This window comes from Cryptomeria japonica, chromosome 10, assembly GCF_030272615.1.
Source record: "Cryptomeria japonica chromosome 10, Sugi_1.0, whole genome shotgun sequence".
NCBI lineage: Eukaryota > Viridiplantae > Streptophyta > Pinopsida > Cupressales > Cupressaceae > Cryptomeria > Cryptomeria japonica.
The window spans coordinates 766,246,685-766,390,863 of record NC_081414.1 but is presented as its reverse complement, the minus strand read 5'-3'; the positions used below and the strand labels follow the sequence as shown (position 1 = coordinate 766,390,863).

At 35.4% G+C, this 144,179-nt stretch overlaps 1 protein-coding gene across 1 annotated transcript; it reads left to right on the top strand.

Annotated features, from left to right (window-relative positions):
- The first annotated feature begins 25,834 nt into the window (after positions 1-25,834).
- Positions 25,835-120,379, top strand: LOC131026983 (serine/threonine-protein kinase VIK). Its single transcript, XM_057956982.2, has 11 exons — positions 25,835-26,395; positions 31,705-31,779; positions 35,668-35,784; positions 76,818-76,912; positions 94,074-94,194; positions 94,389-94,468; positions 118,698-118,757; positions 119,002-119,117; positions 119,295-119,380; positions 119,503-119,618; positions 119,833-120,379. Exons 1-11 carry the CDS (start codon positions 26,105-26,107, stop codon positions 119,960-119,962), a joined length of 1,287 nt encoding a protein of 428 aa, XP_057812965.2. The 5' UTR covers positions 25,835-26,104; the 3' UTR covers positions 119,963-120,379.
- Positions 120,380-144,179: the final 23,800 nt, after the last annotated feature.

Sequence of the window (144,179 nt, the reverse complement as noted above, 5' to 3'; positions counted from 1 at the left end):
CTCAGTCAAACCTCGGTTGAGGAATCAACCTAGAAAGGAAGTAATTGCAAATGCTTGAATGTAAACAATGGAGATGTATACCTTGTAGATATCCAACTTGTTGATGATGATTGCTTTACTTCTTGAATGTAATGACAAATGTTGTGTAGAATGGGATGTAACATGACAAAACCCTAACACACACACATGCTTTCAAATGAATGTTGTAATGTTGCTCTCATGGATGAATGAAGAAGACTTGAATGCTTGAATACTTGATAATGACTTTGAAATCTTGTATCTTCTCCTTATGCACACTATCTATCCTTTCACTTTTCATCTGTTCTTGAATGAGGTTTTTGAATTCCCTTTTATACATGCCTCAAGGATTAATTTTCAATCACTAAAGGCTGACGAAGAGGAGTTGCAAACCCCAAAGACAAATTTTGCATAAGAGATCAGGCAACTCGCACATAAGACCACCCCAAGAGGTGGGGAAAGGGGAGCCACGCCCCTTTCCTAGGGGTACAGGGGCGTCACGCCACTGTCGTGCCCTATTTTGGGGCCCAGACAGGGTCTAAAGTAGACACAAGACATGACGAGAGAGAGAAGGGTTGGAAATGCAGAAATAGGTCATGGTTAGGAAGGAGATGATGTCACCAAGGTGAGGACCCCAAATGTGATTAAAATTGTCGGGGTCGCAATTTTATGACACTACAACCAGAGGTTTTTTTGTTGGCTCTTTCCTACCGGTATGCTTATCGAACCAGATTTTGTATCTTACTACTATATTAATATATATGTGGCTTGCCACCTTGCTTAAAATAAATTAAAAAATAGGATTGTCCTTGTATGATTTTATTGAGTGTAAAGTTACAAACTAACTAGAAAATATTTGCTTCAATTATAAGGTCCTCATGTTAGTAATGAAGGATGTCATGACATAGTAATAATCATGATTGTTATGTATTAGAGCATAGAGTAGTACCTCATTTTCTTATTGACTGATATAAAACCAACCTATTGCATATTACAAGAATGGATGGAAGTTGGAATGTTATCAAATATCAAAGTACTATTATGGATACTTCTATCTTTTTTACGTAAATTTCTCATATCACATAGTATCATTGAAATCTTTGATGAAATCATTATAAAGTTTGTAGGCTTATTGTTAGAGTTATCATGTTGTGGCTAATAATTATTTATTTAATTATTAGTCTATTATACTCTATGCTTAAGCTAAACTTAGGCATCTTATAATTCTTTAAGGTTTCTAGTATCCTTTTATAAGGATTCTCACTTTGTAATTTGTAATAGTATTGCATTATTCTTGCACAATTAATATGACTCCTCTTTTCTGGATCATTGAATTCTAGCCTCCATAGCTTTGTTTTTGCTTCTCTTCTTTTGTGACAGGTTTGCATGCAGGTGATCCTTGGGAGTTGTAGTGTTGATTTTTCCTCAACACCTATATGGTATCAAAGCCTAGATTTGTTGCTACTTGTTCTTGTTTTTTGAAGAATTTTTTGGGGAGCTTTGAGGGTTTCATATTTAAGAGGTTTTTTATTGGATATGGGGGTAGTTTTTGTTTCTAGGAATTTAAGGCACAAATAAACCACACGGTTGTGCTCATAACACCCAAAAACCCCTATTAGAATATATAATTTGTCCAATTTGGAAAAAGTTGACTTTTGGGGCAAATTATTTTTGCTCACAGTCATACAACCCCCTTCTGCATACGGATCGAGGCAAAAAATTAAAAAAATTGTTTTAGGCAGTTTAACGGTGTGCCTAGGCTGACACGGTTCCCTAATGTGGTGACCATAGCCACAGCAGTGCCTATTGTTGTCGTCGATTTTCTAGTCGTCGCGGGTAGCCTCCGACAATTTACTCCCCAATGTCGACAGTGATAACCGTCAATGGTTTCTTCACTGCCACCGCCACTGGCTGACCCACCACTACTGCCTGACCAACACTGCTACCTGGTCCACCTATCACCTCCACCCAGTCACCACTCCTAGCTCCTCTTGTAAGCCTTTTTTTTATAGGGGGATCATTTTTTTGCCATAACTTGGGCAAACGGAGTCAGATTTTTGGAAACAAATAGGCATCGAAAATCTCTTTCCAATCTCTCTTCAAATCTGGAGGTTTGATCTTCTATTTTTGTTGTTTTGATGTTTTTTTACGTCAAAGCCAAAAGTTCTTTTTTTTCACTCCGGGAGGCATATCTTGAGCATCTAAACTCCTTTTTTGGCACACAAGATATCGTTGGAAAGTTGGTCTTGTGCACTTTCCATTAGTATGGATCTTCTTTCCAGATTCTGCTCCAGGTACATTTTATTCAGTGTTTTGAATTTATGCACTGTTGAATATCTTGGATGTTCAACTCCTGGGATCTTTTTCTTTGTGTGGGATGACTCATCTTTGGCTATTATTTTTATTTCCAGCCTTTTGTATTCTTTGAGCATTGTATGCATCTTTTTGTAAGCTTTTTCCTTTTTGCAAACGCACTGAGATAAAGTGCCACTATGCCTTGCATGCTTGGCATCTTGCACATCTTGTGTCTTATTGTACTTGCACTCCATTATAAAGTGCCATGGGGGGTTTGACATTTGCCTTTGTTTACCATCTATCCTTGTCAAGTGAGTGTTCCTTCCACGACACTAGCCTTTATACGTGTTTGTACTTTTTGCTAAACTTTCGATGTTCCTGGTTCTTCATCATGTTGTTTTTATTGGCATTCAGTTTCAGTGTACCCATCACCTCTCCCTTGTCAGCATTATGGGGGGGTTTCTCCTATTGGTTGTTGGTTCTAATGCTTCCTTGGTTCGTTGGAGTGAGCTATGTATTCAGTATTTATTTGTATGTACTAGGTGGATGCAATGGCTGGTTACCTATACATTTTGGTGAGATGGATAATTTACCATATGGACACTTTTTCATTCCTATTTTTGGAGGCAACCTTCCATCTTCGATTGATCAACTCTTCAAACTTTGGTGTTTTTGCCATCTGTATCTTTGATTTCAGTTGTTTTCCTTTGTTTGTCATCTGATTTGAGTAGTGTTATTTAAGGGAACTCGTGCAGATTACAATCTTCTCTACCTGATCATCTTCTATTTCAATGGAGGTTCTTCATATCGACAGTATTTGCAACTTCATGCTTCAATGGTGTTCTTCATGTTCATCCTTTGTTCCTTTTTCCTGGGACATTCTCTTGTTTGGAGGCTTCTTCACTCCTTCAGTTGTATTTATCTCTTTAAGAGAGGAGTTTTTCCCATGAGGTTTTCTCCTTTTTCTCCAGTTGTGAGAGATCTTTTGTACTTGGGTACCTCATCAGGCCTAGTTGTCATGACCCATTGTTACTTTCATGCATTTTGTTTACATGCATTTTTTAGTTCTTAGTTGTTTTTAGATACTCCCTAAGTTCATGTCAAGGGGGGGTGTTAGAGTTATCATATTGTGGCTAATAATTATTTATTTAATTATTAGTCTATTATACTCTACGCTTAAGCTAAACTTAGGCATCTTATAATTGTTTAGGGTTTTCTCCTTTAGGGTTTCTAGTATCCTTTTATAAGGACTCTTTCTTTGTAATTTGTAATAATATTGCATTATTCTTGCACAATCAATATGAATCCTCTTTTCTGGGTCAATGAATTCTAGCCTCCATAGCTTTGTTTTGGCTTCTCTTCTTCTGTGACAAGTTTGCATGCAAGTGATCTTTGGGAGTTGTAGTGTTGATTTTTCCTCAACACCTATACTTCTAAATGACAAAAATCACATTAATGATGAAAATCATGGTACTAGAAACTATTAAGGGTCTTTATTCAAAATATTTCAATGCTTCAGCCTTATGTAAACTACACTATATATTATCACAAGGCATCACTCATATGGTCATTCCAGGATTTCATGATTTTACTTAATCTTAGAAACATTATTATTATATGTGGTGTTATATGGGTCTTCTCAAGTCAAAAGCATCATGGTAACCAACTGATGCAAGGAAAAAGGGGCACAAGGCACAAAACACAAGTTCAAACGTTAGTAGATTAGTTACAACCAAAACTAAATAAAAATGAACTTAAAAACCTTAAGATACATATCAAGAGAGATATAAAGCACACGATAAAGAACATACATTAACGAAAAAGGGAAAGAAAACCCCCCAAGATGCTCCTAAGGATGCTCATAGATGTTTCTCCCTTGTTCCTCTCCTCTCCAAGTCCCACATGAGTGTATCTCTAAGCTTTTAGCACTATCCATGGATGTCATATGAAGATTCAAGATGGTTATAAAAATGAGAACAAATGCTTATGCAAGTGTAAATGATTTAATATGAGAAAGCTCCTAAGTCATCTATGTGAATCTTAGTATAATTACAGTGCAAAATGCTTTCTAATACTCTCTCTTAAATGACTATAAGTTGTTGGAAACCAATAACACTAAGAGGGTGGGGGGAGGGTGTGAATCAATGTTATATCAGAATAGTAGATTTTAGCCTTAACAAAACATTCATACACCAACTGGTATACTGGTATAAACAAAATTGAAAGAAGTAATGCAACTAATAACCCAAACACATAAATGAGAATCGTAACACACAGATTTATACGTGCAAAACCTCAATGAGGAAAAACCACGGTGGGATTTGTGACCCACAATATCAATTCACTGGCCATATGAAGATATATTACAATATATGATGGGCCTACACTTCGGGAAGGCTTACAACCTAGAGCACACTGCTCAATCACAATAGGAGCCTCACTGACTACATAACATTCCAGACAACAAACCAGAGAATAGTGAACTGCTAGGATAGCATCTTTTATGCCAGAATATAGTTTCGGTTTAAGCTCTGTTTGTTTCGATTAAAACCCTAAACCTCTATACCGGAATAACCCTTACAATGAATTCCTCACATACATAGTCTCTCAGAATGATTTCACATCATATTACATTTATATGTCCATTACATTATATTCCTTATCATCATCCTACTACATCAAAATGATCTAACCAATCTGCCCTATATACCCTATACAAATTTATGACTTATGTCGGCTTACAAGGATATATACAATATTAGATTACATGTCGGCCATATAACATAAATGTATAAACATAAAAATAAGTTGTTGATGCCGGATCCAAAATGTGTCGGCCTCCAATACCGATGACCTTTACTATACCATGTCGACCTGCATTGCTGGCGACCAAAGAAATCTTCTATCCTGCCGGTGTCAATGCCGGTGCCGGTGTAGAGTTTGTGAAGTGCCTGTCGGTACACCATATGAAGTTGGAACCCAAAATCATGTTGCCATCAATGAAAACATAGTGAAACCAACCAATAGAGTGTCAATTGCCAACATAAGTTTGATGCATAAAAGACTTGATGATCAAAATAAAGAATGGGAGCTCTATTTATAGGGAAAATAGGGCAATGGATGGTCAAGATTGAATAATATTAACAAGGGCCAAGATTGAAAGTTAATCAATCCATGTGATGACTTTCAACCCAATCCCATGATGACAATTGTCAACATGAGATGGCTCTATAGGAGAAGGAAGAAGCATTAAATGCTTGAGATGACATGAAGGTAACCCTAGGAGGGTTTGGTTAGGCTTGAGTTAGTAGATAAAGCTTTTATCCAAGGGTAATTGCTTTTATCCAATGGATAAACTCTTGTGCAAGAGTTAAAGGTATAACCGTGGTCAAAGCAATGAATGCTTGAAGAGACTCATGAGTTAAAGGAGGGTTGAGTTAGAGGGAAAGCATCTAACCATGTGGGCAAGTTGAGTTAATCATTAATGGTTATGTAAGAGCCATAAATGGTTTGGAAGACTTTGGGGGTTAACTTGTTGAAAAATAAAAGCCTTTAATGCATTTGAAAGACTTTGAAGCATTTTTTATAAGTGACCTTTGTTGGGGAATGTGCAAATGATTAGTGAGTGGGATTAGGCAAATTAGAAGAGGTTAGAAAAGTCTAGAAGGGGGTTAAAAGAGTCTAGAAGGGGGTTAGTGAGCAAGTGGGTGGTGATAAAGGAGAATTTTAATTAAAATAAAATTCATTTATTTCAACTAAAATTGTGCAACTTGCATTTGTAGGAGAATGCAATTGGGAGAGTTTTTAAAATAAATTTTGATTTGTTTAAAAGAGGAATTTGATTTGTGTTTTTAAAAATAAATGTTGATTTATTTATGTAGACGTATAAAAATGATCACTTTCATAAACAAATATTTAATGTTCATGTTATTCTCATTCCTCTATTTAATTAAATTCGGTTTAATTAAATTATCCACATTCATCTATTTGATTAAATAGGCTATTCAATTTATTTAATTAAATTCACCTAGGCCCTTCATATCATTTAATTGAATAAACCACTTTAGTTAATTAAATCCCCCTCCTACTCTTTTTAATTAAATTTACATTTAATTAAATTGTTCACTTCACATAAATAAATCTAATTTATTTAAATCCTCCACTTGCATCTATTTTGTTGAAATAAAGCAATTTATTTTAATTAAAATTACCCTCTATCCACTTGCATTCTCCTACATCTCCCACTTGCCTCTCTAAACCCTTTCTAAAATCTACTAATCCCTTCTAAATTAGCCTAACCCATCTACTAAATATTGTCACATCCCTAAACAAAGGGAAGTCACTTCTCAAACCCTTAAAGTATTCAATAACCATTAAAGGCTTTATATCCTCAACAACTTAACCATTTAAGTCTCTTACATAACCATTAATGGTTAACTCAACCTTCTTACGTGGTTGGAAACTTTTTGCCTAGCTCAACCCTCATCTAACCCAAGTGTCTCATCAAGCATTCATTGCTTTGACCACGGTTATCCCTTTAACCCTTGCACAAGAGTTTATCCTTTGGGTAAAAGCTTTATCCAATGGATAACCTTAATCGAACCTCTACCTTTACCTTCTAAGGTAACCATGAGGTCTTCTCAAACATTTAATGCTTCTTGCATCTCCTCTCAAGCAGTCTCTTGTTGACAATCGTCACCATTTCATTGGTGAGAATTGAGTGCATGGATTGATAACTTTCAATCCTATCCCTTGATAAGATCATCCAATCTTGACCATCCATTGCCCTATTTATCCTATAAATAAATCCCTCATTCTCTCATTCTCATATCCAAGTCTTTAGCATCAAACTTATAGACATTTTACGAAACATTTAAATAATCTTTATCTAGCATTTAGCCTCTCTTTGATAGAAATAATCATAACATCTTTATTTATAATCATTGTAGACTAGTGTGATATGCTAAGATAGTCTTGTTACTAATCCTTTCATCTTATCATCACATGCATGTTAGTTTAGTTCATCTTTTTATTAATATCATACACATTAAGATTGCATTCATGTTAGATTGATCAAAACATCCCTCATTCTCATGATTGTCATCCCTAAGTCACTTTGCTCAATGATCTGAGAGCAAAGGCATTGGCTTAAGGGGTCTTGTGAGATAGAGAACAATGGAACATCCCTTGGGAAGTTGAGCTATTCCATATAGCTCCATAACTTGCACCAATAGTCCCATTTGCTTGTGCATTTTTTTGTTGATTGACATATTTGTTTTACAAATTCTCTAACTAGGGCATGATTTACCCTATCTAAAGAAATTTTATTCCTATGAACTATCTTTTTTGAGTTTCGTTAAATGTTGTTTCCTTCTAGGATTATTATTATTATTTATTTAGCATGAATATTAGCATATTTTCATAATATTTCTAAAGTGGGGGGGAAATGTTGTTAGGATTATAGTGTCATCTACCTTGTAAATCCTATGCCATGGTTTCAAAATCCTTGGAAAGTGTTCTAAGGCACTCAGGGTATTGGTAAAATGTGACATGTGGCAAAGTAACCTGAAGCTTGTTGCTCCCTTGTTGTTATAAAAGAGAATTCAAGGTTATTTTGCAGGAGTTTTGATCTTACTTTTGTATGGGACGGGTAGAATAACTAGTTTTGTAAGAAATTTTTGTGTAGATAATATAATTACAGAGTCTTATACCATGTGAATTGTATTGGAAACTTTAGTGTAGATTAATGATAATATCATCCCAAATTGTCTTCTATTTAGTGTTCTTTCAGTTGTACAAGTTTATTTGTTCAAGATGGATAATCTTGTCTTTGTGAAAATATTACAAACGTGTAGTGTGTTTATTGGTTTTCTTAAAGGAAGAAATTAAATCCTCTAAGTGAATTACAACAACTAAGGAACATGAGGGATGTCCCCGTAGCACAAAAATTATTGTGATGCCTTATTGATAGGGCAATATCGATTTGAATCTTTGCAGGATGAAGGTGTTTCGATGACCCACACACCAGAGACAAGTACTTGGTAGGCATGACAACAGGTGCATATGAACAGTGAGGAGGGAGGTAGCGGGGGTATTATCCTCGAGAGAAGCAACCAGAAATGTCAAGGTGTTAATGCCCCCACCTGTGGGTCGACAACAATAGGTGGGGTGTGTCAATGACTGGAGGTAGGTGATGCAGAAGGCCTAGGTGATGTGGACAATATGATAGGAAGAGGAGGAACAAATGGAGAAAGGAGATAAGAAAATCAAGGAGAGAAGAGGTGGAAGGAAAGGACAGGTGTGGCACAGGGTGCAGGAATATGGAAGGACTGTGGAATGATAAGGAGGTTAGGGAATGAATGGAGAGATAAGGGTAGCGAAGGGATAAGCAGGAGGTGTAGGTGAGAAGTTGACAGAGGAGGGAGGATGGAGGAGGTTGAGGGAGAACAAGAAAACAAAGTGGAGATCGAAGGCATGCTACAAATGTTTGACTAGTCCCTTCCCAGCACAATGGAGTGACAAGGTGGTGATTTGGCTTGGAGAGATAAGGAGATCAAGACGAGATGAGGTGGATGCTTCGCCTAGTCAATCTTTGGAGTGGGAGAAATAGATAGGATGACACAAGGAGTTATAAGGGTGTTAATGCTGAACAAAAAACTAAGAATTAGGCCCCTTAAAAAAGTGGTTTCACTAATTCAAATCTCTAGGCAAAAGCGATAAATGGGTGTTGGCCCTTCCAACAGTTTAACTATCTTAAAAAAACAACTAAGGAACACAATAGAGATTTCATAAGTATGATTTGGAGTGATGAATTAGAATGCTTATGTTTGTAAGAATCTGTTGAAAATAGCTAAGATCAAGAGCACATTGAATAGCATAAAAGAGAGAGAAATAGATTTGATAAGAATAAATTGTATTCTAATCAATAGCAAAATATCAATCAACTGGATCATCTAAAAATTACATACCACGTAGATGAGCCTACTTATAAAGGCAAGGCCATATGTATATGTGAGCACATGATCATGACATGTGGCTAAATGAGAAACAAGGGTAGGTAGGAGAAATAATAAAATATTCCACAAGAGGTGGATCACCCATTGAAAGTGGAATGTAACAACAAGACAAGACCACAAAAGGTGGAATTTCTCCTACATACATCATCCCTATGTGCACACTTCCCTAAGTGCCTCATATCCAAACTACTATGAAATGCATTACTCTAAGTCAACTTAAGTAAAGTGTAAAATTATGAGACATAATTTACACCAACAGTGTTAAGCATAGGTTTTTTAGATTTACAAGTGCATTTCATGAAATTAATTTGATGTATGACTCTATCCTAATGGATTTAAGCATTGGTCCCATTTGTATTAATATTTAGCAACCAATTCAGTATTAAATATAGTTTCATTTTATTTATGTTAGTAGGAGTAGAATTAGAGTAGATTTTCATTCTCAGATGCATAGCAAAGATGAGTAACTGGAATTGAACCATTTTTGAGTGAAATCTTTCATATTATAGTCAAAAGTCTAAGAATATTTAATTTGAGTAATACTTATGATTAATTTGTTATATCTTTAAGTATTATTAGGTGTGCATGCCTTGGTTTTGTAGAGCCAAAAGAGAAGGAGAATTCTCTCAAATTTTGAAGAATTATCAAGCATTGGCCAATGATTATAATATCCAATGATGGGAGAGGGAAAATCCTGAAGAGTGTTAGAGAAATCAACTGGAAGAGCCAAGAGAATGGTTGTTCTAGTTTATTCACTTAAGTTTACAGCTTGATCCTCTTGAATATAATAATTTTATTGGTCCCTAGATTTTTCTTATCAGTAACTGCCTATGCTTATTTTATTCGATATATTTCTTTTGTCATTGCCACATTATAACTTTAAGCACTTGGTGTCTCATGTGTAAGTTTCCCATTATATCATAAGCATCCTTCACATTAAGATGTTGAATAATGTCTTTATGTCAAACTGGTGATAGCATGCCATGTTTCCTCAAGTTTAGAGTCATACTTGCTAATTCATGCATTGTTTTGATATTCTTAAGCTAAGTTGATGGGCTATTATTGGTTCATTAATGCTTATCTATATCCTTTGTAGACAAAATAAAAAGTATTGTCAACATGTGGTGGTTGGGGATATTCCATTACATTGTGTAGTTCATTCACATAAGAATTGTGAAGGTGAAACCTACTTTCACTCCTATGATAGGTAATGCATCTATCTCGCTCATGGTAAAGCTAATGTGGTTTGCAACTACCAACATGCTATTGCATTACACAACTCCTTCACATCATGGTTATGAAGGTGGACTACACTTTCACTCTCACAACATGTGATGGGATTTCTCTCTTCTAAAGGAATTGTTGATTTGGTTTGTAGATTGGAAATATTATGTATGGTGGTAGACAATTAGAAAATTATCATTGTATTGAAAAATCTCTTTACATCACAATTTTAAATGTGATTCCCACTTGCATATGTGTTATGCACAATGGGAATACAAGGGGAAATATAACTATGTATTGTGGTTTAGTTGTTAATGCATGCAATAAAATGCTATGATATCATGGGAATAAAAGGTTAAATATAACTATGTATTGTGGTTTAGTTGTTAACACATGTAGTAAAATGTTATGATATTATTAGACCACATGCTAGTAGCCCTAGAAAATAGAATGATTTTATAATTCAAGGTTATTTTTCCCACCCAAAAGTAATATTAGATGTCTAGGGTTTGATTAAAAGAGCATTTTTTATGGATACCAATTTTATTTGTTATATAAAACAACAAAACAAGGTCGTTGATTCTATATACAATTAGCTTGTAGGCAACATTAACCCACCATTAATAACACATTAACATCACTAAATAATTCAAGCTTATAATATAAAAAACACTTATAAACCTTATAAATATAAAAGTCTATATTAATATCAAAATTTAAAATACTTAAATGCTAAACACCAAAAAAGACAACCACATGGTGGATATGCAAACAAACTGCTCTAATCCTCAATGAATAATTTAAACAGATTGTTTTAATTACCCTCATCTTCAACATCCTTTCGAAGAACCTTCTTTTATGTGGTGGTCAAGTTGTGCATCATCTTTGAACTGAACTGGGACACATACACTATCTTTTCTCCAGATCAATCACCGTCACTTTTAGGGTAGCCAAGTACACAATGGTAGCATCACATTTAGCACAAGAGTCTCCTTAGCCTAATAGGTCATACCAAATGAATGTTCATCCTAGGACAAGTGGGTAGATTCAATTAGGTCTAACAGATCCATAATAGTGCTCTTCGAGTGGGCACTTGTAGTCTTTCAAAAATACGTCTCATCCTCAAAGTCCTTGATCTCCTCCACTTCCTTAGGATCATCACCAGTATCATCAATTTCTATGGTCTCTTTACCTTTATCTAGAGACCTTTCTGCCAACCTATTGGACCTACGAGGGTTGGTGTTAACCACCCCTTTGTCCTCCCCGTCACTTTTAGATTCCTCAATACGAGGTTGGTTCTAATTTTTCTTAGCTTTTTTGGCTGAGGGAGTCGCTTTCACTTTTTTTTCCAAGCTCTAAGGATTGGCAAAATGTTTTAGGTTGCAAAGACCAACACCAACAATCTTATGGCCAAAGAAGGGACTGTTGGGAGTAGATTTAGTCCCATCATGGATGTTTGGGCTACAATTAGTCATAGTAAATAACGTTTTATGAGAGGCTTTGTTGGAATCCAAGATCCTAATATGCTTCTTCTTGCTTTTGTGGCTAGTGGGAGAGTCTGGAATAGTATTCACGAGTAGGGAGTTAGAATAATGATTTCCATTCATGACAACTATGGGCTTGAGAGGGCACATGGCTAAAAGAAACTGGCAAAGCCTAAAAATTAGCCCTTGGTGAAGTAGAATAGGCTTTTTATGCAAATTCTTGGGAGCTTCAAGGGCATCGTTAATAGAATTAGCAAGGGAGTTAAGTAAAAAAAATGGAAAGCATACTAAAGAACAATGACAAAAATGATTGAGCAACGAGAGGTGATACTAGTAAAAAACTTTGAATCTTCCCTCAAGATTGAAGAATTTCATTATCATAAGGCATACCCGACCCCATAGTGAAAAAAACACCTCATGATAAAACCCTCCATAAGGCTTCACAAGATTTTCTCCTTCTTTAAAGAAGAGGACCAAGTTGTTGTTATTTGTGATCTGCTTTATTTCTTTAATTTCCTTCCTTTGGTGGGTAAACCATTCACCTTAGCAATCACATCTTTGTTAACTTCAAACAAAATCCCACCCAACTTAACCCTATGGCTCTCCCAAAAGGTAAAAAATTGGATGGAGATATTTTTATCAAACCCATTCATGCTTTCAATGAATTGGGTCACCTCACCCTCCGAGCAAATATGCCAAATGGTCTTGTTGTCTTTGAATTTATAGTTGGTGCTTAGCTCAATTCTCACCCTATGACCTCTCATATTCATATAAATTTTGTAACTAACTTAGCCAGACTACTCTATCATAGAAGCCAACCAATAGTTAACCAAAAAGGAAAATTCTAGATAGATATGAAGTAGATGGGATGTGTGTCATAGTAATAAAAATTATTACTAGGCACCATCCATCTAAGATGCCAAATGTACCATCCCCCGCCCATGGTACAAAAAAAGAGCTTAAAAAACATACAATGTTTTTCATAGTTGCCAAATAATCGTTGGGATGAAGAATTGCAATATGGATATGATCAAGAATCAACTTTTAGATATCAATTATTGAACCCTCACAGAATATACCATTAATGTGGTAAGTTAATTCAAAATGATAGTTTTGATGCAAATGTATGTGATTGTTTAAGGGTACAATTCACAACTACTGTAAGTGCAAGTTCTCTCCTCTTTTCATGGGTTGGTCATTATTGTTCCCAACTAATTTATAAGTGCCAAGTAGATTTTGAGGTTTTAATTATTGAATGTCTAGTTTTAGGAGGTTGATGGTTTCTTAGAGATTTTAAAGATTAAAATACTATCACGGATGTCAGATATTGAATTTCCTCAATATTATCAATGTAATTAGAGAAATTTATAATATTTTATTAAGGTTTCCTCTTAATACATTGATATGAATGCAATATAGATTTGATAATTGTAACAACATTTAGAAAACAAATATAGGTCTTGTAATGATCATTTCTCCCTTACATGTGGGTTTATGCAGTATAATGTTGTATAATTAAGTATTTTTCATATTTGATACCTATTCTTAATGCATTATATTCTTAGATTGATTCAATTACCCAATAGATACACATCAATCCTAGAAACTAATTATTCAATCATATTCTTAAAATAATTAAATATCTAACTAGTAGATTAGGAAGCAATGAGTAGCTTTCTATACACCTCATGATTTGATGCATAAACAAGGAAATATCTAAATTAATCATTCAAAGAAGTTATTCTAATTGAATGATGATTTGCATTTTTCTATTGGCTATATAAGAGATTATCTATGTAGTTGGTTTATTTTTAACTTAGAAGTGATAGTCTTTGGGGTTAAGATTACTTCAGATGTGACTACAAAATTTCCGCATTGAAAAATCTTTCAATACCTTCAATCCTATTCAAGATACATTTAGAAGCACCCTCCTAAGTCTAAGATAATCTCAAAGCATAGGAAAGTTTATCCACTCTCATTAATTGGCCTCCAACCCTCAATTTTTTGATGAACTTTTATTTTGCCTTTATATATGATAACCCCTAGCCTTTAGGTAATATTATATTCAAAAGTTGTGGAGCAACAATTTTAGGACCCCAAATTATGTTTAGTTTTAGGTTTCTTATTTCTCACTCTTCATGTTTTTGGACTTATTTTGTCAATGTTGTAATTTATATTTGATTAAATTACCTTCATTTCTAGCTTATGTTAATGTGAAATTTAAATTTAACGTAGAATAAATTATACCTTTTATAACAATAACTTAAAAAAAAGCATTAATGATGTCAATATTTTTCAAGATTTCTTGTTCTTAAAAAAGTGAGGTAGCTAGGTATAAATGGACCCCCTTACTTTATAGCTACACATCAAATTACAAAATGTATCACATTTTCTTTATCAAAACTTCTTATTTCTATTGAAAAATTTAAGTTTTGTCACAACTAATTTTGTTTCAACTCACCACATATCTCTAGAATTAGTATATAGAAACATTTTATTTCATGTGACTTTAAACTTCATAAATTCTTTATTTGGTCAAGCAATCATTAATTAGAAGAGTGTATTGTCCCTAGGGAAGCATGTTGATCAGATTGACGCACTTGATAAATGCTTTGATTCAAGTTTTGAGCACACAAGCAAGGCTCATTGTGATCTTGGGCCTACTCAAATGGTAAACTAGTGGTTTCTCTCTAGCAACTTTATATTTCCATTTTTATCCAATGACCTTTAATTTTATAGGATCTTTACTTTTCTATCCAACAACTTGTGATTTCTAGCTCAATCTCTGGTTCTAAATTTGTCATTAACAATATTGTTTAGCTTTACCTAAAGATGATAGCTTTATTAACTAAATTAAAAAAATATATCTTGCATTTGACACCTTCTTGCATGCTAAAGTCCTCTATTGCAATAATATTGTCCATGCAAGAAGGCGATCCACTTTCTTTTCTTTCATGTTTGTACCTTGCATTATCTTTTGGGTCTCACACACCACACATTATCAAGTTCTCAATGTTCATTCCTTCTTTATATTTGCAATGAGTAGAACTCAAGTAACTTGAACAATGAACTTAGTTGTGTACTACACTATTCACACCTTAATTAGGTGTGCCACATGTCATCATATCACATTGTCTACATGTTGCAATCAACATTGCTATATTATAACTTTCTTATTTGTAATGTGTTATTGCGTCCATATTCCTATTGGAATTCATTTAAAAAAAATAAATGTGTGGATGTAATAAGCCTAAATTATATAGTGAACCATGGTAGAAATCAAACCATCATGAGATACCATAGCAAAACATGGTAAAAACCTCCTCAACAATTTAAATTAAATTAACTAAGCCTTGAAAAAAAATTGCATCTATTACACGTCTTGTTTTCATACATTACCATTATATAACATGTTATTGTGAAAATTTAAACCTTATGACGACCCTTCATTAGAATCAATACCTTATGATAAACTATGATTAGCATTCAGGTCAAGATAAATAATAAATGCAAGGCTAACATTGAATTAAAAATCTAAATGTGAAAAAACATTACAATCAAATTAAATAATTGAGGGACCTTCATTAAATTGTTATTAGTTCATGGGATCCAATAGGTTGAAATTGAACGCAATAGATCAAATTAACTTCTTTTAAAATATTTTTTGCATCTTTAAATAACAAGTTTAAAAATAATAATTTTGTCATGTTTAATAGAGTGAGATAATTCCTCACGATAACCATGCTTAAAACTCTAAGGTTAGGATAAATGAACATTCTTAAGCACTTAAGATATGTAAGACTTGTGAATAGATTAGAACAAGTTTAAGACTTTATTTGTGTCCACCAAACTTTTGTAGTTGAAAGGATTAAATATTTTGGATGATAGATCAAAAAACATATATTACATGATAAATTGTGTTTAAAATCCCTTAAAATATTTTTCCTAAACGTAAACATTGTGATGGCAAAATATTTTACTCGAAACATGTTTAATATCAAAATCAAACAAATTAAAAAGTTAACTTTCATCTATAAGCTTGTTGATTCACATATGTCAAATTTATAATTAGATAGTACTAGAATTTAACCACCAACTTAGGTTGACATAAAATCCAGGAAGACAAACCTTGCTTAGAACAAGGTTAAAATATTTTAAAATAAAGTAGTGGAAACAAGACAATGACAATTCATAGGAAAAAACCCACAAAAATGAATTAGAGAAAGGTTGAAAATGAATTAGAGAAAGGTCAAAAGAATTAAGAATCAAAAAATTATACCAAAGAATTAAGAATCAAGAATCAAAAAATGCTATAGCTATATATTTATAATATATTATACCATTTTTTTTTTGTTGAGATTATCTTTTCTATTAAAGTTGATAGGGATATTTGCATTTAACAACATTTGATTCTTAACGAATCAAATTATTCAACTTTACCAATAGACTAAAAACCACTTGAGATTATATCAAAACTTTTAAATATAATTTTTATTATTAAAAAATAACAATTAATATATTTTTATAGAAACCAAAAAAAACAAAAAACAAACCTTGTAGTCATTAAATTTCCATAAATTGCCAATTTAATTTTATATAATTTTCCTAAAATAGAGGAATATTTAAAGTTGATATATTCGGACGGATACGCACCGATACGCATTACTCTGTAAGGTAGCTTATAAAATGAAAACTAAAGTCATACTTTTTTTTGGTCTATATCCTAAGGGAATTTTATTTGTCTGTCTTTCACGCATCCTCTATGATTAAAGTGACTTTAACAAGTATAAATACTGGGCGACTCTTCGAAAATAAGAATCCTATGGCGTTCAAAATTATGCGTTGACCTAAATAAAAACCAAAATATCTATAAAATACGCCAGCGCAAAGCACCTTAGATTCTTATTATGGGATAATGAGTTGTAAGCGACCGGTCTCGAGTGGCTAGTAGACTTTTCTAGATGTAAGCAAAGTATGTTTTGGCCATTGCCCCGCAAGGAGAGAGACCAATGTTTTGGCCATTGCCCCACAAGGAGAGAGATCAATTCTAGGCACTGCCACTTCCATAAACTATATCATCTTGCCTCTCCCTACCACCTCTCGGTGCCCCTCTCTATAGACATGAGAGCTCTTAACATCTTCAATATTTGATAATGCTTCTCAGACCAACTTCTTCAATTTCTAGTGAGGAGTGTCTTTCTGATGGATGACATTAAACATTATTCTGAATCACCTTCTAAGTGTATTCTATTAAATTTGAATTTCTTATATTATTGTGCACACACTTGTCTGCTAGCTTGAAAATTTGCTTCATTATTCATGCAATCATCCAACTTCTTATCTTCCACTCTCATAGTCTTCCCCTCATGGTCATAAATGATACATCCTGCACCCAATGGATCGGGGTTGTCATAGAAGGCACCATCAAAATTGACCTTAGCTCAACCAAAGTTCGGTGGAACCTACCATGTATCCACCCTAAGAACAACCTAACCAACCCCGTGAACATGGGTTCAACCATGCATTTTAATATGTAAGACACTTATTCACTTTTTAAATATTTAAAAAATATTTCACTCATTTTATTAAAACTTTGTGGTGATGAATTCCTAGTTTTGTAATCCTTATTTTTCAAATTATAAACGTATGCTATTAGGAAAAGAAAGAAAAAGTTTTTAAAATTGCATACCCATGCCCTATTCCCCTATTTTTTTGGGCCCATTTTAGTTGGATTGTCTTTTGTGCAATAATAAATTTACAAGTGGCACATTCTTACATTTATTTTGATTCAAAACATTTTCTTAGCATGCCCCCATCATTCATAAAAAATAGTTTTAATCTATAGATCTCTCGTTTTCAACTCTAGTTTATATTCAAATGTGTGAAATTATCCAATTTCCATGCTCATGGATTTTAAAATTAAACTTTTAAAATTTAAAATTCAAAATGAATCTTGCCACCCTTTTCTTGCTAGTGATTTTGAGTCAACCTAGAGCATGCTTGTGTAAAGTTTTGTGATATGTTGTCTTTGTAGATAGGAATTTGGAAACCATCAAAGCAATAGAAACATTAGCCTAGCTCAATCACGAAAACTCAATTGCAATGATAAGAAAACCTACAAACATTCAATAGAGATATGAAAATAAAACATTCAATTCAAACGCAAACCATCACAAATGCGAATGTCTCCTCCATGATTCTCCGTTGTCCTTCTTTCTCCTTCAAATTGCTTTTGTTTTGTGGATCTCACCTTCAAGTGCATAAGCATAATATGAAAGCAAGATTGACAAGACGAGATGACAGCATAAGGGTACTAGAAGCGTGATTGATTCGGCCCTTTGATTGAAGAAATTCATCCAATTTATAGACAAATTGGAGAAAAGACCAGATTAGCATGAAAGTGATTCGAATGGAAATTCAAATCAAGAATAGCAAAATTATGACAAGTGTATGACAAATTGCTATGCAAGGATTTATGACAATTTATGACAAATTGCTATGCAAGGATTATGACAAGAATTTGAAATAGAAATAGACATTTAGGAATTTAAGAGAAATTAGAAAATTAAGTTAGAAATAATGACTTGGAAATTAGGAAATTGATGCAAATTAGGTAAATTAATTAATAATTTTTCATTCATTAATTAATTTACAAAAAGAGGAGGAATTAATTAGCCAATTAAATAAACATTTAATTATGACAAGAAGACTTAGGATAGATAAATCATTTAACCTAGAGGGAGAAATGACAAACAAGGTTAAATGAATAAATCATGAAACCCTAGAAGATGAATTAGAAATGCAAGAACGACAATTAGGTCTTGATGTAGGATCGACTTGATCATGATTCTGACTTGATAAAAGACCAATGTTGATAAGTGATTTGATTGATAAATGCACCAATTGACGAGGAACAATGACAAATTGATCCAAATTGACATGATTGAAAAAGACGATGATCGATGACAAATCGATCACAAAATGACAAGATTGACAAGAAGACAAGGATCAATGTTGAATCGATCGCAAGATGACAAGATTGACAAGAGGACAAAACCCTAATTCTATCATCGATTAGGATGTCTAGAATGATGACAAATAAACACGCACATTGATATGACAGGATAAGATTGACCAAAATCATGATTGAAGATTGTTATCGACAAAACCAAATTCGAAAGTGAGACAAATGAAGAATGCAGAAGAAGGACTCAATGCTCGCAAATGATAAAGACCAAGTGCGCAACATAGGAGAAATGTTAATGTGACACAAAAACCCTAAAATAAGGCAATGCGCAAATGTTAAATTATGACTCCGCAAGCGTTGACCATTTTTAGACGTCTACAGTCTTATTTAAGAACTGGCTTCCATTTGTTTGAATAATCTAGAACTAGGAAAATTCATGATAGATCCATAAATAACATAACTATAGAATCGGTATTACATCATATATTTACTTCATCTTAGACATATTACATGCTTGCTTATTGTCATTGATTCTTGCTCATTGTTATTAAATCGGTTCACCCAAGGGCTTGATTAAAAGATAACAAATCATTATCTAATATGTTCCTAAATAGTGTCTCTTGACACCACCCTACTTTAGACATGTGTATAACAAGACATGTGGTGAATTTGCAGTAGTTCCTTTAATTACCTTCTAATTTACTTTTGCAAGTCAAGTTTAATTCCATGTGTCATATTCATTTTTACATGAATAAACATGAACAAAAGTATATTCCGGTCAAATTTTTAAGATATAATGAGCTCATCTAACAAAGCTTAATTTTTTTTGGCAACAGAGAAAATTGATTTCTAAATAATGCAAAACAGATTATATAATGCACAAGAATTTACATGCAAAAAAAAGATTACTAGTTAAAAAACCTACAAAATTAAATTTTAATAATATGAGAACTCTTACCAAAAAGGGCTATGAAAACCATAGATTGAACTTGGGGAACACTTCTATAGACTTCCACTACCTTATCTTCATAGTATAGATTTCTAAATTAACACTTCTATAGACTTCCACTACCTTATCTTCATAGTATAAATTTCTAAATTCTTTTTTAATACTTTTCTACTCAAATAATTTTAAAAAGAATCCTCCTTTAAACATGGAGAGAAGGGATGGTAAAATACCCAAAAGGGTATCCACCATACCACTTTTAAAAAACTACCATTGTAATAATTAATAAATTATAGACTATTAAGTGTTATAAAGAGTAAATACTTTGCTAAAGCATAAACTAAGAACATTTATAAATAGTATAAGAGTTTGACCCTTTTTAAGTATTTTGTTTTAACATATCACCACCATTTTTCCATTAGATCTAAAATAATACATTTACTTTTATTCATTCACTATTACATATATTTTACATATATTTTAGGAAGGTGTTGATGAATATGATTTGAAGGACATAAGAGGATGGTTTTCTAGTGTGATGAGGGACATTTCTAAAATAAAAACTTTCTAAAAGTAAAATATTTATTGCAAAGGTAGAGGACATAATTGATTGGAGCTATGCTAAATCAAGGAATTACTTTGTGTAACTAGATTACATTGTTAGGGATGTTATGACACTTAAGGTTGATTAGCTTGTTCATCTTTGTTGGAATAAAATATGTTAAGCCTAATACAAAGCCATTTTCTTGTAACAACCAATAAATTCAGAAATTTTGGCTATCAATTTGGCCTTGAAGATGTGCGATGTGCAATAGGTAAGAGGAATAAATACACTATCTCCTGATTGATTATTCGTTGGCTACCAGATTCTTGCAACAATTTTGTGTAAGGATAGTTTGGTGAGGAGTACTCCCCAATAATTTCTTTCTCCATTTCAAACATGGCTCTGCATTCAAAAATCTTGATCGCTCTTCTATTTATGGACTGGTTCAAGCCCCTCACTATTAATATAAGAAATATAGAAAGAAAGAAACATGAAAACCTTGTAAGAAAAAGCAATGTCACATTAAGTTTTTCCAATAAATCTTGAAGTAGCCATTGAAGAAGTAGTGAATTATAGAGTTCTACATTAACTATTAAGAAATTAACGTTTTAGCTTATGTGCTAATGACTTAGATTAGAGTCAAAAAGTTCTCAAATTTCCCCTCATTCATGGGGTGTTCAAATATGATTTGACTCCATTTATCACTTGGAGATAAGTTGGACCGCATAATAGGATGGATGAAAATGAACTTTGATGGGGCATTTAGAGGGAAATGACCAAATCATGTGTAATTTACAATCTTTAGGATGAACGTAAGAAACTCATTTGCACATCTTCTAAGAAACTAAATGATGAGATCAACAATGAAGCTAAAGCACATACTTTTCTTTTAGGCCTTCAAATATGCAAAATATTTGAGTTTTGTCTTGTACAAATATAAGGTGACCCAATGACCTACTAATCAATTCATTCCACAAGAAGGCTCATTGAATTTGAAGATGAATAAAATTATGTAAAAGGCTTGGTCTATATTCTAGACTTTGTGGCAATCTTCATAATTTAACTCATTTAAAGAGAGTCTGATATAGAATAAGATTTTCTAGAATTTTTATTCCATTGACAAGGATGACATACTCTAATTAATAAGATTGTAATGCCTCTCTCTTTGGAACAATGTTTAACCCCATAGCCACTCACAATAATCATTTGAGTGGGATATCTATCCTCTCCAAATTTAAAACTTATCATGCATCCCATGCAAAAAACTCATAAGTAGTGTTCATTAGATGTTAAATTTAGATGATTGTTGGTCTAGGTATCTAAATCATATATGCCATTGATTGTTTTGTGATTTTGAGTACCTTGATAAATATAGTAATAATTTTGGGTAATCAAATGTGCTATTAATTACCTTAATATTATCCATTGAAGTCATTCACTTTCTTCTACACCAAAGTCTTATTGATAAGATCTCCTACTTATGCAAAGGGCATTAATATTAGGTTGATGTCGTGAATGCGAGATGTTGCATTCTTGGGATGCATTTGTGATCTCTATCTAAAGATAAATTTTAAAAATGGCAATAATTGTTGAACCCAAGGCAAGATTGAGGGGGGGGGGGTGAATTAGTCCAAAACAAAAAATAAATGCAACACATAAACAATTAATCAACAACATCATCCAACACATGAACACCAATATTTATATGCGGAAAACCTAAACATGAAAAAACCACAGTGAGCACCTCCCCACAAAATATATCCATTATGTACATATCAGATTACAAAGAAAAGAGCTAAATGCTCCAGACTTGTACACCAAGGCTAATTGCTCATGGGACAAGATATAGAGAGGACTTGCAAAACTTGAAGCTAATTGCACTCAAAACGAGATACAAAAATGATAAGAAAATAAGGATATCCTGATCATGAAGTTGTCCTTGAACTCTACATCAAGCGATCAACATCAACACACACAACTCTGATGTCAACCACCAACACTTTGTCTCAAATCTCTGTCACAGTCTCAACACAACTTGCATATCATTCGAACACAACTTTTCTTCCGCTCTTTACCAAACCTCACTCATTATCCTTGCATCTATATTGATCACACTTTCCTTCCTCGCCTCTCTACACAACTCAACCATACACATCCTTATATACAAGATAGATAATCAAAGCTTAAACCAAGTCGACCCGAATCAAAATACACTTTCCAAACCAAAAATACACACACTGATCCATTCTAGGAGAAAGAGGGGACCAAAACACAACTTCCAAAGATCAATTCATCGACCCGCAATCACCAGAACATAACCAACAACATATCCATATGCTACACATCCACATAAGCAATTAACTGTTAACAACATACTCTCTAATGCAAATAACTCAAATCTGGATCTCCGTACGCTATGGTGAGACCCACAACATATCAAACACGATTTCACAAATCATATCTAGACCTAAGGATAGGTCTAACAACCAACAAAGATCAATGCCACAACACCCGAAGAACACAAAGATGTTTCTAGACCACAAAACCATCATATCCATAATACCAAAACTATATCCAATGAAGATATCAACAACACTCGACACTAACAATAGATTCTAGACCCAAGCACTTCCGAAACAACCACTCGAACAACTGCAACATCAACAACACAACAAGATAATTCCGCACCACAAACATTCCAGACCAATCCAGAATAACAAGTTTGACATCAATGACAACCACAACAACACATCAATGCATGCTTCCAACAATAATAATGATCCATATGCTAAATCGAACATTGGATGAGGAGTTAGTATTCATTGATCATAGATATCAAATTAATATAGGTATGACTTCTATGTTGCTCAATGTGCTAGACACAACAAAATCAAAGGATATTGCTTTGATAATTATCATTCATTTGATCTCTAGCTAGTGGTGCTTACAACTAGAGCTAATCTCGAATGATGCAATTCTTGGTTTGGGTTTTCCATCGAATGTTGTGGTCATGCAAGTTAGCAATGGAGTAATCATGGGTATGCATGGATTCCATTTATTATCCTATTATTATAAAATAGACTATACAATTAGGGCAAGCCTTGACATCAACTTCCTAAAATGTGCTATGAGTTTTTTTTCCTACAACAATGATTAATGTTATTCAATTTTTTGTTAAAGGAAGATGAGGTTGGAGCTAAGCACACAAGAAATGATGAATTTTTAAGGTGCTTTGCACACGTCGAACTTTTTTGTCTCTGTCGTCTAGGTTATGATTTAGTGATAATTTTGTAAAATTGATCTAATATATAACAATAAGTATTAAACATAGCCAATACAAGACCTGGAATTTATCTTTTTATCATCCTGTTTAACACATGTTTTTTTAACAATCACACCCTCCTAATCTAAAATAACATGCATGTAACTTTTTAAATATATTTTAACACTAAAAATAATTTGTTAGATTTTATTTCATTAAATTTAAATTAAATTATTATTTTAAATATTTTTATAATATCAACTATTAATATTAATAATTAAATTTACATCATTATTATTTTGAGATTTTCATAATTTAGAAACGATCATATTATTGATTTTAGTTTTTCTAGACCTACATGTTCTAAAATTTCAATCATTAATCTACAAGAAATTAAGATGGTTATCATATGTTGATGGAAAAACTATTATATCGAAATCCATTTTTAAAGGAGAAAAGTACAAAATATATCACCATTTTAAGAAATGGTTTGGAAGTTGCTCATATCGTCTTGTCTTATTATAGAATGATTGTCATCTTATCCTTTACATCACTAAATTCAATTATAAAATAATAAAAAAGTCTTAAATTAAAATAAAAATATCCTAAGCTACTTATTTATATTTGACAAGTTATTTTAAATGTGCGTAGATTGGTCAAATTTCTATTATTAACAATTGAGTTAATTAATTGAAAAAAAGTAAAATTCGTACTCAATTGAAAAAAATAAAATTCGTTTGTTACAAAAGCTTTAGTTAATTTACTTTTTATTAAATGTAATTTATTTTTAAAAATAGTTGTGGCTAGAAGGAATTATTTTATTTTAATTTGATATTTGTTTCATTGGTAATTCTACTAATTTAGTTTAAAATGAATTCACTTTGTATAGTATTATTAAAATTAAATTTGATTTTAGGTATTTTATGTAAAATGATTAATTTTTTTAATCAAAATTTAAATTAGTATTTAAGAAATTTTAAGAAAATAAATTGTCAAGTATAAACTTATTTGATGAATTAGATTTTTCAAATGATAACTATAAAATCGAATCTCTTAACAATTCTTTTTGGTAAAATTTTATGTACTCATCTCATAAATATAAGAGCATAAAAGTGAAAAAGTCACATTTTGTTATTTTTTCCTTTTACCTTATACTTATTTTAACATCTTTAATACATCATTATAACGTTTAATTTGTTTAGTTTTACATGTAAGTTGACCTTGAACCTACACTCACCTCTTTATTCCACTATCTTTAATGATTGATAGAGAATGTTTAAAAACACTATTGAGGAGTTTGTCACACACTATTGAGGAGTTTGTCACGTAAGAGGATTCTCCTCTGATCAAACTCCTAGGTGAGTTGATTCAATGGTAATGAACAAAAATCAAAGATAAGAAGTAGACATGAATTATGCCTAGAATGATGATACAATTATGATGTTCAATGAATCTCTTATTTTAACATCTTTAATACATCATTATAACGTTTAATTTGTTTAGTTTTACATGTAAGCTGATCTTGAACCTACACTCACCTCTTTATTCCACTATCTTAATGATTGATAGAGAATGTTTAAAAACAGTATTGAGGAGTTTGTTAGGTAAGAGGATTCCCCTGTGATCACACTCTTAGGTGAGTTGATTCAATGGTAATGAACAAAAATCAAAGATAAGAAGTAGACATGTATTATGCCTAGAATGATGATACAATTATGATGTTCAATGAATCTCTTGTGAATGCCTTTGAATCTAGATCTTCCATAAAAATAATAAATTAGAAAGGTAAATATAATCTCAATTGAAAATTTTAAATTTAAAAGTTTAAGATTCTATATGCATAAAAATGACCTATATCTATTCTATATCCACAACATAGGTTGGTATGATAAACAATAAAAATTATAAAACAGATCTAAACTTTTAAAATATATATTAATAAAATAAATCAAAATCATATCATTTACAAACTCTTTCATAAAATTTTGCCTAACTTACATATTAAGCAACAGAGAGAAAATCTTATAAAAAACATCCTCATCAAAATGGCCTGAAAAGGCTGCGTATATGCCATGTGCCATAAAATAAGTGATGAGGATCTATACGCGTACCAGGCACGCACTTCATGGAAAATGATGAGTACATTGTTGTCTTCTCATTTGTTTACACTGAAATAATATTGGCACAAATATCACGTCACAACTTTACGCACCCATAAAAAAGCTGCTCAGATATCGGGAAAACATAACGCAAACCAATTTGTTTCGAGGTAATAAAAAACAAGAACAGATAATTTTTTTGTAAATATCAAAGCAGAAAATAAGCCGTTGTGTGTAGAGAAGAGATCAATGGGCAGCAAGGTAGAGAAATGCAGCGATAGCAGCGGTTCAAACAGCTCGGAGAGAGAGGAGGAGCGCACACGCGTGACGCAGACGTCGCTGGTGCTTTGGCACGCGCGCCACAATGATGTAATTTCTCTGAAGAAGCTGCTTGATCAGAACCCTGGCCTTGTTAGCGCTCAGGATTATGATGGCAGGTCTCCTCTGCATGTGGCCGCCCTCTATGGCTGCCGTGACGCTGTTCAATGTCTCCTCGCCCATGGCGCCAATGTTAATGCCCTCGATCGCTGGGAGAATTCCGTAATTTCTTTCTCCTTTTCATAAGTCATGACTCTTAATTAGGTATCTAGAAACAATTTTCTTGATTACAACAATCTTTAATTGTTCTGTAACGCGAGTCTTTGATGATAAGGTTGTTTAATTGGGCATGTTATATAAAGAAATATACCGGTATTGTGTGTTAAATTATGATTTCCACAAACAAATTCACTCTGTAAGCCAACTCTGAGTCAAATATATTTTAGGAAATATTTTTGCTCTGGGAGAATTTGGTATTATGCCTTTAGTCCGTTGGCAACTTATGATGTTTGCTTTATTTCTTTAATTGGGTCTGTAACATGAATCTTTGATGATAATGCCATTTAGATAGGCATATGACACGGGTAAAATAGATCAGCCTTGTGTGTTAGATTATGATTTTAAAGGAATTTACTCTGTGAGCCAATTCTGGATCCAATGTATTTTGGAAATGTTGTTGCCCTGGGAGAATTTGGTATGCCATTCGTTCATTGACAACTTAGGATGTTTAATTAGGTTCTTAACACCAATGTCTTTTATTATAACAGCCTGCAATTGGGTCAATAACATGAATCTTTGATGATAATGTCGTTTAATTGGGTATGTGATATAGAGAAATAGAACGGTTTTGTGTATTAGATTATGATTTCACGAAATTCACTCTGTAAGCCAGTTCTGGACCTAACGTGTTTTCGGAATTTTTGTTACCCTGGGAGAATCTGGTATGCTCTTCAGCCACTGTTTACTTATGATTAATTAGCTATATGACACCGACATTCCTAATTGTGTCTGTAAAATGAATCTTTGATGGCAATGTTGTTTGGTTAGGTGTGATTATAAAGAAATAATCAGTTTTATGTGTTAGGTCATGATTTCCAGAAATTCATTCTGTAACAACTGTGAGTCGAATCTATTTTTGAGAATGTTATTGCCCTGGGAGAATTTGGTGTGCATTTCGTCCATTGATTATGTTTAATTAGGCACATATTGTTGATCTTGAATATAACAATGTTCATTTGGGTATAAAATATTGAGAAATTTAATGATTGTGTCTGTTAGATTATGTTTTTGATGAAATTCACTTTACCAGAAAGTTCTGGATCCAATATCTTTTGGCAGTCCTAGTGCTGAAGAATTCCTGCTATCCTTCATATCTACAAAAACCTTGAATAGTAATGATGTTTTATTAGGTATATAATATAGATGAATAGATCAACATCATGTAAGATTGTGCACTTGATAACATGAAGCTAGTGGCTCATCTACTAGCTGTGTCAAGCACTCATATCCACTGCATGGTATTTTCTATGGTAATAATTTGGTTGCATGTAATGGATGCGGTTTATATTTGGACGACATTCCTAAGATTTGTAAACAAATTTCATGTTTAAATGTACCCATAAACATAAAGTGTACCTTATGCAGCTTGTGATGTACACAAAGGTTATGGGCCGCCTTATTGTTGCTGGGGTTTAACTCTGAGTAATTCACATGTCAAAGAAACCATCAGGTATTGACTTATGAATATAATGCATATGTTTTACTTTTGAAATAGAAAATTCACCAATCATTTCAGACTCGAGAAAAAATTCTACTACAATCTGCTGCTAAATTGAAGTCAATAAGCTTGGATTTCAACTCAATGCTATTACACACCTTTTACGACCTGAAGTTTAGGCAACCTAGTTCTCCTATCATCCATTGTAACTGATTTCCTGAAAGCTTTTATGTCATCACATGGTCCTGTCTTCCAGGTTTCAACACAAGGAGATTCACGCAGACCAATTGACAAATAAGTAATGACTCATTTAGAATTTTGGTGTACAATCTGTCAAATCTTAATTCTCAGTTTCTGCTTTTTGATTTTGTAATAACAATAATCAATCTAATTTATCAAATCGTCCCAAATAATAATTTCTACCCAATCACATATAGATCTTCTCTCATGAAACAATAGATTCACCAATCAATTCAGACTTATAAAAAAGTTTCTAGTCTGATCTGCTGCCAAATTGAAGTCAATTGGCTTGGTTTCAACTCAATGTTATTAGCCACTTTGTACTACCAGAAGTTTAGGTCACCTAAGTGATCATATCTTCCATTGTAACTGATTCCCTAAAAGGTTTTATGTCTGTTTGTGTATGCTTCTGGATTTGATTGTGTGAGTTTTTTTCATCAATGTTTTGGATCACACTCTGTAGTCCATCTGAGGTTTTATGTCATCACATGGTCCTGCCCTCTAGGTTTCAGACACGAGGAGGTTCATAGGCTGATTGAGAAATTACTCATTTGGAATTTTTTGTACAATCTGTGAATCTTAATTCTCAGTCTCTTTTTTTTTTGATTTTTGTTATAACAATAATCAATCTAAAGCCTTAAATTATTCCAAATAATAGCCTTTACCTTATCACTTACATAGATATTCTCTCATGAAACAATAAATTTTAATTCCAGATAAAAGTTAAAATGACTAATACTTCTTTGTCCATGTTACCACCACAATTCTTGGCAACAATAGATTAAGTGGATACCATTGCTTTGAGCAAGAATTGTAATAGCTTACCAATGGTATATCTTAAGCCCATTTTTAGGGAGAGATTCCTTGCGAATCCAGCAAGACAATATTTACCTCGAAGTCTACATCTTCCTGAAAAACATCGGGTAAAAAATAAATTAGTAAAAGAAACAGAAGTATGGAATGCCAAATATGCCATCAGAAACTAAATTTAGAGACCTTTCTAGCCATAGCAATATCTTTGTAATTGATTGAACTAGGGCATGATAAAGATGACCAGAAAGGTTATCCAAAAACAGATTATCCTGCCAAAAGTGAAGAAGTCAGATGAATTTGGTGGTATCCATGAAATTCATATATATTTAAATCAAACTCATCTATTTACCATGCATTCAGTTTGTGATATTCTCTGTTCTCTAGGGTGACTTCTGACGGCTGCATGACATCTTTAAATTTTCTGATGCATGTGAAAGTTCTAGTTTTGTGGAGAGCAATACGGCAAACTAATTATGGTTACACAATATCCACAATTTAGCTGTATTTATGTATGCCAGATTACTCCCAAGTGCAACCAAAGCTAAACATTTGTCTAAATATTTGCAAAATCTACTTCCACGGTAGTGAATCTCCTTCCTGAGTTATGTTCTTAGATTAGCACTGATTAAATGTACATCTCAGCTGTATAACTGTTAAAAAATTGCAATTTGTCGCTGCCATGATTGCGGAATAAGATTGTTTATAAATCTATAGATAGAGATAAATAAGATGGTGTGTAGGTTGAAACTTGTAACTTTAGATTTTTGAATGTATTTTTTTATTTTTGTACTTATAGTGTATAAAATTTAAGATTTTGTAAATGTTATCACACAAGAGTTCTAGAAGTTGTTTGGTGTCTACTGGAGATTCATTCTATTCCTATCTTTCTTGGTCTTTTGAGAATCGAGAGTATGTGATGGATCGAGACTGACCATAAAATATTTTACCTTCCTATTCTGTGGAAATGGAGACCGAAAAATACTTTATTTTGAGGTGTCCTACTACTTTTTAACTTTTATTGGGATTCAAGAGGATTACCTGGTATGTTTTTAGGCTTTCCTGACCAAAGACGCTTGCCTCTTTACCTCTGGGAGGAACTCACTTTCAGATGCCAAGATTTATAGGGGACCCTGAGAATTAACAGATTAATTACCTCTTTTTAACCAATTGTAGTAGGCGGAGATATTAAATGTCCTTCCAATGTTACAATTCTAGGAGCAGGAGGTTGTACAATGCCAACTTCATATGTGAATTCATGGTAAGTCTACCTAAGACTGTATCCAACAGGTTGCATATGACATCACAATATTTTCTACTTGGCTATCAGCATGCAAGGGAAATATGTGAGAGAACTCAACTGCAATAGTACATGCATAAGAGGAAGATTACTCTGATTCCTTGATTCTAAATCCAAACAAGAGCCACGAGTTAGCTCAACTGATCTCCAGCTTATCCAACAGGCCATGTGTTACCTGAACTAACTTTTAATCCATCCAGCAGTCCATGAGTTAAGTCAAGTGAGATTTCTAGTTCTTTTCTCCATGAGTCATCTCAACTAAGGATCTTAAAGTACAATTATGATCGTCAAATTCATTAGAATCATTTAGCTACAGCTATCGTTACTCATCATTAAGTACATTTCAATACATAGAGCAGGTCAACTGTTAAACTAGTCAAGATTGTCAACTGACCTGTTCAGCAACAGAATTTCATTCAGTGCAGCAGTATTTGGTCAATACAACAGTTTTCTTTAGTGAATACTGTTATTCTGGTTAGTGCAGTTATAAATGAGGGCAGATAGAGGTCAATTGTTTAGGTAAAGGTCAACTGTGTTAAGTTCAAGGATATAGTCGACCCTAGAAATCCATTCCGTCCTTGGAGGTTTTAGTGGTCAAAAGAGATAGAAATTGTCTTAATTAATTCTATTAGTTAGGGTTTGTGCTTTTATTGATTTGAATTTAATGAAAATTAAGAGGTTTCATGTGGCATCAGTTTGCAATCAATGCTAGTATTGAAATCAAATTGTGTGTTTGAGGTCATTAGCCTCCCCTATGTTTCTTTTGTAATCTTGGTGTCTCTTATATCAGGCGTTTCGTACATTTTGATTTAATGGGCAATTACTTGTCACTTTCTGAAGTAGAAGGTTACTTTGAGCTGTGAAAGCTTATTAAATCTTTCAAATGTTTTGTATGAAAGTAAATAGGTTTTTTTCTTTAAGCATATTGGACTTGGACTTCATACATTCTTATTAAAGTATTACTCAGTTACATATACTAACACAAGGAGCTTCTAACTTATGAAATTCTTATTCCTATTTTTATTTCTTTCGAATTTCTAACATGTTACCTGTTATAAAATGTAGTTCAAAACCTACAATAAACTACTTTCAAATTTATTCTAAAGAAACTCATGAAAGTATTTATTAGAAATTCAGAACTCTGAGCTTAACAGTACCTTTTATGATTTATGATTTTATCAAATTTCGATACAGAAAAACAAAGCACTAACTCAAAAACAAATTGACAGACATAATCACAAGAAAGGGCAAGTTGAGTCATAAATATTTGAAAGTAATTCTTTGCTGTGTAACCTTGGAGAAGCAACTTGTGACTACCTTTAAACTAAATTTATGCTTTATGTGTTTGCATTTGATATTTCACTTGAGATTTTTGGTTATCGAGCTGATCTGTCTTTGAACTTATTAGTTGGTAATTTACTAATTTTTAATCATTTGAACTGAATGTTCTTGTTATTTGAACAGCCACTTGCAGATGCCGAGGGCAATAATCATACTGATACGGTTGAACTTTTGAAATTGCATGGAGGCAAGTCATTGGTAAGCTTCCAGTCTAATTTGAAGTCTGTTAGAATGCGACCAAAGTTTATATCCTTATTTGTTGTATCCAATTCCCACCGTGTGCTTGTTTATAAAAAAATATTTTTTAAAATCTGTAGATGACTAGATTTCATCAATTCTTGCATTAGAAGATGCAACTGCTTAGGTGTAAAGCCTAACAAACTAAATAAAGTTGTTTAGACAAGCCAGTAAATGTTGCTGCAAATTGGAGTATAGCATTGGACATGGTGTAATGGACTTTAAATAACGTACTGCATCACACGTTTTGTGCAAATCAGAATCTACTTGCATCATTGTAATGTTCCACCCCTGATTTTTTCTGAAAAGAATATGTTTGCAATGTTTGTGCAATGAGAAGATTTTGCTGTTGTACTTTCAGGTTTGCTGTTTGTTACTGCCAGATTTGCACTCATGATAAGATCATTCATATAGCATTAAACATTTGCAACATGATATAGAAACAATGAACTGGTTAAAACAAGTCTTCATACAATCATCATAAACTCATTCAGAATTTTAGAGCAATACAATCTGATTTTTAAACAATAATGCAGACCTGATGATGTCTTCAACTTAAGGGAAATGCTCAGAAATGTTTTTCTGCAAGCAATGGATGGTCAAGGGAGATTTCTTGGAATGATAATATTTAAAGTCATGTAATTTCCATGGTCCATAATATTTCTTTTTTTCTTTTTTCCTTTTCTGGTTTGCACATCTCATCATCAACGTTTCGGATCATACTACATGATCCATCATCAGGATGAAAGAAACAGTTAGAGAGCAGAAATGTGAGGACTGCTTCCAAATGCGACTGAAATACTGCCTTTTTCTGCTGCAAGGGGCTGGAAGTTGTGTTGATCAGCAAAAATATACCAAAATCTACCATACGTGGCTCTTTCTTACCCATCCATGCCATTAAAATATGTTGGTGGAACTCTCTAGTGACCTAGCCACTTGAATGTGTGCCACCTTTTTACTTAAATTCCATCTTTTTGTGCCTTGGCAGGGATGACTTAGACATCTGCCACTTCTTAGTCTTTGGGTGGAATTTGTTAATACCTTTGCCACATAAAATGTGCCATTTCATCTTATTTCCTTTTATATTGCATGCCAGGCATAGTTTTATCAGTCATTTGCCATTTCAATCGATATTGGGTGGAGTTTATTATGACAATTGCCAACTAAAAATGTGCCTATTTTGGACTCAAACCATTTCACAAGCGGCTGGTGCATTTTCCTTGTGGCATTGCCACCTTGAAAATCTGAAATGGCACCACTTTACACTCAAAAGTCCCTTTATTCAATGAGTGCTGATGACATGCCACAATTTTGCAGAAATTTGGACTGGCGCTGCCACCTGATTTTAGCACCAATCTTGGATGTTTTTTGCATCTTTATAATAGGGTGAACCACTTAGAGGTTTGTCATGTTTGCTGCATTATTCTCCACTTATTTCCACTTCTTGAGCAGGGTTTTAGGATGTGTTTGCCAGCATGAAATGACTTAGGGGGAGATTTAAGGTGCATTTGCCACTACATAAGAGATTCGCATGTTTTTGTAATGGTACAAATGTCTCCTCCCTTCATTGACTTGCTATCTTCATAATTTTGGGGCACACTTTCATGACTGATTTGCCTCTCTGTAAGCATCCTTTTCTACTATTAATGCCCATGCAAATGTGAATCACAGTTGATTATTCAAACGCTTGTTGCCTCTCTTTTCTCTTTCCTTGCAGCCAATTGGATCTCTTAAATCATTCTCTGCTTCTTCTTTCAAGTTCTGGAGCCACCGTCAGTTAGAAACCTTTATGTCTTCCACCAGAATCATTTAACCTGGGGCGATCTCAATGTATGGTTTAACCATGACCAGAAGAGTTTGCAACTTGATGGAGGGAGAAACTCAACAAAGATGATCTGATTAAAGACAAGTCACAAGAACTTGATCAAAAGCAATGCAAAAGGTAGGTTTTGTATGGGTATCAAATCTACATTATTTAATGTCACAAGAAACCCTTGGTCGGATGTACAGCATAAAATCAGACCTAGGGTTTCTGCCCCTATTTTATGCTGTACATCCGACCTAGGGTTTCTGCCCCTATTTTTTTTTTTTTCAAAAAAAAAAATCGTCTATATTTTTCTGTTTTTTTTACAAAAAAAATTAGAGGTATTTTTTTTTTATTTTCTGCAAATTATTATTTTTTTCTGATTTTTTTCAGGAAAAATTTCAGGTTTTAAGTTTGCAGAAAATTTTAATTTCTGGGTTTCTTCCAAACCTCGAAATTTGCATCTTGGAATTCGTGCCAGAATTCTCCTCCAGGGTTTCAGATATTTTTGTGCAGTTGCTTCTATTCTGATTTTTGAATCAGATTCTTCTGTCTCATGTTTTCACTAGGTTGACCTCGTTCAACCTCCATTTTTGTGATGGCATCTTTGACCAACATCATGTTGGAACACAGTCAAAAGTTCAACAACTGCCACAACACTTGGAAACAGTGCATGTTCACAATATCTGAATATCGTTACCTTTATCAGATTGATTTAGGCCAGACCTCGTCTTACAGGTCCCAGGGTTTTCACGATTTTTCTTGAAAAATTGTCTCGGTTTTTTGATTTTTTCCACAAAAATCATGGGAGGGTTTTCATGATTTTTTCCTCAAAAATTGTTTGCAAGGTTTATAATTTTCCCTTAAAAATTATCCCATCTGTAATCCACGGTATTCGCGTAAGATTTTAGTTATCTGGGTTTTACCGTTCTTTTCCAGAAAAACGATGATTTGTAACCTCAGATTTCTTGGTTTTTCGATTTTCTCCTCAAAATTGTAAATTCTCTTTTCGAGGGTTCCTGTTTCAAGGTTTGACGGTTTTTTCCTCAAAATCATGCTTTGTTGCAGTTAGTTTGGGTCGCACCTGCCAGGGTGAACATCTGCAATCGTGATATCTTGCAGTCAGTTTTGGAGTTGATACTCTTTTGCAAAAGGGTTTGCTGATTTTTTCATGGTTTCAGGTTTTAGTTTGGTTACCCAACGTCAGGTTGGATGGATTTTGGTATCCTTGGTCATTAACACTTTTCAGATCCAGGGAGGTTCTCCATTGCAGCAGAGTGTTCTTTTCATTTGTGATCAAAAGATCTGCAGTGTCTTCTGTAGGGTAGTTAGTAGATAGAATGACCACTAAGGGAGGGTATTAGAATATTTAATTATATTTTAGTCACCGATATTTAGTTCCTTGTTTAATGGTCATTTAGCTTTTTAGTTAATTAGCTTTTAAGCTTTATTTAGCATTTGTTTTTAGTTAATTAGCTTTTAAGCTTTATTTAGCGTTTAGCTTTTTAGTAGTGCACTTGAAACGACTTGTTCTCAATTTAGAATGTCGTCTTGTAATCTCTATATATACGCTTGTATATTGTTGAATACATTATCGGATTATTGAATCATTCATTCAATTTATTTTTCATCTACCACATGGGACTTGAAGTTGTTGATTTTATAATGCAATCACATCTATGTTTCTGTATTGAAAGGGAGGTCTAAGAGTATTGTATGATAATATTGTTAGTACATAAATTTAGTGATTCTGTAACAAACAGATTATGGAAGGTTTCTTTTAAAATAAGTATACCAAAGGCACACGGATTTGAAATGTGTAATGCAAGTATTGACTCATTTAATAATGCATGTATCATGTTCTATGTTTCTTTGTATGAATGTTGATTTGTATTGTATTTCCTGAGAATCAGGCTTCTTATCCTCAATGAAATCGGTATCCATCATTTTCTCTTAATCATGAAACATTAGACGTTATCCATTATGTAAAGTTTAAGTCTTCCATGTTCTTTCTTTTGACTTTATTTGGTAATGTGATGCTGAAGGGAAACCATGGTAGCCGATTTGAGGCCAAAACAGTTGCCCCTCCTCGTCCGCACAGCTGTGACTGGGAAATTGATCCTTCTGAGCTGGACTTCTCAAAGAGTGTTATCATTGGAAAGGTTTGATTCACTTTGCCCATTGTTTGCTTCAACTTTTTATGTTGTGTGCATGGCCCACATTAAGTTTGAGGTGTGATTACATAAGTGCTTTTTCTTACTATTGGTCTTCTGTGGTTGTCCAAATTTCCTTCCTTTATTATCTATAAACAAATGTAATTGCTTTCTTAAATGATGTTAACTTTGTCATTTTGTATCTTTTCGGAAAAGTTATTGATAAAGTTCCCTGGATAATGGTACACCGAGTTTATGATTATAAAATATTTAATTGTACTTAGGATTGATGTATTTTTATTTACATTTGAAGATGAGGTGATAATTACTATTATAGTCAGAAATCTTCTTTAAAAAAATTATGTTTATTGGAAAATTTTTATATGCAAATTCTTAATAATTAGCATTATAGTTAGAAATGTTCTTCAGAATGTCATGTTTATAGGGAAAGCCTTTATGCGAATTCATAGTTGAAGTAATACATTCTATATTTGGTTCTCATTTGTTCCTCATTTATTCAAAACCACTAAAAATAAAAAAAGTTCCAAATTGTGATTGAACTGTACTATCAAAAGTGACAATTACAATGCTTAAAAGAAAGGTAACATTTTCATGGCATTTTTATATTTTGTATGGATTTTTAATTTTTTTTCTGTATAAAAATATCTAAAATAATAATACATAATTAATTATTTTTTTACTAAGTATATTTAGACCTAGGTGCTTTATTGCATCTTTTCCTATCATGTTCTTGTGTTTCTCACTATAGATAATGGCATGAAGGGGCTGACCTTTGATCTGGCACTTCATATAGAAGAGTCATAGCTTAGACAACCAGCATCTGGATCAATGTAATTTTTATGCATTTTTTTACATTAAAGAAATCTGCAATAATAATATACAGTGTACATATTTTTAAAAATTTACTGAGTTTTTTGAGACCTAGGTGTTTGATTACATCTTTCCAAATAATGTTCTTTTGGCCCTCGCTATAGATAATGGCTTGAAGGGGCTGACCTTCAATCCAACAGTTGGTATGGAAGAGGTGCTTTTGTTCTTCAGAGATGTCGGTGGCAGAGTTGTTGGAGTTTAGACAAGTAGTGTCTGGATTAGATTCTTTGGGTTGCACTAGACATGAGGTGGATTATGATCAACGAGAGCTGCACATAGCATTCAAAATTCTTGTGGGCACTGTTTTGGTGGTGTTGGCATCACTTGTCCCCATGCTTCTACTTGCCTTTGTCTGGAGCTGATGGCACTAGGGGCTTTGGTTGTGTTGGAGGCTACTTTAGCCATTCGCCTTGAAATGAAGGCATTTGCGTCAAACTTGGAGTATTTGGCTTTTTGGGCACTGAGTTCTCTTGAAGTAGCACCCAAAGAGAAGCTGCTCTTGTAGTTTTAACTCTTATGAGAAATGCCATCTTGGTGCAGATATAAGGGTAAAATATATTGATTCTCTTTAGCACTTTATTTGTGGTTTGTGTCCATGATGAGTATGAATGCAAAGTAATGTAACTTGTCATTCTTGTACGGATTGATTCTTCCATTGGAGCAGCTGTTGGAATTTCATAGTACTTTAGAGGATAGTTCTCTTTGCAAACAACATTGGCAAATTTCTTCCAAATATCATAATATTCAAAGTAATTCCTGTGTTGGGTGCTGTAAGCTTTTCACCAACGGGAAACCTAATTGCATTGTGAACTCGTGGAAATAAACAAAAAGAAAACATTCACTATTCCTCTAGAGCATCCTTGTTGAGTTGTTGAAAATATGTAATCTTGATCAGGGGAGAGCCAATTGGAGCAGTGCTGACTAGGGGAGAGGCTATTGGAGTGGCATGTGTGATGCTGATTTGGTGAGAGCCAATCAGGATGTTGCTGACTTGAGGAGTGTTAATTATACTGGCATTGACCTAGGGATGGTCAATGCCAGTATAATGTACAAGTGTCTTGGTCTGTACTTCGATTACCAAGAATATTATGTTGTTGGTGCCTTATGGTTGATTGATGTGAAAATTTGGTGTTCTTGCTTTGGATAGATATCATTAATTTGTTGCATGGCTTTTTCCTCTTGAGCGCTTATCTCATCATCCAAACATTATCATTGAATATGACTTTTTACTGCCTAAGCTTTAGTGATTAAATTCTCTGAGAGTAAAGACCTAGAAAATTTCATATGCCTGATGAGTTTTCTTTTAAAATTTCAAATACCCGATGAGTTTTCTTTTTTTTTTTGATATATTTTAGGTCATTTGCAAGAATGAACATTCTTGATTCTTTCAGGGTTTCTACTTGTTCTCACTATTCGTAAACTCCATATATCTAGCCACAAATTCTCATATCTGAATGGACAATTCTTTGGCAGGACATTTTCTTATATCAAATACCATTGGCCAATGATTGGATCTTACATCTTTCAAATTTCAGAATAGAATTTTGATTGACCCACCCTATCTTTACCAAGAAATGATCCAGTCACCTTTCTATGTACTTTTACCCTTTTGTCTACTATTCTAGGTATGAAAGCCATATGGAAGTTTATATTCCATTGTTCTGATTGAAATTCTTTCTTGCCTTTTAGAGTCATCCAATAATGATTTGAATCCCTCATATAATTCCACTATTAGTTGTCTTGATTTGATTTTATGTTAGAAAATACTGAAAATGCTATCTTTGGAGGCTTATAGAGTGTGGGCCATAAATATTTGTCGGTTGATAACTTGGAGCCATTAATTTGGAGTTGAAAAGTTATATATCTCTTTTATAAGGGCATGAATTTAAACAACACCACTTTTGGATCCTGCAAAAGTAGCTTTTCTTTAAATTAATTATGTATTTTTGTAACAGATCTTTCAATTGTATGTAGAGGAAGGAGGCCTTGTTGCAAAGGGAGGCAAAATAATCTTCTCCATTTGAGCTTCTCCTTGTTAACTATGCTTTCGTCATAGACGTTGATTGGGAAAATTGCACACATCAACCTTATAAGTTAGGAACTAACTCCTCTCTTGAAAGGAGACTAAGCCACCCCAAGGTCTCAGGGTCATTAGGTCCCACTATTTACAAAAAAGCTCAGTAACGTGTTTTGTTTTTAAATTTTTAATCAAGTGGCCTGCGTAGAATTCTGGTTAAATGGTTAAGTGGTCAAGTACAAACTGAAACTAATGGTGTCAAGTCTTCAGATAAACAAGGAGAAAGTCATATTAACTAGATTAAACCTTTCTGACATGTTTCTCTAAAGACAAACAAAACCACCAAACTTATTAGTAATTATTTTCTCATGTATTCACAAGAAAGTAATAAACTGAATTTAAGGAGCTGAAGGTATAGTATTTACAAGATTTAATTTATTTAGAATGCCCTCATGAAAACAAGCCAGGAATTCATGTTCGTTAGATTTAAGTTTATTGTTCTATAAAGACAGAATAATACAAATAAACTTGCCAACATAGATTTTCTTCACATTTTAAAGAAACACATTATATTTTAAAGAACTGTAAGTAAACAACAATATATATTTAGAGTATATTCTTCTGGATTTTCTTTAAAAAAAAGAACAAAAGAGTAAAGGATTAGAGAAAGAAATCTGTGTTATCTCAGCAACTCAGCTTGTGAAATAGGATGGAACAAAATTAGTTGTAAATCAATATCTATTTGATCTGCAGGTGCATAACCGGATCACAAGGTGGTGCTGTCTGCAAAGTATTGATCAATCACAGGGATCTCGGGCAAGCAACCACTGTATTCACATGCAGAATGAAGTTTTCATCACCAGCAATTGACAATAAAATTGATGAAGTTAAGCTTTATATTCAATAAAATCAGTTTATAACATCCCACAGCTTACAAGAAAAGCTTATAAGAATGTGGGCTAACAGAAAATTCAAGTTTCAAACACACTCAAAATATTACAAAGCTGCTACTGCAGGAAGAAAAGAGGAAAAAGATCTATATGTTCTCATGCCTTCTTTATCGTAATCTTCACATATTTTATTTTATCTACATCTATGATAATCCTTATGTATATGCCTATCCACATGAGTGTCTATCTATCTATATCTCTATCTCTATCTACGTGTCTGTATCTTTGTTTCCTTATATAAATCTATTTAATCAAGTTAATACCAAATAATATATCTTCCTACCCCTATGCCTCTATCTCTACATATAAATATATCTATTTATTTTTCTATGTTTATTCTATCATCAAAGCACCTCTATCCATACACCTATCTACACCATGTGGCCTATATCTTCATTACATAAAATTGTCTCCCATTATGCTGTACGTTACCTTCTTTGAGAAAGGGGCACACATCTTTTTAGATGAGTAGGTAAAAAGAAAATTGAATATAAAGGATCCACTTTGGGTAAAATCTGAACATTAAAAATTGCCTATTAATTTGAGAGGCAAATTAATACATGGATCCATGTTTTGGAGCCCAATGCCAAAGATGTTGAAGGTCAAATTTTGTCCAATTTGTCAAAATATTTCCTGAATTAATGCAATTTTATCCTTGACTTTTGGTGTAGAGCTGCTCACGAATTAATATCACATTCGTTGGAGATAATTGGCCATGCCTTAATTTATTTGCTTAGCTACCCAAGCATGGAGTGTATGCATCTACCCATGAGTCTAGCATGATTCGCGTGATCACTTGGAAAGCCTTGCACAATTGAAAAATCAAACATTATAACTGAAGATTTTTTTTTAAAATTTTTTTTTTAGGTACACAACATATATCTAGATTTAAAATGGATATGTGTTCTTGATTTACTTTATAGTCCTCTGAATTTTGCATAATTGGATTTTGAGTGTAGGGGATTGTTATATGATATGTTCTTTGTGTTATGAGGCATTTAGGGAAAGGCTACGTGGTGGTGGGATAAACAAGGTGATATTAGACATATGCATGTGTAATAATTGGATGCAAAGAAAGATTAGACACAAGTTCACTCACTTAATTAGGTCTAGATTTAATTGTGGAGACGATATAAAACTTACTAGGCATGCAACCAAAATAATTGAAGATGTGACCTTGGAGGAAGAGATAAAAATGTGGAAAATAAAACAACTAAATGGGATAATGTATGGGAAATTTGAGAGTAAAATTGAATATCTGTGATCCATAGTTACTAGATTAGGACTCACCTCGGACTTGCCTCAAACTTGACAAGCTGTTGCTTGACTTAGGCTCGAACTTGGTGCCCAAACCCAGCGAATTGAAAAAACCATGAAATATAGATATTTTTAAGGATTTAAATCTTGTTTCATGCACCTCTTGTTTCATGGACAACTTGCTTGTAAACTTTTAAGACATAATAAACTAATCAAATAAAAGTTACTTTGACCATATACACAAGTATACATCGAACACGAGTATAAAAATGAATTTTAGTTTTTAGTTGAAGGAAACAAAATTGTTAGATATTTTAAAATTAAAAATCATAAATATTGTCAAATGTATACAAATTTCATTGATTGTAAAATCCATGGCATCAAAACAAATATCAAACTAAAAATTTAAGTTTGTGGCCTAGAAGAGCTTGTATCACTCGTCCCAACATCAAGGCAAGTCATGTGTTGGCATCTAAGATAGGTCTTGGATGATGATGATGCAACCATGATATCTACCATGATTGATACATTTTTGCATAATGAAAATGGCATTTCTTGCAACTATGACTTAACTTGTATTCAATAGTATAATGATTGTAGCATGCCTATGGCAATCCTTGTATACTAATAAGTTGTCAAATGTATGAAACAAGACAATCATTGAATGTGGCTTTGACCATGAGATGCTGAGATTTGCAACTTGGGATATGTATTTTGTATATTTCAAGATTATGATTCATCATTGGTCGATTACTTGGTTACACTTATAGTTTGATGGGGGTTTGGGGGAAATACCCCCAATGGGCTCCAGGGGCATGTCATAAACCAAATGAATCCACATAGGCCTTCATGGCACACATCATTGTCATATTTTTTTGTAAATCCTATAAGGGCGTGTCAGACCAAACAAGCATTGAAAGGTGTAAGTTTTTTTTTTTTGAAGTAATTAATATGTCGGAGTAACACTTAATGTTTTTTCATATTATAATAACTTTTTACTTCCTCAATTGTGGCCAAGTCTAGCTTGTGGGACTCACTAGGCCTGGTGAGTTTGGCAGATTTGACAAGTATCCCAAACTGGTCGGGTATCCAAGTCTCGAGTCCTTAGGACTCAATCAAATTCACTCACTTTGGGACTCGTTGGGTACCCAAGTCTTGAGTCTGTAGGATTTGCTTGGGGTCACTTGCCTCGAGACTCCCCGGGTCTTGACAAGTCTAGGGAGTCTTCTAACACTATTGTGATTGTTTATTACTCCAACTCACTAACTGAAACCAAAATAAACAAAGGGACATGTGTGGGGTCCAAATAGAATGCTGCTGGCATGGAAGCTAAAAGGAGGTCTCATTGAGTGCATTGTGCAAGCAACAACAATAGTTTTCTTATTACTCTTTTGGATTTGACTGTGTAGATTTTGTTGTTGCCAATGTTTCACATCAAACACCATGATCCATCATCAGGGCAAGAGAGCAAAGGAGAGAGCACGAGGACAAAATTTCTGTTCTCTTGCTTATTACTCTTTTCGATTTGACCATGTAGATTTTTGTCTTGCCCTGTTGATGGTTCATGGTGTTTGATCCGAAATGTTGGCAACAACAAAATCTACACGATCATCCAGAAGTGTTAATAAGCAAATCATTATGGTCTGTGGAAACTTCATGAATTTAACAACAATAGTGTTAGATGCTGATGTTTATTGTTGCTGATCTTTTTTATCTGACTTTTTATTGTTGTAGCCATTTTGGTTTTAGATGTCGGTCTTGGATTTTCTGACTCTGAGAGACTATCTATTGATTGGCTGTATGAAAAGTGAATAAGGTAAGATAAAAGCTGTTAGACTGTAAACATATTCAAGTGTAAACATGGGTGCACAAGAAAAATGCTGGCTATGATCAAATTTTTTATCTAAAATTTTCATTAATGAATTTTGGAATGCTTAGACACTATAATAAGTAGGGTTGTGTAAAAATGGGTTTGGGGAATTCATGTTAGGACTAGGTGTGTTTTATACCTGCAACTCCTAGGATTAATATGTGAAATTTTATTGCTGGGATGCTAGCTGGACATAGTATCATTCTCTAGGAATGTGGCATCCACATAGGGAGAGTTTACAAAGGTCGTAACTCATCTTTGCACACTTGCAAGAAGTTGTAAGAGCATCTATGGCATATTATAAGAGTGTTAAAATGGTTGATTAGTCTCCTTGAAAATGAACCTCCACTTTGGGGAGGTCAAGAGTCATAAAATTTCATAAGGAATCTTTGAATGCATGATGATCTTGGAGAGGTGGGTTGTAATGTCGCCTTCTCAGTGATGTGCATTCAGTGGTCCATTGGCCTATTCCGGAGACCCGTAGGCTATTTGGAAAGGAGAATTAGGGTTTCCAACTTATGTGGAGTTCTGCATGAGCTTTTTAGGGTTTGTCAAGAGGGAATTCTTCAGTTCTGCTCATGGTTTCCTTCTGGGTTTTCCATGAACTCCAGGGTGGCATAACATGCATGTGATTCTTTGATGAAGTGAGAACTTACTATTTTTAGTAAGTTAGGGGTTTGGCTGTTTGGATGATGCAGTTCTACTGAGCTTTCCAAGATCTTTCTTTGGGTGTGAAGATCATGTTTTTTGGAGCAGTATTCCATGACTTACTATTTTTAGTAAGTGACTGTGTTGAGCATTTCTATTTTTAGCAGTCTCGGTCAAGGTCCTGTTTCAGCGCAGTTCAGTGGTCTTCATCGCACAGCTTCATCCTTGATTTTGGTGTTGATCAGTATTGGAGTTATAAGTTATTTAATTAAATATTATTTCCTTATCCTAAGGTTTAATATTTAATTATTTTTTATTATTGATTATTTGTATTGTGGGCGACTTAAGGGAAAATATTTATTTGTCATCTATATTGTTATTTTTCCTAAGTCAGTGGCGTCAAAAAGGAAGCATATTTCATGTGCTAACTTCATTTTTTATGTTGCAAGTCTTCACCAAGGAAAAATATCGAATTACTTGCCTAAGAAGGGGACGCCAAACACGAGGCGAGATGGAGTGAAATGTAATTTGATTTTTGGGGGAATTTCAGTGAAGTTGAATTTGAATTTGGAGAGGGAAGTGTTATAAATAAGAGCCTTGGGCTCTGTTGATGTGTTTTTTATGCACATGCGAACACAAAATAAAATACCAAGGTATCTTATCCTCTCTTGAACAAAGTTTCCTCGATTGTTGAAGATTTCGCCTAAGGATCATTCGAGAAGATTCCAAGGTTCTTATATGTAGGGTCTCTATGTGTGGATAAGCTCAATTTGGTCTGATGTGATTATGCTGGATTCACAAGGGGACTTACATCCGAATGCTTGAGCGTTTGATTTTTTGGAACTTAAGTCCTATCTACTGGCTGGAAGATAAAGAAATATCAAAAGATACAGGGCTCAGAAAGACTACTCTACGACATAAAATGCGAGAAGATGGATGAATGACTAGGTGGAGTCCTATTGGTCTAGGTCTTACCATCAAACTGAACAATTCGACACCAGCTCAGTGCGATCTTGTAGGGTAGTTCTGAAGATGTTCAAATCATCACTGTCAAACACTGATCATCATTCAAGTTAATGCATGAACAATAGACACGTAATGACTCGAGATTAATCTCATTCGATGCCAGTTGATCACGCAGGGCGCCCTTACAATCAGTAAGAGGCTAGTGGTTTGGACTAGGTGGATTCCATGCGAGTGCATTGAACAATTTTTCTCCATTCAATCTAATTAACCGTCATCTAAAATGAAGATTCAACAAGAGACCATGCATATTGCAAAGAAACGACACATTTCACCATAACTTCAATGAAAATGGAGTTCATTTACAATTTAGGCAACAATTTATTGCCATTCCCTCCTATTCTATTCTAATTGCTACTTTATTTTATTGACTATTCACTATCGACTAATTTCTAACTATTCACTATTCTCTATCAGCTAACTATTAACCTTTACAAATGAAGAGTCAGAGCTTTATATAGAGAACTCTTTACATTTCAACGACTCTGATTGATTTACAATCAACGACTAGAATTACAAGATGAAAACCCTAATTAGGGTTTGTTACAACAAACTCCTTTAGCCAATGAAATAATTACATTCAATATTTGTGAGCCAATAGGAAATCAGGGTAGGTGCCTCGAAGTTTGTGTTATCACTGGTGAGTCAGGTACATTGAATCTGGACATGTTGAGGTGGAGCTATCTGATTGGAGGAACAGTGACTGGGATGCTACCTTGTCTGGTACGTGCTCATATCTCTTTTGATACTCAATTTGTTGATGCTGAGAAGCTAACTCTGATTAACTCTTCTGAAACTATCTGCTTCTTCAATGTACCCTTGCACTGACTTTGGTTGATCTTCTTCTGTCCTTGATGTACTTGATGAATAGCGTACCTCCTTGACTCCCATGTGTTTGATGAGGCCTCCTCATGGTCAAATCACTCCTTCTCTGGTAGCATACTTCGCATTGAAGTGCTTGTAAGATCCTTCCTTTGACATTATGTGATCTCTTAATGTGGCTGAATGAGGTCCTCGAGGATGGTTAGCTCCATTGCTTGCAATTGTTGCTCATTCAAAGTCTTTCAATTTAGTAGCACCTTGAGTCCCCTCTCACGCATTTGAAGTGGCCTTGATGATGATGGAACTTGAATAAGTCTTCCTTGTCTTGGCCTGATCCTCCTCCATCTTGATTTTGTTGATCTGCAAAACAAACAAAGGATGATTAAGTATACATGATATATTCATTCTAACATGATATTTCTCACCTTAAATCATCAACAAGAAGGCATTAGAATGAAATTCGCTCTGGACCCTCTCCAGGGACAGGCCCTATAGTGAAATTTACTCTGGACCCTTTGGAAGGGTCAAGAGCGAAATTGGATAAAGTTGCTCAATTAGACCTCATTCTCAACCTTACCTTACCTTACCAAGATCAAATCATTCGCCTCCAAAATTGTTTAGGAATGGGTTTTGCTCAAGGATCTAGTCAAAACACAGGACCTCCTAGGAATTTCGCTCTGGACCTTGGCCAAGGACAGGACCTATAAGGAATTTCGCTCTGGACCCTTTGGAAGGGTCAGGAGCGAAATTTGTGATTTAGCTTCAATTCTATCACTTCATTGCCTTAAATCACCTTTCAAAGGCAAGTACATATCAATTCTTTCCCAACCATGCCTTAGAAATCACGATCTTGATCTCAACAAGGAGCAAATAGAGGTTCTAGGAAATTTCGCTCTGGACCCTTTGGAAGGGTCAGGAGCGAAATTTGCATTTTAGGACAAATTCTTCACATTTTGTGACCACAACTTAGTCCAATGCATGCCTAAGGATGCCTCTAAGTTCAATCCACCTCAATCAACACTAGGCTTGACACAAAATTAGGAGCAAAAGAGGTTTCAAGAAAATTCGCTCTAGACCCTTTGGAAGGGTTAGGAGTGAAATTTGCGATTTACTTGATTTTCCTTACAAAACTCCATTTCTCATCCTTTAATCATCAACAACAAGTCTTTTGCCTTCAAGAAATGCTTGGGAATGAGTTAGTTCGTAGGTTGGAGCAAGGTATAATGCTTCATGGAGAAATTCACTCTGGACCCTTTGGAAGGGTCAGGAGCGAATTTGCTCAATTAGGCTCAATTCTCATCCTTTTTCACTCATCTTTGCTTTAGACCTGATCCTTGATCCTTTTCTCTGCAATGCATGACCACCATTCAATGTCCCTAGTGAAGAAATAAGCTATTAGGAGGATTTCGCTCTGGACCCTTTGGAAGGGTTAGGAGCGAAATTTGCAATTATGCTCAAATCCTTCACTTTTCATCACGTCACTTTGTTTCACACCTCAATACTCTCTCAACCACGCCATAGGGATAAGGTTTATGAGGCAAATTAGGACCAAGAAGGGAGATATAAGGAAATTCGCTCTAGACCCTTTGGAAGGGTCAGGAGCAAAAATTGACATGTTAGTCATTTAAGTATAAGTGACATTTCCTTATATCTTTCTTCTTTCTTATACTTTAAGTTATATTCCATATATATTGTCAGGATGTTTCAGAGTGGTTTCGGACCTCTAGGAGTTATAATGCAAAATCTAGTTTTTTGGAGGATTCTTCAATTTTCCAGACAGTCAAATTTCAGGATTAGGATGACATTCCAGACTTAGCCAAATTTCAGGACATTTGAGGATCAGGATGACCTTCCAGACTTCTTAAGGTGAATTCGCTTTGTCCTTGATGTAAGGGATGGGACCTAGGAGGACATTATGCATTCAACCAAGGTTTGATTTAGCAACTTGAAGTGCGATCGGATAGTACACAAAAAACACCCTAGGAATGATCTAAATAACCCCTAATCACTCAATTGACCTGACCTCTTGAGGAGATCCACCTGACTCAATCCCTTCAATGCAAAGGCTAAGACACTAAAATGACTAACAACAAAACTAAAAGGGCTAACCCCAGAAAGGAAAAAGTGGGGGTCCCCATTTGCAATGGCGCGATGTGTGAATACGTCACAATAGGCTCTCATTTGGAGGATCTTGTGAAATTGCATTGATATGCTGTTGGTTTGGCGATTGAAATCTGAGCTTCAAAGTGTGGCTTCCTAGCTAAGTCTCAGTTTCGTACTTGGGAGATAGTACCTAGCTGTGTTTCTTGTATTTCCAAAGCTGTTAGAGAGTGTTTTGCAGATTGTGGAGTGATTTTGTGTGGTTTTGGAGTGTTTTCTTGCTGCTGGTCGCGGAGTTGCTGAAACTGAATTTCATTCATACCTCTTGGCCGAGTGAACCAATCATTCCGGGTATTGGCTCTATCAAATCGTGGTACAAAGGCGATATATGTATAGCTGCTGATTTGGAGAGATGGAATTTTAAGAGCAAATCGTACCACCTAGCTGGCCGTACCATTCCAGAGGTGCATTGTGATGTGTGCTTCTGTTTTGAGGCGACTAGATTGCAGTTTTTGTGTTCTATAACCTTTAACCATCGTCCAAGTTATATCTTCCATTTGCATTGGATTTGGTGTGTTTCAATCTTTGTTTGAGTGAGTTATGATCATTTTGGTGTTGCCAGTTGAGAATAGTTATGTGTATTGACTTCAGATTTTCAGTTCAGCAGTAGTGGCTTATTTGAGTTATTTTGATGGTTGTTATTCGCTGTAATCTGTATTGGATATCATCTCTAATCTTCTTCTTTTATCTTGTAAGGTTAAGTAGTAGTACTACTAAGCATTTCTGGAGTGTTGCTTGCCCACTGCATAAGTGGAAGAGGCTGGCTTAGTCGCCTTCTTGCTTTGTGTTGACGTGTTTTTTATGCACATGCAAACACAGAATAAAATACCTAAAGGTACCTTATCCTCTCTTGAATAAAGTCTCCGAATGCTGAAGATGTCGCGAAAAGGATCAATCGGGATGACGTCAAGGTTCTTTGCTGTAGGATCTCTACGTGTGGATAAGCTCTCTGTGGTATGATGTGATTTGCTGGAATCACAAGGGGACTTACACTTGATGACTGAACTTCTGATTTGCTTTGAATATTGTTGGAACACAGGATTTTACTAACTAACTGGAAGACAAACAAATGGCAAAAGATACAAGGTTCAGGAAGTCTACTCTACTACCTAGAATGCGAGAATGTGGATGAATGACTAGGTGGATTCCTACTGGGCTGGGTCTCACCATCCGGTTGAACAATTCAACACCAACTCAGTGCGATCTTCTAAGGGATGCTTCCAATATGTTTAAATCGTACACCATCTGACAATGATCACCATTCAAGAAAATGCATGAAACAATAGACGTGTAACGACTTATGATTAAGCTCATTTCATTCCAGTTGACCACACAAGGCGTCCTTACAATCAGTAAGAGGCTAGTGGTATGGATTAAACGGATTCCACACAGGTGCATTCAACAATTTCCTTCATTTGATCTAATCATCTACCATCTAGAATTGAAGATTCAACAAGAAACCATGCATATTGCAAGAAACGACACACTTCACCATTACTTCAATGAAAATGGAGTTTGTTTACAATCAATGGCAACAATTTCTTGCCTTGTCCTCCTATTCTACTCTAATTGCTATTCTATCAACTGACTATTCACCTTCTAACTACTCTATCTATCTTCTAACTCCTTTCTAACTCTATTAGCCTTTACAAATGAAGAGCCGGGGCTTATATAGTGCCCATAATACAATTCGATGGCTAAGATCAATTTGAGATCAATGGCCAAGATTCAACAATGAAAACCCTAATTAGGGTTTGTTACAACCATTACATAACATTTAATGCTCGACCAATGATAAAATTACATTTTAAGGACACATGTCTTCTCTGGAAAATTCGACCAATAGATAGCTGGGGTAGGTACATAGAAGTTTGTGCCATCTCCCATGAGTTAGGTACATCGAATATGGACATGCTGAGGTGGACCAAACAAACTGAAGAAGTGATGACTGGGATGCCACCTCGTCTGACACTTGGTTGATAGATATTCAACTTGATGTTGCTGAGAAGCTAGCTTTAATTAACTCTTCTGAAACTATCTGCTTCTTCAACGAACCCTTGCTCTGACTTCTTTTGTCTTTGATGTGCAGGATGATTGATGTACCTCGCCTTGGAATGCTGGATTGGAAGAAGTCATTCCTGATGATACTTGACAGAAGAAGGCCGTCCTTGTCGATGCTAGACTGGAGGAGGTCGCCCTTATCCTTGCTTGATCTTCTTTGATGAGAACCTGCCGACTTGTAGATCCTTCAGGCTTTGGAGTTGCCATCCTGATACCTACACAACATTTCACAATTAGTAATATATCTTGAAGTGTAGAAATTAAACTTAAAAGGAAGATTTAAGATTTTAATTAGAAAACTTCATGATAAATCTTGAGTTATCATTTCCTAATTAACTATGTAATACTTAGATTTTTCCAAAACAAATGTTCAAAAATCAAATCTTCAACAAGGGTGTCAAGATGATTTTGCCATACCTCCTCTTGAGTATTAAACTCTAAGAAATGATGCAAAAATAGATGAATTTCGCTAAGCAAAATGTAGATCAAACCTCTCCCTTGGATAAAATGCGCCTCCTTTAGCCTTCACAAGAATCAACTCCACTTCCTTCTAGCCTCCAACACTTGAAAGAAAATCGCTCCAAGCAAACCAGATTTCACACCTTCAATTAGCTTTCCAAATTTGCACTTGAAGCAATGATTGAATGATTTGAATTGTGGAAAACACCTCCAATATATAGAGCGCTTCACCCCTTTGCTCCCTCTAGGCCGACTTGGCAAAAAGAGGTTAAAAAAATAAATAAAATTCCACAAAAGGGGCCGACTTGGCAAAATAAATCAAAATAAGGCCTTGTGCGCTTTATATTTAATTTTAATTTAATAAAAATTAATTTTAAATGCCTCCCAAAATTAAAAGTTCGATTTTCTAAGGCCTAAAATCAATTTATTAAATGTCAAAATGTTTTAAATTTAATGCTAATTTAATTTTAATTTTTTCAAATGCCTCAAAATTAGCAATTCTGGTGATCAAATGCAATTTGGAGAATATTAATTTTTAAAACAAGGCTTAATGAAACTTCCTGAGGATTTCGCCCTGAACCTTCACTGAGGGTTAGGAGTGATTTTTCATTTTTTGCTCAAATTTAGCACTTTTCCACCTCCAAAATTTCTTCAAGACATTTCAACTAGGTCCTTTCACTAAATTGCAATCTTAGCTCAATCCAATTTTGGAGAAAAGGTGTGATTTTGAAGTTTCTCGCTGTGGGCCCTCTCTGAGGGTCCGTAGCGATTTTTGCAATTTAGGCTTGATTCTTCATCATTTTTCATTAAAACTTCATTCATCATTTGGCAATGCCTTCCCTTAATCCACTCCAACCAAATTCGCTTTGTTGTTGCGAGGTTAAACGAGGATTTTCAACAATATCGCTATGGACCCTCTCTGAGGGTCCGGAGCGATTTTTCGCTGTGGGCCTTCACTAAGGGTCAGGAGCGATTTTTCGCTGTGGGCCTTCACTAAGGATCAGGAGCGATTTTTCATTTTCTGACCAAAATCATCAAGTTTTAAATGCAAAATAATATTCATCCTGCTCTTGGAGGTCTTTTCTCCTTGTCCAAACCTTGCCTTAGCACCATTTTGAAGAAAACATATATTTTTTGAAAATCTCGTTGTGGGCCTTCAGTGAGGGTCTAGAGCGATTTTTTGGTTCTAGGCAAATTCCTTCATCTTTTAATCTTCAAATCACCTCCAAGGCATAACACATCACGTTCTCCTCCTGTCCAAGCAATATTTTATCTCAATTCTTCAAACAAAGGAGAGAAAATTGGAAAATCGCTATGGGCCCTCTCTGAGGGTCCGAAGCGATTTTTGTAATTGCCTTCATAATATTGATTCTCAACGATTTCTTTTCACTTCAAGGCTTTTCAAACATCATTTCAAACCCATGCCTAACCTTAGCTTTCCTCAAACTTGGATGAAAATTTCCCATTTTAGGTTTCTCGCTGTGGGCCCTCTGGGGGTCCGGAGCGATTTCTCGCTGTGGGCCTTCAGTGAGGGTCAGGAGCGTTTTTTTCATTTTGGGTTGATTTCCTCTTGTGTTGATCCTCCAAATTATATTCAACGGATAGAACATGCTTTCCTTCATCCCTTCCAATCATGAAATCACTTTGATCCTGCAAGAATAATGCATATTTGAAAATCTCGCTGTGGACCCTCTTTGAGGGTCAGGAGCGATTTTTGCTACCTGGACCAAAATGTTTCACTTTTCATCTAAAAATCACTTTGCCAAGGGAGATATCGTCTTGTTCTTTGCTATGAATAAAATTTCATGTCCAAGAAAGGTCTAAAAATGTGCACACAAAGAAAATCGCTGTGGGCCCTCTCTGAGGGTCAGGAGCGATTTTTCCTTTCCTAGGCAAAACTCCTTCAATTTATCATCTTTGATCAAGTCTAGATACCTCATTATGTTCATTCTATCCTTCACCATGCTTTTGACATCTTAAATCGACCAAATAAGGCTACCAATGACCCTTATAAGATTTCTCGTTGTGGGCCCTCTCTGAGGGTCAGGAGCGATTTTTCTGTTTTCAACAAGGTCCTTCATTATTTCAAGTCAAAACTTCTTCAGGTGGGTGGAGAAAGTTATTCATTTCCCCTTCATGATCAAAACTTGGTCTCTTTTCATTGCAAAACGAAGGAAATCAAAATCTCGCTGTGGACCCTCTTTGAGGGTCAGGAGTGATTTTTCGCTGTGGGCCCTCTCTGAGGGTCAGGGGCGAAATTTGACTTTTGAACTCTTTGTCAGGATAATTTTATGGAATATAACATTTAAGTATAAGTGACATTTCCTTAGACCTCCAGGAGCTATATTGCAAAATCTGGTTTTGGGAGGTTTTTCAGTTTCCAGACTTAGCCAAATTTCAGGATCAGGACTTTTAGACTTAGCCAAATTTCAGGATCAGGACTTCACTCCAACAGGACTTGCTATCCTATTGATCTCCCCGACAGCACTCATCTTGCAAAGGCTAACAGACAAAACCCTAAAAGACCTAAAAAACAAACCCTAGAAAGCAAAAAAGCAGGGGTCCCCATTTGCAATGGGGCGATGTGTGAAAACGTCACAACACTTTGTAATTCAGTTATGAAGTTTTGCCCTCCCACTAAGTATGTGGTTGAGTGATTTTATGTTTGTAATGGTCCTCCCGTTGAATAAGCAGTCGAGCTTTTGTTGTGATTCAGTCCTCCCGCTGAAACATTGCGGTTGAGTGATTTGTGTCTTGGTGTGTTGTTCTCTTGGCTGGTTTACCGCCAAGTTTCTTGTTTACCCGCTGGATAAGCGGACAGGGTTGGCTTTCCACCCATTATTGTATTGAGCTTTCAGTTGGTTTATGGTGCTAACGATCCCCGGAACACCGTATGCTCTCACCCTCCCAGATTGGGGTCTCGGTGAACAAAAGGTGGAAGGGCTCCTTTCAGTTATTCTGGATTATTTCTCTAACCTTAACGGGTTACTGTGTTTTCTTTATAAATCTTATTGCAAAATCAAAAAAAATATTATTGGGGATACTGCATGGGTGGCTCACACATGAAACTCTCTCACACATGTTGAGCATTGGGACAAGTGGCTAATGGGCTCTTACATGGTTTTAAATACCATTGATGGTATTACTCAAGCCTATATTCTATAGATTGAAGGCTTGGGTGAGTAGCTTTACAATCACAAATTGAATGAGTAGTGTTGGGCTGTTTGTATGCTTTGAGAAGGACGAGATTGCTGCTGTATAAGAGGTTTGAATAAGTTGATTATATTTGTGATCTTCTTCTAAGATTAATAAAGTGCTAGATCTCTCTGTAATGTTGAGTTTTTCCCCGAAAGAGTTTTCTAGGTCATGTATAATGTCAACCTCTTTGTGGTGTTCTTATTGACTGTTGCTTATAACATCATTTTCAGTTTTATAGCTTTTCTATTTCTGAGTTATTTTAGTCTCTAGGTGTAATGTCCCTTTTTTGGCCTTTCGAAAATTTCTAGGGAACTCCAATTTTCTTGGAGAGAAATCCTTTTTAGTTTGGAATCTAGTTATTAAAACTGAGTTTTAGGGATCATATTCAGTCCATTGATGCTCTCCGGGAGCTGTTTTTGTCATTTTTGATGCACTCCAAACTTCTTGGAGGGAAATTCTATTTTTGGATAGTATCTGTTTTTATTAAGCTGGATCTTTGGTGACCTGAGTATGATGTTGCTTTCAGTTTTTAGTTTCCGGGCTTTTTTGTATTTTTGTATCTTTAGTTACAAGTGTGAGAAATAATTTAATGATTAAATAATTAATTTTTAAGTTGTTGAAAAATCATAAATTTAAGGACACCTTAAACTAATTATTTATAAGGTGAATTTAAAAGTGACTAAAGTGCTGAAAAAGCAAATAATTAGATAAAGTCACCTTATGGAGTAAAAAGGTTTATGGTTTAAAAAGTGATTTGTAAAATCTAATTTCTGGAAAGTTCCCCTTAAAGGTTTTAAAAGAGTTTGAAGAGACACATTTGAGTCATTCTAGATTGTTCATTTGGATGAAACCCTTTGTGGGAATTTGAGTTGTTGATCAGCTTTTCAGCCGCAAGACAAAAATCCTATGGCAAAGATTGGTTTCGATGGTTGAGAGATCTGCCCTAGTCAATATGGCGTGGTTCATGCAAGATCATGGCTTGTGCTAAATGTTCAAACGACAAGAGATTGTTCGGAATCAAAATATCTTTCTGTTAATGGCTACTACTTTAAACTAGGGAAATATTAATAAAGGTATACTAAATAAGATTATCATCAATTATAATTTACGATGGATGTTATTGCTAGTCACAATAGTTTATGGTTTAGGCGATTAGGAAAAGTGCATTTGGATACGCTATTGTAGAAAAGAGTTTTTTAATCTAGTTGCCATTTTGAAAGGGACACAAGTGTTTAAAGGAAGCAATGAACTCATAAGAAGGTGTGGAACCCTCAAAGGTGACGTGGAGACTCACAAATAAGGAGATGGATGCTGTCCCTTGCAAGCTATTGGGTCTTCAAAATTTGAGCATCTAAATTCGAAGCTGATTGTCTAGATTTGTGCTTCGAGCTTGGTATGGATTTCGAGGAAGGACGTGGAGCTTGTGTAGGGTCATGGGAGATCTTTTGCCTTGCCCCCCAACTTTGACTTTATACATCATTCAACCACAATGATTTACAAAGGAGAAAAGCGACTTAATTCATAGAATTGTGGCTTATGCTAGTTGCCAGCAATGAAGGTGTGAGGAATTGTGAACATAAGCACCATTAAATAGTTGACATGGTATTTAGTAGTTATTGTTGGAGTCCTGGACAAAGGGAAAAGGTAATAAGGTAAGTCGATAGTTTTGAAATTATTTAGGGCTGCCTTAAAGATTAAAACATCTGAGCTTATAAAATTTGTAGGTGTAAATAATTGTTGGTAAAATTGAAAATAGAACCGGTTGACGAGCCAAAATTGTGGTGGTTCAATGAAGGTCTACTTTCATCGTTCAGAAAAAAGATGAAGGTAGTACTATTATGCCCTACATACACATCCCTACATTTTGTTTGGCAAAATAGGGCCCCCCTCTTTTTCTTGCCCTTTTTCTCTTGTTTTCCCCTTTCTCTTTCTTTCTTCTTCCTTGGTTTCCTTTGGTTTTGTTTGTTTTGGGGTCTTCGGGACTTTGGGCCTCAAAGGGATCTCAAGACTTTGTCCTAAGTTTCTGATAGGTTCCACTTTACCGGTTTTCCCTTTTTCTTTGGTCTTGTCAGGTTTGTGTGTCTTCGGGACTTCAGGCCTCAAAGGAACCTTAGAACTTAGTTCTAAGATTCTCCTTCTCTTCGGGTTCTCATTCCCATTGTTATTCGTTGTGTGTGTGTTTGTCTTTGGGATTTTAGGTTTCGCAAGAACTTTAGGATTTTGTCCTCGAGTTCTTGCCTGACCTTGTCTCCCACTCCCAACCCCTTTTTGGCCTTTGCTCCAAAACTTCAGGCTCTGTGGAAATGCTAGCATTGGCTATAACTGCTGCAGTAATGGCAACACGCTTTTATGAAAAGGTCACTTTTTAAGTCAAATTTGATCTCATTTTCGAAACACATTCCATCCTAAGAGCCCTTTGTGAACCTTAAGGCAATTAAGTTGCTCCAATGATTGAGAATTTGTGTGTTTTGAGATAATCTTGCGATTGGATTCCTTGGTGCTTACGTTCTGCTCTCTCCCATGTTCCTAGTGTGTGTTTTCTTCTTGTGTTGTCTTTGGTTTTTGCGTTCTCGGAGGTTGGTGGTTTTTTGATTTCATTTCTCTATGCTTTTCTTTGTTTCTTGTTCGTTTTCCTTTTGTTTTCGTGCTCGTTGCGTATGAATAAATCAAATACCCATGGGGATTTTAAAGCCCCAACCTCAATCCCAAGATCATGCGCTGGTTTAGAGTTTAAATTTGGCCAATGCATGTTTGCCCTCACAGGGATCTTCAAAACCCTTTGATTCATGATTCAAATTTTCAACCGAACTTACATCTGACATTGCTCTAGTTTGATTTCCCCATGAAATCAACATTCATGGTTGGCCCTGCCGGAATTCCAAACCTAGCAAACCCTAGTAGTTTACCCTAGGCGTTTGAAACTATGACTTAAAATGATGAAGTAGTGAGAAGCTTTCAAAACACCCTTACCCTAGGACTTCGGGTCTCTGAGGAACTTTTGCATAGAAAATCTTTGGTTTCGGATCCTCAAACGCTTCTGTAGCAAATATTATAGTATTACTCACTTCAGGGCTTCGAGCCTCAAAGGAATCAGGAGATATTGATAAAATGAACTTCCGAAGACCCGAAATCATTAGACCAAATTTATCTTGAACTTTGAACTCTTGAAACCTTGAAGTTCGTAGCAATCGAAAGAGTAAGTGTCCACTTTGGGACTTTTCACTTGCTCATTTTTCGTAACATGTCTTCAAGATTTTGGAACCCAAAGCTACTTGCAGTCTTAATCCTTTTCGCTTGCAAACTCCCGAAGTTTCGCTTCTTGCACTCTAAACTACAATTAGCAAGGCTTTACACTAGGACTTTGGGCCTTGATGGAACATGTTAATCAAATCGAGAGGATCTCAATGATCTTGATGCCCTGCTTCTCGGGCTAGCAACTTATTTCAACCGAGTCATCCTTGCGGGACTTTGGGTCCCAAAGGGATGAAAAAACTCAAAACTTTGAAAGCTTATAACTTGCGTAGATTTGATTCTCGAACCCCCAAATTTTAGTGATAGACTATTCATAGTGGGATCTCGGGCCCCAACTTGATGAACGGACAAAATCTTGAAAATCATAGTGATACCTGAACTTTTCAGACTCCTCAAGTCTGAAAACCTTAAGAATTAGAAACTCTCGAGAATGATGAAAATTGATTAAAAGAACGGTTTCAAGGGGTTATTTTGGATTAGTAATTACATTCTTTGACCGTGCAGGTATACCAAATGTCTTAGGCAAAAGCTGAAGTTGCAAAATCAAGCCAAAAGAAAGGAAAAGTTACTTTAAAGTTGGAGAAGGCAGCCATCACAATGAAGTATCAATATCAAGGTGTCATGACCCTCTCTAAATATGGGAATGAGGTACAAACGATTACAAACATAGAAGTCGGTCACATTGACCATGAAGCTATGAATAATGATGTGTTTCATACAAACACAACCAACAAGTATAAGAAGATAGCTAGTTCCGAACTAGCTCTTGCCACCATATTTCCCTAGGCAATGCAAATCCTTGAGTTGATAGTAGCCATTGATGAGCATTATAACCAGGTAACAAGACAATGCATAGATTCAAAAGGAAATGCCATAGTAGATCTCTCCTTGGATATGGTGACCTGCACATTTGATCTTCCACAATATGATACCATACTCCGAACTAAGGAGAGTGAGACTTTAGAGGAATATGAGAGGAATGTGGACAAGCACAAGGGACACTAGAATAGAGTTTGGCTACAAGAAGAGAAGAAGTCAATTGCCAAAATGCAAGAAAAAATCTATAGGTCGGAATTCAAGGATGCAGTTGCATACTAATAACAATGCTAAGCAGAGCATTTGGCAACGAAGACTCTAGGCACTACTATCCCTGGATGCATTATAATATAGCTACTATCCTAAAAGGAGAGCACTTCTTTGATTGGGCATAATTGATCTCTGATACCATTCATGAGCAATTATGTGAAGTGCTAACAACCAAGAAGGTCTTCATGACTTCTTATGTTATTTGGTTGGTAGCTAGAATAGGCAATTTTCTAGGTTTATATACAAAGGGCAGAATAGAGGGCCCAACAACGAATCAATTGTGGGATTACTTCACACAGTTACCACTGAAAGAGTTAGACAAACATTTTAAAAGGGTTAATGATGCCTTCATTTATGTAGTTGTCAAAAAATTGATAGGGGATGTAGGATATAGATTATCTGTAGATGCAATGAAGCTCATTGCTACTTGGGGGAGTTGGTTCATTAAAAACCCCTGCTCAACTTGCATCAGGTTCAATGGTTTCCACCAAGCCCCATTACTACTCCCATGATGCTGTAGTGATGGAGTGGTTCTCTTAGAATTCACAAGACAAATTTTGGAGGTTCAGGCTCTCTGAACTTTAAAGCATAAGCTAGTGGTGAAATTCCCTTTCAAATTGAGTTTCTTTGAATGCTCCATTGTGCAGGTGTCCTGGACTGCAAATTTTGAGCTTCAAGCCATGAATTTGGGGACATATGAAGCAAGAAATAATTATGATCCTATGAGGAAATCGAAAACCCTAATTTCAAACACCTTTCCAAACCATGAAAGGGCATTAGAAGACTTTTGGGTCAACTTGCGGGATGACTTTGATGTAAGAAGAACAAGCTACTGCAGGTTGATTGCATTCCAGATGAGGGCTTTTGGTATCAAGGAAGACATCCTTGAGAAGTTCTCAGATGATGGGGAGGTGCTAGACCCCACTTATGATGGGGAGGTTGCTCAAAGACCCCTTACTCCAATGAGGTGGTCAGAAAAGGAGAATGTAGACATAAAGGTAGTCATGACCAAGGTCATTCAAAGGAGACTAGAATGGATAAATTTGAGACTACCTAAAACTCAAGACAAAAGGAGACATAAAGAAAAGAGCCAATGGGATCCTCAATCTGCTAAGGCCACCAAAGAATATTAAAGGAAGAAGCATGAGAAGTGGCCAAGGTAGTGTTGGTGTTTTTATGCACTATGTAACATAGATTAAAATACTAAGTATTGTATCCTCTCTTGAACAAATTCTTCTCTTATGCTAAGCTTCGTGATCATAGGAGGTGACTCAGTTGTTTGGTGTGATATTGCTGGAATCACAAGATGGACTTATGTTGAATCTTGAATGCTTGGATATTGTTAGAACGTAAAATTTTACTTGATTTGAAAAAAAGGAAAAAAGGAAAAAAGGATGAGGGTTCAGAAAGCTATTTTGACTCTAAGAATGTAAGAGTAATGGATAATCTTTGATGAAACTCAACTAAGCTTTGCTTTGACATGCAGTGAACATCTCCACAAGGCTAGTGCGATCTTCTAGAGATAGCTAATGATTTTCAAATCACCACTACAAGCATAGATACCCTCAAGTTGAAGCATATCAATGAAGGAGTGATAATTGAAGTTAAGCTTGGCTAAGATGGATCCAGTTGACTACGCAAGACACTTTACAATCAGCAAGATGTTAGTAGTATGGATGTAAGAATTTTACCATTGATCATTCACAAAGTTCTTCCGTTCATCTAAACAACTTGAAAATTAATGAGAAGTAGAGACCATGCGAATTGTTGAATCAACATATGAATTCACCATATCTTCAATGAAGTTTACATGCTTCTTACAACAAAGTCTTGGCAACAATCTTTGCCTTCTCTTCCTACTTTATTCTAACTTCTATCTGCTATTGAATCCTTCTTGAACTCTTGTCTATTAACCTTTACAAATGAAAGAGTGGAGCCTTATATAGTGCTTTCATTACAATCTAGTGGCTCCGATTGATTCACAATCGATGTTAAACCCATTACAAAGCATTTAATGCTTGACCAATGATAAATTTACAAAATGTAGGACACATGTCCTTCCTTGAATAAATGACCAATGATTGATGAGGGTAGATGTGTCGGAGTTTGTGCCCACACGTGGTAGTTATCCTCTTTGATGGATGAGATAGGTGCATTGAATCTGGACGCCTTAGCTTGGAATGATGTGATTGGATGATGACTGGGCGCCACCTTAGCTTGCTTGATCTTTGTAACTCATCGTGAGTTGTAAATGAATGAGGTATATCTTATCTTGATCATTTCACCCTTGATCTCTTTTTTGAGAATTCCTTCTTAGTGCTGCATTTGATGTAGACCTTGTCATGCTTATGCTTGAACCTTGCTTCTTGCCTTGAATGCATTGATCTTCATTGTATAATATTATCTCCTTCATGTGGTGGAAATTGGAATTGTCTTGGGCTTCCCTTGATGTAGATGACTCCTACTCTTGTCTTATAGTCTGTGATGATGATCCTATCAGCCGCCTTGTACGAGCTTGAGACTTGAAGTGTTGCAATGTCTTCCTTGGGCCCATGCCTTTGCTTATGTGGTGAAATTATGATGTTGTATGTGAGCTGATGTTCCTGCCACGCCTTTGCATGTTCATTCCACTTGCATCAAACCTGGAAACAAGCATAACTTGAATCAAAAAGTTACAAAAAGTACCTAATCAAGCTTCCTACTACCTTCTCTAAATCTGGAAATGAAAAACTGATCATGGAAACATCTGATTTTAAGTCTGATTTTCTCCTTTTGACTTAATTTTGAGTCTGATTTTGTGTCTCAGGCCTGATTTATGTCTTATTTGCATTGGTTTCAAGGTGGCAAAGGAAAAGGAATTGCCAATGCTTAAGTCGCACATTTGGAGTGTCAAAGGAAGTGAAAACCTTAAGTGGCACTTTTGGGGTATCAAGGAAGTAAAATCCTTAAGTGGCACTTTTGGGGTATCAAAGGAAATAACCCAATTCTTAGTTCGTGCATTGAGAGCTTCATTGGAAGTTGAAATGTCCTAGGTTGCTGATTTAGACCATCAAAGGAAATGAAATACCTTAGGTAACTCATTCAAGGGGTCAAAGGAAGTGCCAATGCTTAAGTCACACATTTGGGGGGTCAAAGGAAGTATCAATGCTTAAGTCACACATTCGGGGGGTTAGAGGAAGTCCTAGTCGTGGATTAAAGGGGTCAAAGGAAGTTCTCCAAAATGGCAACTTTCTCTGTCTTGATCCATTGGGTCCAAGCTTCTCATGATAATTTGAAATTCAGCTTTCTTTTCCTTAGAATGTTGACCTCTAAAACCAACTTGGCTTAGCCAAATTTGCATTTCTTTTATGATTTTTCAAGGAAAAGATGATTAAATTGAATGATCATCATAAATCGTCCATTTCGTAAGCCTTGAGAACTAACTGACCTCACCTCATCCTAAAGAGAGAAACATGACTTGATTATCTCCTAGCCACTTAAGATACTACACCTCTTCCAAGTGAAAGACTAATAGCTAAAGACTCTACAGCTAACCTAGAAAACAGAAAAAGGTGGGGGGGCTCCCCATTTGCAATGGGGCGATGTGTGAAAACGTCACAACAGGTAGGAGGAAGAAGAAATAGATCCAAAAGAAGGTGCAAAGTTAATGCAAAAGTTGTCTATGAAAATGGAGGATTCACAACTCTTGAAGAAGGCAGCAGATGCAGGGATAACAACTGGGTTCTCTGCAGTAGTACAGGCATCAGTTGCACCTGTGAGAACAACACTAGGAATGGGACTAAGAGAAGGATAGGAGGCGGAGCAGAAGAAGAAGCTCCAGATGTTATTGCAACCACCTCCTCATTGAAGCCACATACTAAGAAAAGGTCTCCACCACATAAGAAACAACCGTCGCCAAAAGCCTTCCAAGCATATAGAAGTCCAAACAGATGATGAAGAAGTAGGAGGGAACCAAATGCCAGAGTTGCATGAGCCAGAAAAAGAAGAGCAACAAGCCCCTCCTCAGCAAGTTTCAATAGAACAAGTGCCCACCAAGGAGAGAGAGAAAACCTCCAATGTGGTGCAACAAGAGCAGTCAAAGGACGTTGTGATAGGGCATAATGTAGAAGCTCTAATTATAGAGCCACAAGTAGAGAAGGCTCAAGAGCAAGAACAAAAGGAAAGTGTACATGAGCACAATGATGGAGGACAGGGATAGCAGACAAATATAGATCAAGGCCCCGATTCATCTAGGATGGTATGCACACCTTGATTATTATTGATTTTTGTTTTTGACTTAGTCTTGATCTAGACCACCCATAGACTTTATCTTCTCTTCATGGATAAGTAAAGATCCAATCAGCTCAACTTTAAAAGTGTAAATTTTTGCACTCATCTAAAGTAATTAGAATATCATTCACTTGGGTGAAGAGATCTCAAGATCTTCTTTACAAAAACATCATATTTCTTTATTTCACCACATGTTCTCATTTTATTCATTGATCTGTCACTCTAATACAATAATTTTCAACTATTTAAATGGTTGTTCATTCATAAATTCTCAAAATTCATTCTTAGGGTTTGAAGCATTTCAACCCTTTTGATTAGTACCTTGATGTAAGCTTTCTAATGTTGTCCATGCGTCCTTTGCTGTCTTACAACATGCAATTCTTTGATATGTGTTTTGGATCTATTGCACTTATAAATATAGAAGAATTCTTGAGGATTTCTTTTCTCTTCTTTTCCAGTCTTGTGGCTCGGCATACCCACTTGCTGCAATGCCCCATACACCTTTCCTACTAATACCTTTGAATTGTGGAAGTGTCACTACACCATTATTTTCTGCCCTTATAATATCAAATAATATTGGGATTTTCTCTCAAAGCCTTGGAATCTTTGTACTCTACTAAAGGACTCTTCAAATTTAAACTTGCATTAAAATAGTCACCCACACTGTAAAACCCTGCTCTAATAAACCTTGCTTTGGTGTGAAACTAGCTCTGATGACGCTGTCAACTTATTTTGTATGGGACAGGGTTCCTTGTATAAAACATAAAAAATTTAATACAGCAACATAGAACTTCATCAATTCCAAAAATTGACTTCGCTTTGCACTTTTCTTATTTTCTGCTCAATACAAAAAAGAAATAAATGTCTCTAATATAGATTTTTATCTCCTAAGAATAACTGATAAGAAACAGAAAAAAAATCCTAAAAATAAGACCTTACATGCTTTTCTAGAACTGGGTGAATAAAACTAAAAATAAACCTTAAAAACAGGGTAAATTTTCTACACCAAAAACAACAATAAAATGACTAAATTAAATTTCATAAATCTTCTCTTAAACTTCAAAAACATCTCTACTCATAGCAGAAAAAATCTTTTCTGGAAAAAATTGGGATTCAAATGGGAAAAAATCAGAAAAAAATTGGATTTACAAAAAGTAAAAAAGATTGAAAAAGAGACAAAAACTATGTGTTTTTGAAATTTAAAGGAATTTCCCATGATTGTGTAAAATAGAGAGTTTAGCCCATGAATTGTCCAAATGAAAAATTTGTCTAAAATAGCAGAATGCAGTGTAGCATGTAAGCTTTACTAGTACATGATTCTTTGGTGAGTTCTATATGAAGTTGATTCTTTGGTGAGTTCTGTATGAAGTTGATAAAGTTATTGCTAAGTTAACAGTAAAACATTTCACCGAAGGATAAGTGATTAAACCTCTAATCTTGTTGTATAATGTGAGTAAACCTCTAATCTTATTGTAAAATGCTACTAACAACACTGCATTACAAAATATTATTAATTTCAAAAGAATATTTAATCATAGAGATTACACTATCATAACAGACTCGAAAAACCTTCAAAAACTTAGTAAGATCTCTAAACAACTACAATAAATATGTTTGCATCCTAGAAGGATAAAAGAAAAATCATTTTATCACTGAGAAATCATCCAAATAAATGAATTATGCATTTTCAAAGATTCAAGATACAAAATCAAGTCACATTCAAAAGCTCTGCAATTAAACCAAGCTTTCAAATTTAGTCAAAGTATTGACTCAGATAAAGTAGAACTAGAAGATAGACACAACATATTTTAGGACAGATATGCATAGTATCATAATAAGCATACAAAATCACAATGACTAAGATTTTTATGTCTCAAAGATTGGACATCGTGGTCAATATAGGGTTACATATAAACATCAGGCTGATGTTTTTAAGCAGCCAAGGATTTTTGTACAACTTGAGAAGGATAAAATGTTATGAAGACTGTAAAAAAATGAAACTATAGCATTGTCATATTCATTAGGCAAATCAATGATATGACAGAGATTCTAAATTAGCTTTAAATTCAAGCCATTTAGCCAGGAATATAAATTATTTCTTTCTAGAGAACTAATTTACAAGAATACCATTGTAGAAAAAGATAGACCATCAAATGTTGTTTGGATCAAATAACCAACGAATCTTCACAATAACAATTTAGTTGCGTAGAAAATCAAGATAAGCAGTAGACACAAAATTAAACCATGATAAAGTAGACACAACGAGCTAAAATATAACCTCAGAATATAGACCATTCAATTGTCACAACAGTAAAATACTCTCTTTGGATGGAAGCCACACCAAAATAAAATAGATTTAACTTTTTTATCTTTGTTCATTTAAATTGAAAGATTCTTGTGATGTGCACTTTGAAAATTTTATTTAACATTTGACGTAGATAAGAAGTGGACACAAAATTAAACCATGTGTGACACTGTATTGACAGTTTTGACATAAATCCTAGCATCTGAATATAGATAAAATTAAACCGTGATAAAGTAGACACAAAATAGGAAGTATGAAGAATGAGCTAAAATATAACCTTTCAATATAGACCATTCACCTGTCATAACAGTAAAATACTCTCTTTTAATGGAAGCCCCATCAAAATAAAATAAATCATCTTTAGTAGCAACTGGCTGTAGCTATCATCTTTTGACGTAGATAAGAAGTGGACACAAAATTAAACCATGTGTGACACTGTATTGACAGTTTTGACATAAATCCTAGCATCTGAATATAGATAAAATTAAACCATGATAAAGTAGACACAAAATAGGAAGTATGAAGAATGAGCTAAAATATAACCTTTCAATATAGACCATTCACCTGTCATAACAGTAAAATACTCTCTTTTAATGGAAGCCCCATCAAAATAAAATAAATCATCTTTAGTAGCAACTGGCTGTAGCTATCATCTTTTGACGTAGATAAGAAGTGGACACAAAATTAAACCATGTGTGACACTGTATTGACAGTTTTGACATAAATCCTAGCATCTGAATATAGATAAAATTAAACCGTGATAAAGTAGACACAAAATAGGAAGTATGAAGAATGAGCTAAAATATAACCTTTCAATATAGACCATTCACCTGTCATAACAGTAAAATACTCTCTTTTAATGGAAGCCCCATCAAAATAATATAAATCATCTTTAGTAGCAACTGGCTGTAGCTATCATCTTCAACAACTGAAATATCTTCGACAACAACTGAAATTTAACTTTGTTAGCATCAATAAAATTTGTCAGTATAACTTTCTCAGCATTTTGCTGTTCGACATTAGAATTTCCTAGAATGAAGTTCATGGCCAAATAGTTAGGATACAAAGAAAGTTCTTGTGGAAAGGGGTGGAGTCATTTTAAGAATCCTTTAGTGCCTTGGCAAGTTATATCTAAAAGCAAACAAAATGGGTGATTAAATGTCAAAAACATACATGAATTCAATATGCACTAGCAATGAGATTAGCATGGAGGATAAGAACCAACTACCACCCTCAGTGGGCAAAAATCACTAATTCAAGTATCCTTATGACCCGCAGAAAGACCCTTAAAAAACAGTTGGAAGCCACAATTGGCAACTAAGACGCAACATATTAAGGTAGGAGTGTCTAACCTAATTCAAGGAATCACTTGGAAAATAGGAGCTGGTAAAGATATAAACTTCCTAGAGGACAACTGGAATGAACACCCACCTGTGAGTTGCCCATTGGCTACAAGAGGAACTACAAAAGCAAGTTCTCACGATGTTGAAGACTATATTGTAGGAGAAAAATAAAGAGGAAACTGGAACACACAAGTATTACAGAATCAACCAATTTCTACAATCAGAATGCAGCAGGCTTAAATAAGTTCTCATTATACAAAAATTCCAAGTCTTCCCAAAGCAGGATACCAAACTCTGTATGGCAACAAACAATGGGGAATGCACAGTGGTCTCACCTAATCAGAAATTAAGAAGGGGAAGACACAGCCAGAAGATAAGTGGAAACACTTAAGGGATCTTTGCATCATATCCAAAATCCAATATTTCTTATGTCTAATAATTCATGATAAAATTCTCACAATAAATCGCCTAAAGAAAAGAAGATGAAACAACTGCAAAAAACAATGATGAAATATTCCTCACTTGTTTATAAACTGCACTTTCACCAGAACATATGGGAGGAGATAGCTCACATGTTAGTTCCATCAGAATCATTTGAACATGACAATTCCACCTGACTCCAGCAGTAGTTTAAAAATAAATAAATACAGAAATGCTGATCAATGGCCAACTCTATCATATAGCCATTGGACATATTCTTCCGCACATTTGGATAGAATGCATTAGAAAAATATTTGAGAGCAGTCAGAACATGTAGCAAACAGTTACAGAGTTAACAACCAACATCCCCAACATGGCTGTCATACAATGGAGAATGCACATTTGTGTTAGTCTACTGGAAAATAGGAAGGGGAAGACACACCCAACAGATAATTGGAAACACTTATGGTACCTTTGGATCCTCAAAATCCTACATCTCTGATGCACAGGTATTTGACTTGAACTCCATAATTTGCTTTACCATATACTTCCACTGCACTCTTTCTTTGTCCAAACTCCCATGTTATTTTCCAAGTAGGTATATTTCATCACCCACAAGCGAATCATAAACTTGCAACCTGATGTCCTCTAGCATTAACATTAAAGAATATTACATTAAAAGTATCCCAAACCTGATACTGCTGGTGAGAAATACACATTTATGTTCTTTAAGAGAATTTTCTTTAAAACCAATTGGTGTTAGTCATCACATGTTACCTTTGCAGCGTCTCTTTCTTTCATTACTGGTAGCAAACAAAAGCATCGTCACAGTGGGGTCATTTGGACAAAGCCACAACAATATGAAGAACAATAAATGCATTTCCTTTGCAATATTCAGTATGCCACTTTAAAATCTTTCTCTCAAGGAGATCTACATGACACACCAAACCATACAGGATTGAAAATATTAGTGATTATGCACTTCTAGGAGAGAGTAAATATGTTGTAGTAGGTAGGAAGATGAAGGCAGGGCATATGCTCTTTTGATATTAGATTGTCAGCCTGGAAACATCAGTTTGTCTGCAGCATCTTCAACTCATCTCATATTGCCTTTCATACAACTGATCATAATCAGCCTTAATGTGAACAGATAATTCTTCTGCTTAACAACAGAGTTCCAAGCTTCTATAAATATGGCTAATAGTATCTTTTCCTTGTTATTTACTTCTATATAGACTTTCCTTCAAATGCTCTGTTTCATACCAGCTGTAAAATATGGTTTTGTCGATGGTGTCTTGCTTTGCTTCTGCATGGAAGTCATTTTAACTATCTGCCATTTAAAGACGTGAAGTTTCCGCAATCCATGAGATTTGGAAGAGCTGTTTCTGGGTCGGATTGTGTGGTAGTTTTTGCATCAAAACTACCATGCAGTCTGATCCAGAAACAACTCTTCCAAAACTATCTATCATTGTTGTTCAGCCTCTTTTTGCAATTAAGGACAATGGGCTTTTTGTCAAATGCCCACATATCAATATAAAATTATATAAATTGTGTTTTTCCCCAAAAAATAAATGAATGATTATATGACAAAAGCTAGCTCCTTTTGTCCTTCTTTCAATCAAAGTCTTGTGCAGATGTAAATATTTCTGTTTAGGCAATAGAATTTTAACGTTTTCCAAAAAAGAAATGATAATTTTGGATGTCTTGGCCATACCAAAATACTAGCCAGTTTTTTTCACTAACTCTACTAGATTAATGGTTAGATATAATTTCTTTCTTCAAGCTACAACTAGTGATTGGATACAATTGTGCCTATATGGATACAGTCTTAACACATCACTGCTGTATCTGAGCCATATTTGGGTACTGTATACCAAAACTGGGATGTTAACTCTTATTTTGCCAAGGTTCTTTGAACTCCTATAGCGATCATGAGCAGGATGGAGGTGAGCCAGACCAAGGATTGTGCCATGTCACAAAGTCCCTAGCCCTAGGCCTTAGATCAGCATCAAGTGGCTTAGATGTCTGTAGGTTGCCTTAATAAGTGTTCAGTCCATATTACCATAGCAGTTAATCCATCTCCTTTTTATTTTAAAGTCAGCCAAAATGAGTTTCCCTTTTCAGAGCTTAGAATTTGCAATAGATCTGTTATTATAATATCAAGTAATAATTAGTAAACTAAATCAGTACATCCATTCATCTAATTTTTTCTCATTTGATATGCATTGATTTCATGTACATAAAGGGGTTTTGAGCAGGGTATCATGTTGCTGCCATTAGCTCAAATACCACAGATTCCAACAAGGTTGAGGGTGATGAGTTAAGTTGTAATGTTCTCAATTTTAAGTGACAATTAATTAAATTGATTTTAATAAAGTTGTCAAAAAAAAAAAAAAATATTCAAATGATGAGTTGATATTAATTAATTTAATTAAATAATAGTAAATTAATAAAATATAATATAATAATTGTAATGTCGCTTTATTAAATATTTCTCCAGCAAGTCAGCCTAATGTTCTAGATGCTTCTTGGAGTTCTTTAAAATGAGGCTGGATGGAGGAAGGAAGACATGCTTGATTTTGATAAATGGTTTATGATTTCTAGAGACGAAAACCTTCAGAGTTGGTAGGAGAGCTGGACAAAAACCTGGTTCTTCAAAGGGGTGGATTCGTGACGGAGTCTGCATCGATGCTAAATTTGTGAAGTCTCCTGTGCAGACAAATTTGCAGTAATAAGAATATCGGCAGACCTGAGTTTAAGCGATATTGGCCAATTGTTATATTCTGCTGCCTAGCAACAAAGCATTTGAGAGAGAGATTCTTTGTTGAGGGAATTTATATTTTAGCACAGGACTTTGGCAAAATAAGAATATCATTTTAGTTTGATTGGGCCGAACCATATTTTTTAATTCCTATAGTTGCGGTTAAAATCTCTTTTGGTTATGTCACTGTGAAAAATAGAGCTGTAAATATTCATCTGGGTAAATATTCATCTGGGCATAAAGATTAAAATCCACCGTCAATGTCTTATTGAGCTGACTCGGTTAAGGTTGCTGGCTATTTAAATCCATTCACAGACAGGAGAACACCAGATTGTGTGGCATTCCATACTTGGAGCTGTCACTTATTGATTGCAGGATCATTCTCATCAGCGCTGGCTTCAGTGGCGATTACCTGAGTTTTGCAGAGGTTGAAAAGCCCAATCCACTTTTGTGATGAACGGAGATTATCTTTGATGAGTGCAGACCATTGTGAATATTGGGCGCTCTTATAAGGAACCTTCATATTTGCAAGGCTATGGACAGCATGAGGAAATTGTCGAGGCAAGAGTCTTTTCTTAATCTGTGGCTCTCTTTTGAATATCACAAGAGATTCATTATCAGGCTTGCGCCTGGGAATGCAAGCAAATAGGAGGCATATCATTCAAGGCAAGCGACCCTTTGGGAAGGAAACAGTATGTTGAGATCTTCACTATATTGTAGTAGCTATATGCTCGAATGGACGGTATAAGAGTCTGAGTCTGTTGTTTCCAGATTATGTTGAACTGTTGCATATGGATTAATTAATAAATTCTGAATTATTAAACTGATCTTTATCTTTCTGACAAGTGATTTCCAGTATAGAGTTGAATTCTTTCTTTCCTTATTAAAATTGGGGCTTTATATTTCAATTCTTATTGTTATACAAGTGGGCATCTTTCAGTGGTATCAGAACTGTGCATCCTGCCAGCGTAGGGGTGATAGTCAAAGATGGAAAAGATTATTGATGGTTTGGAAGATTTTGTTAAGATGATGGAAAAATTTGGGCAAACCAATCGGAAATATCAATAGAACATAATCAAAATGTTGCAACATCCGAACATGAGATGCCATAGGGAAGAGGATTTGCTTCCATGGAATTTGTAGTCTACAAATGATCAAGAGGAAAAGCCAGAATTAAAACAAAGAAGTTGCTAAGGACATTAATGAGCATGAGTCCAAGAATTTCAAAGAACAGTCAAATACAGAGCAAAGGATTGATGAAGTCTTTCTGGACCAGACCATGCTTACTAATCATGAAGATACCAGGATAGAAACAAATGTTCCAATCCAAGTACCATATAGTAGTAATCTGTCAAATGGAGAGCTATTGCAGCAAGTGATTAATTTTCAGAATTGCTATGTCGAGGATGATGCTTTAGTTGGTCCTAATATTAAGATTAGGAGTCACAGTAATGTTTGTGTTGGACTGAATATCCCAAAAGCATCTAATTCTAAAAGAGGTAAGAACTCTCATCACTTCTGTTCAAGTTAAGAAACTAATAGCAGAGATCTATGTCAGTTTTACTATCATGAAAAGCATATATTCAATATGGAAGTGTTTATAGATTTTGTTGTCCAAAACTGCCAATATATTTCAGTTTGGGAACCAGGAGATCATTTATCATGGATAAGGGGTATTCAGAAGCATGATTTTGGACTGTCAACTCTTGCAACATCAACAAAGGGCTCAGCGTATGGTTTTGGTGGAGAAAAGGACATTGTCATGTCCACTATTAGAACCAACAAAATTTATTTCCTTTCAGATTAAGTCATGCAAATACTGTTTTAATGCATAAACCATTCTGTTTTGGGATTGGCTTCGTGCTTGTTAAAACTGACTCCATGTGGAAGGAGTTGGCAAAGGATGCAATTGAGAGAAAGTACTTTCTAGATCCAAATGTAGACAGCGAAATGGTGAAAGTAATAAGAAAAGTGGTGGACCAGCTTAACGATCTATCAAATAAGGATCTTCTTATAGAAGAGGATTTAGTTTGCAACCATGAAGGAGGTACATGTAATTTTCAGTTGCATGCTTGCTTTAGACCAGCCTTTCTTGAGGAGCAACCTTGCAGTGATGAAGTTGGAAAAAAGGCTCAAATAATGATCAAAGGAGAAAGGATTGTTTATACTCCTTGTGGGCCATCAAGGGATGGTAGTGGTGCAATTGGGGAAGAAATTATCCTTCATTCAAAATGGAAGAGATCTCCTTGTGTTTTGACATCTTATTGTGAAGAGGGTGATTTTTTGATTGAACATGATGCTGCCCTAAACTCAGAAAATTCTGATTTTCCAATTGTTGACAGCAGAACTTCAGTTGGGACAGTTGGCAACCTTGAGGAGGATGGTTTTTGGTGCAGTACACACATTGGGACAACAAAAATCACTGGCACACCTATGAACATGACAACCAAGATGATGGAGGCTCAAATCAAGCTTGAAGTATGCGATTTTCAGTTAGAGACATCTCTTGGAGCAGCTCTTGATGAAGAACCTTCAACATTGAAGGACGGAGTGTTTGAGGCTCTTGAGGATACTACGGAAAAGTATGAATGCCATGCTGATTTCTTGCTTGGCAACAATAGTCCCTCACCTTTGCATAATCATGAGATGGCAGCCACTTCACATGAGGATGATGGTGTTGAGGAGTCTCCCAATATGGGCACTCAAATTTTGTGTGAGGATATCTACAAAGAGATAGGAAGGCCAAGTGGTTGACCGCCCGAGCAAGACAACACCTATGAGAGTAACTTTCAGATTGGTGTGAACTAGAGGAGAGGTATGATTCAGAAAATTTTATTGGGATAACTGCTTTACATTATGAGGTTCATGAGTTGCCTCTTTTAGTGAATCCACTGAAGCCTCAAATCATAGAGGAAGAAGGGATAGTTGAGCATACACATAGTGGACCAGCCACTAATGACATGTCTTTATGTGTAAATGAAGACTTCCATAATGCAGATTTGATCGTGACACCTTGTTCTTTTGGGTATGCAACTGTCCCAATGCTAGGACTTGAGTCAAATAACATGGTTGCTTTAATGGTGGGTGGCTGTCCTACTTGGTTGATTAGAGCATCTTAAAAAATACTGTAGACGTATAAAAATGACCTTATCAGCCCACTTTTCCCGCATACAAATACCATGGCTTACATCAGCTGGTTGGTTGTGTTGTAGTGTGATGGATCATGATTACATTGTTGATAATTGGCATGAGATGGATACTAGAACATTATGTGGTTGTGGAGACACCATTGACATCATCTTAGGCCTGATTTTCGGTTGGTATGATGCTGGCCTGATTTGTGACATCAGCATTAGATGGACTGGTATGCTCCTCTATGCACATATTAAGAGTACTTTTTACATTATTTTGATAATCTACCAGTTTAGATGGAGGATTGTTGGTGTAACCATAGCAAGAGACATCAATCTCTTTACATTCAGCTTCGATGGTGGATGGATTTGGGATCCAGGCATTGTTGTGTTGTATGCATTGTTGCACAGATCTTGATGAGTTGTTTCACAATTTATGGCATAGTTCTGTGTATATCAGAGTGGAGCAGCGGAGTGATATAGTGTTTTTCATATGGCTGGTTTTGGATCTTGGTGCTGTAGCAAAGAATTGCTTGAGGGCAAGCAATGTTTGCGCTGGGAGGACTGTAACGTCCCCAATTTTTAAGTGACAATTAATTAAATTGATTTTTATTAAGTTGTCAAAAAAAATAAATTTAAATGATGACTTAATATTAGTTAATTTAATTAAATAATAATAAAGTATTAAAATATAATTATAATGTCATTTTATTAAATATATTTCTCCAACAAGTTGGCCTAATGTTCTAGATGCTTCTTGGAGTTCTTTATAAGGAGGCTGGATGGAGGAAGGAAGACATGCTTGATTTTGATAAATGGTTTATGATTTCTGGAGATGAAAACCTTCAGAGTTGGTAGGAGAGTGGGACGAAAACGTGTTTCTTCAATGGGGTGGATTTGTGATGGAGTTACGTAGATGCTAAATTTGTGAGGTCTCCTGTGGAGAAAAAATTGCAGTAATAAGAATATCGGAAAACCTGAGGTTAAGCAATATTGGCTGATTGTTATATACTGTTGCCCAACAATAAAGCATTTGAGAGAGAGGTTCTTTGTTGAGGGAATTTATATTTTAGCACAGGACTTTGGCAAAATAAGAATATCATTTTAATGTGATTGGGCTGAACCATATTTTTTAATTTCTATAGTTGTGGGTAAGATCTCTTTTGGTTATGCTGCCGTGAAAAATAAAGAGAGGAGTTGTAAATATTAATCCAGGCATAAAGATTAATATCCACCGCCAATGTCTCATCGAGCTGACTTAGTTAATGTTGCTGGCTATTTATTTCATTCACAGGCAGGAGAACACTAGATCGTGCGGCATTCCATACTTTGAGCTGTCACTTATTGATTGCAGGATCATTCTCATCAGCTCTGGCTTCAACGGTGATTACCTGAGTTTTGCAGAGGTTGAAAAGCCCAGTTGACTTTTGCTCTCATGAACAGAGATGGTTTTTGATGGGTGCAGACCATCATGGATATTGGGTGTGAAGAGCACACAGGAAATATTGAGAGCGGGGGGGGGGGGGGGTGGGTTGTGAATTAGTATTTCAGAACTTTTAAACTTTCAAAACTTGAAACCACATAAAACATGAAACAAGCAACCATAAAGACGTATAAAACAGATTTCTCGTGGAAAACCCTTTCAGGTAAAAAATTAGGACATCAAATAGCTTTCATTAATAAATTGCTTCAACCCAATGGGCACCAACCCAGAATACAAGAGGTGAGCACCAACTCCGAACAACTGAAGCACCAAATCCAGCTAGCTAAGGCACCAACCTCAGAATGAGCACCCACCCAGAATATACAGTAACTAAAACAACTCCTTTCACCATACACTGTATCATCTTCAAAAATCACATCTTCAATCTGCTCATTTCTAAGAACAGACTCCAATAATGTGCACAACTCCAAAATATCCACACTTGGTCACATATGCAGCTCTGGAGATTATATCTTCACACAAAAATAAGCTTCACAGTGTCCTTAACTTGCTTCTCAAACCACTGCCCAACGTAGTAAGTTTTACCCCTGTATAACGTCCTCAACTCACTATTATCTCAGCATCAGAATTTTTTTTTAATCTCCCCAGCCTGTAATAAACAAGTTCTTCGCCATTCTCCTTCTCAGCTGATGACTATCAAAAAATCCCCCCTTTCAGCAGCGAACTCACATTATTCAAAAACAGCCTCAATTCAAGACATGCCATCACCAAAATAATGCAGTCACATCTGACATGCCATTAGAGTCTAAATAATTCAATTTTCATTTTGCGGACGTTACAAATATCATGTTTTGCAATTACTTCATCATTGCTGAACCACAGGAACCTTATTTTTTATTTACTAGTTTCCCAAGTAAAACCATTACACTTCAAAACAATTTATTAACTCCATGATTCTTGAAAAATCTCCTACAGCAACATTCATGGAAGATTTAAGATTATCTATATTTGAGTAAACACCCACATGTCACTTTGGCAAACGAAAACAAAAAACTGATGCAGCCCACTAAAAAACAAATTTATCCACTATCCAGCTATATTAAGCCCGCGGTATTCTTGCTGGCTAGACCTTATAAAAAAAGAAACATCTCTTTCTCTGACAAAAGCAGCGAATCAGTTATTGTTTTCATTTTATCTCCACATGCTTTGTAACGGCAGTCTTTAATAACATAAATTCAACACTAGGCACAGCAAAAAGACTAAAGGATTCCTCACGGCAATCGTTGGAGATAAACATACACCTTGTTTTGTCGCATCCCATAATGGGGTACAATATCTCCAAAAAATGTTATGGTGAACCTTAATACATTGCCCATTTCTATCAGAAATACTCCTCCGCCACCATACGTCATACGGTTATTGAAAAAGGCACAAACTCTATTATCTTTGACTATTTATGAGGCACGGTTTATGATTTTTAAACCCATCGCCTATATCTTGTGAGCATACTTGACTATGGAAATAAATGGCCTGAAGTTTCTTTTGCCTTTGACCATTCAGCTGATGATGTGTCAATATGATGAGGCATGAAAGTAGACAAGTAGACAGCTGACTAGGTGAAGTAGACACCCAAGCCACTCAACCAGGCAGGCAAGTAGCTCAAGCAAACAACCAGCAGCTCAAGCAACCAACCAAGTAGCTCAACCAAGCTAGCAAGTAGCTCAAGCAAACAACTAGGTAGCTCATACCAAATTTCAATTACTTAGTAATCCTTTGACATCAATTACAAAATGTTCAACAGGGCACTCTTATAAGGAACCTTCATATTTGCAAGGCTGTGGACGACATGAGGAAATTGTTGAGGCAAGAGTCTTTGCTTAATCTGTGGCCCTCTTTTGAATATCACAAGAGATTCATTATCAGGCTTGCACCTGGGAATGCAAGCGAATAGGAGCCATATCGTTCAAGGCAAGCGAACCTTTGGGAAGGAAACAGTATGTTGAGATCTTTACTATATTATAAGAGCTATATGCTGGAATGGATGGTATAAGAGTCTGAGTCTGTTATTTCCAGATTATGTTGAACTGTTGCATATGGAGTAATCAATAAATTCTGAATTATTAAACTGATCTTTTCTTTCTTAGAAGTCATTTCCAGTATAGAATTGAATTCTTTCTTTCCTTATTAAAATTGGGGCTTTATATTTCAATTCTTATTGTTATACAATTGGGCATCTTTCATAAGTATTTATGGACTGTTTTCCCTCTGTTGAACTGGATACTGCTGCACGCAAACTCTTATGTGCACTACTGTTACCCTGGTTATCCCTTTTGCACAAACATGCTTTGTGACCTTCTGTTGCCTTGTGGCAAAGCTCAATGGAAAATCAAAATACTCACATTCGGTAAAAACCACTGAGACCTATCTGCGCTGTTTTCCAGATGGACAACTTGACAACATTCACAACAATGAACAGCACTAATCTGCTAGAAATTTATGGAGCTTATTGACAATTCTCAGCCTGACATGTTGGAGAAGATATTTTAGCAGGAACCACAAATTTTGGAACCAGATTCTCATATTTTAATATTGGTTCTTGTGATATTGTGAAATAGAACATGGCCTTGTTGGTGACTTGTGATTCCACTCAGTGTCTTGTTCGATGTTCCTATTACAACAAAGTCCTGTGTATTGACTTGTTGAAACAGAGCATTGAGTATTTTCATAGATTGCTCTCTGAACTAGTATTAAAGTCAAATTTACCAATATTGCTTCCAAATTGTATATGTTTTGCATTGCTCCCAAGTAATAATTGGAACTTTAAAAATTTTCCAGCTTAAAACTAAATGTGCACCATATATATCCCTGACCATGAATCTGCTCAGGCAATGCACACGTTACAAATTGGCACCCACCAGTCCAGATCATTTCGTGTTTCCAGCTTAGTATCAATTTTTTTTATATAATTTAGTGTAACTTGAAATTCTTAGCAAGGCTTTTAATCTGCTTCCTCATGTGAATTATGGCCAGTAGTCTAGGGGTAGTGATTTTACATTTTGATGGATAGTTGTTTGTGTTTTAACATGCAGTCTTTTGCCAATTGCTTATCACTATCTTCATCCATTTGTGATTAAGCACAATTAGTTTACATGTGCAGATATAAATTCCTCTGGCACTTTCAGTCACTTTAGTCATGTATTTCTTTGAGATGAGTGCATTCTATGAGCAACTATAAAAGAAAAGTCTATGATATCCATCAGATTGATTGTGTATCATGATAGAATGTTATTTGTTCACGTGTGTAGGCTGATTGACATGTCTTGGATTTCCTTGAGTTTTGCCATGAGTTCTTAAGTTCGAACCTAAGGGATGCCAATTTGGAGCAATGTGTGGCTAAATTAAAATTATTCTTTTATTCGTGCAAACAGGCGATACCTCAAGTAGTGATGCTGGCTAGATTGGAACCTAACATGTCCTTGACCTTTTGTGTTCCATACTTATATTTTCATAATTTATATAAATGTTAAACTGTTGATATGCTGAAGTTTATCTATTTGATATTTCATAGTATGAAATTAATTTAAAAAATTTCCTTCCAATTAAATATGGTACTTCTCAATCCATGTGCAATTGTAATTTTGGTATTGCTTGTCTCACAATTGCGCATGTCTTTAGGGATCCTTTGGAGAGATTTTGCAAGCAAATTGGCGTGGTACACCAGTTGCAGTAAAGAGAATTTTGCCTTCTCTTTCGGATGATAAGTTGGTCATGTAAGCAGAATTTCATTACAGATTACCTCCTTTTTTTTATTATTATAGTTAAAATCTTTAATTTATGTCTAACATTGTGTAATCTATTTTTTCATAATTTTGATTTGATTTGATTACACATTAAAGCTACTTATAGGCATTGTTTTAATGGTAAATGCATAACCTGGTTGAAGCTAAAAGATTGTAAAGAAAAAGTTAACCTACAATTGAACATCTCTTGGGTGCCTTCTTGTGATCACTTGAATTTATTATTTCAAAAGCCTCCATGGTTTTCCTGAAAACGTTAAGAACAGTGTTTGCACAATTTAAGGTGCATTCTATAAATGGTCCATTCAAATCAGATTTCATTAAATTATCTCACTATAGGACTAACGTTTGTTTATTACTATTTGTGCTACATTGTTGAGTATGGCTCTAACATACATAGAAGCAGATGATAGTTGTTTGATTTACCATTTTGACAAGAAGACTGGTGCATTTTGTGTCGATTAGTGCGTAGAGTCCACCAAAGAATGCAAAATGATTTTCAATGTTGCTATCAATTATATAGTCTGCATGCATTGCTCTTGATTTTTCTACTTTGAGATGGAAGCAAGCTTGAATATTTATTGTCATCAGTTCAATTCGGTGGATTTCTTTGAGGAGGCAATGTGCAGGGAACCTTTAACTTTTTCTTTACAAATCCTCTCAGCAATCTACCACTTGAGATTGATTGGTGAATCAATTAATGCAATTTTATTGGACTGATAATCCATATTGTTTACATAGAAAATGATACAGTTTTAGAGGTGTTCTGACAGTGTTAGAAATTTAGGTTCTGAAAATGTCTTCCATGCAGGTTGGCATTAGTACAAATTTGTAAATGCTTTCCTTCACATAGACATTAACTCAGTAGAATTCTCCCTTATCAATCTAACCATACATCTTCTTTGTTTTGTATGTTGTGTTCAATTACCTTTCATGTCCTAGGTCATTCATTCTATTATAGTGCTTCTTGTAAACTTGATTGTCCTCTGAATCCTGTTGACCTACTTTGGTCGTTTGTGAACATTATTATGATTCCTTTGTTTCTTTGTAAACAGATTGTTAGTAGAGTACTGCACATGTAAAAGATACCTGGGTCTAAGTCTATGATGTGTTAAATTCCTTTGTACATTTATACCCAAGTAGTGAATCACCTTTATCATGTCATTAGTCTAGATACACATAAATGTGAATCATGAAATTTTAAACTAGTTTTTTTCACTTTAGATACACACCTATGTTGCATAGAACTCTGAAAAATCATTCATAAACTCATAGTCAATTGACACAATAGTTGTCTTCAACTGATGTGGATATTGGGGACAATGCTCTATGCCTTAGAAACAACAATTTTATTTAGGAATAACTTAGAAAACTAATAGATACAGTTTTTTTAATTTATCAGGGAAAAAAGGGGATAAAATTCTGGAACCCAAATAACATAGGAAATAAAGAAGACAATAATTGCTTTTCAAAACATATAAAGCCATTTTAATTGAAAAGAGAGTGAGTGTGAAAGTAAAGGAGTGCATGCCATAAATTTTGAAACATGGATTTTCCTCATTAATTTGAGATTGTTAATTACATTGCACATTGCATAGTACAATACTTTTTAGTTCAACTTTGAAGTTTGAACTCAAAATCAATCTCCAAAAACAAAAAAAAAAATATCAACCTACAAAGTACAATCTAGAAAGTAACACAAAATGGACAGAGCCAATGGGGCTAGCTGCTATGATGTATGCTATACTAGAGAGCTGCAATTCTTGATGACAAGGCTCCAGCATTTTGCTCTTTCCTAATTTGATTTAACTGCTCTTCATCAAATGCCTTGGCCTCTCTTGACATCAAACCCTTGCTTTGCTAAAAGTGGCTTCTCCTCGTTTTAATCCATACAAAATAAGTATTCTAATTGCAAATTGTAAGAAAACAAAAATTAGAATTTACAAATGGAAATGGAAATGGAAATTATCCTTATTTTGAAGATTTTAAATTTGAAGGTGGAGATTGTGGTGGACAAAACCCAAATCATTTTTCTATTTTTGAGTCAAACAATTGCATTTCTTGGAGAGTATATGATTAAACACATTCCAAGAATACTCAAAAGTAGAATGAAATACATGGCTGTCTCAAAATGTGCGTTGCCATCCATTGTAAGAGTTAGGCATTTTTGCCAAAGTAATTCCATTAGTTGATTAGCAAAAAATAAATTTTGTCTACATTCCATTATCGCAGTGTATTTTAAACTTCAACATAAACTTGTCTTGGTCAATTGGCTGATCATGCTCGAGGCTCCTTGATATTGATATTTGAATGTATTAGTTTGTTGCCTAAACAAAATAAGTATTCGAATTGCAAATTCTAAGAAAACAATAATTAGAATTTTAATTTACAAATGGAAATGCAAATTGTATTTATCTTGAAGCTTTTAAATTTGAATGTGGAGATTGTCATGCCCCTGCAATATATAAATAAAACTCAGGCATTCAAATTAAAATAAAAAAATAATATTATCTCCCTGAAAAGAGCCGACCCAAGTTAAGTCCCTGTTAAGGGCCCACCCAAAATAGAATTAATTAAAAGAGATTTGACTAAAACTAATGGTGGGGCTGACTAGATTACGGGCAATTATGAGCAACGTACAAATAATATTAATTTCTTTATGGGAGCTGACTCAGTTTTATTAAGGGGCTGAGCTCAGCTTTGAAAGGATGGAACCCTTACAGAACCCTTACATCGGCAAGGGGTGTTTATGAAGAGAGGTGATCCCTCCGCTAGAGGATATAAATAGGAGGACAAATGATTGGGGAAAACCATCCAAGAAGGATCAATCGAATGAGAAGAAAGAGATCTGAAAATAAATAATCTGATCTGGAATAGACATTTGATTTGAAAAAAGAAATAGTCAATAAAGAGCAGAAATCTGATTAAATACTAGCAATTGCATCTTTGTATGCAATGGGTATGCCGAAAAGGTTTAGAAGGTTAATTAGGGAATATTTCAGTATATATTTTTTGAATACTTTTGTGTAGTACATGAGGTCAATTAGTAGGTATGATATTATTGTGCAACAAAGGTCTCAATGGAGAAGTGATAGCTTAAAATCAACTATACATCCACCTATAGAGAGAGATAGGGATAGAAAGAGAGATAAATAGGAGGGGACTTTGAGGGGAAAGGAGATAAAGTTGGAGATGGAGATGTAGGAGAGAGATATGGAAATAAGGGGAGGGAGAGATAAAGAGAGAGGAGAGAGGGATAGATAGAGATGAACGAGATGACTATATAGAGAGGGAGAAAGAGGAGAGATAGAAAGATAGAGATAGAGATGACAAGTAGCATATAGAGAGGTAAAGATAGTGAAAGATATAGATGTATAGAGATATGGAAAGATAGAGAGGCAAACATATATAAATATAAAGGTCTAGGAAGAGGGAGAGGGAGAGGGAGAGGGAGAGGGAGAGGGAGGGAGATGGATGGATCTAAAGAGAGAAATATCTAGAGATAGAGGGGGAGAGAGGAAGACATAGGTCGAGATGAAGATCTAGAGTGGGAGATGAAGAGGAAGACAAATACATAGAGATAGAGATAGATCTAGAGTGGGAGATGGAGAGGAAGACAAATACATTTGTGTAGTGCATGAGGTCAATGGGTAGGCCATTTAGAAAATGATATTGCTTGTGCAACAAAGGTCTTGATCAAGAAGTGATAGCTTCAAATGAAATGTGCATCTAGGTACAAGGATCCAAACATGATTGATAAAATCCTCTAAATTAGGAGGATAATTAGGATCCATTAGGAACAAGATCCTGTTTTGTTTGCAACAAGGAAAGAGTGAGTGTGAGGGAAATATAGGGATAAAAAGAGAGAGAAATAGAAGGGAAGATAAAGTGAGTAGGGCTAAGGAGATAGAGATATAGAGGAAGCTAGAGACAAAGATAAAGTTAGAGATGGAGAAGGAGAGAAAGAGATAAATATGGAAGAGGGAGAGGGTAGATCGGATGATAAAGATAGAGATAGGGATGGAGAAGGAGAGTGATATGGAGAGAAGGAGAGGGAGATGGAAGAAATAAATATATAAAGAGGGAGAGGTAGAAAGATAAAGGTAGAGATAGAAAGTGTTATATAGAGAGATGTGGAGAAAGGGAGATATATAGGGGTAGTGATATGGTGATATAATGAGATAGAGATAGTGGAAGAGATGGTAGAATAAATGTGGGGCAATGGAGATAGAGAGAAAGAATTATACATATAGAGGGGGGGGGGAATGAGAGAGACAAAGATATAGATAGAGAGATATAAAAATAAAGAGATATTGAGAAAGGGAGAGATAAATAAATAGATATTGAGAAAGGGAGAGAGGAAGAGGGAGATATAAAGATATATGGGAAGAGGAAGGGGGAGAGAGAGGGAGAGATGGGGAGAGAGATAGAGAGATAGGGAGGGACATAAAGAGATGGAGGTACATAAAGATACAAATATAAATAGATATAGAGATATAGAGGAAGCGAGAGATAGAGAGATATAAAGGAAGCAAGAGATAGAGAGATATAAAGGAAGTGAGAGATAAAGAGATGTAGATGGTGAGATAGAGGGAGAAAGATAGTTAGAGGGGGAAAGAAGGGAAGATAGCACAATATATAGAGAGGGAGAGGGAGAGATACATATAGAGGATGATATAGAGAAAGAAATAGAGAGGAGTGAGAGGGAGAAATAGAGTGAAATGGAGATAAATTTATAGTGCAGGAGAGATGAGGAATAGATGGAGTGAAAGAGAGAGAGGGAGAGGCATAGTGATATAGATAGAGTGAGATAGAAAGGAATATAGAGGGAGAGTGAATGTGTGTGTGTGTGTGTGTGTGAGAGAGAGAGAGAGAGAGAGAGAGAGAGAGAAGGCATCCGTGAGAGATAAAGAAGGGGACATAGACAAGTAACAATTAAAGAACTAATTTTCATCGACATTAAATTCTAACATGAATTGGGTGCATCCTATCAAATGATGTTAATGCATATCACTTTTAGAAAGAAAAATGCCATTGTTCAAATTTAAAGTCTACATAGTAATATTAAAGAGACGATATAGTAGCAACTCCAGAGAAATATACAAAATAATAGGCAAAGAATAATGTATCATCTCTTTGTATGTCATTTATAAAATACAAGTAACCTAGATTTTGATGAGGTACATATGACATATTTTGATGGATTTTCATTCATAAACATCTTAGTTATATTAGTTAGAATCTTGCCCTTAATAGTCATTCACATTTGAGTGTTATTCTTATAGATTTTGATTATATTTATTTTTTACATTTCAAATTATTAAAATAAGTATAATAGAATATATAATTATTAATTTATAATATAAATTAAATTATTTTTTATGTATTATACCTATCATTATATATAACAATTTATTTTATGAATTATATTATTTTAAAATATTATACTCTATAATAAAAATTATTGAATACAAATATGAATTATTATAATTAATAACTAATATGTTTTTATACAGTATGAATCAAATCAGCATATAAAAAATATAATAGTTAAATTATTACTTAGGTAACCATTGAACTCTATAGTCAAATCCTTAGGTAACCATTGAACTCTATAGTCAAATCCATCCCACTGCCATAACAATTTAAGGATGCTGAAAAATTTGCAATGTTCAACTTGATTTTCTCTACATGACTTGACAGTGTGAGTTGGTACTACGTACTAGGTACTCGTTGCAGGGAAATCCATTAAACAGGTTTGATTAAAAGAAAACATATGCCATCGAACTTGCCTAGAAATTTTTGTAATGCCAGTCAGTCCTCACTCCCCAATCAAGTAATTAATTAATATATTCATGTGAAAGGCTTCAAAAATCTTTTGTCTCGAACTCAACCATCAACCTTCAAAGTTGCCACCGTTGAGGAAAGGATCAATTGCACACCCTTTGAAAATGGAGATTGATTGATTGTGACTTTGTCTCTGGGGCAGATTACACGTGGTAAATAACAGTAGTCCAGTACAAAGAAAATTAACGCTTTGGCCAGCGATGATACCACACGTGAATTAACAAACGATTTGATCGCTCTCCATCTTTTAAGTTGTGTGTTGTAAATAGCCGAGTTGATGTAAAAAAAAAGACAAACTGACAGAAACTACGGTGCAATTATCATTGCCATATATTCATTCGTTTCCATAAACAGATAGTCAATGAGGAGGAAGAATCAACAGAGGAAACAGGTTGAATCGTCTTGCATTGATTTCAATGGATTTTAGACCGTTGATTTTCAAATCTAGCTTGTGCATCTCAAATAAGAGACGCCTTTGGCGTAATTATCAGCCTAGTATTAGTAAGTTGATGTGTGAAAATATGATATGAGTATATGCAATATTTATTCTTTGCTGAAATTATATAAGGATATTTGCAAGTGATTGCATTATTGTCCAATGGGAGTATTTTTTTTTTTGATTGGTAAAGGTTATTTTATTATTAAGATATCATAAATTTTTACAAAAAATATAGGGAAAGTTGTCTCTTAACACTGATATCAACCAGAAAATCAACCATCCCCAACGCCCATTCAAAAAACATACAGGTTTGTAAACACCATCATATCGAGCAAATCATATACAAAATATATATAATCAACACGATTCTAGCAGAAAACTGCCCAACCACTGGTTCTGAACATTGTTTAAAGATCTAATAGTTAACAAAATTACTGCATGAAGACAGACCAATTCAAACTGCACCCCTGCTGCCCATCCAGTAATCATCCTTCAAAAATTTGATTTTCTTTGTCCTGCAAGCTGCTCCTCCTCTGACAACTCTTGCAATGACGCTTCCCTTTCCCTGAGGAAGTCTTTCAAATGATGCCACACCGCTTGTGCCTCTGCCCTTCTACTTTCTTTGTCCTCCTTCGCACTCTAGAGAAGGGTGGGTCTCATGTGGGGACGTTTTCACACATTGCCCCATTGCAAATGGGGACTCCCCACTTTCTGCTTGGTACCATAGTTGTCTTAGCTTAGTCGTCTAGTTTGGAAATAGTTTTTGGTGTCTTTAACCTTTTGCTTGTAAGAAGATGCAGTGCCTTGATTGTCAGGATGTGGTCAAGTCAAGGAGTCATGTTTCATGTTTCATGTTTGGAATCCATGGTGGAGTGTTAAGACTGAGTTTTAGAGGCAAAGTAGTGGAAAAGTGCAACATGTTGTTGTAAAGCTATGAAAGTTGTCAATGTTGCAAAGGAATAAACTCAATGAAGTCATGATCATATAGAGCTTAAGTGGAGCAATCAATCAAGGAATGCGAAGTATTCCTAAAAGTGGATATCCAAAAATTTACAAGTGTGGGTGAAAGTTAATTTTCTTGACTTCTCAATTTCCTTGACCTTAAGGGATCCCCGACTTAATTTCTCAAATTTCTTGACCTCAAGGAATCCCCAACTTGACTTCTCATTTTCCTTGACCTCAAGGAATCCATGATTTCAGCATGATAACCAAGGGTTGGGCGAAAGGCATGAATTGGTGACTTAGTGCTTAAGATGATTCCAACAAGGAAAGATTACTTTCAATTAAATTTACAACAATTCCTTTACTTAGTGAAATTCATAAGTTGAGCAAGGAGTGAATGTTATCTTTGAGCGCTCAAATTGCATGAGGTGGAGAAATCCACGGCTTTATTTCTCATTTTTCTTGACCTCTCAAATTCCTTGACCCCAAGGAATCCACGACTTTAGGGTCTTGAAGGCTAGTTACCCATGTGATGATCAATCATCCAAGCATTAGGCGAAAGCCATAAGTTGATGAAGCTTTAAATGATTTCAACAAAGGAAGATCATTTGTAACCAAACTTGCAACAACTGCCTTTTACTTGGTGAAACAATAATTTTAAGAAGTGATCTTGAAGAAAATGAGCAAAGTCATCCTTGAGTGCTCAAATTCCTTGACCTCAAGGAATCCACGATGTAACTTCTCAAATTCCTTGACCCCAAGGAATCCACGATTTGGGAGTCTTGAAAGACATGAAAGCTGAAAATCGCCTTAACTCAATTTATCCTTGGATCTTCAAAGTTTACAAGCAAAGTGAAAACAATTGAATGCCTCAATGAAGCAAATATATGGAGGAATGTGAAGAACGATTGAAAGAGATAAAAGTGATCATTATTCCTTGACCTCAAGGAATTCATGATGTGCATTCTCAAATTCCTCGACTTCAAGGAATCCACGACTTGAGGATTGAAGGTGAAGTGAGGCAAAAGTTGCATTATCCAAATTCATCTTAAGGATTTCCAAAATTGCTAACAAAATATCTTTAATGTAATGAGCTCTCTATATAAGACTTAGTCTTGTCATTTGTAAAGGATTAATAGTTGGTAGCAGAATGTAATGGTTACCCCAAAATCCACTTCTAAATGAAATCACAGCTATAAAGTAATTCCGTCAGACACTTTGCTTGCAGTCCTTAATTTCTCTGATTTGTGTTACAACCTTTATGACTCCGGAATGGTTTGTTGTATTGTTTTTTTTGTGCCCTTTTAACAAGGATCTATGCATGTAACATGAATATGAAAATGAAAGCATAAACACACAACTGAAATAACCAACACACTGTATTTATAATGATTTTCAGATTAAGTGCAATATTGGCAATGAAACAACTCACTAAATACTCCAGCAATAGAATAGCATGAATATTGTTTTCACAGAGTGATGGCCTGGGCCATAGCATTAGGCTGCTGCTAACAAGATGCTACAGTACGCAGCTGCTACAGTGACGTTGCTACAGTGACGTGGCTGCTACAGTGCGCAGCTGCTACAGTATGCTGCTGCTACAGTAATATTTTATCTTCAGTCAGTCCAAAGTCTTCATATATCATCCCCTCAAAGTGGCATAAGCATCGGACAAATGGAGAAGAAGTTATGCGCAAAACATCCAATCTGCCTGTAGCTAGAAACGTGCCCAAACTACCTGATAATGAAGCTGGTAGCAATGGATTCCAAAGGCCAAACCCCAGGGGGATGACGTCTAGAATGTCACAAGAGAGGATAGACGTCCTCTGATGCCAAGAACGGGTCTACAACTCATTGCATCAATTTCTTCTCATATCTAACATATCTAATGAAGCCACAAACGCTTTCTTTTATTCTCTTTCCAAGGGTCGACTCAACTCTCATCGGCAATGTGGGATAAAAGATGAGCAATACAAAACATATATTAAAATATTCACTTATGTCTCCCTTGGGTATAGATCCCATAAAATAAATATTAGAGTAACACTTTAATATTTTACAATTAAATTAAATGTTACTTTAATAAAACTTCAGGCATTAAAATGTATTAGCAATCGGACTCCGAATAATGCGAGTGATAGCCCGTCGGAAAGCTCTCACCAAGGAGTATCAAATCCAAACACCAAAACTGGCCTCCACTATGTCCTGCTGACTTACTAAAAATAGTAAGTATGCCTGAAACTGAGTAAATCAACTTCGTTTTGGCCCCAACTGGAAATGACTAGGCCAAAACACTCCAGGATCCCTTTAAACCCTTCGTTCGCCCTCGGGACCATGTAGAACAAGGCTAACGCACACACACTTGTTCAACTGCTAAAGTGGGGACATTACACAGAAGCAATCAATAGTTACTAGTTAGTAGTAGAATAGAGTAAGAGAAAAAAAAGATTGTTGCCAAGACTTTGTTTTGCAAGAAACATATTATTTTCATTGTAGATATGGTGAATTTCATGTGTTGATTCAACAATTTGCATGGTCTCTACTTCTCATTTGTTTTAATGTTGATTAGATGGATGGAAGATCTTGTTGCTGATGAATGGTGTACCTATGTTCATACCACTTGGAGTTTGTTGATTGCAAATTGCAGTGTGTGGTCAAAGTGAAATAAGCTTAACTTCAATCATTGTATGCTTACTGTTCATAATGTTGGTGTGCATGGGTGATATTGAAATCATTCGTTTATCCTTTGGAGATTGCACCTTCTTTGTGTAGTTGTTCCAGCATGGCGAAGAAAAGCTTGGTTTGGGTGCACCTAATCAACAGTCATTTCTTACATTCTTAGAGTAGCATAATCTTTCTCAACCCTTGTCTCCTTTTGCCTTATTAGGCTTTAGTAAATTTGAGATTCCACATTGCAGCAAAGTTCAAGTAAAACGTAAGTACCCTTATGATTCCAACAAAATCACATTTATTCACTGAATCTATCCACATTTAAAGTCAGAATCTGACTATCGGAACCTTGGAGTCTTCTCATTTGATCACATAGTTTAGCATTCGAGAAGTCTTTGTTCAAGAGAGTATAGAATACTTATATTTTATACGGTGTTGCATGAGGTCATAAAAAACACATCAACAAAACCATTCCCCTCTCTTTATTTTGAATCCCTCTCCTAGGATGACCATTGCAATTAAAGCCCCCATGCCATAGCACCACTGGCCCCTAACACATGATTCTATGAGCCACCATGTATCATCTTTAGTCCCCAATTCTAGGCACCATGTGAGGACTAGAGAGGCGATATCCACTTTCGTTTTGTTCTTGTATTCCACATTCATGACTTCATCGCCCAACAACATTTTGATCAGTTGCAAAAACATTGGATCTTCAAGTATAAAAATTCTTCTCAAGTGGTCATCGGTAATTTTCCCCAGAAAGCCAATTGCTGCTTCTTTGTTCTCAATGTAAAGCTGGCTTCCATCCTTACTCTACAACACCCAGACGACTCTCACAAATTTTCATTCAAAATGAATGAAAATTTCTCAATGTCGCCTCCATTTAACTTGTCTTGCACGCTTTGAATGTCTTGGGAGGCTCACCTCATTCAATGAGTTTCAATTCCCTAACTCAACACTTGCACTTTGTACCAAATCCTGCCCAATTTGCACTTTTCGATAATCCTCCCACCACTTTGCCTAAAATAAATGAGCTTTCCCACTTCGATAAGGTGTTCACCACCTTATTTCCATCATGCCTAATGTGAGAAATTTTTAAATATAAAAAAGAATTTAGCTTAGTTCTAATAATTTTGATGTATTTGTTCAATTTCCGAGCTTGTGCTTCACCATTTGAGATTGCATTTATAATTATTTGTAAATCTCTTTCCAAATGTAATTTTGTTACCACTAATTTGCTTGCCAAGTTGACGGTGAGAAAAGCAGCCTTGGATTTTGCTTCATTGTTTGTCCCATCCGTAAGCTTCTGAGCTCCTATTGCTAAAATACTCCCTATCTAATCCCGAGCAACACAACCTACTCCAGATAGACCCGGGTTTCCTTTGGAGGCCTCGTCGAAATTTATTTTAATTCAACCTGCATCTGGTTTGTTCCATTCCATTTCCTCTTTATCGTGCGAAGATGGATGAACCCAAGGAGGCCCAATAACAAGCCTTATCCAATGGGAGCATTGTTCCCCAATTTAAATAAAATTAATTACATTTCTATTTGATAAATATGTTAAAATATATTCAGATAGTTAATCTATTTTGAATTGAATAGAAATGGCTGCAAACAAGAAGGCTGATCAACCTTTTTGAGTTCATGAAAACCGAGAACCCGACCTATTTTTCACCAAGTATGCAACTTCGAGATGGAGTGCTTGTGGGCCAGGAGGTGTATGTGTGTTAGCTGGCTTGGTGGAGAAGGTAGTCTCATACGCTTATCAATCATGCCACCCCAAGATGAAGTGCTCATGGGCTGGGAGGCTGATTAGTGCTCCTAGGCTTGATCAAGAAGGATGGAGTGCCTCCAAGGTGGATTGAGGGATGGAGTGGACCATTTTCCACCCATACTCTTGCAATGCAAGGATAACTTTAGGAATATGCTTTGGATAATTATTAATGCTATCGATTATATAAGCAATCATATGTTATTGAATTCCTTACCCATGTGAAAATAGTTGGTCTCATGAATTACGTTTCAAGTGTTGACTAACATGATTGTAGGACCTAAACTAGGATTAATCTTGTTAAAGACATTTGAAATGGTAAATTTATATTCTTAACTGTATTATATCTCTTATGTTTAAGTGAACTTGTGATTTGCGTCAAAATATAGTAATATCTCCAAAAGGGACATCACAGGGATTGTGGTGGACAAAACCCAAATCATTTATCTGTTGTTGAGTCAAACAATTGAATTTCTTGTAGTGTATATGATTAAACATTCTCCAAGAATGCTCAAAAGTAGAATGAAATACACGGCTGTCTCAAAATGTGCGTTTCCATTCATTGTAAGAGTTTGGCATTTTTGTCAAAACAATTCCATTATTTGATTAGCAATAATTTTTTTTTGTCCACATTCTATTATCACAATGTATTTCAAACTTCAAAATACAAAGTTAAAATCTATGTTCCAATGAGTTTCGGGGACAAGGACGATAGGGGGCGATGGGACATGTTTTTAGTATGGGGGTATTTTTGAGCCATTTTTTAGGGGACGGCTGTTAAAAAAATAGGGGATTTTAAAAAATATAGAGAAATTTCAAATATGCATATCATAACAGTGATAAAGCATTCATCATATACATTGTAAAATCTTAATACATAGCATTAGACTTGAATTGAGATTTCATATGTATTTTGGTATACGTAGCAAGGATATTGACAAATATTGTTGAATTCAACTTTATACTTGCAAATTACATTTTCTTGAAATTTTCTGAAGCCTTTTCAACAAATCTTTTTAGCGAATATAGTGCAATAATGGTCTTCCATGAAAGCAAATTTCATTGAGGCATTATGGGGAAAAAATGTCTTTGCGTCCCGGTCCCGTCCTTGATATGGGTATGGGGGTAACAGACCCGAGGATGCATCCCAATGGAACTTAAAATATTTATGGAGTGCTAGCCAACTATGTTAGAAGCATTTATTATATTTTAATTTGAATTGTTTTGCATGTAATTGCCACTTCTGAAATTAAAATGAAATAATTATATTTGAAGTTTGGCCAACCCCTCTTGGATGGGTCACTGCTTTTGTACGAAGGGTTATTTTGGAAGGTATATATGCAAGATAAGTTTGAGATGTGATTTGCAAGAATTTAGCGAAATATCTTTCAGATTTAGACCAGAGATATATGCTTTATCAGCAGATTTATGGACCTGATTTGAAGAAGATTATAATCAGATTTATAGCAGATATATGAGTAGAGTTATAGAAGACTTATAAGCAGAATTAAGCAGATTTATGAGCAGAGTTAGAGCAGATTTATTAACCAATTTATAGAAGATCTTTGAAGGAGATTTATTCTCAAGAAGACAAAGACTTTGTTGTTAGAGTTTGGTGCATCTCAATAGAAGAGATTGGTGTGTCTAGCTTGGTTAGTGCTCAATAGTAGGGATTGGTGTCTCCAATGAGTTGTTGCCTACAAAGACAAGTGGGAATTGGTGTCTCCAGTAGGTTGGTGCCTTCAAAGTTTGTAAGAGAAATTTATATAAGCAATCTTTAGTCGTGGTTTTCTCCTGAAAGGGTTTCCCGTTATAATAATTCAGAGTTTGATCTTTTCAAAGGAGATTTAAAGACTCCTTAAATAGAGAAACACAAGACGATCTTTCCATAATGGAAATGATCATAAATAGAAACACGAAAGACATAATCAGAAGTTTCTAAATACTAACTTAAACAACTATGATGACCGTCATAAAAACATTACAATAATTTAATAACCTCCCTTAATGGTCATTGTTCTAACTACTCGACAGAAAGCAAGACAAAATCTATAGATCTTTTGGTCACGAATGCAAAGAAGGCTGTACCCTTCTCTTCAAAACGCTATGCAACATTGAGTCTGCTGTTGAGACTCTCTCTGAATCTGCAGAACTTCTGGAGATGACCAAGATAATTACAATCTTGATGTTGGGTACCAAAACTGTCCCTCCCTTTATCCAGAGACATGGAGCTTCTGGGTGAGTCTAATAACATTGGTTCCAACATACCTTTTGAGCATCAAGATCCATTCAACATCCTAGTGAATCTGGGCATTCTTATGTTTCAAAGAAGGATTGATGCCATTGGATTGTACAGATGGATACATGAACTTGAAGTGTATTTATTTGTCAACCACTTCATTGATGTTGGGAACATTGCATTCTTTGAGTTTAAGGTGTACACATCAGTTTCACAATAATGGGAAGTCTACAACACTTAACATGAGCACAATTTTGAACTTTGCGATACATTAAAATTTTTTTAAGTGCCATACACAAATGATACTATTCTCTTAAACACCATGAGGATAAGCACACAAAGTCCCAAAAATTGTGCAAATGCAAGGATCAATTGGTGCAAGATTATACATATTATAAACAATTTCTAGGAATACTTGGAACAACATCATGTTGCATTGATGGAGCATGATAAGATGCTTAAGTACATTGGCGGAATTTATCCCTATATCCTAGCAGCTAGTTCAGATGACTCACATGAACATTGTTTATCAATGGACATTTGCTCATCATTGTGCTTTTCAAGAGATAAGGCAGTGCCTTTGTGCCACACCAATCATTGCCATGCCAGATATTCTACTATACTTGGAAGTTTTAGATCAGTGCATGAGTTTATGCTCTTGACACAAGTCTCACTGAGCCTGGACATATGATCTCATCTTTGAGAGACAGTCAATGACAGTGCAATAATACTCCAACAATGGTAAGGAATTGTAGACAATTGTCCAAGCTGCAAAATAATGGTGACAGTGTGACACTACATTTCTTGGAAAGGAAACCATCATTCCTTTCAAGATAGGTTGCATTAGTTTTTGCATACATAAAGCAAGCTAGCTAATGCATTCCACATGAAGTTGATAACATACAACAGTTCCATCTAGTTATCAAACATAAGAGAGTAAAAAAGAAGGCTGCGTATTATCTCAGTCGGCCTTCTGTACAGATGCTTGACAGAAGAGATACTACTTCTCAGATCATCCTTTTTGTAGCTTAGTGGATCGAGACTTTGTGCAAGCTTATGGAACTCTCAAATAGATTGGCTGTCTTGGTGCTCCTATGGGCACCACTTGCCAATGGCTCATATAGGAGGCACACTATTCCAAGATAATAGGATACTTTTCCATAAGAAAAATAGTTTACATGTAAATAGCATTTCTTTTGGCCTCATAGTAGCATTAATCATTTGGGGAATTAATGGGCAAAACAAAAGTATAAGATCGAGAAAAAATCGGATTTACAAAAAAATGTAAAAAATTGCAGAAAAAAGTCAAAAACTACTTTTTCTAATATTTAAGGACATTTCCATAGCATAGACAATTTAATTTATTAATTTTCAATATAAAAAAAAAAAAACTATAAAAATAAAATAAAACAATATTAGATTTAATTTTTAGTAAATGTTAGATTTTATAATCGCAAGTTAATTTAAATAAAATATTATCTGAATTTGTAAAGTTATAAACATATATTTTTGAAAATTAAAAATACATCATTAAATTTTATTGATGAAAAAAACCCTTCAAAAATCAAATAACAAACAAATGTTAGATATTTAATTAAATATTTAATTTAAATGAAAAAAATGACGTTTTTTAATATTAATAAAAATTCAAAACTATAAAATTTTATAAATGAAAAACCTAAGAAAAAAAAAGGGAAAAAATAGTAAATCAAAATTTGTGGCCTTTTGACATCCAGAAGTTGTCGTCTAGGTTGTGACTCAGCTGCAAACAAGCTTGGATGGAAGTGGAAGAAATGGTACAGCAACTGCAGAACAGGAATCGTCACGCAGTGGAAATGGTAGGAGTCGTGCAAAAAATGTAGCTTGACGGTGGTTTGCTCCCAGCAGTGGCTTAGCTCGACAATTAACAGTGTTTTTCAAGAAAAATTGTCTGAAAACCATTAAGATGCTTCTGAAAAACCCTACAAATTGCTTTTTGAGGATATATTCATAAGAATGTGTGACCTGTTTTTCCACGTTTTCGAGTGTTTTCGTGCTGTTTTAGGGTTTCGCGGCGATTATATTAGGATTAGTCGTGCGATTTTTCTGCGATTAACTATGCAGAAAACTGTTGAAAATCGGCAAAAAACGTTTGACTGATTTATTGTGATATTTTGGGGGAAATAGTCGCCGGCCTTCCCGATCGCTGATTAATTGCGACTGGTCGGGAGTTTTTGCAGATTAATGCTTCTATTTATTATAGAGTACCATTTCAAGTCTTTCATCTTGTGTTGCATTGGCAAAGCAACCAGCAAGAATCTTGGAATGCATATGCCATTGCCAATTCCAAGTAGACCATTGGAAGCTATTAGCATGATCTCCTATCCAGGCTTCTAACAACAAAGCACCATAATGGCACTGTCTGTCATCTGGGATTGTTTTTTGAAAATAAGCATTATAGTTTCAGTCAAGAAAAGCATCAACTTGTCTCTTCTTGGAAACTTGCTTATATAGATACAACTCCAAAGTGATGATCTTGTCAGAGATGCAAGTCTTCAAACATCTGGAATAGCAAATGCTTGGCAGGTACCCGTACAGTATCAAAGGCCTTGTGAAAATCTACAAACAGCAGCAGACTTAATTCTACTATTGCATCTACTTTATCTATACAATATACATTGATTCTATTCTTGTATTATTTGAGATATATTTAACAAGTTTATCTTCTACTGGTTGATAGAAAAGTTTTATATCATAACCATATTATTCATTTCAATCTGCCAGAATATGTGAATGTTATATTTATATGGGGCAGCTATTTACTTTTTGAAAAAAATGTTGTGCTGGAATTAGGTACAAAACAGAAGATACATAAATCATAGCCAAATCCACTGTTATGGTAGATAAACAGCAGTCCTGTCTGTTTCATAGATTATCTTGATTCTTTCTGCTAGCTTGTTTTTTCACCAGTATACTAAGGCTCTCTTTTGGAAAATTGCTCTCATTTCTTGTAATTTTGCAGTTGCAATTGCATGAGATAGAAATTCATTGCAGTTAATACTTTTATGATGTTATCTAAATGAATGATGGAATATGCAGATATATTCTTGATGTAAAAGTCAATAATATTTAGCAGCGATAAGTGAGAATCTTATTAGAAGTGTTTATATATAGTGCCCACTGCAACAAATCCTTTATATTCTGATCCACAACTTCCATGTTTGTTTGTTGATTTCTGAGACAGTCAGGACTTCAGACATGAGGTTGATTTGCTAGTGAAGCTACGGCATCCTAACATTGTCCAGTTTCTTGGTGCAGTCACAAAGAAGCCTCCTCTTATGTTGATCACTGAGTACCTTCGTGGGGTAGGGAAATCTGTTTACAATTATTCTTTCAAAAGCTGTATATTTTTATTTGCTTAAAGCATATAATTGAGGTAGCATGTACAAAAGTATATTTAAAGCATTTAAATTAGAAACAATTTTTTCATGAGCTTTGGTTTCTAGTTGGTCACATATTTTACAAACTTTGAATAAAATTCCTATATTGTGCTCTGTAGGGTGATCTTCATCAGTTTCTTAAAGATAAAGGTGCATTGAGTGCATCAACTGCAGTTGGCTTTGCTCTGGACATAGCAAGGTATTTGAGTTGGGTTCAATGTGCAACCTAGCTTGTAGAAATTTTAGTTTTCTATCGTATAGCAAGGTTATGACACTTTACTAGGTATCTATCTGTTTTCATTTATACAATTATTTCCTGAATACAGTCGGCATGGAAATAAATTTAACATTGATAGTCAGGTCATCGATCTTTTCGTAGAATTTCCAACCATATGTATTTTGATTTTCTGTTCTTTTTCCTTTTTATGGTCATTTTGCATGGACCAGCTAGAACTCAAACCTTGGATCTCCCATGACCATGCTGGCAAGCTCAACCACTAATTTACCAACCCTTTGTGGTTACGGACTTCTTTTTGTTGGTAAGGATCAACAATGAAGAAATGAGAATGCAAAAGCAATGAGGCTCTACACCTTGTCTATGGTCGGTTCCAATTATTTATTTAATACATTATGGAGATTAAAAATCAGGAATGTGTATGGTAATGTGTGATTAAAATGTTTATATAATATTATAAACAACCATTATTGTATCTATTTAAAACTAAGTTATTGGATCGGGTACAAGTGTGGGTACATGTATCGGAACCTGATACGACGGGTACTTGAATTTTTTCCCTTGGGTATGGGAATTGGAATATATATATATATATATATATATATATATATATATATATGCAAAATTATAAATTATAAGAACATTAATTATATATGAAAAATTTAAATATATACATTATAAATTAAAAATAAATATATTTATATTTATTAATGGTATAAGTATAAAAGTTTTTAAGTTATTATTTATCATTTATAATTTTTTCTAAAATGATTAACATGTACGATATATTAATATGATATAATAGTTTAAATTTTCAAACTATTTAATAATATCAATTATTAAAATATATTAAATAAAATTATAAATGAAACTAAGAATTGTCGTCTATTCCCATCAATATAATTATAAATAAAAATTTAAACTATTATATCATAGTTGTATTTCATATATAACATTAATAAATATAAATAAAGTAGGGCAAAAGGCAGTTGCTGAAGAGTAGAAGGTAGCTGCGGACCTTTGAGGATGATATCATTTCAAAGCTGAGTGCCATAATGTTCAATTCTATTTAGGGTTTTTTTGAGGTCAAGAAAAAAATGATGCAGCAAATCTTGGACATATCGAATGGCGAACGGTGACCAAACCCTTTTCTGGACCCAACCCAAAATAGGTGTACCCGGTAATGCATGTTTAAACCTATACAATATATTTAATACCCCCCCTCTCTGCTCCCCATAATGACAAAACCAAAAACAATCCCATCTTTGTCTTGAAATTTGACAAAGAAAATAGGACCAAGAGGTTTAGTCAATAGAGAAGCAAACTACTCCTAAGATGTGCAATAATGAAGAGAAATGCCTTCAAGATCAATTGGTTTGCTAATATAGTGATGATGAATTTAAATATGTTTGGTGGGAGCATGATGCATTGGATCCTTCACCAACTTCAATACACCTTGATTATCATAGGAAAATGGAGTAGATGTATGTCGAGGGAGTTGAAAATCAGCCAAAAGCATAGTTGATCTGCTTCACAATTGGCGCTAAGAATTGCTTTTTAATTTTCTTCTATGGAAGATAAAGTTGTAGTGTGTTGAAGCTTGCTTTGCTTACTTTGTTGGGAGATAGCTCTTAAACCCAAGGAAAAGATGTACCCAATAGTAGACTATCGAGTATCCATTGATCCCACCTAGTGAAAGTTTTTGTATCTCATTAATTCAAGATATGTTGTCCTTTGATATAGTATACCAAGGCAGAAGTTCCTTTGACATATCATAAATCTCGCTTTGCTATTGTCAAATGAGGGAGCTTTGGTTTTATCAAAAATTGAGAAAACAGTTTGACAAAAAATAAAAATCCTATTTTAGGATGCCTACCAACTCTATGTAGAGAGATTCATCAATCAGGGATGAATCATCATTTGTTGACAACTTCAACCTGGCCTTCATAGATGCTGAAGAGGAGTTGCAATTTACCATCCTAAACCTCTTTAGTATTCTCCTGGCATATTTGATTGTAACCTTGAATATGAGATAATCACGTACCTAGAATCCAACACCTTGGCAACAGTGTGGGAGCCCTATATCAGCTATGTCAAATGCCACACACTAAGCAGATTTTATTTGTTGAAGAGTGCTAGTGTCACTACTTGTGGTGGCAAGATCGTCAACATATACAATTAGGATCACATTGCCATCACCATCATTTTTGATATGGAGATTTCTTTTGAGTCTGGAATCTTGGAGATGTTGGTTATTTTTGTGTACTAGGTTTGTGGAGCTTCCTTAAGCCCATAAAGAGACTGAATCGACTTGTAGATCAGATGATCATGACTAGGCACTTGAAAACCATCAAGCTGTACTATGTAAAGCTTCTTCACTGAAATTTCCATTCAAGAAAGTGTTCATGACATTTGTTTGAGACACCTTCCAACCAAATTGAGTTGTTGTGGAGAGGAGCAACTAAAATGTGACCATCTTAGGAGTAGGAACGAAAGTCTCATAATATTAAAGACATTTATTTTCTAAAGTCCATGATAATAGGCACAAATAGTTTCTGAATTCATCTATGTAAGATTTGTAATATACTAAACAAATCTTACACAATTGAATCCAAAACCTATTTGTGCCTAATCTCATCATAGTTATCCCCTCTTGTTGGGAATATCCTTTTGCAACAAGACGAGCTTTTCACTTATCCAAAGTCCCATTGGATTTGCAATTGACCTCATCAACCCATTTTCTTTGATGAGTTGTTTATTGGAAGACAATTCCAACAACCCTCATGTATGATTTTTGATCAAGGCATCATACTCAACCTTCATGACACTTTCACATTAGGTTGCCCTTGTGCTTCCAAATACCATTGTCATTCAAGCAATTTGTTTCCTTGTCCACCCAAGTCATCCATCTAACTGAGGAAGTTCATTCTCATACAAATCTTCTAAAGTTAAGTAATACCAATTGGGCCTTTGATGTTGAGATCTCGCTCCCCAAATTGAGATAGAGAGAGATATTTGAGCAGGAGGTTGTCCCTTAAGGACTTCCACTTAATTGTGGAACTTAATAGTCCTTAGTTATAGTCAAAGATATGTATGCAATCTAGTAAGCCAATAGATAATTGCAACATTAATGTTAGTTGCACAACATGAATATCACTATATCATTTGATGATAACTCTCACCATTCAAATTACTCACCCTGGATTGGTGTGTACATTGTTGAGTGTCCCCAACTTGTTTCTTCACTTCATATACAAACACTAAGGTAGCATATGACATGGATGATCTGGGGATTATCTTGTAATTGTATGTTGTGTGCTAGTATATCACCAAGTTGAACCTTGCACACTAGCATAGCGTCAAGATGAACATTGTAGTACTTGCAATATTTTGCATCATTTCACAACCTTCAATACCCTTTCGTGCCTTGTGCAAGTTCCTTTTTTTATTTTGTGTGCTACAACACAAATTTCAGTAGCCATTTGTGCTCTTGTGATGCTTCATGCAACACTTGTCATCTTTCACCCCTATCCATGACTCAATGCATTGATCATTGTGTACTCTCATGCATGGTTTTGCATAACTTTGCATGTACACATATGTAAACTGATCTACAAAATACCAACTATCAATAAATGCAACCTACAACTAGTTGGAAGTTTGATGGTTTAGATTGAGTTGTTACACTTTTGAGTGTTGTTTTGTAATTGTCATGTCATTTATTCTTTTATATTTGTGTGAATTTGTCATATTGAAGAGGATGAATAATGTAAAGGTGTGTGCAAACTGGTCAGACGTGTTACCACTTTTTGGTCACAAGAACCTTCATTCCTAGTTGTGCTATTTGTAAGCATTCCTTGAGAGGAGAACCAATCAATGTGAAATATATATTAGTATGCTTTCAATATTTGGTATTTAATGCGTTATAGCCTAAGCAAATTAGATAAAATGTGCTGCCTCCTTTTTGATCGTGAGAATTCTCATTCTTGACCTTACTAAACTTTGTACTTGTATGTACTTTACCATATTCTTCCATTGAATAGGAGTAATTGTTTTCTAATCTCTTGCAATCTTGAATGCATAATAGTTCTTTTGCATCTTGTCTAAGAGTGTATTACATGTTCTATAATTTGCAATTTTGTTTGAAATCTATTGCTTAGATAAGTTGTAGATTGTACTCTGTGTATCACTCGGGTTTGGCGTGAATCATTGGAATCAGAGCAAAAAATATTGTTAGACCACTTGTCTTTAGTATCTACACTAAGTCAAAGAATTGGTATCAGCATGTGGATATCTTCACTATTGTAGTCATGAATAAGAAGAGCAAGAATTCATGAAGGCACACAACTGTGAGAAGAAAGAATACCTTCTAGTCTCCCTAGACGAGATTAAGTATTTTCTCGATGAAGTGCAACATATCCAATGCCAAACTCAACAGTTGCAAGATGCTCTCTAGTCAAAAGTTAAAACCACGGGGACGTGTTCCCCCTTCCCCCAATCCCTCAACCCTTGCGTTTCCATTCCCAGAACCCCACTAGTTAGTAGGACCTACCTTAGATGTCTTTATAGGAGGGATGTAGGCTCCTCTGAGCCATAGACTTGTAGTTATTGTTTTGATATTTGTTTAGAACATTTGATGTCATGGATTTCATATTCCTTGAGTTTTGTATACATTTGACAATATTTATATAGCTAGGTGAAGAGGAGAAAAAAGAGTGATTGGAGGAGTGAAAAGAGATAGATTGAGTGATTTTTCTATTTTAATAATTTGCCAAAGTTTCAATTAAAATGTAATTCTTATACATCTTTTCATAACTAGTTTTTCAAGTACTATATGTATATTAGCACCCTGCCCCCGCCGCTACTGTCCCCCTGCCATCCCCAAATGTAGGCCCCTTGTCCCTCCGTCCTAGAAACCTGTCCCCACATCCTCACATCCCCCTGTCCTGAACATCTACGAAACACTGTCCTCAAGTTAAAAGCTTTAGCCTTATCATGTACTGGTTAACAAATTTCATAGTTCATAGTTCTTAGGTCACAAACTATGATAGGAACTCTCCACAAAAACAAGAGGAACTCATACGATTTGAGTCTAAGTGCACATTGTTCCTAGTGTGTAATCAATTAGATATCAATGCATCACTAGGCCTAGTTGAGACTTGTGATGTGCAAAAAATAATAGATGAGAGTTTGGTAAGCTCATCTTTTCCCCTAGGACAATTCAATAATTTGTTTGGTAGTTTTGAAAAATATACCAAAGGAATTAGTTCCAAGTTACTAAAGAAAAAGTGCTATAGATGCCAAGGCCTTGGCAAGGATGTCCAAGGCATTATCAATCTCCTTTAGATATAGATGAGATTGAGCAATGTTGGTCTAGGCTACACCAATTGTTGCACAAGCAAAGAAGGTGCCATGCACTTCTCACCATAACCCAACATCGATGAAGCATCTATATCATGACCTTTATACAACAATTTAAGTGTCTCCACTTGTGCAACAAGTATCTCCTAACTAGTAAGTAATACTTGTGCACCCCATTAGTGTTTAGCACATCTAAAGGTTCACAGTTCTTAGTGCCTTGCATAGAAGAAATCTCACATAAGTGTAGATTTCTTAGTTGGTCCTTGCACAATAACAACACAAACTATGACATGTGCAAGAACATTATATTATTTGCACACACAAGAAGCAAAGGCATCCTTGCCAAAGGCATACAACACACACGCTAGTTACACGTAGCCACTATGTAGCATGGGGCATACAACTAGAGATTGTTGGGATATTCATCGTTGTGGTCTTTGTCAGAAAGCAACCATTTGCAATTTACATGTTGGTTCTCAAACATTCTTTCATGAAGGATTGCACGTTCACTACAAGAACATGGGTGGATGGACCATGACAATGGGGGAAATATCAGTTCCTCTCTATGTAATGTCCCCTTTTTAGCGCAACATGATATGGGGTGTCGTTAGCCTATTCTGACATGGTCCCGAAGGCTAACAAGGACATTGATGGGATCCTGAGGTGTTTTGGCCTAGGTGTTTTCGATTTCAGGCCAATCGGTGCTGCTTTGACAGGGTTTCTAGACACTTACTATTTATAGTAAGTTAGTCTCCAAGCAGTGACTTGAAATTTTTAGTGTTTCCCTGGTTGGCATAACTATCAGTAAAAATATTTGAAGGCGACAATGATTTAAAGGGATTATCAACAATGTTTTAATATTTAACGATAAAGTGTAAAGTTAAATTAAATATTTAACTTTATCGTTATTTTATAAGGTTGGGAATATAAAGTAATGTTTAAAATATTAAAAGTTCCCTTTAATGGTACATTGTGGGAAATAATATTTTATTCTAATTGTATTATCCCACATTTAGGAAATGAAGTGTTTGCATCCAGAGAGAAGATATAAATGGAGGTTGAGAGCTCTCTTTTGGGGGAGGCTGGGATGAATTAATGTTATGCTGTTGGATTTTGTAGAAATCTGATTATTGGGCTTGGAGGACGGAATCCCTCTTTGCTAGCATTCTCTTCGCTGTTGAAAGACACAGTCAGGAAGATTAATGGTGTTTTCATTCAGGAAACACATTGGGCTTCATTTGGTGCTCTCGCATGATGTTTTTATAGGGGTTTGAAAGTGCAGATTTGAAAATAGTGTTTTTGCTACAGTACCGCGTGAATAGTGATTTGCTACAGTACCGCGTGAACAGTGTTTTTGCTACAGTACCGCGTGAACAGTGTTTTGCTACAGTACCGCGTGAATAGTGTTTTGCTACAGTGCTGCATGAATAGTAAAAATGCTACAGTGCCGTGAATAGTGCAGCTACAGTGCATGAACAGTGTTTTCAGCAGGTTCTATACTTGTGGAGTCCAGGTTTGAATTTGTTTATTATCATATGGTCTGTAATATTCTTCAAATCTGATTTGTATGCTTGGAGTTGGAATTAAATAAATACCATCAGCATTAATCCTCTTGTTTTTGGTATTTGATATGTCTGGTTATTTTTATATTGAATAAACTTTGAAAGCTTTACAATAAATATCAGTTTACCAAATTTATCCTATAGCAAATCAAGAACCAAAAAAAATCCAGTAGTCAGCTTGCACGCCAACTGTTTGACAAAATTACACTAAGTAAAAAGGACATAAATTTAGTACCGAACAGGGGGTGTCCATTACACTCTACAACATGGCCATAGGTGCAAATCCCTCTACATCAATAATGTGTTGGATGTCGACATATCTTGTTACATGTCCATGCATACATTTCTTAGAGTATAGACCATCAATATGAAGCTCCACAATTTTTTCTTAGAGATAAGAGTGCAAGAGGTTTCTCAACTTCACTCTTGTATCAATTCTTGGTAATAGACCTGTTGGTGTCTGTTTTATCATCTACCAAACATTAGGATAGGATACCCGAAGGCATTCCATCCTCTCCTGAAAAATCACTACTGATTCCAAGGTCTATATGTGCGAACAAGCGACTTTAGTGGAATAGCTTCTTGGGTAGTGTATGCTGAAATTCTCAAGGGGGACTTACATTTGACAAGTATCTTGAACTGCTGGATTTAGATGGATATATCAATTTTAGGCTCTTCTTTTTTTTGGGATTTTCCGGGATTTAGACATTCAAAAGAAAGGAGAAAAGGAGATAGGGTTTAGGAGGCTAATCTAATCCTACGAGTTTCGGAGACGGTGTCAACTGTGTGTTCTCGAGAAACCAAACTTTGCTTCGCCACACTAGGGACAACTACACAAAGCTGGTGCAATCTTCAGTGGGTTGTGCTGATGATCGAGATATTGGGGTGCACATGGGATAAGCTCAGACTAACTTTGCATGGTAGAATGGAAATCATCCATTTACCAAAAGTATGAGTGGACATACACAATCAATTGATACTTATTAGATCCTTCACTCAAATTAACAACAATGAAAGTAAATCTATATTAACTTTAACTAGTTGTTGAGGAATTTGAAACCATGCAATCATTCAAACAGTAGTGATTACAAAGCAGCGCACATGCAATATATTATCTGAAATGATCTTAAGCAACAATATATCAAAAAAACCTCACACTCTCCAAATGAGAGGAGGCAACCTTATATAGTTTTTCGAGAATCAATGAATGGCCGAGATCGAACAATGATCAACGGCCAAGATTGATTGCTACAAACCCTAATTAGGGTTTCCCCAAATACTACTAGTTCACATGAACAAGAAGGCGACAAGTGGCATAGATGCTAATCTGACTGTGGTGAGTGTCCACTTTCCTCTTTTAGAGATTCAATGTATCTGGACACAATGAGCGTGACCTCCTCCATGGCGACACCTGGCAAGCTGCTAATTTGGAAGTCGATGATATCCACATCATTGGTACAAGTGGCGAGGATGCTCTCCCACTCAATGACTTGGGCAAGGAAATTTTCATCGATGAAGAGAAAATTCACAATTCTTGAGAAATCGCTTTTGTCCATCATCCCTGAATCCTTGAAGAAGCTAGACTGGATTCTGGCTCTTAGGTTTTCTGCCTGTAGATGCTTCTCCCTTATGCTTTCCTTCTTCTAGATCTTTGACGCCACATGGAATACCTTGCCTAGGATCTCTCTAACACTTCCCTTTGTCTCTGAGCACTTGGTTTCGGATTTCTTGAGAACTTCAATTCGAGTGACCAAGGCATAGTACCATGTGCTGAAGTCATACCTGTCCCCGGTCTGTATGATACCTGCTTCAACTAGGCTTCTCTTTGACAAGCCTTGGATAACCTTTAGGTGTGGAAGCAGTTCATCTTGAATTTCAGTCACATTCTCCCAATTGATGGCTAGATCTTGGATGCGGCTGATTAATGAAGTAGCAGATTCATGAGCCGATACCAAATTCTCTACTAATGTGTCAGCTCGTATTGAAACATCCGACATGCATTCCCTTGCTTGAATGTATGAGCCCTTCATATCATCGTAATCTCTCATTGATTCCTGCTGAAGAGGCTGTGGAGGGGTGATGGGGACCTGTTGACGTGTATTTTGTACACAGCCTAACATAGAATAAAATACCCAAGGGTACCTTATCCTCTCTTGAATAAAGTTTCCGAATGCTGAAGATATCGCGAAAAGGATCAATCAGAGAAACTTCAAGGTTCTTGTATGTAGGGTCTCTACGTGTGGATAAGCTCCAGTGGTATGATGTGATTTGCTGGAATCACAAGGGGACTTACATTTGATGATTGAACTTCTGATTTGCCTTTGAATATTGCTGGAACACAGGATCTTCACTAGCTTAGATTTGAAAAAAAATGGAAAAAAGACGAGGGCGAAGAGAGGATCTAATCCTAATACTAAGAATGTAGGAGCAATGATTGATCTTTGATGAAACTCTAACTAGGTCTTGTTTTGACATCGCAGGACCATCTCCACAAGGCTAGTGCGATCTTCGAAGGAAAGCTTTATTATGTTCAAATCATCACTGCAGGCATAGACACCATCAGGTTGATGCATATCAATGAAGAAGCGACAATTGAAGTTAAGCTTAAGCTGAATGATTCCAGTTGACTACGCAAAGCAAGTCTGCAATCAACAAACTGCTAGTAGTATGGATATACGAATTTCACCATCAATCAAGCACATTTCTTCCACTCATCTAATAACATGAATTCAAATATGAGAAGTATAAAGACCATGCAAATTGTCGAATCGACCCATAAATTTCACCATTTCTTCAATGAAGCTACAAGTCTTTTACAACAACATCTTGGCAACAATCTTTGCCTTCTCTCTCTACTCTACTCTAATTACTATTCTATCAACTAGCTAACTACTCTCTATTTGCTAACTCCTTCCAACTATTTCTATCTTATTTCTAACTGCCTTTACAAAATGAAATGCTAGGGCTTATATAGTGCCCTCAATACAATTCGATGGCTTAGATCAATTCGAGATCAATGGCCAAGATTCAACAATGAAAACCCTAATTAGGGTTTGTTACAACCATTACATAACACTTAATGCTTGACCAATGATAAAATTGTATTGCTTGGACACATGTCCTCTCTAGAAAAATCGACCAATGGATAGCTGGGGTAGGTACATCGGAGTTTGTGCCACCTTCCATGAGTTAGGTACGTTGAATCTGGACATGTTGAGGTGGACCACACTGACTGGAGAAGTGATGACTAAGATGCCACCTCGTCTGACACTTGTAACTTGGTAAATATTCAACTTGATGTTGTTGAGAAGTTAGCTTTAATTAATTCTTCTGGAACTATCTGCTTCTTCAACGAACCCTTGCTCTGACTTCTTGTGTCCTTGATTTGCAGGATGATGATGTACCTCGCCTTGGAATGCTAGATTGGAAGAGGTCGTCCTTGATGACGTTAGTCCAAAGAAGGTCGTCCTTGTCGATGCTAGGCTGGAGGAGGTCGCCTTTGTCCTTGCTTGATCGTCCTTGATCTGGCTTGATTTTCCTTGATGAGAGCCTTTCGACTTGTAAATCCTTTGAGCTTGGGAGCCGCCATCTTGATACCTACACAACATTTCAAAATTAGTAACATGTTTTGCAATGTGGAAATATAAACTAGAAAGAGGATTTAAGTTTTAAATTAGGAAACCTCATGATAAATCTTTGAATTATCATTTCCTAAATTTAACTAAGCCACTTGAGATTGAAAATTCAAAATTCAAAATTGAGACTAGGAGAATCTCGCCATACCTCCACTTGGGAATTAACTCTAAGAAAAGATGCAAAATTAAGCAAGTTTGCTAGGCAAAATGTGGATCGAAGTCTTCAAAATGTGCTTCTTCTATCAACTTCACCACTTCTAGCCTTCAACGTCTTGAGGAAAATTCGCTCCACCTCTAGACTTCAACTTGCACTCCTTCTTGAACCAGATTTCGCACTCCTTTATTGCTCCTTCAAAATCGCACTTGGACAAATGATTGAATGATGGATTAACATGCTCAACACACCCTTCCTATATAGGCGCTCATCTTGATAATTGCCCCTAGGCCGACTTGGAAAATAGGCCCAAAAAACAAATAAAATTTAATAAAAGAGGGGGCCGACCTTGCAAAATAATACCCCAAGCACTCCCTTTTTTAAAATTTAATTTAATAATAATTAATTAAATGCCTTTGTAATTAAAAACTTTGATTTTTTAAAGGCTTTAAATTAATTATTGAATGTCCATGCGCTATTTTTAAATACCAATTTAATTAAATTTTTCACTTTTTAGCGAATTTGGCATTTTAATGTAATTCGAAAATATTAGCGCCTAAGCATGGGAGGAATAAGGGACACTAACCACATTGCTCTGGTCCCTGGGAGAGGGACAGGAGCGCTCCTTCATTTTGGCCTTGTTTTTCATGTTTTTCACGTTCAGAGTCTTGTCTTAGACGTCCAAAATAGCATTTTAATTGCGAATCTTGAGCTTAATTCGTCCCTTTTGTGGAAGGAGTGTGCTTTAAAGTACTTTCGCCCTGGTCCCTTGGTGAGGGACAGGAGCGAACTTGCCTTTTTTCCTTGGGTCTTTGTCTCTTTAATCACCAATTTATATCGCAAGGCAAGTAACAATGTTATCCATTCATTCCATGCATACTTTACTCGTCCCTTACAATGCAAATTTGATATTTGAGTGAATATCGCCTTGGTCCCTTGGTGAGGGACAGGAGCGAACCTTTGTTCCTTGTGCTCATCCTTGTTTATATCAACTTGCAGCTGTCTTCACAGTGTAAAATGATGTTCCTTACTCCCTTTTGAACACTTGAAATGTGAGTGGCAACTTAAATTTGGACACACTTGAACATTTCGCTCTGGTCCCTGGGAGAGGGACAGGAGCGCCTAGGACAATATGGGCTTCACTTGGCGTTTTTACAATCTTCAAATTATCTTCAACGGACTCGTTACGCCTCCTTTGCTTGCCTCAAACTTAACACTTACTTGATCTTCGCCCAAAACCTGTCTTATAAGGAAAATCGCTCTGGTCCCTGAGAGAGGGACAGGAGCTATCACTTAAATTCGCCCTGGTCCCTGGCAGAGGGACACGAGCGATTTTGCTTCTAGGGTCAATTTTCCTCATGATTGCGCTTTCAAATTATATTCAACTGATAAAATGTATCTCCTTTGATCTTCTCAATTCGCGAAATCGTTCAAATCTTTCAAGGACAAGGCAATTTTGGATTTCAAGCTCTGGTCCTTCAGTGAGGGACAGGAGCGATTTTTGTCCTCCAGGCCCAAATGCTTCACTTTTCACCATGAAATGTCTTTGCTAGGGAAGATATCATCCTGCTTCATGCTATGAATAAAAGTTAATGTCCAAAAAAAAGTCTAAAATTGTGCATATAAAGAAAATCGCTTTGGTCCTTCAGTGAGGGACAGGAGCGAATTTGACCTTCTAGGCAAAAACTTCTTTCTTATACTTTAAGTTATATTCCATATATACTTTCAGGATGTTTGAGAGTGGTTTCAGACCTCCAGGAGTTATATTGCAAAATCTAGTTTTTTGAGGTTTTTCAGTTTCCAGACTTAGTCAAATTTCAGGATCAGGACATTCCAGACTTAGCCAAATTTCAGGATCAGGACCTCACTCAAGCCGGACTTGCTACCCTATTGATCTCCCCAACAGCACTCAAAATGCAAAGGCTAACTAACAAAACCCTAAAAAACCTAAAAAGACAAACCCTAAAAAGAAAAAAAGCAAGGGTCCCCATTTGCAATGGGGCGATGTGTGAAAACGTCACAACAGGACCTCACAGTTGAGCGGCCTAGTAAGGTGCAGGACATACTTCTTCCATTGCTGATTCTCTTCTTCAACCTTCTTCCTTTGTTCCTTTTCATGGGCTAGACTTGCCTTCAGAATACTGCAAGAGTCGTCAAAGTACTGGACCTCTTGCTCCTGGGTAGGCTTACCTAGCTCTATGGTAGTAACCTTGTAGTCCTCTGCAGCGATATTGTCTCTAGTCTTTCCCTCTTTGGGTACTGCTATCTGGACTGTTCTGAAGCCTGTACTGTCTCTCTGGATCAAGGAGAACTTCCTAGCAGGCTTGGGTGGTTTGAGCATGACTGGTTCATTCACCCTCTCCAAGAACGTTGCAGTGACCTCTTCGAAACAGGCCTCCTTGGGGACCTTAGCCTTGATTCTATCCCTTAGCCAATCCGGGACAGTTGATTGCTCGATAGTATTACGGTCAAATTCATCATTTGCCTCTCCTGGGTTCGCTGGTATGCTGTCCAAGAAGAATGTAGGTGTTTCCACTTGCTCTTTGTCTGGACCTTGGATAGCTTCTCTCATTACTTCTTCAACTGAAGGAGAAGGCATTCTCCCTTCATCATCAACTACGCAGATGTCCAGCTCCTGTTCCTTAGCTGCATTATGATCAGGCCTGATAGAAGAGGCACTTAGAGTGGATTGGCCTTCGCTGGACTCCCTTCTTTCTCCTATGATCTTCTTCCTTGCGATTTTCACCGAGCTCCCTACTAATTCTTTCCTTTTCCGAGACCCAACACTTTCTGGATTTCGGGCATCACCGGCAGAGGTACAAGGATCGATGGATAGCGTGTCATCTACTCCCATTGACTCGTAAGTCAAGGTCACACCTTTGGCTTTCAGCTGCTTTGTCTTTTCAGACGTCCACCACCTTGAATACTTAACTACTGACCTCATGAGGTCTGCCAAATCTGACTTCTCCCCTTCTGTCCAATCTATCAAAGCTAGGGGTTCGCTCTTCATCTTTTCGAAACCGGCTGATGAAGCTCTAAGCTTTCTTCCACTTGATCTGCAACTTTGAATACTTTTGTTGCTCTCACCATTTTCAAAGGAATTCTAGACCAGAATCTTTTCCTGACTTCGAAGCTATCGGCTGCATTAGCCAAGTAGTTTTCTAGGTCTGGTCTGTGCTCAAAGGTTGTTCTTTCGATCTTCTTTATCCGGTGGAATGGATCAAAGTTCCTTCTTGTCTTGTATTGATAGAGGGGATACCAGGTGAGCTCCTTCTCAGCGGTCACAGAAGCTTGGGATGATGCACATGTTTCCAGCCCATTGCCTATGGTAAGTGAAGACGTCCCTGCCTTCTTTTGCCTATCCCTTTGGATTACTATATACTCTTCTAATTGTCTCACAACCTCGAGCAATACTACTCGGTTGGTAGGATAAGTTGGGAGCTTGTACGGAGGTCCGGAAAATCCCTGGATTCAGAGGTAAGTGAACTTCGGGTATTGGATGTACCAACATCCAAACTGACTGATGAAGTCCATGGACTCTTGAGAGAGTCTCTGGTGCAGCCCGCTTTGCAATGTTCGAGTGATATGCATAAGGAAAGTATCATTTACTCTCTTGTAATGGAATTTCTCTTCCATGTGGAGCTGAGGGTAGCAGTCATATACTGGAAACTGATTCTCCTTGCTCCCTACTTCCCCTCTACAAGTGAGACCTCTGTATCTGTAGGTCCTGGCCAAGGAATAGAACAAGTAAGAACTCATGAAGAAAGTTCTATTCGCCTCCAGGTTCCTTAGCTAGCTGTCTAGGTTCTTGTTGATCATTCTGGCCCAATCTATCATCTTTACTCCGTTGATTATTTCACTAATGACATAATACATCCAAGGTTCGAATGGGGCTCCCTAAGGGCTTCCCATTATTCTGTTAAGCAAGACGATCATATCTCTGATGTCTTCCTTGAAGTACGCCCGCACTAGGCTCTTCCTTTGAAGTTTGGAGGCGCCCTTCCTTGGCTTGTCTAGCCAGGAATGGTTGACTATGGTGTCATACTCTTCCACGTGGTCCTGATATAGACTGTCTGCTTCATCCTTAGCCTTATACATTGTGTTGTGATACTCCAGGATCCTGAAGGCCTCTCTGATGGCTTCATCACTGATGTTCGCCAGTATCCTCCCATCATGTGCGATGATGTCCTTGCTGGTGGGGTTGTAATGCTTGGCACACTCAACCACTAGTTCATTACACTGCATGGTGGGAAGGAAGCCAGCAGCATGTACAATACTGCTCTTCATCATCTTTCGCGCAATGATGGTAGGCACAAGGTTGTCCAGACCAAACATTCGCTTCTTGAACTCCCTCAAATTGATGTGTCCGAGGTTGGTGTCGCCGACGTTCTTCCATTTTGAAGTCATCCTTGACTTTGGAGGAGCATCTTTATCTACCTGGAACTTCATGGTGTCTAAGACCTGCAGATGAATGATGAAAATTTAAAGTTAGAAAATTTCTGCAAAATTTCGAAAAAAATAATGGGGCCACGAAATGGCTAAGTGTTGGAAAATTTTCCATTTTTCACTCTCATACTTAGCCACAAAAATTGAATTTTCACCTCAAGACCCTCAGTCTTGAGGCTGGTTGAAGTTGCCATCAAGTGTTAAAGCTTTCAAAAATTTTCATACTTAACCAAAAAAAATATTTTTTTTTCAAAAAAATTTTGAAAAAATATTTCCCAAGTTCTTGAAAATATTCAGAAAAATTCATAAATCTGCATTTTGAATTGGATTTCACCTTCGAATGTGCAGAAACAGGGCTAGAAATCCTCTCGAAAATATTCAGAAAAATTTAGCAAAGGTTAAATAATCTTCTCGTGCTTGATTGCCCTCCAAAAATCTGCGAAAAATCTGGTCTAAAATGATTATCCAACTTCCAAAAATGTCAAAATCCTTGTCTAGATGATCTTCGAACTGAACTATTTACCAAGCTTTCCTTAGTAATTTCGAAATCGTTGATGTAACAATGAAGTTAATAATGAAGTATTTGTAGGCAAGGTTAAATTCTCAAGTAGAAACCTTTAAGATATACTTCTAATTTCATCTCAAGTCCTTTCGGAAAGTTTTTGTCATGTTTCCAATTTTGAAAAATATCTTCCAAATATTCTTCTCTGGAAAACTTTCTATTTTGGTTGAGGTTCGAAAATATCTGACAATCCATGAATTTTCCTTTTTAGAAACTTTCCATTTTCAAATTTTGGCGCACTTTGCCTACCTCTCCAAGGTATGGCGGACTTTGGAGGTCTCTCCTTCTTGGCCTCCATTATGGCGAAATTTTAACTAAGGCATTGGGGTGGACTTTGACCCTTGCTCCTCCATGGCCTCCATCAAGGTGAGAATTTTGGCTAAGGCATTGGGGCGGACTTTAGCCCTTGCACCTTCAAGGTCTCCATCACCCTTGGCGGACTTTAGACTAGGCACCTTCATGGCCTCCTTTGCCTTGGCGGACTTTGGGGTGAGGACCTTCATGGCCTCCTTTATGGCCCCTTCAACCTTGGGCGGACTTTAGCCTTAGCACCATCAAGGCTTCTTAAACCCTTGGCAGACTTTGGAGTGGACACCCATGTGACCCCCAAAGGCATGGGGGACTTGGAGCTTGGCACCCATGTGACCTCTCCAACCTTGGCGGACTTTGGTGTTAGCTCCATCAAGGCCTTCCTAGACTATGGCGGACTTCAGGCTTAGCACCCATGTGACCCCCAAAGGCATGGCGGACTTTGAGGTGAGCACCCACATGACCTCCAAACTCATGGTGGACTTTGGAGTGAGCACCCACACAGCCTCCTAAGGCATGGCGGACTTCAGGCAAGGCTCCTACATGGCCTCCCTTGCATCGTGGTGGGGTTTGAACCTGCAAAAACACTTCAAAACCCTTGTTAGCCAGACTTAGAAGAATTTTTTGGAGAAATTTCAAAATTTCACAGTTTAATCTAATTTAATCGGATTAACTTGAAATTTGAAATCCATGCTTAGGTGGATCATCTAAGACCTCACACCCCCTAAAATGTAGGGATTTGGCTTTTTAGGTCAAAACTTGGAATTTTTGAGATCTGGTCGGAGCTGGTTAGTGGTGAAAGTGTAAACCCTAGGTTTGCATCTGAAAAAGCAAAAAGCCTAAAATCTAGGGATTTTGCTCTTTTAGGTCAAAACTTGGAATTTTTGGATCCCGGTCGAGGCAGGTCAATGGCAGCAGTGCAGACCCTGAGTACCCATTCTGAAAAAGCAAAAAGCGGACATCCCTAAAAAATAGGGAAAAGTCTAAAAATAGCCATACCAGGGATTGGGCCAGAAATGCCCAAAACAAAACTTCCTAAAAAATAGGAAAAAGCATAAAAGCAAACTTTCTAAAAATAGAAAGTTGTCCAAATTGATCCAAATCGATTGCGATCTTCGTTCTTCGGCGTCCCTAAGTGCTTTGAAGGTGTTTGTACTCTGGAATCACATGTTTTGCAAAAACTAACTTTCCAGAGTTTGGGCTTGAACTGTTCGAAACTGAGTAAGGTTTGGTGAAATTGAAGCGAAAGGTCACGGGCGCTAGCAGAAACCCTAGAAAGCAGGAAAAAGAGAGGGTCCCCATTTGCAATGGGGCGATGTGTGAAAAAGGTCACAACAAGACCCTAGATTTGCATGCACCAAACAACATTGACATCGAGCTTTACATTGATTAGATCATCTAATGGCTAGTTTCCCACAATTATGATATGATTTGGTAGGCCCCAAAGTTTGCATCATTGCGTTAATTTTGAGCTATTCTAATTGGATTATCCTACAATATTGGTGTTGACTATTAATGTGATACACACCTACATACATGGAGTTGTCACTCACCTCTTGAGGATGCAACAAGGGTATTCATACGCCCCTCTCCCAAGCATAGGAGTATTTTGGATATCATAATACATCCCTTGACATTCATAAGCATTCACATCAAGAGAATTGGTTTAACACTACTACCTAGGAATTGAAAACTAATTGCAATAGGGACCATTTGCTCATTGATGTGACGAATGTTTTGAGCATAAGGAGGTCCTCAAGGACTTCAACTTAATTGTGGAACTCAATGATTTTTTGTTACAACCAAATACATCAGCATAATCTGATATGCATTCCTTGTATCAATAGATTATTTTGGCTTAGAATTAGCCATGCAACATGAATATCATTGTGCTATCTCATGGTGACTCGCGCCATCCAAATAGCTCACCCCAAATTGGTATTGCTTAGTTGATTGTCCCTAGTTTGTTGCATCACTCTTTTGGTATACTTTTGGGTAGTAGATGACATGAATGATTTTAGGGTTAGTAGATGACATGAAGGATTTTAGGGTTATCTTATAACTATAGGCAAACACTTTCATGCAAGCACAATGCCAAGTTGATGCACTTTCATCTAGATAAGTGCTGAGATGCACATTGCAATATTGCAACACTTTGCCTCATTGCGCAAGCTTTGACAACTGTTAATGCCTTGCACAAGCACTATCTTTTTTTGACATGTTTTGCACAAACCTCATTAGTCATTTGCACTCTTGTGCATGCAATTGTGATGCTTCATGCAACACTTGTCACCATGTGCCCCCATGCGTGAATGAGTGCATTACTCATCACGAGTTGTGTTGCATGACTTTGCATTATTTTGTGTAGACACCTAGCAAGTTGAGTAGATCTGCATGTGCATGCATGACACCAATTGCCAAGAAATACAATTGATAGGCAGCTAGAAGGTGACAATTTAGGATGTGTTGTTGTACTTATGACTATTGTTATGCAATTACAATGCTTTGTATTCTTATATTTGTGCGAATCCTTCACATTGATAAGGAGGATGGATATTGTGTAGTTTTTTGTAAATAGTTAGATGTATTGCCCCTTTCTGGTCACATGAATCTTTATTCCTAGATGCACTGTCTGCAAGCATCCCTTGAGAGGAGAGTCAATAAGCAATATATATCAGCATGTTTTGAATATCTAGTATTGAAATTGTTACAATCTTGGAAAATTAGAGAGGACATGTTACTTCCTTTTTTGATCATGAGAATTCTCATTTTTAGCCTTGCTAAACTTTGTAAACATATGTACTTTACCCTATCCTTCCGTTGAATAGAAGTAGCTTTATTTGCTGAACTCGTGCAATTTCAAAAATGTAATAGTTGTTCTACATGTTGCCTTTGAGAGTCAATTGCATGTTCTATAACCTACAATTCTATTTGAACGAGCTATATTCCTTAGGTAAGTTGTAGATTGTCCTTTGTGTACCACTTGAGCTTGGCATGGATTAGATTTGCCTTAGATGAACTTTGTGTTTGACAAAATTTTGTCGGAGTCTTATTTGGCTTTTGTTGGCAGAACTTCACTTGAGTGGAAACTACTTTAGAATCTTAGATCTATCTTTGGTAGGCTAGAGGTGAAGTATCAACCTAAGATGGGCACATTGGAGGTTTCATCTTTCAAAGGCGACGGCACCATTAGACTTTTGGTTTTCATTGATTGCTTGATGGACACAAGCAAAGGATAACTTTGTTTCCTTCACATCAACATTTTGAGTAGCTATTACTTTATTGTGAGAAACATCAATGAGTCTTTAGATTGACCACTATAGATGGCAAAGAAATATATGTTAATTTGGAGACTAGTTTAGTCCTATTTGTATCCAGAACTAAAGCATATGTGAGTGAACCAAAAAATGCAAAATTGTTATCTTAGGTTTATTATTGGACCAAGCTACTTCTGTTTTGATATCTTGCAAGGATTTGTAAAGACATCTGTTCGAAAGATAAATAGTTATGCTCCCAACTTCTCCCCAATTATTGTATGGCACAGATCTGTTGTCATAGATCTGTAGTGGGAGATTTCTAGGATGGCTCATGCGCGTCTGCATGAATGAGATCTATGAGTCCCTTTGCATGCCATGCCCCTTTAGTAGGATGAGGTTTCCCCTTATTTCTGACTGTTGAAGGCAACTTAAGATGTGGAGCATTCATTGAAGAAAAGTGCAGACTCATGTGATAGGGTTGGCAGCTTTATAATAAGAACAGGAACATGTATGGAAGCTGTCATCAGTTCATGAAGAAGAGAAGTTTGAGGTGAATTTTCCTGGCATGGAAATACGTGGAAATGAGATTCCCAACACCAAAGGTAGTCTTTACAAAACTATTATGACAGTTATTAGATCAAACTGCTACCATCGGTGATAGCAGCGAGAACAAAGGTTTGATCTTGATCTCCATGGCACCAAGCAATTGAGGAGCAGGCTTAGCAAATCTATAAAATAAAGCTGTTGTTCCTTTGAATGGCAGAGGTGCACAAGATAGATTTCATTGGTCCAAATTCAAGGAGGTTATGTGATTTCATTGGTCTGTAAGATTGTTAAAAGGTTTGTGAAAATGGTAAAGGAAGCCATTATAGAGGCCGTAGTGGAGGTTTTCATACTTGTGGATCTAGGAGAAGGAGACAAAGGCAAGTAAGGACTATATACTATGCTATGTTCTTGTGAAGATATTGGAGAAGCCGTTCAACAAATAAATATTTCAATGAGAAGGTACGATGATGTAAAAATAGTTGATTAGAAGAAAGTATTTTTAGTTTTTTGATTTAGGTAAAATGATTATCTTGCTTTCTATTTTGTGATGGAGAAATAAAGGTGGTTGAATATTTTAACATATTTTGGAGAGATAAGGTTGATAGTAATTTGTGAAAACGGAAATTCCATTAGATAAATATTCTGGATTTAATTTTCATACTTGGAGAATGAAAATTCAAATGCAATTAATGAATAAGGATTTATGGGGTCTAGTAAGTGGAAAGGAGAAACCACCTACAGATGCAACCAAGCTATTAGACTGGAATAACAGAGATGATAAAGAAAATGCTATTATTGGTCTTGCTCTTTCTGACACTGAATTACATCACATAGATTTAGATAAATCATCAAATGAAATCTGGGATAATTTGAATAAATTGTTTGGAGCCATTGCAGTCAATGCAAAATTCTCTCTCAAACTTCAGTTGTTTAGGTTCAAGATGGAAGGCGGGATCACAATGTCAAACCATGTAAGTAAATTTGAGATCTCTCGTTAGACAGCTTGCAGAGGTTAAGGCTCCTGTAGATGATGATGATGATGCAAAGGCTATATTGTTAAACAACTTGCCTTCAAAATACAATAATGTTGTTTTCACGCTTAGTCAAATACCTTCACAAACTCTAGAAGGTATGATTTTGGCTGTTCTAGCAGAAGATAAGAGAAAAAAAGAAGAATCAGAAGATGATCCTCAAGAGAAAGCACTATATTCAAGAAGCAACTACAAAAGATTAGATTCTCAGGAAAAAGCACTTTATTCAAGAAGTCATAGAAGGTCAGAGAAAATCAAGTGTTTTTATTGTAAGAAAAAGGGTCACACAGCTTGGGATTGTAGAATTCGGGCTAGTGATGTGCTTAAGGGTAAAGTAAAAGGAAATCTGATGAAGGCAATGTTGCTTGCATTGAAAAGGAAGACTCCACAGATGATGAATGTATTATTAATGACTCTTCTCCTGGTGTCAACTGTGCATTTGCTGGTGTCAATAGTGCATTAGTACTATAAACTTTCAAAATATTGGAGGCCCGTGGCATTGGAGGATGGAATATTTTCATCCTCTCGAGTTAGCTTCTCGCTTTGAGATGATGTTTTGCTTGAGAAGCGTTTTTGGTTTAGTATTTCTTGCTTTCAGTTTTCCTTTTGATGCTGACAGATTTGAAGAGTAGATGTGTTGTGAAGGTTATATTTTGGAGACAGGTTTGAGATTTGGTGTTGAGCTCAATATGGATTGTTGTCGAGTGAGCTTCAAAGTATATGATCGAGAATTACCCTTTCACGGTCATTAGAGAATGATAGAGATCTGTCGTATCTCTTAGGGATCATTGTTGAATAATTCAAGACTCTGTGATTTGAGAGTTAGGGACTGAGAGCTTAAGAACATAGCTCGAAGCTACACCTTTCCGAGGGTCAAGAGACAACTTGATGGAGCCCCAACAACTTGATGGAGGCCCGCTTGGTTCAGGATATACTTCTTCAAGAAAAGATCTTCCAAAAATATGTGTTCATATTATGTAATCAGCATGTTTTTGTTGTGTAAGCCTTAAGGGGGGGTCCCTAGGGCAATTTTTAGGAACATTGTAATAAAGTGGGGAATGTTGGCGTAAACCACACCATATTACATTGCATAATATGGTTTGGTTACATTGGCTCTTTGATTTGCTTTATTTCTGTTTATACCGTTCCCTAACAGTGCCAGTTCTACCATTCTTCCAACGGTGATGTAACTGTTTTGTTCGCTGTATTTATTCTCTTCAAGCTAATAGCATGATCATTGCATTGTCTTCATCTTTTATGCTCTTTTACACATCCTATTTTTCTTTGATAATAAGCAAACTTTGAACCATGTTGATTTTGGCCAAATATTGGAGGTTTGAATGCCTATACCTTCCATGCTATAGAATATTCGTATTCTTTTCTACAATTAATGCATGCAAATTAGCTATGATAAGATCAATGAATTTGTACTACCTGCCTTAACCCAATGCTTCAGGTAACCATTTTGTCCTATTTCAAATCAGAAATAATGTGCTTTCCACAAAAATTCACTTGCATAGATTGTTAGTAAGTTGAGATGGAAAATATTTTTTTGTTCATTCTAGGAAAATCCTTAACATCATAAACTATGAATTTGAAGGCAACACTTGGGACAATTCTGACATCACTGATCCCTTCAACTGTGATGTTCCATTACCTAGTGAAATAGAATCTCTTTGACTAGAATCAACAATGAATTTGCAATACTAGTCCTTTTGACAAGTGAAGTTTTTGGGTGCACTAGAATCAAAGAACCAACAAGTGCTGTCAAACATTTTTTTGGAGGATGCATATCAGCCTTTGCAAGTGGTATCAATTGTGATCCTCTAAAACATGCTTTACTCCCAGAACTGCCATATTAGCCTCAGCATGTGATTCCTTATTGCTGGAAATGTCATATTGGCTTTTCAGAGATTCCTTTACATGCCCAAATTTATGGCAATAATAGCACTTAACTTTTCTTTGTGGTTCTAAAGTTGAAGGAGAAAAATTCTTGGTTTTGAAGTAGATTCAACCGTCTATGTTTGACTATGTTCTTTTTGCAACAAGTATGTGCTGATTTTTATCAAAAGTATGTTTAATGACTCCACAAATGACTAACAGGAGGGTAGCAGGCTATTGATGACCAAAGCCACCATATCATTCTCGTCCCTTAAATCCTTTATTTTAATGAGGTACTCTGACAGAGACCTACTCGCATTGAGTTTGATAGAAAACAAGTAGCTCTTCAAGTATAAAACCAGATTTCTTTTGAAGTCTGGTAGTCACAGTTAACTTTTTATTTGATTACACAACTGATACACATCAATTGTGTATCGTGTGACAATATTGAAATCCTGTGCAGTTAACTTCTGCACCTCCAATAGAACTAAATTTTGGATATTTGCCATTTGCAAGGCAAAAATGAATATGAACCCATAAAAGTTTAAAAATGATTTTAAAGACCATAAATTTATTTTGCAGATGCTCTCTCAAAAAACAACTCTGAAAACGTTTTCACAGATTTCCGACTATTTAGAAGATACGGTAATTTCGGCTGATGAAAATGTTGCACAAAATTGAGAAATCAAATACCCACATGTATGGCACTCTCTTCTGAGAAAACATGTTCAAATACCCACTAATGACTGCAATCCTATGTTCTGTGGCTGCCGTGTTGAGTGGTCTGGAATCTGGATAATCTTTTGCTGTGATTGGTATTTAATATATTATGGGGGTTACGAATCAGTTATAATTTAAAGTGATAAGAAGAATGTGTATGGGAATTAATTAGCTGTTTTATAAACAATCATTATTATGTTTATATAAACCTATTAAATTATATTTAATACTTCACAGTTTGTAGCGTGGTTTGTTTTTCTGCCAACATCCCTCCACCCTCAGGTCATGGTTTTAATGCTTGGGATATCTAGCTTTCTAGGTCTTTTAGCATGTCACTTTGTGTCAACCAGCTTGCAATTGAACCTCGGACTTCCCATGTGCTTGCTGGATGCTATACCACTGAGCTACTGGCTCTTTGTTTGTACTAGTCCCTTTTCAGTTTACAGTGTAGTTTGTTTTTCTTCTATAGAATAGTTGCAAACAAAAAGTTACAAATTTCTTTCCTGAACTGTTCTATTTGTTTAATTTTCCTGTTGCTTTTCGTGAGATAAAATATGCACAAGTGGTCTATGTTCTGGAAAGATTGTCTATTGATCTGATTCATGGTATTTTGGTCTTTATTTTTGATAGGTCTGTAGGAATAATCATTTCATCAGCAGAAATTACTGTATTGGATTAGTGGAAATTCTTTAATAGTATTAAGTTTTGATCCTCATTTGTTATTTGTAGGGGAATGGCCTACCTTCATAATGAACCCAATGTCATTATTCATCGTGACTTAAAGCCAAGGTAAGCTTGTCAAGGAATTCTGTTGAAACTGTTATAGGATAGTACTGTGGCATGAAATGATTCTCAGTGATTTGAGCACTTGTATCTTGCATATTCTTCTGACTGGTCAGATGAGGCATCTGTCTCAAGGCTTAAGTTGAAGGAAAATGTATTTTTGTGAGGTTATTGTTTGCCTAGTAAATTGTTTGTTTTTATGTTTTTGTTTCTCATGTTTATGTGATGTGATTTTTTCATTGAGCTTCAGAAATGTACTACTGGTGAATCAAAATCATTTGAAGGTTGGGGATTTTGGCCTAAGCAAATTAATCAAGGTGAAGCATGCTCAGGATATGTACAAATTGACTGGAGAAACTGGAAGCTGTGAGTTCTAAACCCATCCTGACATTATTTTGTTAAAAATTATATTGTATGCCTGAGCATGCATTACTCTTAGCTTTTAAGCTATATAATGGTCTGATTTTGTAGATATGTTAGTAAAAAATAAGTATTCATTTCAAAAGACATTGTCTAAAATTATTTGATGAAATGTAAATACAGACCGTTACATGGCCCCAGAAGTATTCAAGCATAGGAAATATGATGCAAAAGTTGATGTATTCTCCTTTGCAATGATTCTTTATGAGGTAGTCTAAATACAACTCTGGTCTTTGATCTGCTTTAGTGGAAAACTTCAACTCTCTTAATGTTCGGTATCCTTTCTATTTTTTCAATTTCCACTTCAAAACTGTCTGTCTTTGATTTGCAGATGTTTGAAGGATATCCACCTTTTACAAGCTATGATGCATATGAAGCCGCAAAGATAGTGGCCAAAGGGGACCGACCACTCTTTCGGGCAAAAACTTACACTCAAGAGATAAAAACGTAAGAGATCTAGTATTTCATCTTTACGAGTATCCTAGTTGCCTTAGTTTGTCTTTCCCAACTGTTATTGGGTCTCATAAGAAATATAATGAATAAGATATTAGCATAGGGAAAAACTATTTCAATTTCTTTCTAAGCTTTTATAGGCTTTAGCTACCAAAGTTACGCATGCTGATATTTAATTAATTATACTTCGTGTTTTGGGTTTCACAAGGTTGATTGAGGAGTGCTGGAGTGGCAACAACGAGGACAGGCCTTCTTTTTTGAATATTCTTAACAGGCTTGAGAAAATCAAGGAAACATTATCTTCAGATCATCATTGGCCTTTCCTGCATCATAATTGAGTAGTTGTTTATGTATCCTTAAATGCTATGGTATGGTATGATGGGCAACAGTGCTGAGGGTCAAATTTATCGTTCAGCAATTGTGATCTCTTGGATTACAGCATTCAAGGATTTCAAAATTCTTGCTATAAATTCTCTAACCTTTAAGTCCAAATGTTTTGTATCCATGACACTCACCTGTTCACATGTTTGATTTATCATGAAAGAGAATGTTGTTCTATCTTACAAAACACTAATGTATCAGTAACTAACACAGTCATTTCCAGGTGTCTTTAATTTGATTGCAGAAGACTTAAAATGATACATAAGCTCTTGAGCTGCTGTAAATTAGCGTCAACTCACATTTCCTTTTTCCAGTGCCATCTTAGACACTGTGACAAATGTTTGATATCAAAAAGCTCTAAACATTAAAAAGTTGAGAGGGTAGAAAATTTGCTAAAAATTGAAGGAATATAACCTGCGATCGAGTCGATGGGCCTTGGGGTAATATACTTGTTGATGCTAACGGGATACATATATTTTTATTTTATTTTAGGAAGTCCATTCCTGGCTATTTTTCTTAGTTTTGAGAGTATGCATATTTATGTACCTAGTAGCGCAAGACTTAAAAAGTGTATAGTTATGCATATTAACTATGCAAATAATAATTGAATTAATAATAGTGATAGTAATAATTAGTTTATAATGCAAGTAATAATACAACTCCACTAGGAGATAATTTATTTTAAATTTTTGAGATTTTAATTTAAAATAATCTATTTTAAATGTTTTTTAATTTTTTGATTAATTTTCTTTGGACTTCTTAATTCTAGTATAAGATGAATATGCAATATAGTTGTTTTTTAATGATTTTTTCTTTTTTCTTTTTTCTTTTAATTTTTATAATTCTTCTTCAATAATCTATAATAGATCACCAATTATAATTAGGTAGTCTTGATAGATTTTTTTGGTTTTGTCAAAGTTTAATAGAAATATAAAAATATAATAACAAGAATATAACAAGTGCCACGTAGTAGGAGTAATTGTCTTTATAGAATTGTAATAAAAATATTTATTGTAATTCTTAATTATTATAATTTTGAATTATTTTTATATTAAAATTATATTATTTTAATTACATTTTTGTAATATTAATTATAACTCATTTTAATAAAATAATATTAATAATTATAATATAATATAAACATCATAGTGAAAATATAATTTTTTTTTTTTTGGTCGATGGGGTTGTTAAAGTGGATTTCTAAGTTGTGACCCTTGGTCTTTCAATTGTTGTTTCTAGTTTGGTGCTCGAAAGAAGCTAGTATTTGTAATAAGTTTGTTCGAAAAGAGCTGGTACTTGTAATAGGTTTGTAACGTGGATGTTCGAATGAGCAAAAAATGAGCTTTATTGTAATGCTGTTCTATGATACTTAATACAAAAAAATATAATTTTTTTTTTTAAAGAATATAATTTCAATTTAAATATAAAATCAATATAATTATAATTATAAAATTAATTTTAAATTTAATTATTAATTATTAGTTTAAAATTATATTATTTTAATTGTGTTTATGCAATATTAATTATAATTGATCTTAATAAAATAATTATAAAATTATATGATGACTACATGAAAAATATTTAAATTTATGACTAAATGTTATACAATTATATTGTATATTATAAAATTATTAAAAAAATCAATAAAAAATAAAATGATTTCAAAAAAATTATATAAAATTATAAAAGTAGAACGAACTTATTTGGGTTTTTTTTTTTCAATTTTTTTGGTTCGGTAATGCTTGTAATGAAATAGTTTATTTATTTGTTTAAATTTTAATTTATTTAATTTAAATGATGAATCAAATCTCTATACAATAGTTAATTGATTTTATTATTTATTTTTTCAATTTTTTAATTAAAATTTATATATATTTATATAGAAAAATCATTTTATTTACAATATTACCAATAAAAAATGAAAAAAAGATTTAAAATAGAGATTTTTTTTTTAAATATAAAATAAAATTTAAAAAAGCCTATAAAATGTATCATTCATATAAATTTGCTCCTATAATACTAAATTTTTTCATCAAATCATACTGTAGATAAATAATTTTTATTTTTAAAAATATAAATCTCAACTTTATAAAAATCAAGTTTATTTTGAAAATAGAAGTAATAATCACTTTTGATTGGTGCAAAATATTGATTAATTAAGCTTATGTGAATCCAATAATATTGTTTACAAGTACTAACAACACATAATAATATAATCACATCTTAATAATAATAATTTTAATATTAATTACAATATCATAATAAAATAATGATTTAATATTAATTATAATATAAAAATATAATAAATTTTAAATTAAAATAATGAATAAATATGATATGTTTTGACGTATCATATTCCTCTAAAGATAAACATTATTAGTCTCTTATATATTTTTTAATTTTAAGATATTATATATACTTTTTTTCTTGACTTTTAAATAAAACTTTAAATGCTATTTTAAAAATTAAAAAATATTTGATTAAAAATTTATTATTAAAATAGATTAATTTATAATTTATAAATATATAAGATTTTTATTTTAGATAATATTTGATAAATTATTTATTGATTTTAATTTATATGCAAAACTTAATTTATATTAATTTTTTACAATTTTATTTCATTTAAAAAGTAATTGGTATTATTTTTTAAGTAATTTATTTAGCCTTAGTTTTGAATTTTAGTTTCTTTTCAAAAATTAATAAATTAGTATTGATTTTTTTGTCCATTGTAGTAAAAATTAAAAAAGATTGAAGTGTTTGATATTTATGTTGTTTTTGTTTTATGTTTAATAGTAATGTTATAAGGATATCAAAAACATTATTCATAAATATATTGTTAGTATTTTATTTTTTGGAATATATATATATAAAACAAGTAATGTACAATTGAGATGTCTTTGAAGAAATGCACTTTGAAAGAAGCAACTTAAGTTTGACTACATTTGCAACAAAGCTTTACAATGAAGAGCATTTCAAGACAAAGCTTTTGAGTGGAATACTATAAATGCAAATTGCAATTTACAATAAGGTAGATACCACTTTTCCCCAAGAGTATCAAGCACATGCTCTTTCAATGATACTCCTAGTTGTGATTAAAGACCTTAGCAATAGTAACCAATGGAGAATGAATTTTATATATTTGTGTCTTAAGCTTTAAATTGTAGATGAGTTTCTCTTTCAAGGCTTTAACAAAATAGGACTATTGCAAAACAATACTAGAGAATAAACCATGCCTAATCACTTCTTTAGGAGGGAAGGCATTAGTAAAAATAGCTTTACATCCAAGCAACCGAATATATAACAAAATACGTTGATAATAAGATTTTGATAACATATTCTTATGAATTAAATTATGAGCTAGACTTAATTCAATGAAAGGAAGAGACAAAAGGAACAAAACTATTCTAAATAGCTATCTCAAACTCAAAGACTCAAGAAAGAACACTAGTCATACTCAAGAGAGACAATGCACGACAATCTTGAGGACTAGTTATTTTCATAACATAGATTAAATTGAATTTTTTTTTTAAATTTTAAAAGTAATGTTAATTACATTAAACTCATAACCTAATGTTTAATTTGAACTTTGAAACTAATACAAATTATTTTAAAGATTAAATTGAACTTCTAATTTTTTTTTTTTATAAATCTAAAATAAATATTTAATTTGAAATTGGTCAATTTTAGTTTTAAGATATATATATATATATATATATATATATATATTCTTTTCTTAATGATATTAAAGAAAAACTTATACCAAGATTTTAAAAACTATTAAAAGTAAGATCACAAATAAAACATTCTATTTTATAAAATAAAATTGTTTTTTAACAAGAAAATGAACTTAAAATTACAAAATTTAAGATTTGATATATGCATATGTAAATTTTTTATTTTTTATTTTTAAATTTTTTTTTTTCTTCTATTAGATATAGAGTAGCCAAAATACAAAGTTCATCTATTAGCCATCTCTACTGAGTTTAGGTTCTATCCAATCAAAGAAACTAAAAGAAAAAAGATTACATTTGTCATCTATTGATGCTAGTATTGATAATACAAAATTAATGCAAGCTATATTAAGGGTCCATATAGTCAAAAAAGAGATATCATTCTAACTCTCATGTCGCTGTCTCATAACATATATTCCCTTCAGGTAGAGTGGAGTCACCCAATATGTCGATCCAAGCCGTCCAACCTAGGGGGTCCTCACTCCACTGCAACTCCTTACCCCATAGAATAGGGTCTACATAGGGGTGATGAACAGGAATTGCCAATGGAATTGGCTGGTTCTGTTGTTGAACTATCCTTCCCTCTTGGTGATTGAGCTCCCTAGCAATGTTCTCTAGCCCATCGTCGAAGGGAGATCTCTCTTATGTTTGTCTACTCTAGGTGAACCCATGGGATTTCATTTGCAAACACTCTAACACAACAATCTTGTAACAACGCTTCAAACTTTCTCCTGGCCAATTTCATTGCCTCAGTAACCTGCATGCCAACATCATGGATAATAAGCCTCCTTAGAGACTCAGTGAGCAATCTACTCCTACCACTGAAAATATTATCATGTTCCTAAACTTCCAAATAAGCCACTGTGTTTCAATAAAAAATATAGACCAAAATAGGTTAGCATATTTCTTAAGGCTTAGAATATACCCAAAAATGATATTAATAACACAAATATTCCCCCCAATGACAAGCCTAAAGGAATTCCAGACTTTCTTAGCAAATAAACAGTGAAAAAAGATGTGGCTAATAGTTTCAGGCACCCAACAAGAACAAATAGAGGGATCACCATTGGGAAGTCTGATTGGGAGTCTATGAAGAATAAGTCTCCACACAAAGCATCTCTTATTAGGTTCCATAGCTCTAGACCAGATGGAATAATTTTTTTTTCTGCCATTGGGAAGGGGTATGACTTAAAGACCACCAAGAATTAGCATGTTAAAAAACAAAGTCATTATCAGTCAAGAGATTATATATGGATTTGGCCTTGATATTTGGAAGCAAGGACCCATTAGGCCAAGTAAACTCAACAAATCTAGAGAAGGAGGCAACACAGGGTTTAGGCAGGCTGAGAGAGGAACAAGCTTCACGAAGGATAGTGTAAGTATCCCACTTGGTAAGGGGAAGACCATAGGACTGAACAATATCATCCAAGCTAAGTAAATGCTCATCTTTAATAATATCATTAAAGCTCTCCAATCCTTTAGATGCCCAAAAATTAGTGGAACAACCTTGCATCAATGACAAGGGTTTGCCCTTATGTTTCAGGTTCCACCACACTGATCTTTCCCCACAGACTTCCTTGTCTTCCCACAAAATCCCTTTACTCGAGATGTAAGGTCTCACCACATCCCAGGCCCTCCAAATTGATTTAAAAATAACAGATCCCACTAGTTTGACCTCATATTGCTCTACAATGATATCATTGATAGATAATCCTATCCACTTAGGACATCTCCTCAGAACAGATTGGAAAATATTATGTTTGACTAGGATCTTCCATGGCTCATTTTCTTGTAATGCCCTAGAAATCCACTTGGCTTCCAAAGAGATACCTTGCCACTTAAAATATTTTACTCCAAGAACTCCCTTAGATTTACTCATGCAACACCGATTCCAATTCACTGCATGCCTCTTCTTCCTCCCCTTTCCATCTGACCAAAGAAAGTCTCTAAGTTGTTTTTGTACATCGCTGATTTGGTAGTTGCTAAAGAGGTAAGCAGAAGTGTAATAGATATTGTAGGATGAAAGAATTTTTTTGACAAACTTGAGATTTACCTACTAAGGACGAGTACCTCTTGTTCGATTTCCTTAGCTTCACATACACTTTAGCTTTGAGCCAATCCCACATCTCATTTAGATTCAGATTAACAACCAAAGAGATACCAAGGTACATCACTTGAGAGTTAGCCCCCCCCATTGAATAGAGTATTTGCTGAACCACTCAGGCGGGTTCTCCTCCCAACTCAACATGATGGATTTAGGCAAGGATAAATTACTCCCGAAGGCCTCACAAAATACTTGTAGTTTAAGCATAAGTGTTGCAATATTGTCTTCTTTTACTTTAGCTAAAATGGTAGTGTCATCAACAAATTGGATATTAGACAACTCATCATTATTAGGAAGTCTAATCCCATTAACTTTCAGAGATATGCTCTAGGATCTCTTAAGAGGTAAAATAAGGCATCAACTACAACAACAAAGATGTCAGGCCCTAGTGGACAACCCTATCTAATTGACCTAGATAGCTCAAAGGGTTCAAATTTCTTACCATTTACATCCACACAGGCCTTAACATCATTCATTAGGGTCTTGACCATTTAGAAAAAGTGTCATGGGAAACCCAAGCCTTCAAGCATCACATGCACAAAGCTCCATTCGATTCTATCATATGCCTTTTCAAAATCCAGCAAAAGCATAGCCACCATTTGCTTAGATACCTTCCCCAATTCCATGGCTTCCTAGCAGGTGAGTAGATTTTGAAGAATGTATCTACCTTTCACAAACCCAAAACTTTAGAGCATATATTTTCCATCCTCCTGGCTAGGATTTTAGCCAAAATTTAATAAGAAACATTTAACAATGTGATAGGTCTCCAATTTTCAATTAAGGATCTATCACCATCTTTAGGAATTTATTTTATGAGGCCTCTATTAATATCATCCCCCAAGGATCCTTTTCTAATAACTTCCTCATACACCTGCCCTAGGTCTTCCCCAATCCATTCTATACATTGCTTGTAGAATTCCATAGTAAGACCATCTGGACCAAGCGCTTTATCATTGTCAAGTGCTTGTATAGCCTCCTTGATTTATCCCATGATAATTTCTTTGTTAAGCATCATATCTTCCCTAGAAATCTTCTTGGGGATCATGTTGTTGATCCTCTCTCTAGATTTGTGCTTCTTCTGATCATTATCCTCAGAAGTGAACAATTATTTGTAGAATAGAGAGAATGCATTTAAAATATCTGAGTGGTCGGTGACAATCTCCCCACCCACCTGAATACTGTCAATGGTAGCTCTGGCCTCCTTACATTTGAGGAATTGAAAGAAATATTTAGAGCCTCTATCACCACCATCCATCCAATTCAATCTAGCTCTAGTTTTGGCCCCATGAACTCTGACATTCTGGATCCTTCTGAGAACATCTTTCACCTAACATAGGGCATCTAGAGTGAGAAATTTAGAGGGGTTGTTTTGGATATACTCCTCAGCTTTAAGGAGCATCAAATGGGTCTCTGATTCCTTCCTCCTACCATCCTTAGCCCTCTTCTTACCCAAAGTTTGAAAGAGATTTCTCCAGCTCTTAACACATTCATTCCACCTATCAATAGGGTTGTGATGCTTGACCACTTTCTTGTTGAACAGTCTGATAATAAGGACAACATGCATCAAACCTTCTTCCTGAAGCAGATTAGAGTTGAGGGCAAAGTCTTGCTGATCCTGACAAGGTCTCTTTGGCGAGTCATTATGAGCTACCATTAATACAATAAGGTGATGGTTAGATAAGGTGTAAGGGGTCAATTTTATAGGGATGCCACCATCCACCATATTAGATATAAAGAAATCAACATTATAATAGAATCTGTCCAGTCTACTGTATATCCTCCTGATCCCTTGTTGAAAGTTGCACCATGTGTACCATATATCCTTGAGGTCCTTCTTCCTACCTGCCAAGGGATCCACCAACTTAAATTTATTCAATATTATATTCCAAAAAAACCTTTCTTCACCTTTCCATTCAAATTTATTGCCACCACTCTTATCAAGAGGGTCTTCGATCATGTTAAAATCCCCTCTAAAAATCCATAGTACATCCTCCAGTTGATAGATCCACTTCCACATTTTGATTCTTTCCCTATGGTCATTGGAGGCATACATAAAACATACCCCAAACACCAACTCTTTAAATTCTAGGATAATCTAGACAAGTCTGTTGCAAGGTGATTACCCCCATCTAGAGACAAACTTATTCCATTTGTTGCTAACAAAGATCACCACACCACACTTCCCTTCAGAATGTTTGGTAGCATAATACTCAACATCTCTCCATATGCATTTTAAGCTAATGTCCAGATAAAAATCCACAACCTTCACTTCTTGAATGAGTATAATATCAATATCCTTACACATTCACAAAAATCTTTTAACTATGTATTCCTTGTCAGGGGACTCTAGTCCTCTAACATTCCATGATGCAAGGTTTAAATCCATGAAGGCTCAGGGGGCAATATCCATAGGTTCCCTGAAGCTCTTGTAGCAGCTAGGAAGTGACCCCTTTGAGAATTTATTAGCTTGATTCCTAGTAGAGACACCACTTGGCCTTCCTCTCTTCCTCTTGAATTCGAAGATCTGGTCAGCCACAAGGTGGGGAGAATTATGCATCTTAACCTTCTTACCTTTTCATTTCTTTTAGGCCTTCCTGATGCCAAATTGATTCATAGCCTCATCTACAATATCATTATCAGGGTTTCCATTGTAAGGGATGATAACCCACTTAACTTCTTTATCTTTCTCACCATCCTTCACCTCAACAAAGCTGATCTCCATATCCCCAGACCCTTCACCACCATTAATCCAATCTGAGCATCCACCACCAACATCCACCACACTACTAAATTTCTGGTTGAGAGAGAAGGTGGGAGTCTTATAGGATCCACTAGCCAAAAAACCACTCGAACCCAACTCCTTAGGATCCAGAGCCCTTTTAATAACAAAGGGAGCCTCATCAGGGTCCCCTGAATTTGAAGGCCGGATCAAATCTCTATCCAAATTTGGGACCCCAACAACTCTCCCCTTCGCTGACACCGTCAGCTCTCCATCACAACCGATAGAGTTTCTATCAGGTGCAAGGCTAGGATTCTTTTTGGGAGAGTTCAAGGGGATTGGGGAGGGGTAGAATCTTCTGAAGTGCCTTTAGTATTCTGGTTAGGGAATCCACTCTCTATAATGCTCTGCACCCTTGTTCTGGTGTCCACCATAATTTTAATTTCTCAACAATAAGCTGTTGGGCATTGAGAGCCCTATGGGAAGGAAGAATCACAATTTTATCAGAGGTAGGAGCCAAGTCACTCGAGGAGCTTGCACGAGGTTGTTTACCAGATCCCGTATAAAGCCTCCTAATTTCATTACTATATTCATGAAGTTTGCTTATCGATTGTTTCCCATCCCCAACACCAGTGGAACTAGGGGTAAGCATGAAATGTTTCTGAGTATTACTAGTTTTATCATTAGATTCAAGCTTGTCGGCTTTATATCCAGCCATATGAGAACCATGGGGGACCCGCTCCGTAGGTTTGGAATTAGTTTTACTTCTAGAGCAGTTAGGTATAGCCACCTCTATGTTCAAGGCTTTAGATTCTCTAGGAGGCCCGAAACTGGTATTGTCTTCCTTAGGAGGGGTCTCCTTAGGGTCACTTGACTTAGGACTAGAATTAGTATCACTCACTTTTAGTTTATTCTCGATCAAAGGACAATTTTTTCTCATATGTCCTTCCCTTTTGCATAGAAAACAAACATTAATGCCTCCCAAAAGCTCAACTGGGCAGATGAAAGATTCATTTTTTAGTTCCACCTTGATTTCCTTTGGGAGATCCTTCTTGGGATTAATTGAAATGGGCAACCTGACATTCATATGTGGAAGCAGAGATGTAGTTTCATGCATTATAATTACATTCCCAATGGGTTCCAAGGTTTTAGGAATGGTGTTACATAGGAATATTGGTGGGACATTCTAAATGGTAATCCACCTAGGGCTTGAGAGAGCCAAAATTTCCCCCGCATTAGCATCCGGGCTCCTACTGATGGCTGTAAAACATCCGAACCCAATTTTCTAGTACTACTTCTTGACCACTTCTATCTGACTACTAGGATTCTTAAAAAAGATAAGGAACAATCCTTTTTGGATCATATGACAAAATACCCTAGGTATTGTGAAGCCAAAAATTCATATAATTCTTTGAGGGGATCTTGATAAAATCTAGGGCCGCTAGAAAGATGGCAACATTCTTTAATCTAGAAATTTAACTATCAATACCCGAAGCCATTTGTTCATTGATATGAATATTTCTAAGATTAAAGATTAAAAAAAAAGTTTTTTTTTTCATTTACCCAACCAAGTAAGTCGATATTAATATTTTTAATCTTTTGTTCATTTTTTTTCAAAATTTTTATATACTTTATAATTTCATATATGCCTATCTAAATAATTTATTAATTATTTTGACACAATTTTTTAATTTGTTATATAAATTTATAAATTATCTATTAAATACAAAATTTAATAAATTTTTAAAATTTTAATTTATAAAATTTAGTAATATTTTAAACTTACAATATACAAAATAACTTAAAATAAAAATTAAATCGATCTTAAATTAAAATAGAAAAATGTTTAATTTTCGAACTTCTGAAACATAGTAAAAAACTTGGATTTTATTTTTATTTATTTTAATTTAAAATAAAAAATATAATTTTTAAATTTTAACTATAAAAATTTAATGTTTTTTATTTTAATATATTTTTACATTAAAATTTTGAAAAAACAATATAAAAATTAGAAGATTAATTTTAAAAGATCTTGGGGCTTGCAATGTTTACATAACATATTCCTAGTATGACAATGCCAACGTGTGTGTATTAATTTATTATTTGTTTTCATAGAACAACGCTCGTTCTAATACGTACGTACCTTTTCAACCAAGGAAATTGATCATGATGAAAATAGCCTATATAACCTCCTACAACCTTTCTATCTGAGCAGGTGTGAACAAATTTTCATTAGAGTTAGTGAAATATGCATAAATTTGCATATTATTCCCAACTAAACCATCTCTTAATAAGAAAATTTCTTGTGTCATATCCTCATTTTTATTTGATAGGGATGCATATTGCATCACCAACCAATCCATCTTTAGGATATTTGGATAGGCAACTGACAGTCCTCGTTGCCCTAGGCCTGTATAGCTTTGTGATCCCATTTGAAGTTCTCAGACGACCTCACAATTTTATAAATGAACCTCTCTACGTTATGAATGTAGGTGGCCCATAGGTGCTTTTCATCATTGATTTTGTTAATGATATTCTTTTCCAGCTCAGTCTTCAGCACAGAGACCTCTTTGAGATGTTTTGTGATGGATCCTTGCTTACAGTTGTAGGGGCAGTGGATATTCAAAATGAACTCCTTTGCTGTGTTGGAGTCGCTTACTATTGCTTCTTCAGTTGATCGGTTCTTCTAATTTATATGGCAATGCGACCTTATTCAGTGCATCCCTAGTTCAAGAGATGTTTATGGGATTTTTGAATACCTTATTCAGTTTTGTACTTCAGAGTTCGAATGGGTATTATATGTCTATTGTTATTGGAGATAAGTATGCCAAATCACAGGCTATGTACTTTAGCAACCCAAACTAATCCTTGTGTGAGCATGAGATGATGGAATCCTCTTGTTGGTCTATGGACCGATTCGAAAGAAACTTTGTCAGACCATTCATCTCTTTGTAGACGTGCTTTATGGTATGATATTTTATGCTATCTAGGTATTGATATATCATCTCAATTCACATTGATGTGCTCCAACTTGGAGCCCTTTGTGTCATTATTGTGTTGATCATGATGGCTGAACCATCTTCAATATCTACCTGATTAAGTTTTCCTCTCCTACAAAGCTTCACGCCTTCAAATAAAGCATTGAACTTTGCATTATTATTCATGCCAAGGGGAAGTACGATAGAACAGGTGCAAACCAGTCCATAGAGAGTCCTTTTCAAGATCAATGTTGTTGGGTAGTAGAGTTGTCCATCCCAGTTTGGAGCTTCAGCCAGCCCTGTTAGAATCAATTACACCTACCCTCATTTAATTCTTCATAGACTGCTCTTTTCTCCTCACCATCAACATGTTTTGTCAAAACTTTAAAGCATGTAATTTTTCATTTTCTCTATCTCTTTCCATTCTGTTTTTGCATCTAGGACTAAGTCTTAAATGTAAAGTTTATTGCAATTAATATTTATTTTTGTATCCTTTTGTTGGGTATATACAAGTAGAATAGGGTAGTTTTAAAATACAATGTATGTGAAAAAAAGAGCGAAAATTTGCATTGCTATAAGAACAAGAAGATGGTTAACTAAACACGGACTCTGTTTTCAGCATGTTTTGAGCACAAGAAAAGGGCAACATCCCTATGTCTTTGAATCATAGATTAATATTTGTATGAGTTTGAAATATATAAATAATTTTTTATTTGATCCTTGTGTAATTTTCTCTCCGTTTTAGTTTCCTTTCTCCTTTGTCTCTCCTTTCAACTCGCATTAGAGTTAAAGGTCAGTAGTGTTGTAGATTTTCAAAAGGCCATCAAAGCTGAAGGTTTCTTTAGCACAAGTTTATTCAAAATAGAGCTTCATATCCAACAATGACATCTTCATCTACAACTAGTCTCACAAATCTATAGATTTTTTAGTTCAATGACAAAAACTATGACTATTGGACAATCACAGCGAAGGCTTCATTTAGTTCTCAAGATTTATGGGAGCTTGTAGAGAATGGTTTTCTAGGACCAGTTGAAGCGACAACATACAATTTTCTTTAAGTAGAGAAAGATTTGTTTAAGGATAATAGGAAAAAATATTTGAAAGCGTCTTTCAAGGAGTGCATGAGAGTTTTTTTTCAAAGATTGTAACAACAACAAAATCCATATAGACATGAGATATTCTTCAAACTACTTACCAAGGAACGACTAAGGTGAAGATGGATAAATTACAAATGCTAAAAAGGGATTTTGAGGCGATATACATGATAGAATAAGATACAATAGACTCATTTTTCACTCAAATTATTGGGTAAATCAAATAAGATCACATAGTGAAACACTTGAAGATACGAGAGTGGTTGAAAATATTTTAAGAAGTTTTCTTACAAGATTCAAATCAATTGTGGTGGATATAGAAGATACAAAAATCTCTCACAATTTTTAGTTGATGAGTTGCACATATTCCTCATTTCTTATTTCTCATTTCTTATAGGCTAAGTAGATCAAAAAATTCAACTTTGGAGCATGCTTTCAAGATAAGTCTTAATCATATGGTAGAAGAAGGAAGAGATAAAATTTTAGACATAGAGGAAGAAATTCATACAAAGGTGGAAGAACCAACCCATCAAACTCAATTGGAAGAGGCAAGGTCATCAAATATCAACTCAAAATCAATCTCAAGGACATATGTATGATAAGTCTTCAATTCAATGTCACTATTGTTATAAATATGAGCATTACTTAAATGAATGTAGAAAGAAGCAATATAATTCAAGGCAATGAAGTGGAAATTTTATCAAAGAAAACCAAAATCAAGGTAGTATGTTCTTAGCTTGCAACATTGCACAAGAGAATCAAAACAATGTATGGTTGTTAGACTAAGTTGCAACAATCATGTGACACAGAACTTGAATATGTTTTCTACTTTTCTCTTTGGTCTTGTTCTGCTTCTTAGATGTTTGTAATCATATGGCGAGTATGAGTAACTTGGGAGAGCTATGGGGACTATTGGTGAGAGAGGTATTGTAGCATATTTGTTTGTAGAATTTTCATATCAGTATATGTTTTCTTGACACTAGATGATAGATAAATTAGTCACATCGTCTATGTGAAGTACTATAGATATACTTGATATGCTTTGCTCTATTTTTAATTTTGATATGACTCATGTATTGGGAGTTTCTGGATATATATCTAGTTACCCTCTTTGATATCTTGGTCTATTCATTACTAATGTGATGACAGGTTTTCTCATTTAATTGGATTGAGATCTATGAGTTATGCAGTTTGTAGGTTTGTACAACCTATCAATTGCAATGAGATGAATTAGATGTGGACTACCTATGTCCACATGATTTTTTAGGTGTTATTGGACACTTTGCTAGTTGGCCTTCTCTTTGGTGATTTATACATTGATATGTTGCATTGAGGCATGAGGATGGATATACAAAGACTTGATTGCAGTTTTGAGGTGATATATTAATAACATGAAGTTTTATCTATGTTGGTTTACCTTAATTTGAGGCATGGTTAGCTTGGATTTATTAATTTTTTGTTGTTTCTATTCCAGCGGGTATGAGTTAGATAGCTACTCGAAGCCTTTGTTATCATTCGAATTTGATGCTTACCTTCATGTATTGATTGATGCAAGACAATAACAATTGATATGCTTCACCTTGGCATTTTCCTTTTCTTCCATAGGTGGCATGTTGGAGGATTCGAGGAGTTCTTTCTTGATGGTGGTTACCTTGGTTGCTATTGCAGGTATCTTGTTGGAGAATAGGTCCACGTTAAAGAATTAAATGGTACATGTGTGGCTAAGAGATTGTTTTCCTTCGTTTGTGATTTGTATGGGTGTATTTACAATGTACGAAGTGAAGTAGGAGAATGTTAGGATTAAGGTACCATCAACCTTGTAAATCCTATGTAATTAACTACTTCTAATATTATTTGTAAATTATCCATGTAAGGGGTGACAGTTTCACCAATGATAGTAAAAATATTTTATTGGATCGGTAATTATTAATTTAGTAGCAACAATAAGTTAATTATTTACGAGCAATGGAACTATTTACATTTATGATGAGGCTGACCACAAGTAAATATGGGGTTCCTGGAATCTATTATTAGTTTATGACGTGTAAGAGCATCTATAATCCTTGTCATCTTACAATTTTATAAGAGAATATGTTAATATTAGATGGGGCATGTTATGACAGTCTATGACAACATGTAAGAGCATCTTATGGTAGTTGTCATAAAGTTGTAAGTGCAATAATGGTGTTATTTTTGAACTTGTAAGAGGGAATCGCAATGTTGGGTCACATGGATTTTTACCATGTTTTTTTGGAACCTTGTTTTGGCCCATGATAGTGTTCTATAGTGGTATGTTGGGTCTCCATAAGCCTATATATTGAGGGCTTGAGATGGTGACATTATGAGAGTTCATTTTTGTACACAATGGAAGGAAGATAAGGTGTGAAAAGTGCTTCCTAACACTAATTTAGTGGGGGAGATAATTCAAATTGTCTTTAAATATTTTAACTATTACAAAATAAGAAACACATTCACAAGAATATAATGAACATTCATAAAGATATACATAAGATTTACTATTGAGAAAACCCTTTTGGGAGAAAAACCCCACACTCCAAAAGTAGAGTACTTATATTGTTGAAACAACAATTACAATACAATAGTAGTAAATTGCTTCTTTAACAAGAGTCTTGAAAAATCAATCCAACACTCTGAATCAATTTCGGTAAAATAACACTTCACTTGCAAACATAACATGACTAATACTCCCTAAGACTACCTTATATAGAGAAACACAACCCAAGAGGTATCTTCTAGATGAAGTTACAAGATGGGATCATGCAAAACATTTTTCCCTATTTTTTAGCCATCAAAAAATATGCAAATGATACATGTAAATCTCCAAATGAATCCTCATTCAAACCTCCTAAGTTGGGCACCTAAAATCAACTATTCTGAGGTATGACAAATGCTCCTACACTTCTTACAACTCTCATAATGTACAACACTTAGAACTGTAAGAGAACACATCATAACTAACTATTAAATTAGCATATTCTTTTACAACTTGTACTAACCCAACATGGGCACCCACCTTTGCCATGTCAAAAGGTATCTTTAGCCACTTGTCCAATATGTCATGGAATTTGTCTGTAGGTGGATAAAATCTGATCTAAGATCTTATGAGGGAAGATCCAAATAGATAAATCACCCAACAATGAAGTACTTGCAACAAACATGCATACAAAAATCAAATGTCTAAACTAACACACACATATGCATGCAATGGGAAATTTCTCCATTGCCCTCCTATTTCTCAAGATTTCATGTTCAAAGTTATTTCTCATAGAAGCACTTCTATGAAAAGCTATGAGAAAATGGAGGTTAAAGATGATTTCAAAAAAATGTGAAAGTGAGAATATGCAAAAAAGACAGATCAAACTATCAAAAAATGCAAGAGATGAATGCAAGAGATGAATACAAAAGTCATGGTCCTCCAAATGGGAGAAGGGCTTTTCTTAAATAAGTGTCCTTGGGTTGAATTTAGATTTTGAGATGAATGTGGGACAAAAGATGATTTTGAAATTTGTAAGTGTTTATCCCACATGTGTGTGGTGAATGAGATTAATAGGAGTGAGATAAGATAAATATGAGGTGAAGTAGATATGGAGGAGATTTGGAAAATGTTATTTAATAATAGTGTATTAATAGATTAAATGAAGAATAATATTATAATGAGTATTAATGAGTGAGTATTATAATAATGAAGAATACAATGTGGTAAATAATATAATAAAATGGAGAAGTAGGATAATACAGATATACTTAATGATTGTCCAAAAAATTAAAATAAGAGGACAATTTTAATTAATTTTTTTTATGTGTCTACATTGTCATAGGTTGACACTTGTCAAGATCCTCAAAGTGGGATTCCTATCTCCACATGTGCAACACATGTGTCATATAGTCATCACCAAGTAAGATTCCACCAAGTTTATGGGTCCCACAAGTTACTAACAGATTGTATGCAATTTTTAAATTAAAATAATAAGCAAATATGATAAATAAATACATGAACTAATGTTAGGATTTGCAAAATTTGAGACACCTTAACCCTAATATTCTCCCACTTGTTGAAGACCTTTCAAATAGTCTATAGATCAATTTTAGGGGGCTGAGAGACCCACATAACTCTTGAACACCATCTAAACTTCTCTGCGCTCATTAGTTTCATCAACACATCTATAAAATTCATCAAAGTGTCATCTTTATCCAATTTTGCCTCTCCATCCTTTACCATATCTCAAACAAAATGAAACAAAACATCAATGTGCTTTATTCTAGCATGAAAGTCAGATTCTTTGCTAAGCAAATAACACTCTATCACAATAGATATTAATCAATCTCGCATCAAACTCAATATTTAAACACAACCATCTATGCCAAATGGCTTCATTACAAGCATGAGTAGCTTCCATATACTTTTCTTTTGTCATGGACAAAGCGACTATATCTTGTTGCTTATCCAAATAATAGTGTCACAATTTATTTAACATTCATTGCTCTTTATCATTATTAATGAATGACAAGTTGTATCTTCTTCTGTATTAAACCTTTGCTCATTGATCCAAATGCCTTTGTTCATCTTTAAAGATCCATTTTTGTCATTTCCTTTTGATTGCAAATGTCTATGTATGATACGTCTGGGCAATTTCTCAAACTGCTGCAATGATTGCAAAATCTTTTATCCGATTATGCTCTAGCTCTCACACTATTTACTGCTAGGTCTAGAGCTAATTATGTTCCTTTAGATCACATACAATATTCAAAGGGTTGCTACTATTGTCTTGACAACATTTTCAGTGATCTCATACTATTTCACAACCATACATAGTGAATGGGCTGACATCTATCACGACACCATTCTGCACTTTTAACAGGCCTATCAAACATCTCTTTGGCTACATTCCCCAAAACCGGTGTTGAAATTCTTTTATGGAAGCCTTACATGGTAGATAGATTCTTACTACAGAATAACAAGTATGGTATTCCTTTATTCATTTGAGTTTTTAAGAGATTCTTCTTTAAATATCTACAACCTTTACAATGATCATCAATGGTATGACACATTTAGCATCATGTGATTGCATAGTCAAGACTCTTGTTGTAAGTATCCATTACTTGGATGTTGTATTGTCACGAATCTTATTGTCTTATCATGTAAAGAGTGTTGGATACAATGGATCATTAAGAGGGGGGTGAATCAGTGATTTAAACTCTTTTCCTTCAGCAAGGAGATTCCAGTAATATATATAAAATAAATTGATTGCTAACCGGTAGCTCATACAGTGTATACAAGGTATGTAAAAGGATTTGCTAAAACATTAATATACCATATGCAAAAAGATGCAACACACACCACCAGATATATACGAGGAAAACCCAATGTGGGAAAAACCTTGGTGAGAATTGCTGCTGGAGATCTTTTGCTCCAATCCAGCCTCACAATGAAATCTCTGATTACAAAATTTAGGGCGCCAACCCAAGGAGCACCAACCCTTGATTCATGAGCACCAACTCAAAGGAGCACCAACCCCTACACTAAACTACAACTTAGTAAAAGCAATATAAAACTCAGATATACAAATGAAATCATTGTTGCAAATGAAGTTTTGCAACCTTACAAAATTCGCCTCTGCTGGTTTAACCCTTTACGGTCTGTATTCTCTCCACCCACTCTGCAACTTGACTTTGCTGATCACCTTTCTCAATCATTTCTCACAATGTATTTCTCCTCTTAACTCACACTCAATCACTCTTAATCAGACACAACTACTGCCGGTTTATCACCTGTATGTTCAATGCACCCTTCACCGATTGTTCCTTATACCGGTTTGCTCTTCTTCTCCTATGAATCAATACTTTGCTTATAAACACTTTAAGTTATTTTCTCTTAGGCTATCAGACAAAAATATTACTCTTGTCTTCTTACTGCAGCAACAATAATCACAATTTCAAGTCATCATATTTAAACTTGAGCTTTCCCGCCAAGAAGCCATTCAAACTTGGAGCGGCTAGGGTTTCCTTTACCCGACACAATCTACATGAGATTTGATCTAGTCAGTCTTGGATCGATCACTTGTACTCCAGGGATGCATCTGTACATGTTTTCCATTATCCAATGAACACTTTCTAAAGATAGCAATCACATACAAGATTTTCTACCTTGAAATCTGTCGACTCATAAAACGCTTAGATGTTTCCTTTTCGAGGTCTTATTGCAATTAGATTTCCTTTGCATTGATCCAGCTAATATTCCTTTCTCATTATTTCTTCCTCGAGCCACATCAGTCAGATACAGTCCCATGATTTGTGGATGTTTTATTTATGTCGACTAGCTATTTCACCAACCATGTCGATGGAGGCTTCTCTGACCTCAACATATTTGCCACCTTAGCTCCACATGGAATTACCACGATTAATCACTTAGTTCACCGACACACACTCTGTTCATACTTGATCATTCAACAAGCATATACTGGTACACGCCTTTACCAGTGAGGCCTACTCTTTCTGCTTAGCCGACAGTACACACTATACTGGTAGCACATCTTCACCTCTAGTGGATTGTGATTACTTTAACATTCTTCCTCTTCATCATAAACATGCAGTCAAACTCAAAACCGGTATAAGCTCTACCATTTATCACTTAACATGATCACACACACATGCATCTCACCTCATACCGGTGAAGTCATTGATAGTCTCAACAATTACGTTTCTTTCACGAAACCGGTACAATCTTCTTCATTCCAAATGACATACCTCTACCGGTAGCCTGCCTGCAATACCGGTTGACATCAATGACAAATCAATGCCAACAATCTCCCCTTTGGTATTGATGTCAATATTCCTTTTCCAGTTTCACTCCCCCTTTGAAAACAATGGCAAAGGGAACCTTAGTCTGACACCAATAATCTCTCCCTTGACAACTTCCGATTAAGACATTCTCTCCCCCTGTGTCCATACTTCATGATTCAAGACTCCCCCTGAATCATGCATCCTCTTATGTATTTAAGTGCTTCCAGATGGTGGGACAACTCCCATTTTTTGTCTTAGGTACTCAAAAGGACCCAATGGAAGTGGCTTGGTAAATATATCAACAATTTGCTCACTGGTGGGAACATATTCTACTAGAACCTCCTTGTCTGCTACTTTCTCCCTCAAGAAGTGATACTTGATTGCAATGTGTTTTGTTCTTGAGTGCATTACTAGATTCTTGGAGATGTTGATTGCACTTGAGTTATCACACCGGATTGGAATAGGTTCCGGTATCTCCACCTATATGTCTTTCAATGTCCGCTTCATCCATAAAACCTATGAACAACATGTAGCAGCTGCTTTGTATTCTACCTCGGCACTAGATAGTGACACTGAATCTTGATTCTTATTGTGCCATGATACTGACCAGTCTCCTAAGTATAAAGAACCTCCACTTGTACTTTTCAGGTCATCAACACTTCCTGCCCAATCTGCACCAGTATAAGCCTGCAAAGAGAAGTCTCCTTTCTTTGGATACCACAGACCATAGCCGATAGTCCCTTGCAGATACCTAAAAATTCTTCTGACTGCATTTAAGTGAGACTATTTAGGAGAAGCTTGGAATCTTGCTATCATGCAAACAACTTGTACAATATCCAGTCTAGATGTTGTTAAATACAACTGACTACCAATCATAGATCTATACAGTGTTTGCTCAACTTCTGGTGATTCATCTAGTTTTCTCAACTTACAACTGGTAACCATGGGAGTACTTACCGATTTTCTGTCCTCCATTTGAAATTTCATCAACATGTTTTTCACATACTTGGTTTGGGAGATGAAAATTCCTTTTTCCTTCTAAAAGATTTACAAACCAAGAAAATAGGACAACTCACCCAACATGGACATCTCAAACTATGTCTTCATCTGATCTGCAAAATCCTTGCACATGATGTCCTTGTCTCCACCGAAGATAATGTCATCCACATATACTACAACTATAATCATGTGATCTCCATTTACCTTGACACACAAGTTGTTGTCCGCATTCCCTTTCCGGAATCCTTGCTCCTTCAAGTATTTGTCTAACTGGGAATACCAAGCTCTGGGAGCCTGCTTCAAGCCATACAGGGCTTTCTTCAATCGGCATACAAAAAGCTCATCTTCATGCAACGAGTACCCTTCCAGCTATTCCATATACACCTCTTCTTCAATATTTCCATTGAGAAAAGAAGATTTCACATCCATCTGATATACTTTATATCCCTTGTAGGCTGAAAAAGCTAAAAACATTCTTATTGCCTCTAACCTAGCCACCGATGCAAAGGTTTCTTCAAAGTCAACACCTTCAACTTGAGCATACCCTTTGCAAACTAACCTTGATTTATGCCGGACTATCTTACCTTCTTCATTCATCTTATTCTCTTTGACCCATTTGGTACCTATGACATTCTTGTCTGCCAGTCTAGGAACAAGTTCCCAAGTCTGATTTTTCTCAATTTGTCTCAGTTCTTCATCCATGACATCTACTCACTTCTCACTTTTGCTAGCATCATCAAACATTTTGGGCTCTACTTCAGTCATGAGACATAAATTTACCTACTCACCTTCCTAAGCTAATCTCCTTCTGGTCCGCACACCTTCATTCCTATCTCCTATGATTTGTTCTTCCTAATGATTCTTTTGCACATACTGGTTGGGAGTCTTGTTTGGTACATCTTCTATTGGTCCATTTTCAGATTGTTCTTTATATTCCACATTTGACTCATCAATGTAGGGTGCAGGTGCAGATTGTCCTCTGTGTGATTCTTCATCTATTCTCACATGTACACTCTCAACCACTCTTCTCAATCTCTTGTTGTAGCATTTTTAGGTTTTACTATTGACCGAGTATCTCAAGAAAATTCCTTCATCACTCTGAGAATCAAAACTTCCCAATCCATTAGCATCTTTCTTGATGAAGCACTTACTTCCAAACACTCTGAAGTGTTTGAGTGATGGTTTCCTTTCATTCCATAATTCATAAGGAATCATTCTACTATTCACCCTTAATTGAACCCAGTGTAAAGTGTAGACAATAGTATGAACTGCTTCCTTTCAGTATATATTAGGTATGTTGGCCTCATTCAACATTGTCTTGGCCATCTCCTTCACTGTCCTATTTTTACTCTCCACCGCCTCATTTTGTTGAGGTGTCCTTGCAGCTGAATACTGTCTTCGAATTCCATGTTTCTCATGGTAGTCAACAAATTCATTTGAAGAAAGTTCTCCACCTTGGTCAGATCTTAAGCACTTTAATCGGTGTCCACTTTCATTTTCCACCATCTTCCTAAAATTTTTGAATCTCTCAAATGCTTGTGACTTGTCATGCAGGAAGGTTACCCAAGTCATTCTTGAGTAATCATCTATGAACAACATGAAATACCTTTCTCCGACTAAAGCTCTTGTCTGTGTTGGCCCACATAAGTCAGTATGTATCAACTCTAAAGGTCTTGAGGTGTTATATTATTTTGTTTTAAAACTGACCTTTGCTTGCTTACCTTTGACACATTCATCACAAAATGTGCTTACCGGTTTTATGATCCGAGGTATGTTTCTCACATACTAGTTCTTGCTTATTTTCACTAGATTTTCAAAATTCACATGGCCTAGTCTCCGGTGCCACAAACAACTTTCATCAACCTATCCCATCATGCATTGGGACTCATAGCATTCCTTCAGATTGTAGACATTACCATTTGTTCTCTTTCCTTCTTCTACCACCTGACCGATACTTTGCTTCCTTATCTGACACCTAGTAGAATCAAATGAGAACTTGTACCCTTTGTCATACATCTGACTTACACTCAACAGGTTATGCTTCAAATATTCCACATAGTACACATCATGAGCCTTGAGCTTTCCATCAATATTCAGTGTACCCTGACCTTTGATCTTGATGGAGGAGTTGTCATCGAACCGGACTGAACCACCATTCCAATCATCAAGCTTGATGAACTTTTTCTTATCTCCGGTCATGTGATTTGAGAAACCACTATCAACTACCCATAAATTCCTCCTTTCAACATGTAGAGTAGTCTGCACAATCAGGCTGGACTCTGTCTTATTTTTCTCCTTCTCTACCCAAACCGGTTTCTCTTCTTTCTTTTCCTCTTCTATCACTTTGTGTTTTGGTTTTGTTTCCAACTTCTCATCTGGTGCAACTCTATTTTTCTTGTCAGTTTTTAGCTGCCAGTACCTTGCTATGTGACCAAAATTTTGACACTTATAACATTTCACATTAGCACCAAAATACGTACTCAATACATTCTTGTAGGACATTTGCATGTTACTCCTACAATCATAACTCTTGTGACAAAACTCATTGCAGTTGTAACATATGATATTTGTACTTTGTAATGCAACAAATGAGTTTCTACTTTCAAAACTAGGGTTGACATTCATTTTCCTACAATCTGCCATTCTATGACCGAACTTATTGCACTAGTGACAATAACCATGAAAATTTGGTACATACCAGTTAGGTTGTCTTGAACCTGAAAATGACTACCTCACTGGGGAGCTTCCTTTCATGCTACTAACCCTTGTGAATCCTTCATGTTGAATGCTTACATTTCTCCTTGGATCTACACGTCGGTGCAGTGAGTATGGTCTCTGGTTCATTGATTTAGCAATACCAGTTTGTGTAGCGGTTTCTAGTAGCATCTGTATATGTCTTCTTGCCAGTATCCTTTCCTACCATGAATGTCTTCTTCTCTTCACCTTCCTTTGTAGAAGTGAATTGTATTTCTTTACCGGATGTGTCTTTGCTATTTGAACTTTGACCTTTTTGAAAACCTAAGCCACTGGTATCTTTGGATTTCTTCTATTTTCTCAACATCTTGTCGAGAGCTTCAGTGTTGCCTTCATACTTGCTTCTCACTTTTATTTCTTCCTGACTTCTCTCTAAGTCCTTCTAGAGTTTCACTATTTCTGCTTCCAGATTCTGATGTTTCTTTTTCTTTTCACTCAGACCAACACTAGTGACTTCACACATCCTCTTGGCCTCTTCCAACTGGAGTTTAAGATCTGCACTAGTTTTCTTGGACTCTTAAAAAGATTGTTCCAACAACTCTTGTTCTTCAGCTGCAACCCTTTTTACTTTCTTCAACTCTCTTCTTGTTTTCTTTAGCTCATCTAAGGCACTAACGAGTTCTACTTCAAGATCTACTTCACCTTCTTGCTCTTCCTCTTCTCCTTCTTTAGGTACTGGAACCTCTTGAGCCATAAATAGGTTTGGTTTGACTTCATCACCACTGCAACAGTCATCTGAGGCAGTTTCCTAATTTGTGGTATCATTTTCATGTATGTAAAGACTGCTCTGCTTCTGATAGCCTCTTCTACCATGTCGGTAGATATTCTTCTTTCTATCCTTACCATATGATTTTCTACCACTTGATTGATCATCTTCATTCTTTTCACCATAAGGATATTTAGCAGCAAAATGTCCAATCTTTCCACAGTTGAAACATTTCAAAGGCAGATTGCCTTTGTATTTGCCTGAACTTGTCTTGAGTTTTCTGAC

Coding starts and splice junctions, on each gene's coding strand:
- LOC131026983 (XM_057956982.2), top strand. CDS start 26,105: ATGGGCAGCAAGGTAGAGAAATGCAGCGATAGCAGCGGTTCAAACAGC. Junction 76,913..94,073: donor TCGGATGATAAGTTGGTCAT/GTAAGCAGAATT, acceptor TTTCTGAGACAG/TCAGGACTTCAGACATGAGG. Junction 94,195..94,388: donor TCACTGAGTACCTTCGTGGG/GTAGGGAAATCT, acceptor TGTGCTCTGTAG/GGTGATCTTCATCAGTTTCT.